The following is a 144,179-nucleotide window of genomic DNA, read 5'->3' as shown; positions in this document are numbered from 1 at the left end:
CGAGAAAAGATTGATCATACATAGTCACTCTAAAAGTGAGACCGGTAACTATGAAGTGCATGTTCACATAGAACATCTGCACTAGATGGGGGTAGTAGGTCCCTTAGAGAGAAAAGAGAGTCTTCCACCCTCATTCATGAATGATGTTGGGAGAAAAGTGTCTTGGAAAGCTCTAAGGTCAATTGGATGCTCGATCTTGATACGACAATCACAGAAGAGGCATAGAAATAGTCACATTCCTCCTGATAGTGGAAACACTCTACTAGAAGGTCTCCCATGTCGAAAGGACCCTAAAAAGTGATGCCTAAATGGGCTCAGGTGACCTAGGATGAGTCACCTCACATTGATGCCTACGACTAGCCATACTAAGCGAGTGAAATACGAAAAAGATACTAAAACCAAGAAACACTAAGAAAACAACGAAAGAAAACTAGACTGCTAGAAATGCCATAAACGAAGTATTGAACAATACTATGCGAATGAAAACTCAAAAAATGAGGTCAACTGGCCTGAAATGACAAAAAGGTGGAAACCCAATGCACTCAAACAAGCTAGAAATGATGGAAAGTGGATATGGCCCATTGGAAATAGGTATTTATGCTTTACAAAAGTGCTCAATGTAGATTAGGGCTTGAGACACTCGAGTGTTGGAAATGACTTGTAGTACTCGAGCAGTTTGATCGCTCAAAGTGGTATTAGAAGCAACTTATAGTGCTTAAGCGCTTGAAGTGTTGGAAATAGTGCTTGAGCACTAGCTACAGAAGCTCAATACTAAGAAAGAAGAAATTCTTACCAAACAAACTTGAAACTAAACTAAAATACACAAGAATTGAAATAATGACAAAAAGAACACCTTGGACAAAATCATAATGCTCTTAAACTATCAACATTAGATTTAGCAATATACCAAGTGAATTTCCTTTATAACATACATCAATCCATCAAGAATGATGTTTTAAGTCAAAGAATAGAGTAAATTGCAATATATGCTTAGCAACCTAATGCATAACTATCAATGTATAAGAGGGTCAACATAAAAACATAAGTATTGATCTTCAAGGGAATACAACTTACTGTCTAATTCTATATTTTGAAATTGATCACTTAGAAAAGATCTAGTCATGTCTTTGGTTAAATTAAAGTAACATCCAATCAATTCATTCTAAGATTTTCAGATTTCTATTTAACATGACCTCATTTATTTACTTACACAACTTGACTCCCCCTTAATTTGATAACATATTTTTCTTTTCTTTTCTTTTCTTTCTTTTTCTTTTGAAAGTGGAGGCATTGTACATCATGAGCTCTTTTGATTTTTCATTTTATTTTCATTCATGGTTGTATCCACTTTGGGGATGTTTCCAAATGTTGCGAGTAACTTATATTTAAGAGCATGAATCTTAGAAAGTGCATGAGAGTTTTGCTTAACCAATGATTCATGAATTTGTTGACTCACCTCAAGAAACAATTATAATGATCTTAGTCAAGCAAGCCATGTGGATAATAAGATTTGAACATGACAAAGGATCCTTCCAAAGTGAATAAAGTCTACTTTATGAGTTAAACTTAAGAAGTCTCCCTTTTAATCAAGCATAAGATGTAACTAAGTTTGAAATTCCACTATACAAAGACACTTAATTATCATGAATCATGTACGTCAATAGTGATTACAAATATCTAAGAATCAATCCACATCAAGTCTTGTAGATATAATATATTTCTCTAGTTTACAAACTCAAGATATTACAAATCATGCTAATATATCAAGTAAATAAACAAAAATCATATGCCCAAAGTAAACGAAAAGAAGGCTAAAGAAATTAAAAATAATAATAATAATAATAAAAACAATCCTTCTAAGGCCTATAACATTGGATGAGTAGTCAATTAGGTATATGTCCATGGATTTCTTAAGAAACTCAAACCTAAGAGAATCCAAGGGTTTTGTAAAGATATCTGTTAATTGATGTTCAGTGGGACAAACTCTAGAGTGACAAACTTTTCTTTAATCAAATCCCTAATAAAATGATGACAAATTTCAATGTGTTTAGTATGAGAATGAAAAACAAAATTCTTTCAGATATTTATAGCACTAAAGTTGTCACAATGTATGTTCATGGTCCCTTGTTCAATCTTATAGTCTTTCAGCATTTGTTTCGTCCACAAGAGTTGTGTACAATAACTTCTAGCAACAATGTATTCAGCTTCGACAATAGATAAAGATATAGAATTTTGTTTCTTACTAAGCCAAACCACAAGACAATCAACAATAAAAAAAAACAAGCATTGGATGTGTTTTTTCTATCCTTAACATTTTCATCCAAGTCAACATTGGAATAACTAGCAATCACAAGAGAAAAATCATAAGGATACCACAAACCATAGTATAAAGTCACACAAAAATATCGTATAATTCTTTTAATAGAAGCAAATGATGACTCTTTAGGGTTTGCTTGGTACCTGATTACCACTCAAAAAGTGCTATTTGATAGCCTGTAATTAACTCTTTTAAATGCTTTTGAGTAGTAGTTATCACCTTTTAACCCAATTAACATATTAAGGACCCTTGCAATCAATTCTAATCAAATTGTGTTAAGTTTTGGTATTTTGATAGCTTTTTTATCACCAAAGCAATCAGAGATTGAGGAGAGTTCTTTGGAATCCATGGAAAAGCATTGGAAAGCTCAGAAACATGTAGAACCAAAGCTTTGAAGTCCTTTTCCATAAGCAAATCTGGAATACAAGGAGTTAAAGATGTCCGGACAGGGCTTCCAGGCACACCATTAGAGAGCGGCGGAACATGGGCTGTGACAGGCTTTCAGAATGAAGTTGCAAGGCTTGCTCGCTTTAGTCAATGTTTTTCCATCCGGACAACGTATCCGGATAGGATATGCTATCATCCGGGTGTGATGTTCACGAATGTCGTGTGCTTCTCCCAGAGGGAGTCCGAATAGGAAAGCACGCCATATGTCCTCTTGGGGAATCTGGATGGAGTTGATCCAGATAGCCTTGCACTCTCCATGTCATCCAAGAGAGGGGTCCCTACACCTTGCACACGGGAAAAAATTCTATCCGGCTGGCATTCCGCCTAATCCGGATATCTCACATCCGGATGGGAAAGGAGGACGTTCCGTGCGTTGACATTTTACATCCGGATATCTCACATCCAGATGGGAGAGGATGACGCTTCAACTTCTCCGGATAGACATATCCGGACCTTCTGATAACGCTTACCTGCAGAGTTTTTCTCTCAGTATACAGTGCAACGGTGTTCTCCTGAACCTTCCTGATATTTTCGACCGATATTTTGAGATATTTTGGGATATTTTGCTTTAGATATTTGTTGTCTAAATCCCCAAACTCTCCTTTTAATCCACTTATCATAGGATTCCTTAGTCTTTAAGTAAGTAAAAAAAGGGTGAATAACCTCATATATATAGTTTGTAATTTTTTTTACAAAAAGAAGAAGATCAATCTATTATGAAAGAAAGAAATATATTTCCAGAGCACTTGCTCTGTTTTTCCGTCATATATTTGTTTTCTCGTTAGTTTTCTTACTAGCCAAACAAGCTCTGAGGAAGTTTCCTCAGAGAATGAGTGGCTAGACTTTTAGTTCCTTAGAGTTAAGGTTGCAAGGAAAGGTTCCAAGTGCAAGAATTAGTAGCTTTGTGGTTTCAGTCATTAATGAAGAGAAAGTATGATCCTTTAATGATTTCTATGTTTTTAGTTAACTTAAAACACCTTCAAGTCACTTGAGCCAGCACTTGGTAAGACACGTGATCTCCGTCCATGGAGATGCACTTGTTTATCTCTTGCGAGCTTTTGGGAAATGACTTGGAGGTAGGATTTTCTAGAATTGCCAACACTTGGTAAGCTTTTGGACTCCAAGGAGACGTCCATTAGTTATCTCTTGCGAGCTTGAGAAGGGAAGTCCAAAGTTAAAGATCACTTTGAATGGCAAATGCTAGGTGAGAGGCACGAGCCATTGCAAGTTGCATCAATGAGAGGGAATTAGAGCTGAAATCCATTTAAAGGTTACATTTGTACAACACCGGTTAGAGAATTGACTATATGTTAATTCTCTAATGCGAGGAAACAAACCAAATGACCGGAGCTTTGTTTTTGCATAAGGAACCTCCCTTATGAACCTAAACCTCCAAGGAATGTTTTGCTTCTTAAGTAATTTCCATTACTTTCTTTTTGGTTAGTTAAGACCAAACCCTTTTCACTCAAACAACTTTATGTTTTCTTTTAAAGCTAACCTTGAAATGAAAAAACACCAACTCGGCTTTGAATTGGTATCAGTTGTGAGTTGAAAACCCTTCCCAGTGAATGATCCTAGAGCCACTATGCTATAGTAGCTTTGTCTTTGCTACCCTAGTTCATGGTGCAATAGGTTATAAATTTTGTTGATTACTACCTTAATCAAGGAGCACCAGCTGGACATAAGTCAGTTGATACACCAACTGGGCATCGAATCAGTACCTAGCACAAGCTCCAAAACTAAAGGATATGTTAAGATGACTCGTAGTGAGGTATAACAAGCTTCCTATCATACTCCTATAGATTTTTAGTCAAAAAAATTTCAAATGTATCCTTGCTAGGCTTAGTGGTAGTGCTCATAGGTGTCCTAGAGCGTTTAGAGGTTTTTAGACCAAATTTCTTAACTAATTCCCTAGCATATTGAGATTGAGACATAAAGATTTCATCTTTTAGTTGTCTAATATGCAATCCTATAAAGATTTCATCTTGATTATATTGGTTGATTGGATATCTTGGTTATTCCTACTATCTTGTAGGGCAAAAAAGATTGGGTATAACATATAAATCTTTATTTTAATTTTTAATTATACTCATTCACCCCTCTTTGGGTGTTACCCTACTAGACTTTGGTTTTTCAACAATAAACTAACATGTAAAAAAAAAAGACGATGCATTTCTAAGGGCATGTGAAATGATGTAGCTTTATATAAACATTCTAATATAGAGTCATTATATTCTAGCAAACCTTGTTTTTATGCAGTCTCCCTAAATGATAAATTTTTAACTCCATTGTAACTCAATAAATATTGAAAAGAAGCTGGACATTTAATATGTTTCAAGAAAAATCTCAAATAATATCATTCACCTTCTAATGTGTTTACTCCATTTACTTGACCAATTACCTCTTAACTTTTCATTTTATTCCAACACTTACACTTCTTGTCCCAATCATAATACTCTGGGAATTCTTTATATAAGAACATGTGTTGACTAATTGCTTATTTTGAAAGAGCAATTGTAAGTTGATAATTGTCATATATATATATATATATATATATATATATATATATTTAATTTAAATCAAACTCAAAAATCCTCTAAATAAGTTTTTGTGTTGATACCCATCGAGCATCTTGAAATTGTTGAATTTCATCAACTAAAATGCCATCACTACAATTAGTTGTATAAACCGCAACTCTATCATGCCCTCTTATATGTGTATCTGTAAATATACTTAACTACCTTGATGCTTGAACATCCTTCCACATTAATATGGCAATTATATCATGTTAAAAGATATGGACTGTAAGGCACTACCCAATGATTATCTGATGTTGCATTATAGATAGATACTTGTTGTTCATCATCTCTCCTACAATAAATTGGATAAGAGTCTTTACTTTGCACTATTTTAGTGGAAAAATGGTGAAGGTGATTGTTTTTCATCTCGCATGCATGGATTATTTTTTCTTCAATGCTTCACAGGGACCATGCATCATATGTTTTACAACTTTTTCATGTAAACTTGGATATCTTATAGGATTTGGAATTTTAGCACTCACAAATTTGTTATATTAATCAATGCTCATAATTTTATGTTATGGTCTTAAAATTATCAAAATGTGTGCATGAGGTAATCTACTTTTTTGGAATTCTATCACATGAACATGTGTTGCAACTTTTCCAAATATGAGTTTTTTCAATAATTGTTCCTTCAAATCTTGTAACTTTACTTGAAAAACCCATGAAGTTAAATCAAGTTTGTCATGTGGGATTTGATTTTCTTTTAATTCATCTTGAATCTCTTTCCACTCAAGATTGCATGTCATTGTTATAGAATGATCAGTTTTTCCAAATCGTTGGACCAAAAACATAAATATCTACAACGCATGTCTCTAGGACCACCTACAATTGATGTAGGAAAAACATTTTTTTTCCTGACTTTACTTACCTTACTTTCTCTAGCTAGCACACTTTCTACGATTCCTTGGTACAACTCCACTCTAATTTTTTATTTTTGTTTTTTAAAATAATCTAATATTGTTATCTCAAGCTTAATATACATGTTAACTATATATTGTTGCAATAAACAACTAGAATGCAATAGGATTGATTAATCATTTCTTATTTGTAATTTATAATAATAATATTGTCGACATGATACCTTTTTGTTTCTACCACCATCTACACATCGTTGTTCCTGATTCATAATATCTTCCACATATTCAAAATTATGCACTCTTGAATCACCATGTGTCTATGCTAAATCATTTCTAGTCTAGATAGAATTTCTTTTCAAGATGTTTTGATGCCACCAAACATCTCCTTTAGAAAATAATAGACAATACTGTAATGGATCATAACAACCATAATAGTGTTTAATAGTATATTTGTGACTTGAATGTGTACGAACTATAATATCATGTTCATGAGCTAGATTAAGATTATTTCCTTCCTTCCATGTAGCAGCCACTTGATCAACTGATAAGGAATTGTAAACTCTTTAATCCAATTTAATGTAACTTTGTATACGAATTTTGTAAGCATTTAATTGAAGAGTCTCTAATCAGCAAAAAAAAGTTGTGCATATAGGTTTTCTAACAATATCCTCACAATAGTTGAACAATAGCCTCATTAATTACAACATCTTTTAGGACTCAACCTATTTTTGAACTTCATTATCAATATAATAGAAATATAATTGAAAGAGACATGGGGAATCATTTGATGGTAATCAAGATGGGAGGTCATGATATATTTGTCCTTGTGCATGAAATATATAAACCCATTTTCTTGAACTTGCTAGCTCTTTGTCCAACTTTACTCCAAACTATGTAAATAAGAATATCTATTATAAGCTCGAATATATTGACAAAACTCTAAAGCTTCTTTACTTTGAGAAATATATAAATTGTATAAGTCTTTGAGAACTTGGGGGATAGAAAACACTACTTACCCATTGTAACAACATAAGCTTAGTGGTTCATATTGGAAATGCTTTTCATCAAAAAGCTACAAGATTGTCTCTTAATTTACTCATACAATGGAGAACATATGATGTGACATGTTGCTTCACCTACATCAAAATATTTTGGTGTTATTTCTAAGAACGTACATGCAAACAAACAAAAAATTGATGTAGTGAACTTTTTTTGTGCGCCTTTTAGTTATTCTAGCATTACACATGGTTCATTAGAGGTAACCAATCTTATTCCATCCACAACAATTGTCGGGCCATGCTCAGATGAAGTAGTTTCCATCAACATCACACTTATACTTCTATTTTTTTTTATTATCCATAACATGTATATATTCTACTCATTGTTTAGTTGTTAACCTAGCATAATGACTTCTTCGATAATTACTTTTTTGAGCTTGTACTTGATCTATTATTGTGTCATTCATTTATGAAAATGCAATACATTAGTGAATTTTTAATATAGTATGGATTTGACTATTATGTGAAAGGCATACTTAACTTTTATACCTTTGATCTCTAGATTCCATTTTGTAGTTGAGTTGAAAGGATGAGAATTTTTTGTTGATAAGTTGTTTATGTCATGACATATATATATACAAGATTCCATTCTAAATATTAAAGTAGGTTAAAGTAAGTACAAAACAAGAAACAAAAGAGGGTTCTCCCTTGATATGACATATAGAGGTTTTGACATTCATACAAACTCCATAATATCAAATTTTGGAAAAATAAGTTGGTTTGAAGGCAGAAGAATATAAGCAAAGTGTTGTAAGTTCAATGGTAAGTCACTATTAATTCACACATTAACTACTCTTAAAAGTTGTTGGAAGTACAAATATATAAGCAAAATGTTATGAGTTTTATGGTAAGTGACTAATCCATAGATTAACTATTCTTAAAAAGTCTTAAGAATATGCAGGTAAAAGGAAAAGATAAATAAATGAGAACAAAACTACCAAAAAAATGTGTTACATTCAATAGAAAACCTAATTATAAAGAGTTTGGAAACTAACAAAAATAAGAAAGCACTAATTGAAAGGTAAAAATTTATAACCAAAATGTTAAAAGTTCTATGATAAGCTCTCCATTTTTTTTATCCTTTCTTATCTAGAACCTTGACTTTCATAACTACTCTTCACATCAAATGTTACATTGTTTTTAAATTTTATTTCCTAGTTTCTTTTGTAGTTGATAATTGAATTTATTTATTTATTTTTTTGCCAAGTGGATTCTAAAATTCTACGATCATGGCTAAAGTGAAATAATCAATTGACTTGCAAAATTTGTTTTCTATTGCACTCCAAAGTTTGAAGGAAAATTTAATTTTATTTGTTGTACCCTTTTTAAAAAATATTTCCATTTTGTGCTAATTTTTCTAGCTTCATCAAAAAAAATATTTAGGTTTTTATGGTAATGTAAAATTCCTATACTTCATTAATGTAAGAATAATGGCAAAAAAAATTAGGAAAAAAGAGTATAATCTACATTGAGTTGGTAATAAAATTTATTATAATGGTTATGTTATACACTAATGATAGTAAATATTATATTATTAAAATAAAAATGTTTATGATATGTATGGAACTAATAGAAGTAGAAAACATAATTTAAAAAAAAAAAAAAAGTTTCTTGCAGGAACCTAGTATTGACTACAAGGAAATGAACTATCCCGTTATGAATGCAATGACATTTTCTATTTGATTAGTTTGGGAGTCATATATATATATTCTTTGTGTGTGTGTGTGAAAATGTATGTATGTATGAAAATCTCTTTGGGATTCCAAGTACTAAAATAAATAGTTTAAAACTTTGTAGTATGTATTCAAGCAAATTTTATCGATCCTTGTATAGATTAAAACAATCTGTACACTTATGGTATAATTCTCTTAGCAAGTATTTGTCAAATGAAAGACATGTGAGCAATTCAAGTTGCATGTACATTTTTATTAAGAACTAAGAAATTGTATTTGCAATATATGGATAATTTGAACGTTTTAGGAACTCTTGAAGAGCTACGAACTCTTGAAGAACTCACAAGAATCGTTAATTATTTCAAAAAAAGAACTTGAAATGAAAGATTTTTGGAAAATAAAATTATGTCTCAACCTACCATTGAACACTTTTCAAGTGGAAAGTTAGCCAATCAATCAATATGCATGGACAAAGTTTTGAAACACTTTCATATGGACAAATCACATCTATTAAGTACTTCAAAATGGTAATTTGTTCACTTGATGTGAAAAAAGACACCTTTCATCATAAAGAAGATAATGAATAATTATTTAGTTTGAAAGTATCTTATCTTGGTGCTATTAGTACACTGATGTATCTTGCAAATTATATACAATCAAATATAACATCTTTCATCAATTTTCTGGCAAGATATAGTTTTGTACCAACTCGAAGACAATGGAATGAGTAAAAAATGTATTACGATATTTTTGTAAAACATTTGACATGGGTTTATTTTATTCGAATTGATCAAAATCTCAATTGCTTTCATCAAATACAGTTCGACAAAGCTACATAAAGATATTGTTACTTGTCTTACATAAAATAAAAGAGGATTTATAAAAGGCGACAAAACTAAGCATATTTTTCCCAAGTTTTTCTACACTCATAAACTGTTTGAGAATGATGAAAATTGATATTCAATAGATACAATCATGACAATAATATAACTAATTTATTCACAAAAGTGTTATTATCTAGTACAATGTAGTAACTTTATTCACAAAAGAATTACCATCTATTAAATTGAAAAGGTTAAGATATAACATTGAAAAGGTTAAGATATAACATTGGGATGTAGAGATTGAAAGATTTATAAGTTGAAACCTTGAAGATGGCATAAACATGTGCCACATGGACAAGAAAATATTGATATGGATACATTGTACTATTTTTTTCCTTCATCCAAGTTTGTCCCATTAGATTTTTTTGGTAAGGTTCTTAATGTGCTAATCCTAATGGTTAAATCATTTTTAAAATATTGTACTTTTTTCCTTCAATGGAGATTTTCCCATTGGGTTTTTACTAGTTAGGTTTTAACAATACATATTCTTATAATCATCTAAGGGGAGTGTTATGAAATACGAAGTTATGTTATGAAAATTTGTTGGGATATGAAACTCATGGATGAGCATAGACATCATGATTCCAAACATCAACTAAAAATCTTATCAAAATGCAAATTTATGTGAAAAACTTTTAGTTATCTTGATCATGAGGTTAATTTTTACATGCGGGAGTAAAAATAACATTTAGGAATGCAAATTTATATGAAAAAACAGTAGACTTTGTACATTAATTTGTACATAACTATGAATTAAAAAAAAAAAAAGAAGAAATAAAAAAGGAAAAACCTATAACTACAAGTTGTTCTCGTTAAAGTTGTTTAAACACATTGTTATATGAAATTTTATGCATTGCACATCCAATAAGCACTTGGGAAAACATTTAAGGGTTTTACTTTCTCACAAGATATATATGCCTATTATCATAGATTGTCATTGCTAATATAAAGAAATATAGGGGTTGAGGAATAGAAATTGGAAGAGAACTTCAGAAAGGTTGCCATGTATGATCGCATCCTAAAAGAATTCAAAATGCTCATGCCTTTTCTTTAGATATGGTCAGAAAGGGTTCGCTGCAAAAAGGGTGATCAATTAACAATTATATAATAATGAAAAAGGAAAGGAATAAAGATACATCAATCCAAAAAAGGAAAAGAAAAATATGCTTAACCACTATTGAAAAATTCCCTTACGTTTAATTCCTCCAACAATCAGCCAGCCAACCCAAGATGTACATGTTGAGTGGTTTTCCTATATAAATATTCGGACAATTTAGTTAAATGGCGAAAAGTAGTTTCTATTTTGGAAAGTATAGGAACAATTTGGCTATTTAAAAAAAATGTTTTTAATATCAAAGAATAAAAATAAATTGTTATTTTTGTAAAATAGATGTGTGATAAATTAAATTATTTTTACATACAGTTTTTAGAAAAATAAAAAATAATTTTTACTTTTTATTAGAAATTAGAATTTTATTTTATTATAAAAATTTACTTTTGAATATATATATATAGAGACCTTAAATCTGTTTGAGATATTTCATGCCTCAGGAGAGAGATAATTTTCCATAATAATGTATTCAAATGAAAGAGGAAAATGTAAAAGGAGGTTATGGTGTTAAATAACTCTTTTACTTCTCAAACATGAAGATAGCCTCCTCATACTTCATGAGCAGTACAATTTTCACCCTCTAACAAGTTTAATCATATGACATTCCAAAAATGATCGAACTAGTACATTCTACAAATAGACAGGACCATGGCAAAGTTGAGCCCTACGTATATATAAGTTTAATTTTGAGAGTAGGGCCATGATAGCTGTGATGAGGCGAGGAAAGCCGACAAAAGGAATAAGAGCGAAGCTTTGTGGGGTGATGACAAGTGGAAACTAAAAGGACCGGTGCACCGCCCCATTTGGTCATCCAAGAAAGTGGACAAATTATGAGTGCTAGGATAAGGTTTTTGCGGTGAGGGATTCCACACTTCTTTCCTTTCTTCTCCATGCTTCTTGGCAACTTGCAAGCATGCCTAATCCCTGACGGCATTCACTCTGTCTCTATCCCTGCCCCTCTCCCTCAATAATTTCATAAGAAAGTTGTGGTTGCTAACACAAATATATATATGGAATGGTAGTGTGAATTTTTAGCTATTTCCCTGCAGATATAGGTAATTCCTGAAGACTTAATGCAAGTCGTCAATTTAAGAGAAATTAATGGAGGCCAGCACCATATAAAACTGCCCCTAGTTAATATTGTAATTCATTTCCCACCCATTATCCAGAGTTAAAGACCACTAGCTAGTTGGAAACAGTACCCTCTAATGGTTAAGCAAGGCTCCATTAATAAGTTGATCAATTTGAAGTAATGTCAAAGCTACACCCCATTCAAAAATTATAGCATATTCCTAAAACAAGGAAACTGCTATTCTAACAAACTGAAATGCATTTGCATTAGGTCTGTTGGCACTTTCCCTTAATTCATCATGTGTGCCTGATAAACTATAAAGTAATACGTCTGGACAAACAACTTGAACAATGATCTCAAGATGACATGTTTGAACAAAGTAACTACCACTAAACACTTTTATTATGGCTAGCTGTAACATATATATATCATGTAGTCATTTCCAAGCATGTTGAATGGAAAATACTGTCAAAAGTTGATTATGGACTGAAAAAGAGTGTATAACTTCTATGAATTCATGCTCTACTCTCTTCCCTAAAAGGAGATAGGAAATTTTGTTAAACTAGATCAATTGTGACTGACGATTAAAATTGCCAAAAATAAAGTCCTGTACTAAATAGGGACATCAATGTTTGAATAAGGCAAATTAGTGGCTTAAAAAAAATCATGAGAACAGCAGGCATATATGAAAATTAGTTTTAAATGTCAATGTCACTGGCGGTTCCACCTTAATTCATCCAGCTATTTATTTCCTGTCATATTGATGCAGTATAAGTCTACCATTTCTAATATGTTTTTCTGCAATATCTAAGTGTTCCATTCTTCAAAATCAAAAGCTTTTGATAACGCCAAGTAGTCTGCCTCCTTACGTGTTTGTTTCCCAACTGCAGAAAGAAATTGATTCTCTTACAACATCAAAAGACTATTGGGTCCTTATTCTTGGTTCAATCAGTGGCATGGCGTTAGAATGTAAGTGGTTTAGGAAAAAAAATCATGTATCTACAGCTGCATTTTATGCTCATTACTTTTAACCGCAATAAGATTGTCAGCAAGGCAATACTAAATGAGTGCAAATGCTGATTGTCATGAATTTCAAGGCCTCTTTTGGTTTCTCTTGGGATAGTAACTTTCCATAGCAATGTGAAATGCATGAATGTGGATGTATCTTATGGCGAATTTCAATCTTTTAGTTTATCCATTCATCTCACGGGCAAAAAGGCTGTAAGTGAAACAGGTATATCTGATAGGGCATGGCCTTTCCCCTATAAATAGAGGTCTCTGGAGTCCTAAGGATCACATCCAAAGCTCTCTGTCTCTGTTTGGTTCCCTTACAAAACTAACCACCATACTCCCTCTTCCTCTACCTCTTCCTCCTTCCCTCCCTCTCTCTCTCTCTCTCTCTCTGTTACACACACACACACAAAATACCCAGGATATATATTTTGTTTAATGTTATGTTGGAGGAGGCACTGGTGACGTTGTTGACAGAAGATAGAGAGCACAGATGATGAAATGCAAGGAGCCAGCATCTCACTCCTTTGTGCTCTCTATTCTTCTGTCATCACCTTAAGGCCCTCTCCATACTCGTAATACTAGGATTATTACAATTAACTAGCATTAGGAAGCAAATGAATAAATTGTTCATGCATTCTTCTTCTTTTCATCACGCTGATAAGTTAATTATAGATTAAACTTCAATGTTTATTTTCTTCTAATTGTTTCCTACAGGTTCACTTGGGTATTCCAGAAGATCAAAGCATGTGGAGGCTGTCAATTAGCAGTGGTGGTTTTATGTACGGCAATCATCAAGTTTTAAGTCTTCGTGTACAGTCTGACGATATCCTTGTAGCTAGGGCTCGCTGCATGTAGCTTACCGAACTGGTTACCTTACTCCACACTCCAAGATCTAATGGTTTTGATTTGATCTCATCTTTTGATCTGTTTGTTTCTCCATTAAGCTTTATATTGAATTGAACTTGCACCCACCTGTTTCTTGTATTGAAAATTCCCGAGAAATATGTTTTGCTTGATGTCATGTTTCTGTCAGTTTCTCTATCTAGCTGAGGTCTGGTCAATCACTTGCACCTACATGGTGGTATCGGACAGAATTTTAACTCTTCCAAGAAATTGATGTTCCTTGGATATGTCTTTCTGAAAAATTTAATTTTCTCCTCTTCAGCTGTTTATTGGATTGATTTTTCATGACTTGGTGGTATCTGTGCAGAGAATTTCAACTTAATTTTCCAACAATTATCTTTCACTTGATATCAAAGTTATAATACAAATTTCTTTTATTTCAAAAACAGAAAAGATCTGATGTAGTCTGAAAACTAAGAAAATCTAGGACCAACATTAGGCCTATATCCATGGAAGCTTAGATCCTTGCGGCATAAAGATCTGATCAGTAAGGTACTTCCAATCAGGTAAATCACTGTTCCGAGGAATGTTTTTGCAGTTTTGTGGGTGATGAATCCATTGACTAGTATCCCAAAGTACCAAGAATTTACAACAACATTCTCATCTTCTTCCTCTAGCTAATTTCACCAATATTTCAACAAGCCATGTATCTCCTTGTCAGGTTTTAAGGTTACATACAAGAGTTAGTTTCCAAGAAAGGGGAGAAGCAAGAAGGTTCCTAACCCAACAAAAATACAACAGCGTCGGAGAATGACCAATGACCAATGATCTCATTAGATCATTAGGAATGACAGACTTTTGGAAACATGAAGGACAACGATCTAAAGACATTGATTTAGTGACTAATTTCTGCCTAATAAATAGGCAATTGCTAAGAGTCCTGCATCTCCTAATCTAAATAACAAATATGGGCAGAGTCTTGAATTTACAACTTCTTCTTGATAAATATGTCCATGCATTAGCAGTCATCCATGATATTCTGTAAGACCCAGCCTTTCCATTCTTTGAATATATGCCATATTTTTTAGATTCAAAACCCATTCGATAAGGCTTTGTTTGTAACTAATTCAATAATGTGGTTTCAGTGAAGGGATGGAATTGATTAACCCATTGGCGTTTTATATCTAATCAGCAGAAAGAGTCATAGATATGATCCTTAACATTCCTTTTTCATATTCACACACACACACATAGGTTACAAAAGATTGAAATGACCAGATAGAGTAATTAACCACCTCTTTTTCCATGTCTCCTTCCCAGGCATTTAATTTCTTTTTAATTTAATTAGATACAAAAAAAACCACAAATCCGTAGTAAATGAAGATTTTCTTTCACAATTTTGGGGAATACTATCTATATTGTGAGTAAAGTATCAATTTATTGAACTAAAGATAAAGTCTCCATAAGATCTCTAGAAGCACTCTTTTGTCAATCTTGTATCCCCAAATTTGGATATGATGAAATAGGGCAAGGCAAAAGAGGAGAAAACCACAATAATGGAACAAGGAAAATAAACATCTATGTATTCAACATTTCCCATATAATTGTGAAAGCTGCAATATAGTAAAATAAGTGAGTATTTGATAAAACTTAATACTTATTACTTAATAATTTAAGTTAATTTTGAATTAAATTATTTTTAAGTTGTAAACTTAAAATTTATTTAAAATCATCAAATTAACATATTTACCTTCATTAATTTAATTAGTATTTATCCTTATTAATTTTAGTTCCTATTTCTTTTCATTAATTTTAAGTAATAAATTTATTTATAAAACATTCATCTTAAAGTATTGTAGATACATAAGTTAACTATAAAATATTTATTTTGACTTAATACTTAAAGTTAAAAATAATTTTAAATTATAATATTAAATTATTTTATCAAACATGTTTCATCTATTTAATGATTTAAATTAAGTTATTAAGTCATATTAAGTTATTAAATTGATTTATCATACCACTTTAAAGGCTCCTAATTTTTTCCCATTATGGAGGATGAATATATGTTCTATCTATTTTGTGTAATGACTATACATGGAAGTTGTGTGAGATGTCTTGAACCATTAAGCAAATCTTGTTTCCTCTTGTATATAATACTGGACAGATCTCTAAAGATTACGAACATGCAAATGGATAGATATTGCAGAAGATGGAGTGGAAAGTCACATGGAAGTTTTGTCTTGTCTTGTCCACAGCTGATTCTCCATGGTCAAAGACAGCCAGTATATATTCTATCCATGCCAGTTGGACTTGTGGAAGACTCCACTTCCTTTTCATCTTACATGTTTGTTATTTAGATACAAATGCTAAAGTTCTGATTCATGGAATGTAATTTCATCATCTCTCAATACCCTTTTGATTACTTCATTTACCATCATTTTTTCTGCTAATTTTTCTCCTTATTTTTTAGTGGAGCTTTCGTGCTTGGTGGTAGACATGCACTCAGAATGGATGAATCATGCATAATATTAACGCATTTGCAGGATATGAATCATTCCCTTTGTATTCTAAACAAGATATAGTTGGCTCGAATCCATCCTTTAGCATGAATTCTTCACAGACCAACAAGGGTAGATTATTAAAAATCAAAAGTTGCTCGAAGAGATAGTAAAGAATAATCCATGTTCACTCTTGAAATCCTAAATATTGAAGTGTAACTTAGGAGCTAGCTGTGAATATACTAAGAAAAACAATCATTTGATCCTATAAGTTAATAAAATGTATCTGCGCTAATATTGTAATGCAAAGCTCCTTCTGTTTTGCTTGAACATTTATTAATTATGGACTAATTGCTGGAAAGTTGGCTGCATGCTGTCATATGTTGCCAACACTATTGGCCTGATCTCCTGCAGCCATGTTAGGTGGATAATGAGCTTTTGAAAGGCAATTCTTGTAATATTGAAGGTGAAACGGGTTATTGTAACAGTTAATTGGTCAGATGCTACATCATTCATGTATGTCCTTGAGGATAAGATTGCTACTCCCAATGTTTTTAGAAACCCTAGCACCTTCAAAATCTGCCACTTTCACGTGTATTTCAGAGCATAATCCCGTTGGACTCCACCAAAGAATTCAGTAGTGTCACCTAAAGATGTCTCTGTTATGTAAATGCAGAAAAGGCACTGACCCATGGAGTTAGCTAGAAACCAGAAGTAAGCCCCACACATCATCTTTGTATGTTACATATCTCTAAGGAGACCATTCAGAAAGTGTATAGGACTTCAATATCAACTAAAGAAGAAAAAAAGAATTGCAGCTACAAATTCTTTTTTATATGATTTTTGTGGTTTTCGGTAAAATAAATTAAATTATTTGTTATTTTCCTAAAAGTTTATACTTATAAAAAGACAAACAAAATTCGGATTCATATATAACAAACAAATAGGAAAAATGTAAATTGTAGAAAAGGAGATCAATCTTCCCGCTAAACCAAGATCTGATACTATGTTAAATTATCAATATCTTTTCTAAAATTTTAAATTTACAGGATTTGGATTCAATATACATATCATACTCCTTAATAGGTTTAGTAAAAAAAGGAACACCCGTATGAAGTAAGAATTTCATGCATGCATTGCAATAGATCCTACTTATCAAGCCAAATCAAACTTTTTGCTCCATTAGAAACTGTTACAACAAAACCTACACTACAGTGGCCGGCATTTGTCTGTTTATTTGGATTTTGAAGAAACCTGAGTTTATGAAAGATGTGAATAAAAATCTATGAAAAAAAAATTATTATTAAGACTTCAAATCTCAAATAAAGTTCAACTTTTCTAGTTCTATATTTTAAAAAAAGGAAAGTCGGGACTAAGACTTAACCTAAAAAATATCAAGCATTCTAAAAGAATGTGAACCCTATTAAAACTTCAGATTAAAACAAAAAAAAAAAACAAAAAGACAAGACCTAACTCTCTTCACAGGATATTTTATCAAATATGAGCATCCAAAATTTCTTGACTCTTCTCTCACAATTTGATATATCATTTGCAGAATTTAACAAAGCGTTATTCTAATTGGCTGAAGATAATGGCAAAAGGTTTAGCTAGATTATTCTTATGGATGATCATGAAAACCTAAAAAATTAGAAAACCCTATTTTAATGTTGCAACTAAAATTCCATAACAGTCCCGTGGTTGTCTACAATTAAGGTGGAGCCTGTCACAAGGCTTACATCTTTAACCAATAGAACAACCCCACAAACAATCAGGGCAACTTCTTGGGACGAGGATAGAAGAGTTTATATAATAAAGAATAATGGAAATGGCGTGAGCTTGGTTGTTTATTATCAATTTCAAGTTGCCATATATATACAAGGTTTACATCAGAGAGTGAATTTAAAATATACATAAAAATAGCAACACAATATTCAACAAATAAAGGAATTTGTTAAGATATTAAATTGGAAAGATTGTAGGAACCGAAGTTGTTGAGTAACCAAGTAGTTCTGAATTTGAATTTGAATGTGTAACAACCCACTCCCAACCGTGTAGATATTGTCCGCTTTAGACCTAAAGGGGTCTTCACGGCTTTAAAACGCGTCTACAGGGTTACGAGGAGTCCATACTTATATAAGACCAGGAACTTTCTATCCTATCCAATGTGGGATGTCACAAACCCCCCCTCCCCCTATGCAGACACAACATCCTCGTTGTGTCCCACGAGATTGTGGAACCAAACAAACGAACACCCTTACGGGGCCAAATAAATCCCCACACCAAGGTCGGAGATCAACTCTGATACCATTTGTAAAGACCCGCTCCCAACCATGTAAATATTGTCCGTTTTGGACTCAAAGGGGCCTTCATGGCTTTAAAACGCGTCTACAGGGTTAAGAAAAGGTCATACTTATATAGCGTCAGGAACTTTCCCTCCTATCCGATATGGAATGTCACAAAATAACCAATAACAATTGGTCTAACATACCCTTACAAGATGGGGAGCCATTGTAGACACCAATCTTGGATGTCAATTGGTGATGGCCAATTTTGGATAGCAATTGGTGAGAAGATTCGCTATCTAATCTTGAGAGGTTACATGTGAGACGCGAAGCACTCCTAAAGCCACTTTGTCTCAAACAAAATAAAAGTTGATTGTTGTATCTTTCATTTGCGAATGAAAAACTAGATTGGGACAAGGATACGTTGCCCATGTTATCATAATTAATAGTTGGAGGTGAGATTAGAATTCCAAGTTCTTGGAGAAGAGAAAGCATGCATGATAGCTCTATGGTAGTGAACACAATAAACCTGTATTCAACTTCTATAGAAGATCTTACAACCAATGTTTGTTATATGGAGGATCAAGAAATGAGATTACCATTCAAATTAACAAGATAGGTTGAAGTTAAGGTTCGGTCATGAGGATTTCCAGCCTAATCAATGTCCAAGAAGGCATGAAGGGACAGTGGTTGCTTGCGACATAGATAAAGACCATAAAAAATAGTATGCTTGAGATAGTGAAGCAAACGTTTGATAGTTGTCCAATGATTTTGAGAAAGTGAGTGCATGAATTGAGCAAGTTTATTCACTATGAAATAGATATCTAGTGAAGTTAGTAAGAGATATTACAAAGACCCCATGACTTGTCGGTATTCGATAACATTGGCCAACAACCACCCATCACTTTGAAGAAGAGACTCAATAGTAGACATAGCATTGTTAATCAACAAAGCCCAAAGGTTACATCATGTAAACGTCCTCATTGAGAGTGTCATGCATGAAAGCATTGTTAACGTCCATTTGACGAATAGGCCAATCATTAACCAAGGCAATAGAGAGAACTAATCAAATTGTAGTTAGTTTAACAACAGGACTAAAAGTTTCATGATAGTCCACTCCTAGTATTTGATGGAAACTTTTAGCAACTAGTCAAGCCTTGTAGCTAGCAATGGTGTCATTCGGATTCCTTTTGATTTGAAACACCCATTTATAGCCAATAATAGCTTGATTAGAAACCTCAAAACATACTCCCAAGTACCATTCTGAATAAGAGCATTTAGCTCATCATTCATAGCAACCCGCCAATGAGGATCACGAATTATAGTTGACACACAAGTGGTTCATGTGATATTAGAGTGTAGTTTACTCTTTTTAATGCAATCGAGCTCCTATAGGAAAGGCTCTTTCAAAATCCAATTCTAAAGTTGACTCAACACTCCACTAAAGAAAGTCAATTGTACTCTAGTATCCTATGAAATAAAAACGAGTTAAAGCTTGGGTTCATGACCTATTATTAAGTGTATGCAAACTCCCCATGAATTAGCGTTCATAGTGCTATCAACCCAACAAGATTACTTCTCCAATCATTGAGTTACAAACCCTCTTGATCAATTGAAATATTTTAGCTCATAAAGAGCATATGTTAAATTTCACTTAAGGAATAACTATAGCTACAAATTTCATGATCACATGTCATTTACATCAACTTAGGAGACACGTTGTCTTAATCCTATGAGATATCGTGGTGCCTCTATTGAGAATAGTTATTGCCACCAACCTCCATCAATAGTGACTCAATCAATAAAAATATATGACCACATTAGGGTCTCATTCATAGTCAAAGTCTCTTGTTGATTTCAACACAGGCTTAATATCCTTTCAAGGTTGAGAGTCCATGCAATATAATGGCTTAATAAATCATAACAATATAATAGTCTTACATTATAATTCATCGTAGGTCTTGTCCAATGTGTAACCATATATACTAGAGCACTCGTCATGGGAAACTCGTCCTAACGGCTAAGACAAGTTGTCCCTCCAATTAAGAGGTAGTACACTACAACCTTTATTAGATTACCCAAATCTATGAATCAATTGTGAACTACTTATCTTCTTGCAAACAACCCATGACTTGTATCTTCTATGAAACTCCTAATATATCTAAGTCATGCACAATGCAATTGATATAGATCTAAATGCTCAAATCAATGTCAACAAATACAATGGATAGACAAAATGGAAGTTCATGTCTAACTTTGTTATATCATATCTTTCTTTTAAGTTTTATAGCTCAACATACTCTCACTAGTTCTAAAAGCAAATTGGCACCATAGAAAGAATATGCTCCACAACCATATCAACTCTTTGGACTATCTCTCAAAATGATAATACTTTCTATTTATGCATTTTCTTTTCTAGTGGTAACTTAGTTCTTTAGACTATGCCACCGCTCTACTATTGTCACATGATAACATCTTAGATTATGGAACCAAGGGAACTACCCATAAGCCAAATGACTTCCTTTGTAGTTTTAGAAGTAATAACAAATACCACTTAGAGTAGCGAGTCATCAGTAGACTAAATGTTTGATTTCCAATAGCTAAGGTGTATCAATTGATCATAAAGACTCATAAGCATATATTCCCTTGTTCTCCTATGGTATTTGAGTATATGCTTTACATTTGCCAAAGCTCTAATCCTAGACAGGACTAAATCTACTCATCATCCCTATAGCAAAAGCAAATATCTCGTCTAGCACATACATCACATACATAAGGCTACCCATTGTAGAGTTTTTCTCTCCTCAAATGTGGAAATACATTGATCCTAAGAAAAAAAAACACCAAACTTAAGGGTAGCAACCCTTTTTAGAGTCTTGCAACATTGCACTTAACCAAATGCTTGTTAGTGTAGGTGACATAGTGCAATTTTCTTATTGTTGTAGTCCTAAAGGACTTTGATCCTAAGAATATATTACACTCCTTCTAGATTCTCCTCTAGAACTAAGTAGACAACCAAATCTTAACTAATGATTGTATCTCTACATCATTTCAAATGAGTAGATAGTTATCTTAGAGCACCATCATGATTCCCTTATGTCTTCTTGTACACACAAGGTCCTATGCTATGAAAATGTCTAGTTGCATCATATAAATGCTAACATTAAGATGACTGTTAAAGAACTCTATCTTGATATCCAATTTTTATATCTTATAATTAAGATATATCGTAATGGATAGGAGCACTCTGATAGATTTGAGTATGACTACTAATGAAAAGGTTTTCTATAGTCAAAAAAATGTTTTGAACTATAACCTTTAGCTACAACTCTATTCATATAAGTCTTAAGCCTTCCACTTACTCATTTGTTGCTCTTATAAACCAACTTATACGTATAGGTTTTTATCCCTTTAGGTGCTTCTATAGGAATCCAGACTATGTTGGAACATAAAGATTCTAACTCTCCCTTCATAACTCCTCGCCAAGAATGAGCACTATTATCGCTTACTGCTTCATCATAATCCGTGGGGTACAAACCTCTCACTTGATGAGGTACTCCTGTAATAGAAGTATTAGGAATGACATGTGCTTATACTTTTAGATCTATAGTATCTTATGCAAAAGTAGGACTATCTTCTAGTGTCCTCTAATGTATATCATTCTTTGTCTTATTACTTATCATATAATCTTCATAAAAAATCTGGTATTTGTTTCAACAATCACTTTATAATTATCTTGACTACAAAGCAATAACTCTTAAATCCTCTTGGATATCCTATAAACTGATATACCTCTTAGGTAAAAGGTATAACACAATTTCCAAGACAAATCCCCAAAAGAATATGGGAAGTGATGAGAAACCAATCATCGATCTCACTATGTCCATCATAGTTTGATTTCTTCTTTCCTCCACTTCATTTTGCAATGGAGTTCTTGGTGCATACAACTAGGATATAATCCTATGCTCCCTAAGGAAAGAATCAAACTCGAAAGAGATACCACCTTGATTTAATTGAAGTTCCTTGATATGTTTACCCATTGGGCTATCCGATTCAACCTTGAATTCAATGAATTTATCCAAGGCATCGGATTACCTATGTACTAGGTACGCATATCCAAACCTAGAGTGATCACCAATAAAAGTGATGAAATACCCATACTATCCCCATGCAAGAACGCAAAAAGGTTCACACATGTGAGCATGCACTAACTCCAAAAGGAAATAGCTTGGAGGATCACCATAGGTGTTGTTCTCCTTCTCTCAAGGTAGATGAATCTAGAGAACTATCCATCCCCAATTAAGGGGGAAGCTCCAAAAGGAAATAGCAACCCAAGAATAGCAATATCCAATTCTAACTAAATACTATTTGGAAAGATACTTCTCATGAAAATTTATTAAGAATGTCAAAATACTTAATTTTATAACATTTATTTCGATAACCATCTTAATCATAAATTATCTATCATGAATTTCCCAAAATTAGCTTATTTTATTTAAATCAAAATCTTGTAAAAAAAAATAGGAAAAATCTTATCTTTATTAAGATTTGAATAATTAAGAACTCTTCCTTAAATGGAAAAAAAAATATTCTTAGAGATTTCAAATATTTAAGAAGATTTTAAATAAAATGAAATATCTAAGAATTAATTTTAAAAGCAAACAAAGATCTTTATCCTTTTCCAACTTATCTTTTTATTCAAATAAAATTTCCTAACCATGAACATTCGAATTCAAATAAGTTTTCTAATTTTTAAAAATACTTGAAAATTTATTTCCAATCAAAAATATCAAATATTTCCTCATCACCTTTTAGGGATTTTGTTGCGAATTTGATAATTAAAATTTGGATAAAATCCAAATTATCAAAATAGCCCTACAACCAAAGATAGGGGTTGGTGGAAATTGAACCCTAAAAACCAATTTGCCACCAAAAAAATGCACTAAAAAAGAAGCCTAAAACCAAGCCCAAACAACAAAAAAGAATTTGGTCCAAACACAATCCCCAAACAACATTGCCCTTTTTTGTGACCTTACTTTAATTGATCATATCTCCCTTGTTTCAACACCAATTTGCAAACCATTTAAAGTTTTAGATTCTTGACTTCTTAAGCTTCAAAACCATATATGGCTTGCCACAAGAAACTCATGGTAGCTAGCCGAATTTTGAGTCAAAGTTAAGGTTAATGTGTTATCATGGATCTAAAAATAAAAATAAAAAACATAAAGAAAAAACCTTCCAAGAATTCTTCTTTTCTCTTCAGTCACCATAGATGGACAAAAAAATGAAATTTTACTAAATAAAAATTTTTATACTCTTCTAATGGAGTTTACAACTCATCTATTAAAAAGAAAATATTTTTACAATAAAATAAAAATCTTATACTTCTTATGGGACTTGCAACTCATTTAGGGAAAGAATATTTCAATCACAACTATATTAAATCACAAATATGAATATCATATTCATTCATTCATTCATTCATTCATTCATTTGGGTCATGGGATGAATATGCAAACCCTATAAAACAAAATGAGCACAAAATAGTTATAGCATGCAAAAACCTGACCTAGGGCTCTAGTACCAGTTTCTAAGAACCTCATATTACTCCATTCTATGGCTCTAGACCTTGTAAGATGCATACATTTACCATTAGCTTCTCTAGATCTAACACAAAGAAAAACTATGGCTATAAAAACCAAAATAGATATTAGATCTACAAGTTAAAACTCTTACCTACAATTTGAATGTTCCCAAATTGTTTCAAAGCCAATAATGATGTTGAAAAAGGTCATAAAACTTGTTTACCTAGTGTTCTTCCACCCAATCTCTCCTCACATGGATCTAAGCACAAGAAAGGTATGAATTTTTCTCTTCTTCCTTGATGATGGCTAGGGTTTCTCTCTGGGGGCTCTTTGGAATACACAAAATGGCAAAAGTTCAAACCTTAAACCCTTAAGAGGTTTTATATAAGGCTCCCTTATGGGTTTAAGTGACTTGAGCCCAAATTAGGCTTAGGTCACCTAATTCAACCTACTTGGGCCCTAATTAATTAGCTTAATCCAAAAAGTCAATTCATAAGATCTAGTGCAACCTTGTCTTTTTACAAAAAGGCTCTTATGTACACTTATGAACTAAAAACCCAAATTCCTCAAATAAAATATGCCTCCATAAATTAGAAGCTTGATCAGGGACCATTGGAACCCATAGAAAAATATCGGCTCTGTTAGAATTCAATCTTGAAGTTGACTTAACACTCTACTAGAGAAAGTTAATTGCACTACAATATCCTATGAAATTACAACAAGTTAAAAGCTCAGGTTTATGACCTACTATTCATTGCATGTAGCCTCTCCATGACTTGGTGTTCGTAATATAATAGGATGGTGCTATAAAACCGTCAAGATTACTTCTCTAATCTTTGAGTTACAAACTTTCCTATTATGTGACCAATTGATATACTTAAGCTCATAAAGAACATATATCAAATTCTACTTAAAGATTTATTGCAACCACTGATTTCATGGTCACATTTCTTTTGAATCAACCAAGATGACACAATGTCTCAATCTTATGAGACATCATGGTGTCTCTATTGAGAATACTTGTTACCATCAGTCTCTATTAAGAGTGTTCTAATTAGTAGGGACATATGACCACATTAAAGTATCACTGATAGGTCAAAGTCTCCCACTGATTTCAACACAAACTCAATATCCTCTCAAGGTTGAGATTCCATGTAATATAGTAACTAAGTGGATCAAGACAATCTAATAACCTTATGTCATGATTCATCATAGGTCCTGTTCAATGTATAACCATACACATTAATACACTCACCATGAAAAACTCATCTTGATGGCCAAGACAAATTATCCTTCCTATTAGGAGGCAGTGTACTTGGATTGCCTAAATCCATGAACTGACTATGAACTACTTATTATCTTACAAGCAACTCATGACTTGTATCTTGTATGCAACTCCTAATGCACCTAAGTCGTGTACAATGCAAGTGATATGGATTTGAATGCTTAAATCAATATAAATGCACATAATGGATAGATAAAGTGAAAGCTCATGTCTAACTTTGTTTCATCATGTTTTGCTTTTAAGGGTTCTATTCCAACACTACGCACGATGTAAATACGGAATTCAAAACCAATAATAAACATAGATCTAGAAATAATGAATCCATACATGTGATTTAGATGTTTCTAGATCGAATCTAACCTGAAGAAGATGTTGAATTCACGATAGTCGTCTTAGAGCTCGTCTATCTAATGATTTTCCACTCGATCTCTCCCTTCAAAGATTTTGACACAAAATAAGAGTAGGCTTCTCTTTCTCTTTTAAGGGTGGTTAGGATTTGCTTTCTCCCTAGAAGATGATGAAAAAAGTGTCAAAAGCTTAAACCCTAAACTCCTAAAGAGGCTTATATAGAATTCCCTTTAGGTTTAAGTGACTTATGCACAAATAAGGTTTAGGTCACCAAATTTAACCCACTTGGATTATAGTTACTTAATTAGCCCTATTGAACTCCAATTAATTAATAAACCTAATCTAGAAAGTCTATTCATAGATCTAGTACAACCTTGAATTTTTTACTAAAATGCCCTTATGCACACTTATGAATTACAAACCTCAATCCCTTAAACAAAAGACATCACCAGAAACTAGGAGCTCGACACAAGACTATTAAGACTTATAACAAAATACTAGCTTCCTCAAAATCCATTTTTGAAGTTTACTTAACACTCTATTAAAGAAAGTCAACTACACTCCAGTTTTCTATGAAATTACAATGAGGCAAAGCTTGGGTCCATTACCTACTATTAATTGCATGTAAACCCCCCTTGAATTAGTGTGCGTAATCTAATAAGGTAATGTTATCAGTCTATCAAGATTATCTCTCTAATCCTTGAGTTACAAATCCTTCTATTGGGACAATAGATTTTATGGTCACATGTCCTTTGGATCACCCAAGAGTGCATGTTGTCTCAATTTCAAGAGATATCATGGTCCTTTATCGAAAATACATGCTGCCACCAACCTCCATCAAAACTAACCTAGTCCATAAGAAATATATGAAAACTTTAAGGTCTCACCCACATGTCAAAACATCTTGTTGATTTCAGCACAAGTTCAATATCCTCTCAAGGGTGAGACTCCATGCAATAAAATAGCTTGGTGAAATCATGACAATCTAATAGTCTTACATAATAACTCATTGTAGGTCTTGTCCAATATGTAATTGTATACACTAATGCACTCCCTATGAAAACCTCATCCCAACGGCCAAGACAAGTCATCCCTCCAATTAAGAGGTAGTATCCTATAGTCTTTATTGGATTACCCAAATCTATTAATAAATTGTGGACTACTTATCATCTTGTAAGGAACCCATAATTTGTATCTTCTATGCAACTCTTAATGCACCCAAGTCATGTGCAATACAAGTGATATGAGCTTGAATGTTCAAATCAATATCAATGCAAAAGTGGATAAAGAAGTGAAAATTAAAGTCTAACTTTATTATATCATGTCTTGTTTTTAAGGGCACTATCCTAACAAAGGGAAAAGTGGATGTAGACTAAGATTGGATCGAACCACTATAAATTATTATATACAATTTCTCTATCATTCTCTTTTTGCTTTTCATTGTCTTATTATTTCTTATTATTTTTTATATTTCTCTTACATTTATATTATTAAAACTTGTAAAAATTGACCATCACCCAATTCAGCCTCCCAGATGATTTCCTTTAGTTGGATTAACATAAACCTAAAAAGAAACACTACAAAATTTAAGTTTAAAAGAAAATGTTGAGGGAAAGAATTGAAGTGATCAACGTTGACCTCATAGTTGAATAAAATATTCATATGGTTGAAGTTAGTACACCTACCATGTTGGCCATTACCAAATCCACCCTATAATATGCTTGTTGTCGCCCTCATCACCCTCATTACCAATCATCATCTTCACTCACCATCCATGAAGGAGAGGTAAGAAGCACCAATAACCACTAGAACCATTGTTAACAACATACACCCTTTTTTTGCACGACTTTACCATTGCATACAAAAACCCAACCAAAAGAGTTATCCTCACCACCATAACTTATTGTCTTCTTCATCTTTACCGCTAATTGATGCTATGAAAGGGAAGTTTCTATCATTTACAAACATATCTCCAACATAAAGATATGTATAGATTTGAAAGAAAGACAAGATCGTGAGTTAGAAACGAATGTGTGGAATTAAAAGAAGGAAAAAAAAAACATATATTAAAGAGGAGGAAGAAAGAGGTTGAACCTTAAGTTTTGTAGGAGGTTTATTTCTGGAAAAAATAAGATTTGTTTGGTGATGTGATTTTAAAATAGTTTTCTACTTTTAAAAATAAAAAATATTTAAAAAAAGAATTATAGCATTGTTTGATCATCATTCTTTGGGAACAGTTTTTAAAAACAAAGTGAAATAAAGAATATTTTTAGCAAACAAATAGGAGTTTTTTTACCTATTTTTTAAAAATAAAAACAAAACATAGAGAAATAAAAAGAATTTAAAAAAAAAAACATAAAAATTGGAAACTAGCTTCTTGTCAATGAGCATCATTTTTTATATGTTTCTAGAAAGCACTTCCTGGTCAAGACAAATAAAGTATAACATACATCTATTTTTCTTCCTCTACTAACTAATGCCAAAACAAATAGATTCCAAATCAAAAGATACTTAATACATAGGATTTGCTAATTATAAAAATAATTTGAAACTTCAAAACTTATCCCATCAATATTAGAAAGTCATGGAACATAAAACCAATCAAATTAATATTAAAAAATAATAGACTAAAATTCACCCTAAATGACTTTGTTAATTTCTTCATTATATATAATTTTAAAACTTAATGCATTGGATTTATTAATGGCTTTAGTAATTTTAAAAAATAATTTGAAATTAAAATACTAAATCAATTAATACTAGAATTGGTTTTGAATAAATAATGATTCTCCCATTTATCCTCTACACATAACCATACTTTTCCTAATTTTCTCACTTGACAAAGAAATTCTAAATCAAATAAAATCAAATCAAGTGAAACTTAATATTTTAGATTCTTCAAGGAATCTCTTAATTTTTAATAATAATTTAGAATAAAAAAATGACCTTATTAATTGCAAACTAAATTAAAACTACTCTAAAATATTTTATTCACAGTGGAGTGCTAACTGTGTGCATATAATAAAATTTTTGACTTATTTACATATATTTTATAAAATATATATTAAAATAATATATTTTTAATAAAAAATATATAATTAATTATTTTATTGTAATATTAGCATTCATATTTATTAAAAATTATTCTTTAATAACATTTTAGTGAAATTAATTAATATTATATAAATTACAATTTTAAATCATTTAAAAAATCAAAAGAGAAAATCTATTCATCCAAACCATTTTTTTCTTTGAAAATTCAAACAATCTTCCTTTTTTAAAAATACCAACAAAACTACTTTGGGCTTCTTGGACCTTGAATGCTTTGGGCTCTATCTCTCTTCTTCTTTTGGGCTTGTTTAGCTTTCCTTCAGGTGCTGTATTACTAAAAAGCTCTGTTGGCCTATACATTTAACATTTGATCATATATTTTATTTGGATTAGTTTATCTTTTTTATTTTATTAATTTTTTTAGTTAATTGTGATGGCATTTTTAATGTCTGGTAAATTATTTTTTTTCCCAATTTCATTGTGTGAGGCGCAAATATTCTCCCCATCTCACCAAATCACACAACAATAAGAAATAGTATTATTCCCAATAAAAATGTGGTTGACTAAACTTTGGATAATTAGATAGAAATCCACGCCACATGTCATTCCTTCATATCTACGTAACCCCGTGTTGGGTATTTTTTTTTAAGATTCACTTATCTCTTCAAAAATGAGTTCAGTATGAAAATAAAAAAAAAATTAATTTTTTGTATTGAATTGTATAAATAATTAATTTTAATAATATTTTTTAGAAAATGATCCTGTAATAATGTCAGGGTAACGTCATGACTTTGATTCAGAGTGAGACAGGGGGGCGGATGATTGACACCTACCACTCCTCTTCTCATATGTGGCAACCTCACAGAGAAGTAGGAATCAAAGAGATGTCATAAGCTACCAGTCGTTTTTCCCATGTGAAAGGATTTGACCCACCGCTCTTCCCAACTACTAGTCTCTTTGATTGTGTGATTTCTATCTGTTTATAAGCAAGTTCCGCCATTTAACACCACCCATCTCTGCTTTAGCTTCTGTAACATTTTCTCCCAGAAGTTTCAAGAACATGACACACCACAGGCATCCTCCGCCACCATACGATCCTTATGCGCCGCCCCCACCAGGGCCACCAGGGCGGCCACCACCACCATACGATCCTTTTGCGCCACCACCGCCACCGGGGCCACCAGGGCCACCAGGGCCTCCTCCTCCGTCTTGGCACCACCCACCACCACCTGATCCTTTTGCACCGCCGCCACCACCAGGGCCACCAGGACCACCACCCCCGGGGCCGTACAGTCCACCAGCGCCTCCCGGACCACCAGGTCCTCCCCCGCCCCACTGGCCTCACCACCGCCCTCCACCACCTTATTAGCATGCGTGCCCCCATATGTAAAGGTTGTGTAACACAGAAAAGAAGTTGGAGATGAAGGTGTGTGCTTTTGCAGCTCCGTGAATTCTGCATAATATAAGTTTCTTCTCTCTCTGTAACCATGGCTACTAGTGATGGTTCTTATTAATCGCTTATATCTTGCTATTACATACCTATTGTAGATTCTATGGCGGAATAAATTATTACTATCATCGACATCTTGCATTTTTTTTTTCTTTTTTTTTTAATAATCTAGCTAGCGATATACTTGGATTCAAAAGGGCAAACTGTGGCGATGAACATATGACATTTAAAGTTATTGGCTAGAAACAAAATTTTGTTATCTAGTAGTGTCCTAAACAAAATTTGATTTACAATAACATAAACGAAACATATCTAAATTATTCCAAAGCCAATATGAGCCGGGCCCAATGTTCATTGCTAATGATTCACAACTGCAATATGCAATGGAATTCACAGACTTAGCTTATTCGGTCTTCCTTGAAAGTGTCTTATGTGATTATGTGGGTATGGGAGAAGAAAAAGTTGTCAAAATGTAGAGGTCCATGGGGTTTTCTCATTATATTAGGGATTATTTTTAGGGTGAGGATGTATGAAAACCAAGATGAAAATATTAATATTATCTGTTTCAATAAATGTATCAGTATCTTGATTTTACACATATATCAGGATATATTGAAAAACATCGATCAATATTTTAACATAAAATATTGATAAAATAAAAATATATTAGAAAATTTCAAAATAAGTAATACCACATATATTGAAACTGTTTTGTTAAAAAAAAATTAATATAAATAATAAATTTGTAACATTAGATAATAATATACTAATTCAAAAATACATTATTAGTAAAAATGATAATGTGTTTAGTTTGAATATATAAAAAAATAAAAAATAAATAATGATACTTAGATAAGTATTTTTTTTTATTTTGAGATATTAATATTTTATTTATAAATTTATATTTGCCTTGTATTTAATTAATATACAAAATATATAATAAGATAATAAAATTAACTTATTTACAATAATTTTATTTTAATTAATTATAAATTATAATTATAAAATATCTTTTCGTCCGCAAAGAGTGGTGTATATAGAAGAATGTAATCGTGTCTTTTTCACTTGGATGAATCTGAAAGTATGTAGGGGCCTTTGGCCTATACGATGTCCTTTTGATCTATACTTGGAGGAATAAGTACATATATATTAACCACTAAACTTGCATTAAAGCCAAGATTGAAGGAATAATAAACAAAATCAAATTGGATGTTATGTAGTATAGGCAAGTTGTGGGTGCTCTGCAATATTGCACGTTGACCCGACCAGGAATTGCATACTCAGTCAACACTTTCATGCTCCTACTGATATCTATTGGAAATCAACTACTAGAATTTTAAGGTATCTGAAAGGTACTGTCAACCATGGCATATACTTCAGCAAGAGAACACTCGCACTCACAGCCTACTATGACGTAGACTGGGCTAGAGATGCCATAAACAGGAGGTCAACTACTGGATACAACATATTTCTTGGTCCATGTCTCGTCTCACGGTGTGCAAGAAAACAAAGCGTGGTGTCTCGGTCTGGCACTAGCAATGGTGGTGACCGAATTATATTGGATACGTATGTTGTTGAAAGACCTCCTAGTCACTTTGCTTTCACCACCTACGGTATGGTCTTGCCCTTGCAGCAAGTCCCATTTACCATGCACGCACTAAACATATCGAGGTTGATTTTCATTTTATATGTGAAAAAGTATCAAATTGGTGACTTCTTCACCAAAGGGTTGTCTTCTGCCCGTTTTCAGATGCTATGTGACAAGCTCATGGTATGCGACCTCCCCATTTGCTTGCGGGGTGGTGTGGGGGGTGTTAGGTTATCGACGATTGACGGAACCTCGAATAGTAAAGCTAACCACGACGTGCAGTTAGACCTCACGGTTGATGAAAGCCAATCTTGACAGCCACGATTTACGCATCTTTATTTAGGAAAGTTAATTCACGCAAGTCTGTATATATCTTTTCTATTTCAGCTTTACATATAAATATACTTACATGTAGAGTTGCCTATTCTCTTATAAATAATACAATACACTGCGATGACAAATTGTCAAAGCACGGTTCTTTTCACCAAATAGTCTACTATTACTAAGACAACAAGGGTTGATTAAAAAATAATTTATATATATTAATTCAATAAGAATACTATAAAGACCATGTTACATCCGACTTTTCCCAAGGATGTTAACTTTGGTGCAATAAATTAAATGTTATATTTAAGCATCAATCTCCCAATTTTCAAACTTGATAGAAGCCTTGGGAACTAATCACTGTAAATTGATTAGTTTGTACTATATGACCAAAGGGTGGTTACGTTTCTTTGCTAGTTGATTGGCTTTGTTTTTTTATTGAATAAAAAAAGTCAAAATATTTTATTATTTTTTTATTCAATTGAAAGTAATTTATTGAGATCAACCGACATAAGTAAAGTGAATTTGTTATTTTTAGTTGATATTAACATGTTACTTTCAATTAAAGAGAAAAAAATCAAATATTTTGATTTTATTTGACCAAAAAATTAACACTATCTTGATGTATATGTAAGAATTGCAATAGTAATGGTTTAAACAGGTGTAACATGATCGATGTCAAAGGATATTTCCTCGTATAATTTATTGGGTAACGATACTAAAATAATAGTTAAACATTGATAAGACTTCTAGTTTGGGAGTAGTTGTGACTTCTTAAAGTAGGAAATGGATAGAAACATTATTATGATAATTCTCCTTGATGTACTCAGCACTTATTTACCTGCCCTCTCCTACTTGAAAGGAATGTGTCACCTTATATTTTTACTAGTTCTCTCTGCTTTCCATGTCACCGTCTCTTTCTCTTTCTTTCATCCTTACTCAACACATTGTCGTATTAGATTCAAATAGATGTTGAACGTCACAAAAGTCGTACCTTTGGAACTGGTATTGTATTCACTTCATATTAAGGAACCCTCCCATTCAAAAATAAAAGCAAGAAATTAATTAAGTAAAACTTGTAGAAAAGTGCACCAAAAATTGGGATGGCAACAAGGTGGATCATCTAATCCCAACGCCACCTAGATTATATAAATAAATTTTATCCTCATCTAAAAAACTTTAAATGAGTACTAAAATTTCTCATACTAGTCTCCACCTCATCCATTTAATTTAAAATTTTTTTTTTTCATTTTAAATTTTTTTAATTATATACAAAATAAATATAATTTATAAATAAATAAATATTATATAATTTTATAATTTTTTTATAAGAAACATTTTTTTATTTATGTGTTAAAAAAGAAAAAAATAGTTGTGTATGAATTGATATAGATAACCTATTATAACATGAGTCTAATTCATTAAACCCGTTAACACGTTTCAAACTTGTTAAATATATCAACATGATTTGAACTGATTAAACTTCTTAATTTAAAATTTTTAATTTATAAATGTTTTATTTTAAAATAATTTTTAGTTGCTTAAAATTTCAAGTTTAAATTTTAATTATAATATGTTTAAAATATAAAAGTAAATTTTAATTTTAATTTAGACTTGTTTATTATTTTATATAATGTTTTAATTATAAAATATTTGTAATTTCTATAATAAAATATATAAAATTATATGTGGTTAGTTATTTAATTTTTTTAATTATATGATATTTACAATTAAAAACCATTTAATTTTAAAAAAATTTCAAATATATAAAATTAATACATTTATATGGGTTAAGAGGGTCATAAATAGGTTGAGTCATAAATTTAATCATTTTTACACTATTAAGTAGGTTGGACGAATTGAATAGTCAAAATGAGCACTATATGTCTATGATCATGACATGAACACAATTATATTTTAATCTACCCACTAAAATATAGGTCTTTTTAAAGCATTTTGTTGCGTCAAAAGTCTAACTCCTATTTTGACTTTTTTAAATTATCTGTATGGTCCTCACTTGGTACAAATTGGGTCACTTCTATTAATTGCTTCCATAATCCACATAAATAAAATTATATACCGAGTGTGTTTTACAGTAATTCTGGAAAACGTTTTTAATATTTTTAATACTTAAATAATAAAAAAATTTAAATGTTAAAAAGATTAAAAACACCTCCTAAAATTACTATTAAACGGACTCTAAATTGGACAAACAATCATGTGCTACTAAGAGGTAATTTCAGTCCTCCAAATCCTAACTATTGGTGGAACATGCATGCATATGAAAGGCTAGCAGAAACTAAGGGCATGTTTGGTTGCTATTTTTAAAAACTATTTTGGAAAATGGTTTTTGAAAATGGTTTTTAAAAACAGTTTTTGGTGTTTTTAGAAAAAAAAATTGTGTTTGAGAACTGAATTTTGGAAAATAGTTTTTGTTCTAAAAAAAAAAAAAAAAAAAACATGTTTGATTGAGTTAATAAAAAAGTTTTTTAGAACAAGTAAAACAAAAAACATGTTTGAAAGATGTTTTTTTCTTTTCCAATTAATAAAATGTTTTCTTCAAGTAACTTTATATTATAAATTTATAAATAATTTTTAGATACACAGTTCATTTAAATTAAAAAAATTATTTATTTTATTAATTTTAAAATAAAAATATTTTTTATATTTTTTTAAAATAAATCAAACATGATAAAATCATTGTCATTAACATTTTTTTTTCTTGATTTAATCTTTAATTTTATTAAAAATTATAGTATATTTTATTAAGATGAGATAAAAAATTTTAAAAAGAATTAATTTAATTTTTATAACTAATCTTCACCTAACAAGCTTGTAAATAAAATAAATAGGACATGAAAATAAATGCAAGGAAGGAGATAATCACTTTCCAAGGGATCCCAGGGCTGAAGATTGTATTTTGCTTGGATTGACCAATAGATTTTACCACCTAATATGCTTTGAAATTTGCACTTTATGTTTGGATTTTTTTTTACCAACCATGTCCCTTCAAAATATCTCTGCCCATTCCACTATTGAGAAAAGTGTTTACCCAATATTATTACCTTATTTACAAATGACTACCCTTACCCTCAACCGATTTCTCATATTCTTCAAAACTAAGAAAAAGTCACCTGCAAAACCCTCTCAAAGCAACTCCTTTTCTTTTTCTTCCATGTCCTTAAGCAAGTTTTTTGTTTTTTTGAACAAAACAACTCAAGAAAAATCAAAACTGAGAAATGGGAAAAATCAGGATTTTTTTTTTTTTTTTTTTTCTGTTTTCATTCTCGTTCCCCACTTTTCTCAACATCTAAACAGGAAAATATAAATAGAAAAAAAAAAAACTAACAACACATGATTAAAAAAAAAAAAAAAAGCCATGGAGAACAGATATTGTAACGACCCGCACCCAACCATGTAGATATGTCCGCTTTGGGCCCAAGAGGGCCCTCACGGCTTTAAAACGCGTCTACTTGGTTAAGAGGAGTCTCTACATATATAGCGTCAGGAACATTCTCCCCTATCCGATGTGGGACATCACAAACACCCCCCCATGCAGACACAACGTCCTCGTTGTGTCCCATGGGATTACGGGACCAAACAGACAAACACCCCCTTACGGAGCCAAACAAACCCCCACACCGGGGTCAGGGATCAGCTCTGATACCATTTGTAACGACCCGCACCCAACCATGTAGATATTGTCCGCTTTGGGCCCAAGAGGGCCCTCACGGCTTTAAAACGCGTCTACTTGGTTAAGAGGAGTCTCTACATATATAGCGCCAGGAACATTCTCCCCTATCCGATGTGGGACATCACAGATATTCTCTTTATGACTTTTTTTATTTTATAAACAATAAAAAAACGGGCAAAACATCATTTTTTTTGTTCTCTAAAAAGTGTCATTTTGAGAACACGAAGAACAAGAAAAACAAAAAACAACTTTCTCAACCAAACAAGTTTTTAGTATTTTTTATTTTCAAGAGCAGAAAACAGTTATTGAAAACACCAACCAAACAAGCCCTAACTTTACACATAGACAGTCACCAACCGAGTTCCAAACCTAGCTAGATACCCTATCTTCATCAGTTGGCTAAATATTTCTTTAAATTGAAATCTCGTATTTTTTATTTTATTTATTTTCACTCTCTGTCAAATGTGTAGAGGTCCTGGGGAGAGGAATCTGAACCATTTTTTTAAACTACTAGTCTTTCAACTACCAGCCCTCCAATTTTGTCTAGACCCTTCCTTTTTTTCCACCTTATGGTCTCTATAGTCTATAGTAGCGGTATATAAGTCCACCCCCTGCACTTGCCATACATTAATTTCCTCTTTTACCTTCAACGCTAAGTATCAAAAAGAATGCCCTTTCATAGACATCCACCTCCTTGCGCACCACCACTTCCGGGTCCGTATGCACCACCGCCACCGCCACCACACTTTCACCCCCCACCACCACCGCCTCACCATCCACATCCTGATTTCTTTGCTCCTCCTCCTCCTCCGCCTCCTTACTGGCCAGGTTGTCCACCTCCACCCCCACCTCCCCCTTTTGCTCCACCTCCCGGACCACCCGGTCATCCTCCGCCGCCGTTCTTAGACCCTTATTGGCAGCCTCGGCCATGGCGCCCGCCTCCACCTTGGTAATATGCATATATGCGCAGTGTTTTGCTACAAAAATAGTATGTACCTCCTTTTCCTAGTACTAAATGTTGATTATGGACGCATATATATGTTATATTTCATTTTGACTTTTTGCGTGATCTTCAAGTGGTGTGTATCCATGGTGCTGCTATAGCAGGCTGCCATGGAAGAAGAAGAAAGGAGGTTATGTAATTTCCCTGCTTTTTTAGAATAGTTTATGTAATATTTCACTTTTTCTCTCTTGATCACTGTGTTTTTCTTTGTTATTGTTCTATAAGTATTATATACAGCATACTACTAGTATTATATTATAAGCTGCCATAATGTCATTTACTCCATCATGCATGATAGGGAAGGAGGCTAAATATTATGACCTGTTTGGCAATATTTTCTAAAACCTTTTTTAAAAATTTGTTTTTTAGTTAAAGAACAAATAATAGTTTTTAAAAGCAACTTTCAAAAAACATGATCAAATAGGTCCATATTTTCTTTTTGTTTTTAAAAATGGTGAAAACAATTTTTACTTGTACTTTAAAAATTATTCTCTATTTTACTTTGTTTTAAAAAAATGTTTTCAAAGAACAATGACCAAATAATGTTGTAAAATTTTAAAAATGGTTTTTTGTTTTTAAAAACAAAAAACTGTTTTTAAATAGTACGACTAGACTCTTAATTTTAAGAATAGGTGCTTTAGAAATTATTTGAGTCACAATTGCAATAAAAAGCTTATTTTTAATCTACGTTATATCACCAGATCTTGATTTTTCATATATAAATGTAACTTATGTATCTCCTTCGTAAATGATTTCCCCATAATGTCCATGAACAGAGCTGCTCCCAGAGTAGCCAAATAAGGCTTAGATGATCTTATTACTACAGAGTCAACTTGAACAATTAGAACTTGACTTGATTTTAAGTGTGGTTCGTTTTTGGCTATACATACATTTTCACAAATAAACTGTGTGAGACTAATTATTGTGGATGTCTCTTCACAATAATTATGATGGAGAAAATACCAATTCATTCATGTGTTTGTTTTATTTTGTGGGGGTAAAAGATAAGAGTTTAAATTAAAATTTTTAGAAAATGCATGATAAATTGAAATCTTTAACATTGGTTCAAAAAAAATATCAAAAAAATAACTTTATCATATTTGACTTTACTATGAAAATACATATAATTAAAATTATTAAAAAATTATATATTTTTAAATTATTTAATATTTATATATAAAGACCTAAATAAGTGAAAAGAATAAGAAGTAATATAAAAATAAAATTATTAACATTAAATATTTATTTATTTATTTATTTTTTTTATTTCACTTTTCTTCTCTATTATATATTTTATATCGGACCAAACATACCTTCAAAGATTTGACTCCTAATTATTATCCTAATTTCACCATGTCACAACTCCTCTGAATAGGACAAGCAATACCATCTCTTTTTTCTAATATTTTTTCATTTTCTTTATACTGGCACAGGTGGCAAAGAGTTTGCAATGAGATTTTGAAGTTTTATAATAACTTTGGCATGAAATTACTGAAATGTCTTCAAAATCGGGCCTAGCGATTTATAAGTATATTTGGGCCAGACTCCGCACAACAGAATGTCCTTAAAATTGGGCCCAGCGCTTTATGAATATATATATGGGCCAGACTCCGCACAACAGAATGTCCTTAAAATCGGGCCCAGCGCTTTATGAATATATATATGGGCCAGACTCCATATATAGAAAAAGGTGCAGTCCCAGCTGTCTCACTGATAATACAATAGGTTATATTAATAAAATATACATCTTAATTAAAACCAAACGACTTTCAATTCCAAAGACTCTGCATGGTAAGGGAAATTATACATACAATTTTTAATATTTTTAATAATTTGAATGAACTAATAAAAATGGTCAAACAATTTTCTTTTATTTTATTTTTTAAAAAGGCTTTTAAAAATAAATTCCAAATAAAAAAATTGATATGAAATCATATTTAAAATTTTTGAATGATTTAATTTTAGAATTTAAATATATTAGAAATATTTGGATAAATTTAATAATTTATTCACCAGACTATCATTTTTTTTTTAATAAATGAATTTAAAATGATTTTAGTAGAAAGGTAGGTGAAGATGGATTGATTAAGTAATTTTAACCCCAACTAGGATCTCCAAATTTCTTTTCCCAATGGCAAGGAGCAACAACTAATATGGATGTCTATCTATTGATGGTGAGTGTGGGTCGATGGTCCATCCATTGTTTGGATTGGTAAGTCAATATTTTAATTAGCAAAAGCAAATGATGCCTCTATTTTGTCAAGTAATTGTTATTGTGAAACTTTTTGCTACCAAAGAGATAAAAATGGGATTTTTTATGAGAATACGACAATTTTAAAAAATAATTCTTAAATTACCGTAGTAGGAAAAATAATTTCAAATCTATCGTATTTTTGTTCAAGTAGGAAAGAGGAAATAAATTGGAAGTGAAAAATTGTATCTTCAAAAGACGATTTTTTAAAAATATAAATCATAGAGAAATCGTCTCTTGAAGAGACGATTTTCAAAAAATAAAAAATAAAAAAATTTAAGAAATGAGAAATCGTCTTTTCAAGAGATGATTTTTAAAAAAAATTTAAAAATAAAACCAAGTGAGAGATCGTCTCTTAAAGAGATGATTTGTACTAAAAATATATATATGTGAGAAATTCTCACTTAAAAAAAAAAAAAAAAAGTGGGAAATCGTCCTTGAAGAAACGATTTTCACATGACAAATCCTTAAAAAAACAAAAAGCAAAGTGGGCAGCACAAAAGTGAGAAATTCTCACTTTAAAAAAAAAACCTTAAAAAATCCATTTTTTTTTTCATTCTTTATTCTATTTATACAATAATACAATTATTAAAAATATATATTATAAAATTAATTAATTTTATTTACTAAATTTAATAAATAAATAATATACTAAATTTAATATAAGATAAATAATATATATATATATTTTCTTTCATTTTGGAATTTTTCTTAAAAAAAATATTATCAATTTTATGTGAAAATTGAGTTTAAATTTTTTTTATTAATTTATTAAATAAAAAAAAACAAAAACAAAAACGTTAGAAATTGTGTCTTCAAGAGATGATTTTTCAAAAAAAAAAAAAAAACTTTAAAAATCCATTTTTCCATTCCCTATTATACTTATACAATAATACAATTATTAAAAATATATATTATAAAATTAATTAATTTTATTTACTAAATCTAATTTATAAATAGTATACTGAATTTAATATAAAATAAATAATATTTATCTATTATTTTTTTCTTTCACTTTGGAATTAAAAAAAAAATATACTATCAATTTTATGTGAAAAATGAGTTTAAAAAACAAATCTGTTATTAATTTATTAAATAATTATTTAAAAAATAAATAATTTGTTTGTTTAATTTTTAAATTAATTTTATTATATAAATTTTAAGATTAAAAATATTAATCTTTAAGTTAAAATTTCACTATAAAATGAATAAAATATAAAAAAATAAGTTAAATAATTTTAATTGTCCTTAATTCAAATTTTCTTTAAATTAATTCAATTAATTACAACTAATAAAATTAATTTGGTTTGATATTTTTTTATTTATAAGATAAATAATATTTATCTTTTTTTTTGTTTATGTGAAAAATGATTTTATAAAAAACAATTTTGTTAGTAATTTATTAAATAATTATTTATAAAATAATAATCTTATTTTGTTTTAATTTTTAAATTAATATTATTATATAAATTTTAAAATTAAAAATATTAATCTTTAATTTCAAATTTCACTATAAAATGAATAAAATAAAATAAAAATATCATGAATATAAAAAACCAATAACATTATTTATGTAAATACTAAAAAACTAACAAACAGCCCAACAATTAATAAAATATAAACCATTATAGAAATTCAATTATTATCATGAATGCAAAAAAACTAATAACCTTATTCATATGAACCCTCAACAAAGAATATATATATATATATATATATCAACCGATAACTTGTATTAATAAGTTCAATCTCTAAACAATAAAACGTATTCAAATACTAAATGATCAAAAATCAACTACTATTATGAATAAAAAAAAAACCAATACTTTGTCTATATATATAAACTAATAAACCAACAAACATCCTAACAACTAACAAAATAATAATAATGAATACCAACAAAGCTAAAATATTAAAATTCAACATTACAAGATGACAACTTCAATATTAGCAGACGATAAATTAACATACATCACTAATAAACTAACAACCAATAAAAGTTAGCTTGCATTATCAATACAAATAAACCAACAAGCAACAAAAGAGCAACATGTATCGTCAAATTATGTTCAATAAAATATATAAAAGTCATCAATGTGTGCCACATGAAAGAGGCTTTCTTCTTCGGTGTGGGTGTTGGTGACATCTTTCCAACTTGGATTGATATGAGGAATCATCTAATGTTGCTTCATTTCCTCATCCTCGTCCTCGTCCTCATCCACATCCTTAATCTTGAACCTGATCCACTATAAGAAAAAAGGTCATTGTTGACATATATTATCTTGACTTAAGGTGATATGTGTCAATATTGCCTATTTAAATGAACAACTATGACATATAAAACTTGTTTAAACCAATAATGACATATATAAAATTTGTTGAATTTTTTCATGACTTATAGAATAGAATTAGATAATTTATAAGTTAATATATAGTTAGTATGTTCATATGTCAAGGTACTTAAATAAAAGCAATAATGATAATAATTTGTTTGATATGTGTATATCTAATTTACTTACTAAGTATTATAAATTGAAGTGACAACAATCAATTTTGATTAAGGAAGACAATGTTTATTTAATAAATTTTTTTTAGTAATGTTAATATCAATTTTCATTTTTTTTTATCAAATTGATTAAATTGTTTTTTAGTCTATATCAATAGCAATGAAATAAATTTTTATAAACCATTTTTTATTCACTAATTTTAGTGAAATAAAATTTGCTACATTATGGTTTTTTTTATAACTAGATATAAATAAAATCAATACTAATAAACTATTTTTTTTCTTCATTGATGTTAATTATTATTATTATTATTTGAGTTTGTATTAATAAAATCTTTTTTTCATAAACTATTTTTATTATTTTTAAATTAGTAATTAACTTGTATTTGATTTAAAAATAATTAATAAATTTGTGTAAGCTTGAAAATTAAGATATTTGAAATTTTGATTTATAAATTGTTGGGCATAATATTAGGTTTCAAAATTTTATTTTTTAAGTTAACTCATACAAATTTAGACATTAGGAAAGAAGAAAATTAATTATGGTAAATTGACATTATAAAAGTTATAAATATATTCCATAAATTGATTCTCATAAAGTTAACTGATAGAATAAGAACTTAAATTTTGGTGTGATAAGATGAATGTTGGTGAAATCTGGACCGTTTATTTTTTAATCTCATCTCTACCATTCATTTCAAAGAACCCTAAGAGATCACATTTTTCTCTCCCACTTCTCTGCCACCGCCACTATCCATTCTCTCTCTGTTTTTTCTTCTTTCCTCCTTCCTATTTCTTTCCCGTTCTCTCTCCATACCCATGCCACTCACCCATCTCAACAATACCGCGACTATCAATCCGGTGACGCCACCAATCGACGTTGTCTTTCTCTTTCTCTCTCTCTCTCCATTTTTTTCCCTCTCTCACTCTCTCACCTTCCCATCTTCACCATGCCATCCCTCGTCGTCACTGTTGGCTACGCCAACCACAGTCGGCTGCACACCATTCCTACGATCCCACTACGGCAACCTCTTCTGCCATCATTCTCATCGTCCACCATTGACAACCACTTGTCGCCACCCATATTAGCTCCACCACACCTTCTCTTCATGCGCCACCTATGGTCGTCATTACTTATTCAGACGATGGGTTTGTGGATAGGGGTCTCCTTCTCGGCAGTGACAACACAACGATCAACATGAGAGGTGATTTTCTTGCTACCCAAACAGTCTGATTTATCTACAACATTTCTTCCATCTTTGACTTTCACACATCTAAGTCTCTTCCTGTTCCCCCACCTCAACAGAAAGTCTGGTTCCGAACCTTTACACCATTTCTGATTCTTCACTTCCTTATCCATTTCTATATCTCTGCAACAAAAACGACACCACATTAACAACACCCATCTCAATTTTCTCTAGAAAACGCTAGAAAATATAAGGGTAAAAAAAATACTACAAACTCCAAGAAAACGTTCTTCCAATCACCTCAAGATCAAAGAAAATCCTTCAAAAATATCTATAATTACTCTGCATTTCAACAAATAAACAATGACCCACAGTGAATGAAACTCCAAAGATTAGAAAAAGAACTACAATGAGAAGAGTCCATTACATGGTGATGCGACTCATGGTAGCTTAGCTTTAAAGGTGTATCAACAAAATTTATACCTTGAATACTATTACTAAAGTAGCCAAGCTACTATAGCATAGTGGTTCTAGGATTGTTCACTGGGAAGGGTTTTCGCAAACACAAGTGATATTCAAATTAGGAAAATAGGTGATTTTTTTATGGATGTTAGCTTTAAAAGAAGATGTAAATGTTTTAGAAAGATTTAAACTAATCTAAGCTAACATTAAAGACTAAAATGAAAGGGTGTAAAAACAAGTTTCTCAAAGATAGGATAGCTATGCTCAGGCTCTTATGCAAATTGAAAATCTCAAGATAGGCTCCTCGCGTTGGGGTTGCAACTATGGTGATGCTTGCTTCCCGAACCGGTATGGATTTAGCAAATCAAGTTTTAATCCTTTAAAATGGCAAAACAGATGGTAGTGAATTTCATCAATGGTTATTCACCTTAGGCTTCCTTTGAATGGCTCGTAAGAGATAACTAATGGTCTAAAGCCAAAAGCTTACCAAATATTGGCAACTCAAAGTCATTCTAGGTGATAAAATCACCTTTCAATGGCCATTGAAATTGGTTCTAATGGATTAATACAAAACTTGGAATTGAAAACCTCACCTTCCAATAGCTCGTAGGAGATAACTAATGGATAGAAATCCAAAAGCTTATCAAGTATTGGTCGTTGGAAGTTGTCCAAAGGAAATAAAAACCAAACTTTGCATTAATGAACCTTTAATGAAAAACGACTACCTTACCTTCCGGGTGCGAGAAATTTCCATGGGATTGCATCCAAGCCATCACATAACATCCATACTTTGAGAAACTAAAAGTTTTAGTCAATCATCCTCTGAGGAAAAGCCCTCAAAGGCTGTTTGGCTTCCAAGAAAATAAAATAGTAAAGAGAAAAGAGAAACGAGAGAGCTCTCCCCTCTTTTCTAAGTGTAAAACGTAATATGTATTCTATTTTTCAAGAGGTGATTTCCACCCCTTATATAGTCTTTACAAAAGCAAAAGCTTGTGATTGGTTAGTTACAAGGATAAGAAAGGAAATTACATCACAAAATACAAAGGAAAATATCTAAAGTGGAGTCGGCAAAAACAGAGGAAAATTCGCAACACGCATGGGTTATGCGAATTTTGAAGGTGTTATGCGAATTTCGCATAACCTGGAGCAGTTGGCTTACGAAGGCCATATCTTCTTCATTTCAGCTCCAAATCATACACGGTTTGAAGCGTTGGATTCTTGACTTCCAGAGCTTTGAAATGGTATATAGCATGTAAAAAATGGACTTCGGGAAGTGCTCCAAAAGTGCGAAATAAGACTGCAGCTGCTGTCCTCTTTGCTTCTCTTCACTTTGCTTGCTTTTCCTCTTTTCCATTGTTTTTTCCTTGCATACTTTGAACGACTTTGGCAAAGGGATATGGAGCTCCAAAGCTTGGTTCTTCATGAATTTGAGCTTCCAAAAGCTTTGCCATAACTTGTCCAAGTAGCTCCTCCATCATTTGGCATGCTTGAATTGATTCATAAGCTGATAAAAACATGTAAACTTGCCACAAAATGGTTAAAACCAATTACTAAGGACCTTAATGAATTAATTGGGTTAAATGAATATGATTACTACTCAAAGGTGCTTAAAACCATTATAATTAGGTCTACAAAATAGCACTTTTTGGTAGTAATCACATAGTAGCAAAAACATAGAAAAATAAGCAAATTTTCTGAAAAAAATACCCATTTTCCTTAGAAAATAAGACAACCCCAGATCAGTTTTTCCAACTTTTTGCCTCTGCAAGATGTGTTTGGACGCCAAGGAAAAAAAAACCGACACTCTTGTTTTATCTTCTCCAAGGCCTCTCACCCAAAATCCTTCCATCTTCTCTTTTTGTTTAGCCTATTTTTTTTGCTTTATTTGTATTGAATTGAATAGTGGATATAAAATAAATAAATTATAATTGTTTAAAAAACTTAAGACCATCAGATGTGAAATGGAGGGTCAAATAAGGTTCCTCTTATGTAGCTCAGTGGGTTAAAGGCCCAAGGGTTTTGGCTATATTCCTATTTGGGTGGTGTTAGGGCACGTTAGGTTAGTGAGACTAACCATCCCCCCCCCCCCCTCTCCTCTCTCTCTTTCTCTCTTTCTTTTTCTCAAATCTATTATGAATTTTCTTCAATTGAATCAATCCACATCACCCTATTCTTATCCCCTGTGACAAAAATGAGAATCATAGATGCATTATCTATTATGATTTATTAGGGTTTTGTAATTGTGTTGTTTGACATTTGGCAACATTGGCGACAATCTTCACTCTCTTCATGAAAATTTTTTAGGGATTTGGCCTATATGCAAGTAGGCATGAACATAAATGTGATGATATATGTGGAAATTGTATCAAATTTCTAATGGATACGTATTTCCTTTTATGAACATAAATTACCATTGCACCTTACCACACTGCCACCAACTCTGTATCTGCTTGTGGAAAAATAATAGGAAAAAAGAACTATTAAAGTGAAAACTTTGAATATCCTATTTTGAAAGTTTGAATTTGTTTTTTTTAATTTGTTATTTTCTAGGATTTCGCAATGATCATGCGTATGATAATTTGTTTTCAGAATTTGAAGTTTCAATTATCATTTCTATGAGGAATTAATTCAATAAACTGTGGGTTGTTCATGTAATCGTGTATCATGTTTTATTGTTGTAAAAATTATTTCAATTAAGATAATTGGTGAATTTTACTCTATTATTTGATTCTATGTCATCTTCACTTTTTCTTTTCCCTTTTTACTCTCTTTGATTATAGAAAAATAAGGAAGATAACTAAAAAAAATGCATATTGGAATATCCTATTTTAGATTTTTTTTCCCATTCTTTTCTAACATTTTATAAGTGTTTCTTTGGTTCACAATTTTGAAGCTTGAAATTCATGTTCAATTTCATTTTTATGATTCGAATTGAGTTTATAAGCATCAATGGTTAATGCAATTATGTGTCTCAATTTTGTTGCCCAAAAAATAATCTGATATCTAATGATTTTTTTTAAAAATTTTGTTTTCGTTTTATGCTAGTAAAGGTTGATGTTTTGTTTTCTTTAAATTGATTTCTTTGTTGATCCATAATATTTGGATGTGTTAATTGAAATAATTATGAGTAGATTACCTTTAAATTTTATCTCTACTATTTCCTTTGCAGTTGTATAGCGATACCATTGGACTTTTAATGCTATATGAAGAAACAAAACTGTATATTTGGGCACACAAAAACAATTTGCATAATGTGAAATAGTTTTCTCTTTAATATGGTTAACTATTTAATTTTACTTATTTATGCACTTGAATTTTTTACTTGGGCTCCTTTGGTTTGGTTCTTTCTATTTGTTTTTTTTTTTCTTTTTTTAGGGCTAAATTTTAATGTTTTGATTCATGATTGTTTGAAACTCTTTCTTTTGTTAAATGTTGATATGCTATTTGATTGATAAGCAATAAATCAACTCTCACAAAATTTTAATTCTTCGATTCATAGTCACAAGCCAACTAAAATTGTTTCTGTAGTCCTTAATAATTACCACTGTAATGGTATGAAGTATTTTCTTGTTGCTTATATGGGGTCTTCAATTAATTTATGCCATGAAATTTTTTGTTTTAATGAGCACAATTACATTAAGATGAACATTATATTGGGTGCCAATGCAACTCTTATATTTTGTTATTAGTTGTTTTATTAGTTTTAGTTTTTGCTCGAATTAAGAGTTCTTTAATAATTGATAATTGGGTTCTTTGTCGGCTTTAATTGTTGTTAAGTTTTGAATTTGATGAACTCATGCATTAGCTGCCTATGAGAGGAACATCTAGACAACATTTTCATACTCATGCGTAGTTGTCTATCTATGGAATATTTGACATTGTATTTTAACAAGGCATCATAGATATAAATAATATAATTTGCTATTTGTTATTCTTAGTTTACATAGCTTTAAATGGCAATCTACACATTATTTCTATTAACCTTATAGATGTATTCTCACACAACTTTGTGTCAAATATGTTTTCAATTTCACATTAGTTGGAAAAGAATAGCAACATATTGCATAACTTTTTCCCATTTATGAAATGTGCTTGATTTTCTCTTTAATTTTGGAGATTTTCCATTTCTTAGACCTTTTTTATTTATTTAATTAATTTATTTCTTTTAAAAATTTACAAATTTAATCTCTCAACTAGATAGCTTGTGCATTTATTAGTTCTTGAAATAAAGACAAAATTTGCACACATAAGATCTATTATCCTATTAGAATCGAAGGAAAATATCCTTGATTTTTTATTTTGTTAAGTTTAGATGCATTTGGTGCTTGAAATTAATAGTTAGTGTGGTTTCCATGAATTTGAATTTAGATATTTCATTATTTATGATTGAGATGATTAAAATTTATACTCAACTTTAATTTTAACGATTTCTTAGATAATGTGAGTTTTTATCTATTTAGAAGCCAAAATAACATGAAAGATATATTTGAAATTTTTTTTTTCTCTTTCCTTTTTGCATTCCTTTTAGAAATTAAAACGAAGTATACTTTTGTAGTTATTTAGGTCCATAATATAAAAACACAATAATTAAACTTAGAATTCAATCTTAAAAATATTTCATTGTAGTTAGATATCTAATTTCTCAATTTGAGCTTTTCTTTTTGTTAACATCATTTATTTTTTCTATCATAGGTTTGAGATAGAGGTGTTGGTGATTTTGGGGTCTTTCTAAAGGGCAGTGCCTTGAAGATTAATGCTAGAGATATGGTATCTACAAATTGCATATACGTTTGATGTATTCTTGCAATTGAAAGTACCTTATAATTTGAAAATTGCTATTTTGATACTTGTTGCTTACTTTTCTACTAATGTTGTGTCTATCCTACTAGGTATTCAAGAAATATAGCAAAAAGAAGAAGAAGATGAAGAATTAGTGACCACCTCTTACGAATATAGTATTGTACTTTTCAATTTAAGTTTATATATTATCTTAATTGAATGTTTGTAATTAGTTTTTTTTTTTTTTTTGTAGATAGAAAAGAGAGAGTAAGTAGAAAAAGATTTATTCCATTGTGTTTTTAATATTCAAATGTATATATAATAATTTTTTCCCTTGAGTAATAGTTTATTTACATTGTTTTAGGACTTAGTTATTATTATCATAATTAAATATGCATCAAATTTAATTTGGAAACAAGTTTCATATGGTAACAAGTTCATTTTCCATTAAAACTAAAAATTATAGTAAAATAATATTAAATTTATCATAGGCAACCTTCACAGATGGCCAATGCCCAACATTAACATTGCAATAGCTAGAAACCTTGACATATTATACTTATCCTTGACATTTGTTGTAGCAACCTTAATTGAAGAGTAAGTTAACATTGACATAAGATCAAGAAATCTTGACATATGTTGAATCCAACCTTGACAAAAATGAAAGAAACATTAACGTATGTCAGACTAACAAAGATTCCATCATTGGTAGAAATATAAACAACCTTGACATATGTAAATGTCAAGGTAGATTTAAACTTTTCTTGACACTGGCATAGATGACATATATAAATTATAACATACCTTGACAGATATACCCTATCTTGATGGTAAAAAATTATCAACGAAAGGCTTTTTTCCTATAGTGATCCTCTCCTTGTTGTTCAACAAGTGGTGTAGGAAAGTATTGCAATATGTGTCGTCACATCATCTATAAATGGATGTCCTAATGATTGTGGTGACAAAGCAATGAGTGGTGCTGTTGTTGGAGTAAATGACACCTCGATACTAGACGACATAGGTATATGAAAAGAAGGCCCATCAATATAAGAATGCAATAACTCCTGGATGAATGATGTCCCAACATCTTCCTATATCACCCCCTTATCAATGGATGGAACTGATGAATGATGTAGTGACTGGTCAAGTGGTGTAGAAAAAGTGAAGGTAGTATGTTGTAGAGGCGATGATGATGGAAAATCTAGCGATGCATCATCGATAGGGAAGTGTGGATCACTAGAAATATGGCCTCCATGTGTTCGTACACCTCCACTTCTAGTCCATGTATGTTGTAAAGGCGATGATGATGGAAAATCTAGCGATGCATCATTGATAAGGAAGTGTGGATCATCATAAATATGGCCTCCACGTGTTTGTACACCTCCATCTCTAGTTCGTACCCCACCACCTTTGGTCCATACCCCACTACCTTTGGTCTGTACCCCACTACCTTTGGTCCACACCCTACCACCTCTAGTCCGCACTCCACCACCTCTAGTTTGTACCCCACCATCTCTCATCACTACCTCCTCATCCGATGATTGTCTCTCTGTATCATCGACATTAAGGAGAATAAGCAACCTATCAGCCTCGTGTATAGCCTCTAAAGTGGTTGCACTTAATTGATGAATTTCATCACAATGACCTATATTCGATGTATCTGGACCAGTCCATAGATGTATTTTTTGCAAACTGCGATTCTGTAAGAATTAAGAATAAAAAGTTAAATGTTTTTCTAATTAGAAGAAAATAGAATAATAAATAAAAAGACATTGTCATTACCACTATTTTCCATGAAGATCCATGTGAAGTGAGAAAAAGATGAGTGATAGAACGATACCACACTATATATGGGTGGTTATACCCGTAAGAAGTAGATGTTGCCTCAGTTCTAGCAAGATGATTTTACCTAGCCTCCTACTTTTGAATATAGTGGTGATGAGTACTCATCCAATCCAAATCATGTCGACCCCTCAAATCATATTTATGTAATCCTAATTCCATATCGCACTGCTCAAGAATATGTTGTAGTAGCCTAAACTGCCTCAAAACATGATCAGATCTATGCCATTCCACTATGTGGAAACAGATAAGCGGTGAAATAGTCAACCACAAGTCCGAGGCAATAGTACAATAATTTGGGAGTACATCATCAGTATATGGCTTCCATATAATTTGCAATTAAATTTGAAATATGACTCACATTATTTAATAATATTTTGATTACAAAATGTTTAAAAAAATTATTCAAAATAATGAATTTCTCACCTGCTCTGGCATAAGTCAATCAAGTAGATACCTATACTGGGGTAACACATGCATAGGCGTCGAAGTAGTACAAAACTCATCTCTCCAAGTACAGAAAGAATATATATTAAAAGTTTATATACTTGTTTATTTATGTATATATGTGTTTATATATGTTAAAACTAAGGTTGAATACATGCCGCATGCCTAAAGGTGGTTGTGGCAGTACTTCATCATGTAGGGTTGAATGTAAGCACATAGGTGTTATAAAGGAAAATCTATCACATATCCATAATTGTAACAAAATGAGAGGACCCGATACATCATGTGCATCAATACAAGATGCTTGACATATCTCTCGATATAGCTAAGCTAGGCAAGCACTACCCCAACTATAAGTACCAGTAACTCCAAAATCCTCAAGTAGTGGTAAAAACACTAAATGTACCCTATTGTTCGATTTATTCACAAAAAGAAAACCTCCAATCAACTGTAAGATGAATGCCCTAGCATAGCATAGCATAGACTCCACATCAGCATTAGGTGTCAATGAAGGAAAATGCTCTGTCAACTAAGACAAACGAAGTCTTTGTCCAGAATACCTCTATCTTCAGGCACCACACCTCTCTCCAAGCCAAGCATGTGCTACCGTTAACTGCAGCACCGTCAATCAGTAAGCCTAAAATAATGCTAACATCCTGAAGTGTGATGGTACACTCTCCCTGAGGTACATGGAAAGTGTGGGTAAGGATGCCATCTCTCTATAAATATTGTAATAAGGTGCCAATCAAATGAAATGAAACATAATCAAGCAACACCATAGAATCCAGATTGTTGCAACTATGGAATGATGTGTGCATCTAAAACACTATTACGATAAAAACTGGCTTCACGACGTCGACAATGGAGCTCACCAGGATCATTTCCTTATCATATAAGAGAAGATCAGTGTCTTCTTGATTATACAGAACAGAACGATCTACAGGTCCAAGATCTTTAAGAATGTATTCCCTATATCATTTAAATAATTTCATTAGTTTATTACAAGACATTCCAATGACATTATATGGAAATAAGTCAATGTTCATCTTTAATCTTAAAAAAAACTTTCATTTAAATAAGAAAATTTTCAACTTGAACTCACAATATCATTGAGTGGTTGTATTAGAAGACTCCCCTCTGTTAGGACATTTTCGATGATTGTGACCCTCTTGTTTACAAAGCCCACATCGGACTTTGACACTTGGTTCTCTCCAATCCATTTCATTCCTAATCCTTGAAGATCTTGGTCTTCCTTTATCACGTACTAGAGTTGGATTAGGATGAACAATTGGAAAATTAGGTTCTGGCCAATAGGCGTGATGTGGAATTGGATTGAATTGTGGTGTATAGCAACAACCATATACATCCATCCTATAATGTTTGTCAACAAATTGCCAACTATCAATCCTTACACGTGCACATACAGCTAGCACATGTGAACATGGGATAATAAATGATTGCCATTTATTACAAGTACATGTTCTTTCTTTCAACTTCACAATTTGTATATTGTTTCCTTTATCCATATGAAACCCATGGGGAGCAATTGTCACTTCAAATATCTCATTTGAACGATGAAAGATATTAATAGTGTGTCTACTAGCCCTTGATTCATATTTTGTTATTTTGTTATTTTGTTAGTGGCATAGGAAGTATACAAATCTCCATTTACAATTCGAGTTTGTATCTCTGTTCGATGAGTCTCAAAATGTGAAATACAACGATAGAAAGTTAATCGAACAAGAGTAGTGATAGGCAACATTTTAGCCTATTTAAGCACTCTATTTATGCATTCAACAATATTTGTAGTCATCCACCCATACTGATGTCATCCATCATGTGTCAAAGTCCATTTCTTCGTGTCCAACCTGTTAAACCATTCTAAGCATTTCTCATCTAATCATTTTAACTCAGTCATACATGACTCATACTTTCATGGTTGATGTTGAGACCCAGCTCTATACACTAAGTATTTTAACATCTTATTTCTATAATTATCATTAAAATTGCTTGCCACATATGCCTAAGACAATATTGATGGTGTGCATAAGGCGGGTTCCATCCAACACTAGGATCCCTAATGGGGGCTTATATTCCTACATGACAATAAAAAATGAGACATATGTCTTCTTTTTGTGTGACTTGATTCCTTAATGTATAAAGAAACCAAGACCAACTATCTGATGATTCATCTTCAACTATTGCAAATGCAAGAGGGAAGATATGACCATTAGCATTGATTGATGTTGCAATCAAAAGTTTCCCTATGTATTTTCCATGTAAAAAAGTGTCAACTATTTGTATTACTGGTCTACAATGCTTAAATCCTTCAACACATGCCCCAAAAGCCTAGAACACACGCATAAAACATATATTTCCATTGCAACCTGCTAGTACTGATGTCTTCCAAACAACCTTAGTCCTAGGATTAGTGATTCATGTCCAATTGGTGTCTCAGCTGATTTGTGTCCAGCTGGTGCTCCTTGATTGAGGGAGTGATCAACAAAATTTATTACCTATAACACCATACACTAGGGTAGCAAAGAAAAAGCTACTATAGTATAATGGCTCTAGGGTCGTTCACTGGGAATGATTAACAAGCATTCAATGATACCAATTCCAAGTGAATTGGTCTTGTTTCATTTCAAGATTAGATTAAGAAGTAAAACACAAACTTTGATTGGTAAAAGTTTAGACTTAAACTAACTAACATAACAGAAGTTTGGAATAATTTAGGAAGAAAACATTCCTCGGAGATTTAGGTTCACTGGGGTGGTTCCTCATGCAAAAGACACAGCTCTGGTCAAATGGTTCATTTCCTCGCATTAGAGATTCAACATATAGTCAATTCTCTAACCGGTGATGTACAGAGACTCCTTCAATTAGATTTCACTTTAATTCTCTCACTGATGCAACTTGCAATGGTTTAAGCCTCTCACTAAGTCTTAACCATTCAAGGTGATCTTTAACCTTGGATTACAAGTCAAAAGCTCGCAAGAGATAACTAATGGATGTCTCCTAGGAGTCCAAAAGCTTATCAAGTGTTGGCTATTCTAGAAAATCCTACCCTGAAGTCACCTACCAGAGGCTCGCAAGGGGTAAACTAGTGCATTTCCATGGTTGGAAATCACTTGCCTTACCAAGTGTTGGCCCAGGTGACTCCAAGGTGTTTTAAGTTAACTAAAAACATTGAAATCACTAAAGGATTTCACTTCCTCTTCATTACTAGCTAAAACCACAAAGCTTTGCATTCTTGCACTTGGAACCTTCCTCGGCAACCTTAGCTCCAAGGAATTAGAGGTTTAGTTACTCATTATCTGGGGAAAACTCCTCAGAGAATTCATAACTTAGAAATAAAATGAAAATACAAAGTGAGAAGGTAAGGCAGTAGAAAGAAAATAGACTTTACTTGCTTACCCAAATGTTTACAGAAGGAACTCCTCTTCGAGAACAGGCTCCCGAGAGGTATATATATCAACATAATATAAAACTAATTATTACATAGATATTTAATCTTTTTACTAACTTAAAAACTAAGGAAGTATGTAATTGGTGGTTTACAAGGAGTATTTTGGGATTTAGACAACAAAAATCTAATGGAAAATATTTCCCAATGTCGGTAGCAAACTTCGGGAGGCTTCAGGAACCATTTCGCAGGAGAAAAATGGTGTCTGCGAGATTTCGCAGACACCTAAGAGGGTTGCGAAATTATTTCGCAACACCAAGCTATCTTCACAGGGCTGCGAAGTTGGCTTCCACCTTGAGGTTCCCAGCTCCCTTCTTGCGGCATGGTTCGTGCATCGTCAGAAGGAGAAACACCTTACTGTACAAAAATGCTGCGAAATCACTTCGCAACAAAAGGGTGATTCCGCAGCACTTTGCAAAATGCTTCCTTCAGCTCGGAGTGATTGGCTTGTAATGGCTGCAACTTCTTCGTTTCAACTTCGAATTGCACACCGTTTGAAGCATTGGATTTTTGACTTCCTGAGCTTTGGAATGGTATATAACATGCATCATTTGGACTTCAGAAAGTGCTCCAAAAGTGGCTGCTACGACTGTCATCAAGAATATGCTTTATGGCAGATTCTCTTTGCTTTTTTCTCCTTGCAATCCGGATTCACTCTTGGCAAATGACTTCTAAGCTTTGCCCAAGATTCCTCATAGCTCTCCTCAGTCTTGACTTGCTTTGGTGATCAAAATACTAACAAAAACACCAAAACTTACACAAAGTGATCAAAATTGCTTTAAAGGATCCTTAACATGCCAATTGAGTTAAAAGGCCTAAACTACTACTCAAAAGTGTTTAAATGGATTAATTATAGGCTATCAAAAAGCACTTTTTGAGTAGTAATCAATTAGTAAGTTTAACAATATTCATCTACCTAGGTAAAGCTTGGTAAGATTCATTCCAATCACCAAATATCCTTATGATTGTTTTCTTCTTTGTTTCCCAAATCCTCTTGTAATGAACATTATAACCAAATTTATCTTTCACTATTTGATGTAATTCAGCAATTGAAATTGTGTGATCACTTTGGACTACATTTTGAACTTCTCGTGCAATGAATGTGGAGTCTAATTGTGAGTGATCTTATGATAGTTTATGGTAAATACAAGTGTGAGGACCTATGTACTTTGTTATCTCAAACAAACCATGAGATTTACGACGACATGCACGAAGCCTCCAATTACAACCCTCAGACCATTTTTTGCACTTTACAGGCCACATATTTAGCTCATATTCAATAATAATCAAATGTTAATTCCTACACATGGAATAACGTTTAACAACAGATTGTAAGTCCACCTTACTCTCAAACCGCAAACTCTTAAACAATTCATCTTATTCATTCCATAAGCTAGTGCATGCTATTAAATCCTTATCAGCCATGGGGTTAATTACATCCCAATTCAATTCTCTAAATATTGGGGAAGGGACATCATGTTCACCACCACCTAGCAATGATGCATCATTTTCTGTATTTTCATTATCCTCCATGTCCATAATATCCTTATTACATTATCTTCATCAAATAACTCCACATTGCCATCATCATTTTCAAGTAAAATATCAACATAATTTTCAACTGTCATTACAATTGAATCAGTAACTCCCGCCAAATCTACCCTAATTATAGGTTCTATGTCATTATCATAACTTTGCATATACATAGGGGAAGATGTGTTCTCTTCTACCATTTGTTGACTTGGACCTAGACTTTCAATATGCATTGGTGTAGTAAAGCTACTTGGCATGGGGTGATAATCAATTGAAGAAGTTTGACAATACATTTCAATAGTATTTGGAGGAGGAGATTGTGCGACAATAGTAAACATTATGCTCACATCACCATATTCTTGAATAGGCAAAGGGACATAATTAACAGTACTCCTTCCATTTGGAAAGGGAACTGGATATCAAAACACCATATTTAACTTAGTGTAAGTACGATTAATATTCAGAGTATGACACAATTTTGTTTCTAACTCATCAAATGTTATCATACTATTTATTGAAATACCTTTTTCAGGAGGACGATTATAATATACCCCAAATTCACAATCAATAATTTCACCACTAGTATATCGTAACACTATGGTGTAACCATCCATTATCAAACCTATTCAAAAAATCAACAAAGGAATATCATCATCAATAAACTTTATGATAATAATTGATATACAATATGTATTTTGCAAATCTATTTTACTAATATTATGGTGCATTGTTCATTACTATATCTTTATTTTCTTTTTAAAATGGATATTTAAATGCATATAATATAACATTTTAAATGTAAATTTACATATTATATAAGATAAATTCATAATTTTGGATAATGTTCTATTTATATTTCTTATATTTTAAGATTTTTTAAATAACATTATATGCAAAAAAATAATTCAATACTAACAACCATTACTAAATTTATTTATTTTATTTTATTATATATTCTAACATTTTAAAACTATATTTTTCTTTTCTTTTTTAAAATGGATATTTAAATGTATATAATATAACATTTTAAATGTAAATTTACATATTATATACATTGAATATTTAAATATATATATATATTATATACATTTAATGTTTAAATATATATTATATACCTTTAATACTCACGGTTACTATTTTATATTATACACAATTACTTTTATATATATATATATATATATATATATTATATACATTAAAATATCCATTTAAATAAATCAAATAACATTTTAGTTTTATTTCTACTTTTATTTATATTTTTATTTTTAACTCTCAATATCTTACAAGAATTTTTTCAACAATTGAAGACTAATATTAATTTTTTTAAAATATATAAGATAAATTCATAATTTCGGTTAATGTTCTATTTATATTTCTTATATTTTAATATTTTTAAATAATATTATATGCAAACAAATAATTTAATACTAACAACCATTACTAAATTCATTTTTTTTATTGTATATTCTAACATTTTACAACTATATATTTCTTTTCTTTTTTAAAATGCATATTTAAATGTATATAATATAACATTTCAAATGTAAATTTACATATTATATATATTTAATATTTAAATATATATTATATACATTTAATACTCACGGTTACTATTTTATACTATACACAATTACTTTTATATATATATTATACATTTAAATATCCATTTAAATAAATCAAATAACATTTTAGTTTTATTTCTACTTTTATTTATATTTTTATTTTTACATCTCATTGTTTTACAACAATTTTTTCAATGATTTAAAACTAATATTAATTTAAAAATATATATATATAGGATAAATTCATAATTTCAAATAATGTTGTATTTCTATTTTTTAGATTTTAATATTTTTTAAATCATATATTATGCAAAATATATAGATACATAATTATTCTATTATCATTTTTATTAATTCTCATTTTACTAATATTTATTTTATTTTTAATATTTAATTTTAATATTTTATAAAACGTATTATTTGATTGATAAACATAAGCAATAATAATATTATTTCATATTAATTAAATAAACTAATATCATTTTTATTTGTTGAAAGATTTAATTTATTTATCTTTATATAATGATAATTTATAAAAAATAATCTTCTAACAAAATTACCATAAATCCAATAAATTAAAAAAATACATAGAACAACAAATATCTATCATGCGTTACACAATAAATATGAAACAAAGACAAAAATATTACCTAGGAATAAAACAATATATCTTTTATTTTTTGAATGATTTAATCTATTTAAAATAATAATTTCCAATAAATATTATTCAAACAAATATTACATAATCCAAATAAATTTAAAAACTATACATTACAAAATAATTTGAAATAAAAATAAAGTAAAAATATTACCTTATAAGAAGCGTGAGCGTCGAAAGAAAGAGAGGAGATATGCTAAGAAATCTCTCAAAGAGAATAAGAGAAATATATAGAAGTGATGGAATGTGAAAAACTGATAAGTGAAAAACTGAGTTTCAAGTGGGGAAGATGGGGAAAATGAGAATGAAGAAATTTGAAGCTAATTTATATTGTAGGATGAGTGTAGTGTGTAGGATAGAGGGTGAACATTTGAATGTGTAAGAAGAAATGACATCAAACGGTCAAATTGGTGGAGTATTAAATTGGTGGAATATTTAAGTATTTCAGAAAAAATGACAACACATCTTCAAATTGGTTGAATGCAATAGGTAAGATTCTCCTATGGGCTATGAGTGTAGGAAACGATCTTCAAATTGATTGAGTGCAATTGTAGTGTAATAGTGTGTAAAGTGATGAAGTGTAATAGGTAAGATTCTCCTATGGACTATGAGTCTAATGCATTAGAATTGGGGATATGAAGCGTGTAGCGGAGGCCATAAAAAAGTTAAGTTCTACTATAGTGAAATTTTAACTTAAAGATTAATATTTTTAATCTTAAAATTTATATACTAAAATTAATTTAAAATTAAAAACAAAACAAAATTATTTAGTTTGTAAATAATTATTTAATAAATTAACAACAAATTTGTTTTTTTAAACTCATTTTTTCACATAAATTGATAGTATTTTTTTTTTTAATTACAAAGTGAAAGAAAAAAATAATAGATAAATATTATTTATCTTATATTAAATTTAGCAAATAAAATTAATTTATAATATATATATATATATATATATATAATAATTGTATGAGTATAATTAATTTTTTAATTCCAAATTGGATTTATGATATATTTTTATATTAAATTGTATTATTTTTTTTATAATATATCGATAATTAATTGTATTATAATATATATTAAATTTTATTCTATTTTTAATTTTTGGTGGAAATCGCCTTTTCAAGAGACGATTTCCAACTTCTTATTTTATTAGTGGAAATCGTCTCTTTTAGACACAATTTATCATTTTTAGTAAATTGGAAAGATGATTTTTTTTTTTTTTTTTAAGTGTCATAAATTGTCTTTTGAAGAGACGGTTTAAAAAAAATATATCATTCCCTCCTACCCGACAAAAACTACTGTAGATTTGAAATTATTTTTTCCACTACGGAAATTTAAGAATTATTTTTAAAATTACCATACTCTTATCAAAAATCCATAAAAATGTGAACAACTTTAAATGGAGCAACTCAAGTATTTTCTACTAGGGCTTTTTTTTAAGAATTGATTCATTTGTATTAGTGAGATGATGAATTGAGATTAATGCACTAAAGATTGTTACGAATAAAAAAGAATTTAATGATTTGAATGATTTAGTGATGAATCTTATTGAGCAAATTCTTAAAATGTATTTAGAGATCCTTTTAAATGGAGTCTATAAATTGTAACCCTTGGCCTCATGAAGAAAGATTCAAATAAGATGATTGAATTGTATCCAATGATCCAACTCAAGTACATGAATTTGAGTAAAATAATTATGATGTCATTAACAACTATATATTGTTTTTAGATTTAGGGGGTGTTTGATAAAACTTAATACTTATTACTTAATGACTTAAGTTGACTTTAAATTAAATTATGTTTAAATTGTTAACTTAAAACTTATTGCTTAATTTTTTTCTAATCTCAATGTCTAACTTCAATTTTGCATACAAGTGATTGAAATTTGATCTCAATGGATCAAATGCAAAGGTAGGTATCTAATCAATCAAATTTAGCATCAGACGTACCTAGTTAAAGAAGATCTAATGGAGAAATCAATTGACAATAGATATGAATGAAAATAAATTAAGTGGGTATTTGGTAAATCAACTTCACGATTTAATATGACTTAATAATTTAATTAAATTAAATAATCAAGTACACCAAATATGTTTAATAAAATAACTTAATATTACAATTTAATGTAAAAAATAGTTTTAAGTATTAAGTTAAAATAGTTAAGTTATTCTTAATCTCAAATCTTTTTTACTTTATTTATCTATGTTTAGTTAAAATCTATTTTACAATTATGACTCTACATTCACAACTCATCATTTATAGTAAATATCATTGTAGTTATCTCATGTATCTACGATACTTTAAATATGAATGTTTAAAAAATAAATTTACTATTTAAGATTAGTGAAAATATAAATATTAGTTAGAATTAATAATGATAAATATGTCAGGTTGATGATTTAAAATAAAATTTAACTTTACCAAACAACCTTTACCTAAAGTAAAAAAAATAAGTAATAAATTTTAAGTTAACAACTTAAGAACAATTTAACTTAAAGTCAACTAAAGTCATTAAGTAATAAGTATTAATTTTTATCGAACACCTACTAAGATAGAGATTTTGTACTAGAGAGAACTCTTCCACCCAATAGATCCTTAGTCCCCCTTGATCCTCTTTTAGATTAAGAGTCAATCAACCATTAATCATGGCATACAACATGTGTTTGGTGTATGAGAAAATAAAGGAAAATGTAGTGAAAAACTAGAGATCAAAATTCAAAAGTGAAGTCTAAAAATTATCCAAAAGACCTTAAAACTACCTAACTACCAATTTACCTATTATTCATAAAGGTGGAGTGGCACATGTGGCAGTGCCTTAAGAGTCTTAACATGCTACATCAACATGGAATTTTCTAGAATAATCCAAGAACAATCTATTATGAAATGAATTAGCACAATGAAGCTTTAAGTCTACACAATTACTTTTAGGAGCATTTTCACTAGATTAGGGAGTGAAATTACTCCACGATGGCCTAAACTATGCACAATAGCCTTGACACCTCTTTCCTAAGATAACTTTTCTATTCTAGAATGGTTTACTACATATGGGTGTGCTTTTAAGCAAATGCACACAAACTTCTCTTCCTATAATAATGCTCTCAAAATTCCACAATGCTCTGTAGCATGTTTTAGTTTTATATATATGGAGTTTTTTTTTTCATCCATTGCAACCTATTATCAACAATCGAAAACCTTCCCCAATTCACTAAATTTGTTTGGAGGAGTAAAAGTTATTTTATTAAAGTGTCTTTCCTCTTAACTTCTGACATGAAAACTCTCAAAATTGTCTTTTAATGCATTTTCACTATAAAGAAAAAGGTAAAGACAACGCTTTTTATGCATTAAGAAAAATATAAGATGACACTTAAAGCATCATTTTTTAGACTACCATGTTATGGTTGTAGATACATTGACACTTCTAGTGAGAGTCATCTTCTCATAACATAAACCTTGACACTTAGAAAAAACATCATCATTTATGAACTTTGGTGCTTGCCCAAAAATTAAAATAACATCATTAAATAATCACCAACAACATTGACATTTAAAAGATATGTCATCTTCCATCAATAGAAATCTTGACACTTTTCAAAAACAACATCTAATAGAAAAAAATCTTGACACTTTTTATAAACATCATCTTCAAACATTTGAAACCATGACACTAAAACTAAAAAAAAAAAAAGGTGTGTGTGAAATTTTTGGGATATTATTATTATTAAGCATCATCTTCTACAACTATATACTTGATACTAAAAAAATGTGTAATATTTTATCATTATTCATTTAAATCTCATATATTAGTTATTGGGAACCCTAGATTACTTCGTTCCCATGTCTTAGATCTCATAGGGTATATAAAAATATATCATAAGCCTTTTAAATCTATTGCAATGGAAATTAGGTATTCAAAAACAAATATTGATACCACAAAAATCATAAATCTAGAGAAAAAAACCACACACCTTTGTTTCAGATGTTCAAAAATCGATTCCAATCAATGTAAATAACTCCAAAGTTGTAATAGATCTTGTAAACACTATGATCTTCTGCCCATTGACTCTTTCTTGTGTCTAGGCACTGAGATGATGGAGATCTCAAGGATAGAGGTTAGGGTTCCATCTTTGGACCATAGAGAGAAAATGAGAAGACATGGAAACCCTAACCTCTAAAGGGGTATTTATAAGCCTCTTACTAAGCTTAAGTGACTTAAGCCCACCATGGACTTAGGTCACTTAATCTAACCCAAAAATGCTACTAATTGATTAATTAACTATACAAGGCCATAATTAATCAGTTAGCCCAAATTTAGAGATACAACTCACTTATCCTTAGAAAAAGTTTCATCACATAACTCCAATACGAATAATTTTTTCCATTTAATCTCACACTAATAGATTGAAGGGAATCATGTCATTCACTAGCCATGATAAATAAATAACAAATAGCCAACAAATCAAAAAACAAAAACAAAAACAAAGTGAAGAAAACAAATACGAAACCAAATAGGAAAAGAACAATGCAATCACTCACTACGATATCCCATGATCAAGCACGACAAAAAGGAATTGCATGAACAAACGAATATGGATAAAAAGGTCCCATTACAAGATCAATTTTGCTATGATACCATGTTGAAATCTACTAGACAATGCAATTTAGCCCAGAGGCTCCTATAACAACAGCCAGAGGTTCATCACACCTCTTTTGGGAACTCGTCGTCTTCAAATTGGATTATGGACTCTGGCGCCTCCCATCATGTTACTGGCGATTTAAGTAATCTTTCCCACCACCAGCCTTATGAAGGTCTTGATGACATTCTCTTGGGTGATGGTTCAGGCCTCGAAATTACTCACACTAGTTCTTCTAAACTCCCTGCTCCTTCTAAGTCTTTTTGTCTGTCTAATATATTATGTGTTCCCTCCATAAAGCAAAACTTAATTTTTGTCTCTAAGTTTTGTAAAGCCAACAATGCTTCTATTGAGTTTTTTCCTTCTTCTTTTGTTGTCAAGGATCTCAAAACGGGGGCGCGTCTCACTCAAGGGCGGAACAAGGATGATGTGTATGAGTGTCCTTGGCCTAACAAGGGAAACACAGTGGGTATCTCTCCTAAACAAGCCTGTGTTAGTGTCAAGACATCATTTTCCAATTGGCATCATCGTTTAGGACATCCATCATTTCGTATTTTTTAGTTTTTAATTCGCAAACATAATCTTCCAATTTATCCCACCGACTCATTCCACAATTTCTTTTGAGTCATGTTTATGTAATAAGAGCCACAAGTTGCCTTTTGGAGTTTCTTCACTTCAAAGTCATGGTCCTCTTGATTTAGTTTATTCGAATGTATGGGGGCCTTCCCCAATTGAATCAATTGATGGCTTTCGGTACTATCTTATTTTCATCGATTATCTTACAAAATATGTTTGGTTATTTCCTATGGCTTACAAGTCTGATGTTTACACAGTTTTTCCCAAATTCAAGTCTATGGTAAAAAAAAATACTTTAAAGCATCATTGGTAACTCTTTACACAAATGGTGGCACCGAATATAAAAGTCTTAAATCCTACTTTGTATCACAAGGTATTCAATATCAAGTGTCTCCCCCTTACATACCCGAACATGTAGGCTCTACTGAAAGGAAACATCGTCACGTTGTTGAAACAGGTTTGGCCATGCTCCACAAAGCTTCTCTACCTTTAAAATATTGGTCTCATGCTTTCCTTACTGCTGCATACTTAATCAATCGTTTGCCCACTCCAGTTCTTAAACATCAAATACCTTTTGAGTCTCTCTTTCAACAACTGCCAAACTATGATAAGTTACAAGCTTTTGGGTGCTTATGTTTTCATTGGTTGCGTCCTTATTCTGATCATAAACTTGAAAAACACTCCAAGCCCTGTGTCTTTATAGGATATTCCAACACCCACAATGCTTATAAGTGTTTAGACTTGTCTTCCAACCGTGTGTACATCTCTCGTCATGTCCAATTCATCAAACATCAATTTCCTCTTACCTCAAATACTTTGCCTACAGATCTTGACCAATTTGTCTTGACTTGGTCTTCGTGTTCCCTAGCTCTTGCTGCTATCCAACCTTCTTTTTTTGTGGTTCCCACTCCCTCCGAATCTTTCCTGCACCAAGGATCTTCTTCCACTACCACACGGCCTAATCAGGAGCTGCTCTCATCACGTTCTCCTACTAGTTCCAGTCCATCTATTATGACTTCAGCTCCTCTCTCGGTGTGTGATGCTACTCCAAGGTATGATCTCTCCTCTTCCTCTCTCCCTTTGTCTTCTAACTCCTCTAATACTTGCTCTCCATCTTTGTCCTTGTCACCACCTACCCAAACCCAAGGGTCCAATCCTCCACCCGAGCCATCTCATCGAATTGTAACTCGTTCTCAAAATAATATCCATTGTCCCAAATAGTTTCCTGGCTTTAAGACAAATTTTCATGTCACCAAACATCCACTTCCTGTATCCCTTGAGCCTACTACTGCCTCTCAAGCTCTTCAAGATCCCAACTAGTGTGCTGCCATGGATGATGAGCTTGCTGCTCTTGCTTGCAACCGTACATGGGTTCTTGTACCTCCTCCTTCCAACCATAACATTGTGGGGTGTAAATGGGTGTTTCGTATCAAGCGAAATCTAGATGGTTCTATTTCTCGATACAAAGCCTGTTTAGCTGCCAAAGGATTCCATCAACGCCCTGGGGTTGATTATCATGACACTTTTAGCCCAGTTGTTAAGTCAACCACCATTAGAGTTGTTCTATCCATTGCCTTGAGTAACGGTTGGCCTATTTCATAGCTTGATGTTAATAATGCTTTTCTTCATGGAAATTTAACTAAGGATGTTTACATGGCTCAACCACCTGGGTATGTTGATCAGGATAATCCTACTCATGTTTGTCACTTGCAAAAGGCTCTTTATGGTTTGAAACAAGCCCCTCGAGCTTGGTACACGGAGTTAAAGACATTTCTCCTCAACTTTGGGTTTATCAATTCTAAATCTGATACTTCATTATTCATCTATCAATGTCGGTTAGTCACAATTTATTTTCTGGTATATGTGGATGATTTACTTGTAACAGGAAATTGTTCTCAGTCCATTCAGAAGTTCGTTGATGCTCTTGCTCATCATTTTTCACTAAAGGATCTTGGTCCTTTGAGCTACTTCTTGGGAGTTGAGGCCATTTCCACTTCTGATGGCATGTTTTTATGTCAACATAAATATGTTTGTGACTAGTTGGCAAAGTTTCATTTGGAAGGCATAAAGAATTCTTCCACCCCAATGTCTTCAACTGGCCATCTAACTCTGAATGATGGTTCTCCTCCAACTAATGCTACTCAATTTCGGAGCTTGGTTGGTGGACTTCAATATCTCCAGCTCACTCATCCTGATATTGCTTTTGTTGTCAACAAACTTGCCCAATTCATGCATGCCCCCACTCAAACTCATTGGACTGCAACTAAGAGGTTGCTCCGTTACCACAAACATACAATACATTTTGGTCTCACTTTCCAACGACCACAACCTCTCCATCTTCAAGCTTATTCAAATGTCAGTCCACCTCTTGATCTTCGAGCTTATTCCGATGCCGATTAGGCTGGCGACCAAGATTCTTACAAGTCTACCACTGCTTTTGTTCTTTTTCTTGGTGGCAATCCAATCTCTTGGTGTTCAAAGAAATAGAAGACGGTAGCCCGTTCTTCAATAGAGGCCGAGTATCGAGCTGTCGCTTCTACCGTTGTTGAAGTCACTTGGGTTTCTCATCTTCTTTCTGAGCTTGGTATCACTCTTCAATAATCTCCTACTATTTATTGTGATAATTTAAGTGCCACATATTTGTGTGTAAATCTGCTATTCCATAGTCGAATGAAGCACATCGCGTTGGATTACCATTTGGCTGATGGTAATGGTTCTCTTAAAGTTTCTCATATTAACACTCACTCCCAGTTGGCTGATGTCCTTACTAAACCTCTCTCCAAAGGTCGGTTCCTTTTTCTTCGCTCCAAGATTGGCATTTTAGATGGAATTGTCATCTTGTAGGGGCGTATTGAAGCCCAATCATAGGAGCTATTCTTTAGCTGTTAGTTTTTTGTTGTAACATATTATTTCTGATGTATTCAAATGTTTGTTTTCATTGTAACTGACTTGACCACGTTTTGTGGGATATTTTTTGTAACCATTTGGGATGTTTATGATATATAAACCCCATTCAATGTGTTTAATTAAAAGATCATAATTCAGCAATTACTCCTCTTAATATCTTTCACATTAAAAAAAAAAAACAAAAAAAAAGGACAAACAAACAAACAAATAAACAAACATGTAGAACTGGTACTGTGCAATTTGGATTTGCTAAAACTTCATACTTTTTAAGATTTAAGATTACCCTTATGGCTAAGATTATCCTTATGGCCAAATAGTCCCTCGGGTGGTTTAACTTTTGGAGAAAAGATGGTTTAAGGAGTTTCCATGCATAACTAGTGTGTGCATTGATCATATATGATGTATTCATTTTTGCATCATAATTGATCCCTGGATTTTTCGGACCATATTCTATCCTCCACTTCTTTCTAGGTAGTTTCATACCCAAAAAACATATTTCCACAACTAGTTGATGTCTTATGTCTATTAAAATAAATTCAGGTGTAAGAGAACTTTTTTTTTTACAAATTATTTTATATTATTTTTCTATCATTTTCATATAAAAAAATCTGTAGACAATTTTTATGATTTGAAGAATTACTTTCTATATATAAAATAGCCCTATTCCTTTTAAGATAGACGTTTCACAAGAAATTGGGATGCAAAATTTGGAAAAGGATCTCAAGGTAAGTCTCTCTCTCTCTCTCTCTCTCTCTCTCTCTCTCTCTCTCTCTCTCTCTCTCTCTCTCTATATATATATATATATATATATATATATATGAAAGATGCATACTGCCTAAATCATTTCGATAAAAAATATCACAACATGCATGCAAAAATTTCCGGCCAGCACATACACACAAGAAATTTAAAAAGATGGTCTCCATGATCTCGTAGTTTTTTACATTTTTTCTTTGTTTCTTTTTTCTTTTATGTAAATCACATATCCACTGTGAGATTGATTGTGCTTGGGATTTATTAACTGAATACATCCTAATCTAAGTAGTTTCATAATAGAAGATCCAAAATTTTCAAATAGGATTGTTGTCCGGGCAAATACTCATCCTGGGTGACCATCATGCCGTAGCTACGTTAAAATCAACTTCTCCTTGGACCCTTATTCATCCACATTAGTTATATAATATCCATCTAAATTAGTACTTGGCTAGATCTGGTATTTCCTCTCATCTACACATTGCATGTAAAAATTTTCTGACAGTATAACAAAAGATCTTGGGCATGTCTTATAAACAAGTGCACAGACCACTTGCCTTGCCAGAATCATGGACGGAAAATTATTTGGTACTCGAAAGAAACTCACACTCAGTCACATGCTTCATAAATATTATTGTAAAATGAGGATATTTGTTCCAAATGTATTAAGAAAACTTATTCCGCGAGTCTATAAATAATACTCATTCATCTTCAAATTTTTGCTGCTGGTGACCACTGGGTAGTGAATAGAAATATATAATTGCTTGGACTCGGACAAAAACAGAACTCAAGTGATAACCATGGAACGAATATGACAACCATACTTTTACAACTCTAACTCTTGAAACCCTAACTAATTGCTTTGGGTGTGAAGGTCTTGATGAGGTATGGGGGGGGCCAAGGGTAATGATAAAGTTGTGAATAGGTAAGTGAAGCCGACAGTAGAGAAAGTGATTGGTATGGTGATTGATAAGATCCTGTACGGCTTAAAACTTCTTATTGGCAACCACTAGCCTAGGGGTTCCACCTCTTTGAATTTTCATTTTCTTATTAATGGTCAAATGTACGTAGTTCCTCAGTGAATTAACTAGGACAAGTCCTGCATTCAAACCGACGATTATTGTCTCCCCATGCCTTGTCTTTATTGTTGTCTGTTTATGACGTGGCCAGAGGGGAGTACACTGCACTTGTCAAGCTTTTGTTGAATCTCACTGATGTTTCTTTACTCTCAATTCATTATTCTGGGTGATAAAATTGGCAAAAAGATCTTCCACTGGCTTTGAAAGAGGCGGTTCATATACTATATTTCATTCCTACATGGTACATTTATTTTCTGGGAAAAACTAAAAAAACAAACTTACTTGAGACGACTCAAATGTATTGAACCTTGAAGAATCTACCGCAGCCTCACTCATGCACATGGACGTTTTCTGATCGTTTAATTTCTTATTCATATACGTTCACAAATGAGGAGGGGAAGGTTGATCGGACCTCTTGTGAAAAACTTGAAGGGCAGCAATGAAGGTATGTCCATGTAAAACCAAGCAGAAATGGCGATCTATTAGCTAGCTACACTTTTAAGCAAGAAAAACCTGATACAAAGTGAATTTTAGATAGCAATACTAATGTCCATGCCATTAACCAACCAAGCGAAACCCCTCGGTTCATACCTGAACTTGCATGCTAATGAACTCGGAGAGAGAAACCATTTGTGATCACCAAATGTGGCATACTTTTGGAAGTTAAAAGTGATGGTGATCAAACCTGGTGATGATGGGCTCAGTCCCAGCCAGCTCCAAATGGCTGACATCGAGAAAGGGATCGGGTAGTTCAGGGAAGAGATCGGGAAGGTCAAGAAATGCGTCATCATCTTCTGTTATTGGTGAAGTTGATGATTCTTGAAGGATATTAGATCTCACACTAGGACCTGAGGAGTATGGACCCATTAGCGCGGCTTGATGAGGTTCATGGCTTCTTGGGTAGTGTAAGGTGGCCGCCTTGACAGCTGCAGCTCTGATATCTTTTGGTGAGGCGGTGGTCGGACGGGGGAGCCCTTGAGCCAGCTCAGGGAAATTGAGATAAGCTGTGTGACCTTTAAGACTAAGCGAAGCTACATCATGGGCCAGAGCCGCCATTTCTGCATTGGGAAAAGTCCCCAGCCATATTTTTGAATTCTTCTTGGGCTCACGAATCTCCGACACCCATTTGCCCCAATTCCGCATTCGTACTCCCCGATACGCCCTGCCCTTCCCATCATTCACTCTTGTTCCATCCTTGACCTCCTTCCCACTCTTACTACTAGTTCTCACAACTTGGTTTCCCCTAGTTCCTTGTTGTACCGTGACAGGTAAGGGAACCTTTGTGGATATCAGGGTAGAGGAGGAGGAGGAGGAGGGGGAGGAGAGGGAGGGTTTTTGATCCTCAAACTCTATATTGGGTTCTTCTTGTTCCATAGGGAGATAGAAGTGGGTTAGGGTTCTTAGATCTTAACACAGGGGCAGGTGCTCTCTTTATCATCCTTTTCATCAATAACTAAAAAGGTGAACGTTAAAAGCTATGGTCCCAAAGAGACAAAACGGGCCCCTTAGCCTTTTGGCTGTATTCTAGCCCTATCATAAATTGGTTTTCAAATGATGGATAGTTTGGCACCATTTTCTGCAGCCCTTTGTTATTTGGTCCCTCTCCAAAATTCATCAGCTAACCATATATGATTGATTTAGAGCATCTCTTCATTTCTTACTTTCCCCTTTTTCCACGCAGTATGGCATCTTCCTATGAATTGTGATTGAGGGCTTGGTTGGTGGGGCACAAACTTTTGCCTATCGTCAACACCATAGCTAAGGTTAGTTTCAAACTGTATATCTCAGATGAAAGGTGGCTTCAATTCATTAGTCGCTTGTGGGCTCCCTGCCATGCCGCCCTATGACATCCCCCGTGGCCACTTATTTCGGCTGGACTTATTTCATCATATCCCTCTTTGAATTCTTTGAAAAAATAGAAGAAAAAACTTGAAAATAAAATTTCTTTTTGATTAAATGAACACCCAGATGGAGCCATATAATTTCCATGTCGCGCTTTTGCTGAAGAAAGCATAATTCTGCAGAAGAAGCCAATGAAACTTTGTTCCTCAGCCTTTCATTTGTCGGTCCAACTGGAGTCCTTAATTAATTATTGGGAGCTCTCTTCTTTCAGTATTCCTCCTTGGCAACAACCAAAGACATCCTAAAATCAATGAAATGCTGGATGGATACATTAAAGGCCCCCCAGTTTCATTGAAGTATAAACCTACCTGTGGGTCATTCTCATCTAATGTAAGGGCCGGTTTGGTGAGAGAAATCATTGGAATAGACTGATCGAAAGGAAGTAGCTTGGGTTGATGTAATTGTAAAAATGTCTCAACCGAAGATCGTGTACTGAAGCCTCAAAGTCTAAAATTTTGATTCGATGTTCAACACAAAGGAAAAAAAAAAAATATATATATATATATATATATATATATATACTGGTTTTGATTTATTAATTTGAAAATATATGAAAAAAAAAATAAGGTCAAAAGTTTATAAACCGACTTTTTAAAATACATGTACTTTTTTTCATATATCAAATTATTACTATTATTTAAATGATGCTTTTACTATATAATATTAAATAAAATTATTAAAAATATTAATTTATCATTTTAAGTTAATTAATAAAAGCATCTTATAAATAAATATATTATAAATTTTATTTCATAATATAAGGTACAAATCCTTGTGGAAAAATTCTCCGAATCCTTATATGATAAATAAAATCATTTCTAATTTTCTAATTAATAATGATTTTATATTTTGTATTATATAAATTCTCTCATCTTCTTAATAAAAATGAATAAAAATTTTGTTAATTGACATCAATAAAAAAAAAAAGGAAATTTTAAAAATTTTAAATCAAGTTAAAACTAAAAAAAAAACTTAAAAACTAAAAAAAAAAACTTAAAAACAAAAAATATAAAAACAAAATATTGGCTTTCACTCCTCGGTAAAGTATGCTAGTTGAAAATATAGATATCAAGAAAGAAATAGAAATACAATGAAAGTCGATATTTTATTTTTGTAATTTTAAGGTTTTTTTGTTTTAATTCTATTTAATTTTTAAGTATTTTAGTGTTAATTATATTTTTAATTTTTAAAATTTTTTATTTTATTATTATTTAATATTCCTAAGGACGTTTGTTACGAATCTTAAGTCAGGTCTTTAAAGAACTAAAAGGGTTGTAAAAATGGTCATTTTAGAAAATAATTATCATATAAAATTTAAGATACTTTTTCAAATGAGTGAATAATAATCCATTTTTTCACTAACAAATCCCTGAAATGATGGGGTTTTGGGATATTAATTGCACTAGAAACTCTCCGTGCAAAGGAAGTTTCCCCTCCATGCCATCGTTAGTCTGTACGGGCCATATGCTTTATGGCCTTGTAAATTAATTGTCAAAGCATTGGCTACCCTACATCTTGGCTGATATCAAAATTAGTATATTTAGGGTCAAATCCCTCCTAAGATGCCTATCCATATCAACCATCCGTGAATCATCATGAATCATTTCTCAACAACGAAAACCTGGTACCTAGGTTTCATGCCATGAAGTTTTCTTTTTTCTTTTCATGATTAACCTTAGACTCCTCGATATACATTAAATTTGAAAATATCACTTACCTACTCAATATTTATTCTCTCGTGGCCTCATGGCATGAAGTTCTCTTTTTTCTTTTTTCTTTTTTCATTTATGATTGACCTTAGACTCCTCGATATACATTAAATTTGAAAATATCACTTAACTACTTAGTATTTATTCTCGCGTGGCCTCCATTAGGTGTTCGGAACCTTTTAAAATAAAATAAATGTTTTAAGTTTTGTGGCCATTTAATTAATTTAAAAATTAAATCCCATAGAGATATTATTTTCCTTCAACGTGGAAGACATCTTTTAGTGTTGTAACAATCCATCAACATTTATTTTGTCTTTTTTTTATGGAAAAAAGATATCAAGAAATATTTGATGTTAAAAACTTCAAAGGGATAAGGGTTTTTAGTATAGAAGAAAAAGTTTGTGAATTTCTAGCCGAGCATGGGTATTGTTGATGTGGGGAACACTAAAGTCGTTGTAGCTCCCTGAAGTACTCGCCCCCTCAATTGAGAACGATGCTTCCTTCCATTTCCCAGCAGAAGATGTCTGGACAGGTGGTCCAGACACACCCTCCGAAGCTTTTGTCAATTTGGTGGTTAAGTATATTGGTATTCTTGGGCATTTCTAAGGAATGCTTACCTCTCCTTTTGATTGGGTCGTCGGGGGCCTTGTATAATGTCTGGAGCCCCGTAGCTTTGAAGATGGGGAGCCAAGGGACATGTACTAGTCAGGGGCCCATGGGCTGCCTTGATGGAACATCCGGAAAGGGATTTCCGCCCCAACTTTTTGTTGAAGATTTGGGGTAGGGGTAGCTTTGAGCATCTGTTCCTTGTTGATATTTGATGCTTGGCTTAATTCCATTAGATTGTTAACCTTCTTTGTTTTGGCTGACGAAGGCTCAGGCAAGAGGGGTTGTTTGGTTGAGTGGGTGGAGAAGGCTTCGTTTGTCCGTCTGAACAGGCTATTCGAAATCACTACCATTGAGAGAAACCATCACACGCTCATTTCCGCCCGTAATCTGCTTGCGGTTGTCCAGGAACCTTAGTCGTAGGTCCTCAACATCCTCCCTAGCGGCTACCGAAAGTCGTGGTATTTGGGGAGCACTTCGTTCTGAAGGATCTTCCCTTCTACGAAGAGGCTCGTGAGGCAGACGCGAAGGCTCGCCAGGAACGCCTCAAGTAGTGGGAGGAAAAAATGCAAGAAAGGAAATTGAGGAAGGCCCTCGATAAGAAAGGTCGTGGCTCATGTCTACGGCCCGTCCTCCTGTTGAGAAAAAAAAAAAAGACCATTGCAAAAGTGATCAAGGTTGTGTCCTCGACTCCTAAACCTTCGTCTACTTCTACTGCTTCAATGTCCAACTGATCTATCAGTTCCGCCTAGGCGTCCGAGGGCGATTCTAGCTTGCCGAGGCTTGATACCATCGATACGGGGACTGACCCTTCTTAGCCTGGGTCAAGTCTATTGCTCTGGGAGTTGTAAACGAGCCGGAGGAGGAGGATATGAATGACTTAATAGCCGAATTTAAGGAAAGGCACCACAAATGCTTGTATGAAGCGATTGACATGGTCCCTCCCCCAGCCAAAAAGGCTTGCCTAGAGATGGCTCAAGAAAAGCCGACAAGGGGGGCTCCTCCAATGGTTGTGCCCCAATCGAATGTAGCGGGACCTAGCAGCGCTCCGACTACGGAAAAAGAGGCAGGTCTGACTACAGGGGAGGCCCCTGGTGATGCTGCTCCCGTCGAGAGGGTCTCAGATGAGAAGGACAGTCCTGTTCCTGTTCCTGCAACTCCTCCAAGTTGGGACGAAATGATGGAGATGCTGAAGCACGTGCCGTGCTTTACGGACTCTGAAGCTCCATATACAAAAATGTCAGACTTCTTTCCCCTTACCAAGCGGATATCTGTGAATATGGGCGACGACCCCCCCTCCTTCGTCCCAGCCCCGCTCCCCTTTGGAACTCCTAAGTCTGTTGTGTTCCCCATTCAACAGTTGCAGGAATGAACGGTGTCGGAGACTATAGAAGTGGTAATCCATTTTATTTAGCCCATTTTTCAAGTAATGCATACTCCACCGCTTGGTACTAACTTGGATTTTACTATCTCTTCTAGTTGGTAACCGACATCTGCAACATGATGCAACAATGCGCGTAGCTTTTCAAGCGACTGGAGATGGCAAAGGCTATGTGGGCTTTATCTCCCACCACCCGGGCGACATTGAAGAGTTGCACGGGAAGCTGGAGCGAGTGGAGACTGACTTAGCTGTTGCCCAGAAAGCCGTTGCGAACGGAGCCGAGACGCTGAAGCTGGTTGAAGGGGAGAAGGGGACGATCTGGGCTAAGGTGGACCGGCTAAAAGAGAAAGGAGAGGCTATGGAGGTCAAGTACAAAGGGACGGAGCAAGAGAACTCCCAATTAAAGAGAAAGGTGGATGAACTCCGGGCCAATTTCGCGGCCTAGAAAAAAGAGGTGAAGGAGTTACAAGCGGGTTTGATGGCCTAGAAGAAATAATTGGAGGTTGGATTTGCCGCTCAGAAGGAGTTGGAAACGGAGTACTAGAAGCAAGTGGATGAAATGTACTTTATCGACTACCGCTGTTGTATGAAGAAAAATAGCATCATGCACGACATTCCTTCCCTCCCTTCTGATGACGAGGATGAGATACTCGGAGGTTTTCCGCAATGAGACGGCTCAACTTTTGTGTAGCTCCTCTATATAACTTTTTCTTTGTCGTGAATGGTCCGATTGATTTGTAAAAACAATTCTCACACTTATTTATGAATGTAATGTTCCTTTACTCTTTTCTCGCCCATTGTTTCTTTTTACTAATAATACTGCATAAGGTTAGATATATTCCATGGACGAAGTAAAGGGGTTCCGTCTAACTTCTGTAAATGATAAGCCCCATTTTCACCTATTTTGGAGACAATGTAGGGGCCTTCTCAATTCGCTTGGAACTTCCCGGCCCTCTTTTTAGTTGTGTTTTTAAAGACTCTTCTGAGGACGAGTGTTCCAACCTTGAAGACAAGAGGTTGTGCCTTGCGGTTGTAATGAGCAGTCGCCCTTTGCTGGTAGGCGGCCATCCAGATGGATGCACTTTCCCTCACTTCATCCGCCCAATCTAGGTTCCTTCCGAGTTCTTGGTCTTCATCCCTCTGACCTTGTACTGCAGTCCAGGTCGTGGGCAAACCTATTTCCGTGGGGATGATTGCGTCTATTCTGTATGCGAGAGCAAAATGAGTGTTTCTGTTGGTCATCCGGGCGTCGTTTGGTAGGCCCACAAGACGCCGGACAGCTCCTCCACCCACTTTCCTTTGGCTCGCTCTAGTCTTTTCTTTAATGTTGACAGTTAGGTCTTGTTCGTTTGCCTCCGCCTGCCCATTACTTTGGGGGTACCATGGTGTAGAGTATAAATTTTGGATTTTGAGTTCTGAACAAAAATTTCGAAAGGCAATGCTGTCAAACTGTGGGCCGTTGTCGGCTACGATTACTTGAGGGATTCCAAACCGGAAAATGTTGTTCTTCCAAACGAATTTCATGACGTCTTTGTCTTTGATGCTAGCATACACTTTCGCTTCGACCCATTTACTAAAATAATCTGTGGCAAAGAGTAGGAATTTCTTCTGGGCAGCTACAACGGGCAAAGGTCCCACTATGTCCATCCCCCATTGCGCGAATGGTCAAGGGCTTGTTATCGGGTTCAACGTCTCGGATGACATATGCGGGACGGGCGCGTGTCTTTGGCATTTGTCACATTTCTTAACATAAGCTTCCGCGTCCTGCTTCATAGTGGGCCAGTAGTACCCTTGTGAGTGGGCGCGATGTGCTAAAGATCGTCCTCCTAAGTGGTTGCCACATACACCTTCATGTAATTCTATTAGCACATATTGGGCTTCCAAGTGGTCTAAGCATTTGAGGTAGGGGTGTAGACCCTTAATTTTGTCATCCTAGCCCATGTCCTATTAGATACTTGTTCGATACTTTACAGTAGTTCCTTGGTGGCCCATAGCTACTCACACTACTTACCTTTCTTGAGCCACCTCGGAGGGTTGAGGGATTGTCGAACCCCTTATTGTGACCCTTAGCAGTTTTGATTTAGACTTAAGCTTTTCATTCCTTTTTAGGATAGCTCTTAGGTGCACTTTTAGGTCTACTTAGGCATCACTCTTGGCTAATTTAGACATTTTGGGCCCTTTTAGACACCTTAGACTCACCTACGTTCACTTAGGTACACTTAGGTTCACCTTAAGCCCGCTTAAACACTTCATTGGGGCTCAATTTTTTTTTATATATATATAATCTCTTAATCATTATTGCATCCATTTGATGATTATATTTGCTTTGTTTATCCATCTATTTATTTGTTTATTTATTCATCTATTTATTTATTCATCTATTTATTTATTCATTTTTAAATTTCTATTACGTTTTTTTTCTTTTTTTCTTTTTCTTTCTTTCATTTGTTTACCTACTTAATAAAGAATTGTTAGAATTGTTTAGACATTAAATATGCATACGACCCCTTATTGAATGATGGAATTATATAATCTGGTCTCTCATTTTTCCCTTTCTTTTCTTTTAAATCATATTTTATTTATTACCAATCTCATAATTTTCATTAGTTTTTTTTATTTAATTTTTATTTTGTTTTGCATGAGGAGGTGGAATTACATAATTTGGGATGAGTGGCTCTTGTGAAGGGAGAAATATGAAATTAGTGAGGGCTATCACGTGAGGAGGGGGCGTTTTTCTTGAATTCAGTACCAAAAAGGGAAGTTCACAACTACCGACATGGTTCACCATCACCGTCTCCACCGCCACCAACACCAAGAAGTCCTTTTTTGCAATTGGGGTTCTTCTCCTCTTGTGGAATGGGTGCCCTTCCTTCTGCAAATCTGTCACCGTGTTCATGACTGACAGATTTGAAAACGACTTTGATCTTCCTGTGAAATAATTCGACAACCCCCTCTTGAGGAAAAGAGAGAAAATGATAGAGATAATGATGGAAAATCAGTTCATGGGAGTTGTGTTGACTAATTTTGTTTTTGTTTGTTTCCATGGAAAATGACGAGTTTTCATATGGAACTCACTTGACGGGAAAATAAAGTCCTCTAGGGAACCCAAAGAACCGAAGCTTGTGTTGGCCGATGCGACGTCGTCACGACCACCAGCGCCTTGTCGTCGTTCACGTTAACTATCGCCGTCTGTTTTGCATCGCTGGATCTGCTCTCTCCCAGTTCGCCGCTAGAGGATCCTTTTCGTTTCAAACCAAACATGTCGATACTTCCAACAACTGGTATTCACCCTCTCGTTCTATCATTAGAACAGCGTGGCTCACCACCGACGCCACCGCCATTGCTGGATACGTTTCCGTCGACGATGTGGCTCACCACTCTTCAGGGAAAATCATCGTTGATACTTACTTCTTGATTCTCCAAGGCAATGTCTTCATTAATCACCTATACCGAAACAATATCTAGGAAAAACAAAAATAGAAAGGAAGTGGCCACTTTGTGCACAACACACATATAGTGGGTTGTAAGGGGGATTCTTTTTGTTTTTTTTTAGAAAGAAAAGTCAATTTTAATCACTTACCAAACGAGATGTGGCTGCATCCTTAGGGAAGTCTCCAATGTGAACCACATGCATGCACTTTCCCATATCCACGCACATCTCCCAAAAGGAAATAAGATATTCCATAAGGAATGGGCTGCCTTATAAATAAAGGAGAGAATCCAAGCATAAAGAGGATTTTTCAAAGGGGAAGGGGCAGAGAGAGATAGGATTTCTTTTCTTTGGCAAGGAGATTTTTTTTTAGAGATCAGGACATAAGGAAATTTTTTGGAGATCGATAGGAGAGCAATTCTTTTGAGAAGACGTGCGAAGAACTTTGAGGAGCCGACACATAACCATAAAAAAGAGGGGAGCAGCCCACAAAATCTCCACAAACAACGGTTTATACCTGTGTATGTTTTCAAATTTATTTTTTATTTCATTTTGATCCATCCTTTTAGTCTTGAGTGTTTTAATGATTTTAGTTCTTTGATTTAATTAATCCTATATAATAAATTTCTTGTTTTAATTTCGATTTAGTTTTAATTTATTTTTCTTTTTTTAGTTTGAATGTTTTTGTGGTTTTAATTCTTTAGTTTAATTTATCCCATTAGATAAAGTTCCCTTTTTTTAATTCCAATTCGATTTAGTTTTAATTTATCTTTTATGTTTAGATGTGTTTGTAGTTTTCTTTAATTTAATTGTTTCTATTATAAAAGTCCTTATTTTTAATTTTGATTTAGTTCAATTTTAATATATCTTTTATGTTTAGATGTGTTTGTGATATTAATTCATTAGTTCAATTATTTCTATTAGAAAAGTTTTTGTTTTTAATTTTGATTTAGTTCATTTTTAATTTACCTTTTATGTTTAGTGTTTGTTGTTTTAATTCGTTAGTTTAATTGTTCATATTAGAAAAGTTCTTATTTTTAATTTCAATTTAGTTCAATTTTAATCTATTGTATATGTTTAGATGTGTTTGTGATTTTAATTCGTTAGTTTAATTATTCCTATTAGAAAAGTTCTTGTTCTTATTTTTTATTTAATTCAATTTTAATCTATCTTCTATGTTTAGTTTAATTAATCATGTTAGATAAAGTTCGTATTTTAATTCTGAATTAGTTTAGTTTTAATCTATCTTTTAGTCTAAATGTGTTAGTGATTTTAATTCCTTAGTTTAAGTAATTTGTGAAGTAAAGTTTATTTTTTAAAATTCCGGATTAACTTAATTTTAGTTTATGATTTAATTTAAATGTGTTAGTGACTTTAATTCCTTAGTTTAAGTAATTTGTGGAGTAAAGTTTATTTTTTAAAATTTCGGATTAACTTAATTTTAGTTTATGATTTAATTTGAATGTGTTAGTGACTTTAATTCCTTAGTTTAAGTAATTTGTGAAGTAAAATTTATTTTTTAAAATTCCGGATTAACTTAATTTTAGTTTATGATTTAATTTGAATGTGTTAGTGACTTTTATTCCTTAGTTTAAGCAATTTGTAAAGTAAAGTTTATTTTTTTAAATTCCGGATTAACTTAATTTTAGTTTATGATTTAATTTGAGTGTGTTAGTGACTTTAATTCCTTAGTTTAAGTAATTTGTGAAGTAAAGTTTATTTTTTAAAACGAGTTTTGATTTTGTTTGGTCCCATCTTTTTAGTTGATGTATTTTTATAATCTTAGTTTAGTTTATTAGATTAATTAATTTTATTGATAAAATTTATGCTTCTGATCTTGTTTTAGTTTAATTGCAATTTATTTGTTTGGTTTGCATTTTTTTTTATATAATCTTAGTTCATTAATTTAATCAATTCTATTGATAAAGTTCATGTTTTTAACCTTGTTTTAGTTTTGTTTTAATTTATCTATTTAGTTTAGGTTTTCTTTTTCTTTTTTTAGAATTTTAGTTTATCAATTTGGTTGATCCATGTAATTAATCTCATGTCTTTTAAAATTGTTTATCCTTATTTTGATTCATGTTATCTAGTTTAAGTGGTTTTATAATTCTAGTTTATTAGTTTAATTGATCCTATGTGATTGAATTCATGTTTTTAAATATTAATCTTATTTTTTATTCATCTTTTTAGTACATGAGTTTTTAGGACTTGAATTGTTTAAGTTGATTGGTTCCATGTCATTTTCATATTCTGAACTTGTTAATTTTATTTCTTGGTTGATCCACTTTTAGTTTGTATGTTTTTCAAAGCTTTAGATAACTTGTTTAATTGATCTTAAGTTGTATTATTTCTATCTTAAATATATAAATTTTCATTCTTGGATTGATCATAATTTAGTTCATATGTTTCTCTAAAATTTTAGTTAATTAGCTTAATTGATCTTATGTTAGTTTTGATTATTCTTTTGTGTTCGATTCCCCATTTTTAATTCTTGATTAATATCTTCTAATTTTATTTGATCTAAAGTCATTTAGTTTATTGCTTTGATAGTTTTTTTTTGTTTTTTTTGTGAAGTTTAATTTTTAGAGGTCATTGGAAAATCATGAAGATTGACCTCTACCCTCACCTTTATTAGTCTTGTTGATTACTGAGAAAATTTTTACTTTGTGATTTTGCTTTATTTTGGGTTGCCTATATTTGATCTTTGCAAATTGTTTGTTTGTGAATAATGTATTTCCCTTTAAAATAAAATACTTTTCTCAAAATGTTCCTTACAAAAATCTATCTTAAAAATTCATTTAGAGTCCTTAGAATCAAAAATCTCATTTTCTTCAAATAATATGCAACCATTTTTTTTTTATTGGTTTGCATCTTTCTCTGTTTTTTTTTTTAATGAAAATTTTGGTTTTAAATTAGACACGAATCCAAACTTGTGGTCCCACATAAATGGGATAATTCTAGGTTAGATTTGTGTATATCAATTGGGGAATTGATGAAACCCCTACATAAAAAAATCTTTTCAAAACTTATTTTTGCTACCACTTTTGTTGGTTGTTACAATCATATTTATTTTTTTTAGGAATTATATACAAGACTTATGTGATAACTGATGAATTAGTATACTCTGATAATTTTTGCTATGCTAACTAGATAACAAGCATGCTAGGATTTATCTTATTATTTATTATCTAACCCCTCATGTCTTGTGGAAGCACATTACGAGTTACCCATGCTATTCAGGTATGCTTCTTACCTTCATATCTGAATTCCATAAATTATGTATTGCTTTATATATGATCGTTATGTATTGCTTCGTATGCGATTTTCAACCTGTTCAGCATATCTTTTTGATTGTTTGTTTAGCTTGCCATGTTTGATTAAGAGACTAGGATAAAATATATATTGTGTGTTTTATTTTCCAAACTAATCATTGATGTCTTTTGATGACGCTTAAGAAGCAGTCCAAGTATGCGCCCTAACTCTCCTTTATTGTAATTTGATCCTATTTGGCATGTTATTTTTGAAATCACCTTAATCTATCTAGGTATCTTCAATTACTCAATTAATTGCCACATTTCCCCCAATTTAGTCAGTAGATACCTCTTTAGGGCTTAGAGTGGTGCTACCTCCTAGAGATACCTTCCCAATAAGTAACCTAATCCCCAGACCTAGACTAAGGTTTTTCAAAGACACGTTTTTCCAAAATTTATAAAGTCATTTTTTTAGGGTTTTATTTTTTGTTTTATTTTTCCTTTAAAATAAAAATAAAATAAGTGGCGACTCCGACTTTTTTTCCAAATATTAATTTTTCACAAATAAAAAACGAGTCTCGCCGATTGAGTGGGGATGCACGTGAAAAATGCGGGTCCACAAATTGGTGACGCCACTAAGGATTTTGAGGATCAAGCTTGAATACTATTTGAGGAAAATGTGGCGTTTAATTGGTCGATTAGAGGGTACCCTTTTTTTTAGGCAAGGTGATTTGGTTTGCTTGCTTGTTTGGTATGTTATCTTAACATGTTTGATTGCACTTGATTGCTTGCTCACTTCAGTATGATTCACTCTCACATATGCTAGATAGGACTTTAACTGTATGATACTTATCTGCTTGGTATGACTGCTTGTTGCATGACAACCCTTTCTCTTGCATGTTTGTATGATTGCTTGTCTTTGTTCACTATCTCACTTTAAATCTTAGGTTTTTTGGATGCACCCACATCCTTCATTGTGCACTTTAGATTATCCCTGAGTGTTGAGAGATGGGAGAGCCTTCACTTTTAAGAAACCCCCTAGGAACGCGAGGAAGTGCATGTGTGGAGGTGATGACCACCTTGCATGGAAACACCCCGTCTCCTTGGAGGCATGCAGAGGGTTGCGTACCATCAGAGGGTACGATCTCTTCTGCTAAGGATCCTTTAACCCACCCATTTCATCCTATAGAGCCACCTTAACCTTGTAGGTTAGCCTAGACCCAATTAAGATTTCATTCCTACACATGGGTGCATATGTGGACCTTCAGAGCTACCTTGGTCATAATTGGGTTCATTTATCCTCTTCATGGTCTCCTTTTGGTGTGCTCATAGATTGGTACATGTTTGAGTTTTAGTTGGGCCACATTTTCTGCATCATGATTAGTGTGTTTCCACATCTTCTGAGTTTCCTTAATGTCATTTATCTTTTCGTGCCTTTGTACCTTATAGGAGGGTTATTCGCTTCAGTTTAGATTCGACTTCTTAGATCAGAGTTGGAGATAGATTGATCAGGGTTTCAAAGCAATCAAGTATGGATCCTAAGCATGTTAATCGACTTACAGTCACCATGACTCTATTCAAGAGACATTAGCAGGTCTGAGCTAGATGATTGATGGACAGTGAAATAGATAGCATCCAGTTCAGGCAAAGTGCCTGTCCGGAGGTACTCCTTTATGACACTCGTCCATTCCTGGCTTTCTTTGATAGCATTGCAAGCGGGTGATTGTGCGATGGAGGGATTAGCCTGCACCTGTATGGGCAGCAATATGGCTTCTCTTATGGAAAGTGAGGTAGCTATTCCTGCCAAGGCATCTGCCTGTATGTTGTCTGCCCGGGAGACTTTTTTGATAGTCCATTCGTCCAACTGCTTCAGGGTGTCGCGCACCTTTGTCAGGTATTGGGACATGCGTTCGTCTTTGGCTCCGTATTCTTTTTACACATGTCCCACAATGAACTGAGAATCACTGTAAATTCTGAGCTTAGAGATGGATAGTGCGAGTGCGAGGTCCAATCCAGACAGAATGGCTTCGTACTCAGCTTCGTTGTTTGATGCGGTGAATCTGAGCCTGATGACCTGCTCCAATTGTTCGCCAGTTGGAGATTGTAGCAGCAGACCCACTCCAGAACCTGACGACCGGGAGGCTCCGTCAGCTCATAAGGTCCACCACTCTATTTTGTCCGATTCCCCCCCCCCCTCCCCCCTGACTTGCCCTTTCATGGACAGTCTAGGCTAGTATTCAATCCCATACTCGCTCAAATCTATGGCCCATTGTAGCATCCTTTTGGACAGGTCCGGTTTGTGCAGGATGTTTCGGAGGGGCTAGTCGGTAAGTACGACTATTGGGTGAGCTTGGAAATACGAGCGGAGCTTCTGGGCAGCGCTTCGCAAGACTAAGGCAATCTGTTCTATCTTTGAATATCTTGTTTCCGCATCGGTCATCGCTCTGCTGATATAATAAATAGGTTTATGTTCTTTGCGTGATGGACAGCGAAACAAGACAGCACTAACCGCCCAATCCGATACCGCTATATACATGTACAATCGCTCGTCAGGCTAAGGGCTACTCAGGATGGGTGGTTGTGTGAGGTAATGTTTGATTTTCTTGAACGCACTCTAGTAGTTATCCGTCCATCCAGTCATGTCGGCTTTCCTCAACACTAGGAAGAAACGTCGTAGTTTGTCTATGAATCGGGTTATGAAACGTCCTAGCGCGACAAGCTTGCCAGTGAGGCGTTGCAACTCATTTTTGTTACTGGGGGTGGGTGTTTCCATGACCGCCTTAATTTGATCCGGGCTGACTTCTATTCCTCTTTGGGTGACCATGAACCCCACAAATTTTCCTGCACTTACACCGAAGGCGCATTTGGACGGGTTAAGTCTCATGTCATACCTCCTCAACAAGTGGAAGACTTCTTGCAAATGGTGGGTATGTTCTTCTCTGGTTTTGTTTTTGACTACTATGTCATCAATGTATACTTCCACCATGCGACCAATCAAGGGCTTGAAGATCTTTGTCATCAGTCTTTGGTAGGTGGCACCAGTGTTTTTGAGTCCGAACGACATGACTTTGTAGCAATAAAGTCCATGTGGCGTTATAAAGGCAGTTTTTTCCTTGTCCGCCGGGGCCATAGGGATCTGATGGTATCCGGAGAAGGCATCTAGAAAAGAGAGCATCCCATGCCCGACAATGGAGTCCACTATTTGGTTTATTTGCGACAACGGAAAGCTATCTTTTGGGCATGCATTATTGAGGTTGGTGTAATCAACACACACTCGCCACCTTCCTTCCTTTTTGGGGACTACCACCACATTTGTCAACCATTCCGGATATTCAACTTCCCTGATGAATCTGACGTCCAGTAACTTATTCACCTCACTCTGAATGATCTTCTGTCTATCCGGATGAAATCGCCTGACTTTTCTCCGAACAGGTCTTGATGAGGGCAAGATGTTAAGCCGGTGGGAGGCAGTCGATGGGTGGATTCCAGGCATATCGGAGTGGGCCCATGCGAAAACATCTTGGTTTTGCTGGAACGTCTCCTAGATGTTTCGCGTCTCACTGGGTTTCAAGAGGGGACTAGCATAAGTGAGACTATCTTTTCTCTCTGAGACTTGGATGGTTTGCAAATGATCTGCCATCAGGGGATCTTTATCCGCCGGGTACTGTAATTGCTATTGGTCGGGTGCATTTGCTTGCTCTGGGGACGGCTTGCAATCTCCACTGGACCCGGCCTCCCGTGCTATCTGATAGCATTGACGGGCCGCCAACTGGCTACCATATAAATCAATTTGTTCGTCTTCAGTGAGATAGCTCACCATCTGATGGTACGTGGAAGGAATAGCCTTCATATAGTGCAACCAGGTGCGTCTCAAAATGGCGTTGAAGGGGGATAAATCTTCCACTATTGGGAACTGCACATTAAGGGTGATTGGGCCTGCTTGGACTGGTAGCACAACGTCCCCCAAGAAAGTTGTTGAGGCTCCATTGAATCCTGACAAAACCCGCCTTGGGTTTTCTAGGCTGGAAGGCACAAGTCCCATTTGTTTGACTACTGATACTTGCAAGAGGTCCGCCGAGCTGCTCGGGTTGACCAAAATCCGTCTTACGTCAAAGTCTCCAATCCCAAGAGATGGGATAAGGGCATCTTGGTGTGGTTGCAATATCCATATGGGGTATATTGGAGGAAAAATGATTGTCCCATCTATTGGGTGGGTGCTCCCACTGGTTAATCTAGGTCGGATGGAGTTAACACGCTCACGGACCGAAGCGGCTCACAGCAGCCTTTGCCTTTTTCGCTTGGAGTCATACTCCTCATCCAGGGACCCGCTATGAATATAGTTAATCACGACCCTAGGGGCGATCGGGGCTGAGGGGGCTCCTGAGGCTTGACTTCGGGATGTCTCTCCTCCTCTAGCTCTTAAGAGGATGTATTGTTTTAGATGTCCTGCTCTTATGAGCTTTTCCACCAAGTAATAAAGACTCCTGTACTACTCTGTAGTATGTCTATGCTCTTTATGATAAGCACATTTCCTATTGTGATATTTCTTGGCTAGGTCCGCTTTGAGCGGTTCAGGCCACCTAAAGTTGGACAGCTCGCGGATCATTGGGAGAAGCTTTTCATATGACACGGTAAGAAGTGTAAGCGGTGACAGATCCGACTGACTTTGCTCACCTTGCCTACGATTGAGTAGCCTTTGCTGGCTCGGAGGTTTGGAGCCTCTTGTTGCGTCGCTCCTGGCCGGCTGTCCGGTAACCAGGATTTGTTAAGTGACTGCGCGTACGTTATCTTCCAGCATGGAGTATTTGTTTGCACGTTGGAACAAGTCGTCCATAGTTGTGAGAGGTTTTTTGGCGAGTGGTTCAAAGAATGGTGTGCCTAGACATATGCTCCGCTTAAAAATTTGGAGGACAGTGTCCATGCTGTAGGATTTTACTTATAGTACAGCTTGTCCAAATCGTTTCATGAACTCCCTCTGGGATTCATTTTCTCGCATTTTTATGTTTTGCATAGTGCTAATATTCTGTTTATGTCACGCGGAGCATAGGTATTGTCCCACAAAGGCTTTTGATAGATCCCGGAAGCTATCAACAGAATTCATAGGGAGTCGATGAAACCATGAGGGTTGGCCTTGGAGGCTGGCAGGGAACACCTTGCACAATAACACATCGTTCCTATGTCGAGAGTCATGAGTTGTCGGTAGTGCATGATGTGATCAAACGGATCGCTAGACCCGTCATATGCAGAAAATTTTGGCACAAGAAACCCTCTTGGGGGCTCATAATTGATAATACGAGAGCTAAAAGACGTGGAGAGCATGTCGTCCAATCACCTACTGATGGAGCCCAAGAGGGTGCTCATTTGCTGAATTTCCTTCGACTTGTCGTAGTGCTTGGTGTGGGGGATTGCCTCATGTGATAGGTGCGGCTGAGGGACTAGGATATGTCTCCTGGGTCGCGGCTGCATGTGACCTATCCTTACCAGGTGCTTGCGGTCCCAACCTTGCACACATTGTGTTAGATAACTGGGGTATATTGTCGCGCTGTCTCTTTGATGAGACACAAGTGGAGTCCAAGCTTTCATCATGCGGAGCGCGATACGTAGGTAAGGGTCGTTTGTTAGGCCACTCATCGCGCATATCAAGGGCGATCTCTGTGATCCTAGGATATGTAGCCTCCTGGTTATGTCTAAAGTTTGTCTCTTAGCCTCTCAGTCGTTGGTCGCGAGGAGGTCCCGAGGATGAAACCTGAATTCTTAACACATCGTTTTCTTCCCTAAGCCTCCTTGTTTCCTGGAGCAAGGCCTGCACTTGCCACTCGCTTTCTAACTGTCATATTTCCATGCTTTCGTGCCAGTCAAAATAACCCTCATCACCCATGGTTGATGAACGACTTCTAGAGGGTGTGGACATCTTCGCAAATGTTTTTCCCATAGATGACGACAATGTTGATGCGGGGAACACCTAGAGTCATTGTAGCTCCCTGAAGTACTCGCCCCCTCAACTGAGAATGATGTTTCCTTCCATTTCCCTATAGAAGATGTCTAGACAGGTGGTCCGGACACATCCTTTGAAGTTTTTGTCAGTTTGGCAATTAAGCATATTGGTATTCTTGGGCATTTATAAGGAATGCTTACCTCTCCTTTTGACTGGGTCGTCGAGGGCCTTTTATAATGTTTGAAGCCCCGTCACTTTGAAGATGGAAGGCTCTTTGACTTTCACAATCATGATGGCGCTCAGAGGGTGGCAGAGCCATCATTATCCTACAAGCGGTTGACAGAGACTGTTGGGGGGATGACTTGTTGTCCCACTTGTCTTTTCACTCTACAGGCGGCGCAGGGTAGGTCGTTGGAAAAGACCCGGGAATGTCCTATCGAGTATGCTTTTGACAAAATGAGTAATGATTGCCTGCGAAATGGGATCTTGTTTGGGACGACAACTACTAGGTCCGGACTGAACGTCTGGAAGGAGGGTAGGACGTGCCACGTGTCCATCGGATGAGTGCCTTATGAGTCTAGGGTGGCTTGCCACATGTACGCTTAGGGGTGGTCCTTATAGGTATAAGGTCTTGGAAGAGAGTAAACAAATCCCCTCCTTTTCTTCTGTTCTTTATTTGCTCCTAGAAATTATGATCAAAAATGTTTTTTTAACCATTTAAAGTACTTCTAAGTGTTGGTTAAAAAAATAAAATAAAGATTTTTATTATTAAATAATTTTTTTTTATTAATTTTGTCTTTTTTTAAATGAAATTTTTTATCATTAGCTCGTTCATTGAATAAATTTAAAATTCTAAATAAATAAATAAATAACCCAATTTTAGTTTATTTATGGGCTTATTAAATCATTATTTATATTAAAATTGAATTTGACTAAAATTCTTTACTTTTAGTTATTTAATACAATAAAATTATAATTCAAAATAAAATCTAGTTTATTCATTTACAAGAACCAATTTTTCATTAAATGGTTAATACCAACCAAATATTACAATTAAATTTCTTTAAATTATTTTGATAGAAAAATAAAAATGATGGTGAAATTAAGGAATACATTATTTATTATTACTATTATTATTATTATGAACTATTTTAAAAATGATGTATGTGTATAAGAATTTTTCTTTCATATTGCAATATTCCTTTACTCTATAATTTATTTCCTTATTTTATAATACTTAATATTATGTCTGGGTATATTATCAAGATTAGTAATTTAGTACAATGATTCAAGTTTGGACCCCAAAAGATTTTAATTTATCAAATACTCATTTATCCAGATTTTAATATATATATATAAAAAATACTATCTCAAATTTTAAAAATTAAATAATTTTTAAAGATATAAGATATGTCTATATTTTTAATGATACAAAAAAATTTATTTTTAAAAATAATAAAAAATATATATCCCTGGAAAATCGTACTCCAAAAATTTCTTTCTAAAGTAATGTAGCTTAAAATAAACCTTTTTAACCGTACTTCTTTATTGACTACCCCACAAAGGACCATGGAAACTAGTAACGAAAGAGATAGCATTGCCTTTGTTAAATGTATTAGTTAAACAGAGAAAGAGCAGAAGCCAATGAAACAAGCCAGCCCCCAGCCCCCAGGATCCTGATATTGATCATTAATAAGTTGGCAATTTTCAACCATTAAAATAAGCAAATGCGGGGTTACATCATACATGTAGGAAGGCATGAGCAAGGTCCGGAACGAGGAAAGACGATCTTCATTTAGAATTCATAATGACCCAGTACAACATAAAAATGTATATTGAGTATGATAATGAATTGGTCCACATTATTCAAAACCAAGGTGCGCAAGTCTCTTGAGTAGAGAGTTGAATCTGAGAGTCATTACCTCCTTTAAGGTCCCCACTGTATGCGGAAATTCCACTTCCACTTCTCTCTTGAGATGTCATCCATCAGAACGGCCGCCTGCAGGTAAGAAGCCAAGGGAAGATACAACAAAGAGCATGATTAGTATCCCATGAAACATACCCTTCTTTCTTGGGACAATGCAACAGATTTGACAATTACTTTTGGTATCCAGGACTTTCCTAAATAACTCAAGCGTAACAAACAACTACTTCTCCTGGATTGATCCAGACCTAGGGAGCAAGAAGATGAATTTAGGGTTTGAAGATATCATACCATTCAAGCCTCTGTTGTTGTTTCATATGACAGCACCATTTGTTATTTTCTTTTCAACTTGACCTTTATTTTTCTTTCATTTCTTCTACTAATAGTGACCGTGTTCAAAACAAAGGGAAACAAGAGGGTTTTTCTGCATTCAAATTTATGGAAAGGGAATTGAAATGGTTTTGTTTCATCTGTCCCAGAGTCCCATAAACTTCACAGGGTTAAAGGGACTCTAACCACAGCAATCCCAGCAAGGGTTACTTAACAGGCTGTAGCAATAACCTGTGTATAGCTCATAATTTTATTTTATTTTTTTTAACAACCGAGGAACCTTCTATGGCCAAGCCTTTAGGACTCTCTATGGGGACCCAAACCTCAGGGTGCTGACCGCCCCTCAACAACCTGTATAATTATGATATCAATGGGGAGGATGACACTCATAATAACCACTAATCTAACTCCATGACAGAGAGAGAGAGAGCACATATGACAGAAATTATGATAGAGAAGACTACAGATTAAACTAGTTTCATAAGAGTCCCTAATCTAGCTCCATTTAACATATCAAATAAGGGTTCTAGTAAATCCCCCTGATCAGCCGTAAGGAGCCTTCCTATAGTAGTACAAGTATTTGAAGTGCAAAAAGAATAAGATTGATGAATGGTTAGGATAATCCAACTAATGCAGTATGCAGGCTAAAGCTAAAACAAGAGATCCCCAAATCCATAGATGAGTTACTGAGATGGACCATTGGTACAGAGAATAAAATATCATATTTTCAATGGCATATTACCTGTAAATTATGGATATATAGGGATATCTTCATTCAAACACACAGACACCCATAGACACTGGCATATGTTGATTCCTGCATGTGCTCTGACCAGATGTCTGATATTGTTTACAAGATCAACAACTCTCAACTCTGATATCTGTCCCTATCAAATCCTTTCATGATCTAGTGTCACTCTCCTCAATTTTCTTGATGGTGATAGTACAGTTGGACCACTCTGTTGTTGATTAAGATCTAAGGGTTCAGGATTGGAAGAATCCCCCTTTGGAGGAGGTATACGAAGCTCCGCTGGTTTAGTTGGCAGCGGTAAAGAAGAAAAATACCTAGAACAGAATACAAATTAGGGCAGAAAATAAAATAAATAAATAAATAATGAGTGTCATCCTTCCTATTGATGTCATATAATTACAAACCTGTGCTCCAGTGCCTGCTCTGCAGAAATTCTTGCTCTTGGATCATAAGTGAACATCTTTGCTAAAAGATCCAAAGCATCATCAGTTGCAGTTGGAAACAATGTTCGCAATGGGGGTGCCGGAACATACTGGTATTCCATATAATTAGGAAGGCAAACCATGTCAGGCCACTGGGAAGGTTTTGGAGTCCCAAATGCTGCAAAGATCTTTCCTAATTGATCAATGTCACTAGATCCCTGCCCATCAAAGAAGAAAAGAAAATTAGACTAGTTGAATTAAAGCTTTTCATCCATTTATAAAGGGAATGTAAAGACAAGGTAGTTTAAATATGGCAACTTCTTAAACAAAAAATAAAACAAATATAACACACATGGCATCAACAGTGGCGGTGCCAGGAAAATAATTTAGGGGAGACAAGATTTAGGAATGCGTCTGGGAAGGGGTGCAAAAAAATGGAAAACTAACTAGTGTAGCTCAAGAGCAAATGCTCATTCTTTTGGGCAGGGGTCCACTACATTCATCTTTTTGAAATTTATAGTTGAAACTGTGGCTCTGCCAATGATGTCCACTACAAGGTTGATGCTTGACAACTGCACTATGAGCCTAATGCTTGACAACCAAGGTTAGCTGAGTATCTGAAATTAATAAAATATTATTTCAAAATTGAAACATGAAGAGCATGAGATGGAAATCCAAGAAGTGTTGGAGAAGTGTTTGTGCAGTCTGAACTTCCTAAGCTTTTCCTGTGAACACATGAATGCTCATGAGGACTTCAACCTATCATATCAGGGAAGCTAGAAGGTGAGAATAACAGAAAAGATGAAAAACAAGACAAAATGGACATAACAACCAAAAAAACAAAAGAAAAAGAAAGAAAGGAGAAACCAAGGATTGTTAACATCCTAGCCCTTTGTTTACAAGATTGGATGCAGGGCACTCCCTTGAATCAGAATGCAGGTTAAGATTCATTATAGACAGCTTGGAAGAAAAATATTTTTACGATAATTATTTGAACATTGTGTGATGAGATCAATATGTGAAGTTATCTTTTTTCCTTCTTTTCTTTTAACAGGGCAGCACATTATTTATATTGGAAAGCCAACAATTGCCAAGAAAGGAACAAGAAAGGAAGAAACTACCTATTAATTGCCTCATGTCCAAAGTCCACAAGTGACCCAGGACTTATTTTTACTCAAGTATTTTACAAAAATAAAAAGTAAAAAATAAAATAAAGAATATGAAATTAAATATTTCAGTGTGGTAATTTAAAAGGCATCCCTGAAAAAAGAAACCACTTCATAAACATCCTAAGTCTACCCCTAAGAAGCTGTCTGCTCTTACCTATAGCAACTCATCTAACTACAAAGAGAGCAAATATGAATGCCCACACATCCCAGGCCCTTCACAATGTAATAGAAGGTAGTCAATAGACTCCCTTGCCTTCTTTCTCATGCAGCAGCAACAAGGAACTATATTGCCTCTCTGTACCAAGTGGTCGATTGCGAGAATCCTGCTTTCACCCACAACCCACAGCAAAATACACAAACCCTGAAACCTAACCTCAATACCTCCTTGTGACACCAGACATGATGCTGAAATTGCAATCTTTCAAACCAGCAAATTTGTTATAAATTTTTCAGAATGCATCTTCAACCACTTCTCCAATTCTTTGATGTAACCAGATTGATTCTTAGGAATATATATATATATGTTTTGAAAGTGAAATCTATAGTTGCAGAATATGTTACATGGACACATCCAAGTATCTGAAGTACCCATGTCAAATAGGACATGACATGGGTTTAGGTACGGGATGTATCCGATGTGTCCATTGCTAAGATAGTAATCCAATAGGCACGCCCATCAAAGGAAAAGAATAAATTCATATTTCATGATACCCTTGGATGGAGATTCTATCTTAGTCATACATTTCAATTTGGCCTAAGAGTTGGCCTAAGAGATAGAATGATATTTAAGAGAAACAAGAGTATTTGGCTATGTCCACTTGTCCTAAATAAAATGAATTTAACACTTAGATACATACCAACACTCAAGATTTATAACCAGTAGCATGCAACATAGTTTCTAGAGACCTATTCCCTAAAGCTCTTTCGTTGTTCTTTAGTATGATAAAAGATGCAACACACATACAATGTGTGTGCTAATATGTTTTATTTTTAATATAAAGTTATGAGATCAATATTCAAAAACTAAACATCATGCAGCCATTGAAACAATCATTTATGTGACGGTAGAACAAAGAAGATTTATATTGAAAACAACGTGAAAAATAGAAATTTAGATTGATAATATTTTAAATATAATTCTATTTTATTTATTTTTGGTGAAGCTCACAAAGTAAATTATCATTTTATTTTTTTTATCAAATTAATTATCTTAATAAAACAGGTTAGATAAGTATTTTAATGGGTGATAACTGTTTGAAGAGATGAAGGAGAGAGAATCTCACCATCTTCTTTCGTAATAGCATAGATTTACTTGAGTAATGTAGAATAGATTGATTCTTCTGGAAGGATCCTTCACACAAAATATCAGAAATTTTTTTAAGAACTAACAAACCAGCAGTAGGAACTTAGGAGAAATTTGCCTATCAAAAAGAAAGCATTTAGGGGAAAATAATTCATTTTATAGTGAAATGATGTAAGTGACTCAGGACGACACCACCTCAGAAAACAAAAAATAACAGTTGAATTGCTAAAAACAATTGAATTTCTTGTCCCAGCATTCAGGATACTGAAGGGCTTGCACAAAGTCATTAGAGAATTCCTTGTGGAACAGATTTGAATGAATTAAGAAGAACAAAAATTATATATGTAAAATTGTCAACTTATATATTACTCTTTTCTTTTATCTCTTTATTATATTAATTAAATTCAAAGTCAACCATTGCAAGTCCCACAAAAGCTTAGCCACAGCAACCAAAGAAGCATGTAAAACCATCCGAGGAAATATATATATAGATATACAGGAAAATAACATACATAAAATAAATCACCATGTCTTAAAAGATTCACCTGCAGAAAGGGTCTGCGAAGGAGAAGCTCAGCAAATATACAAGCCACAGCCCAGATATCAACCCCTGATCCATATTGTTTGGCACCAAACAACAATTCAGGTGCCCTGTACCATCGAGCAAAAACCTGCTCAAAAGGATTTGATTTATTAAAATAAAATATATTTAAAGAAGCATGGAGATAAGGACATGTTAGGAATGAATCAGCACATTCTACAACTAAAATGGAGAAGTCCATCCCACCAACAGTAGCCTCAAGAGCAGCATGGCAGCTATCATCATTTATGAGATTAATTAGCCAGGAGGGTTCCTGACATCCTTTGTTTTGCTGCCCTTTTTATCTTTAGGTAAATATGTGGCACACCAAAGGGTAGGTAGCCAATGTATATAGGAACTACATATATATAACCTCAAAGAAAGCAGAGAGTCATGAAATATAGAAATGATAAAAACAAAGAGCTTCCCTTCTAGCCTATGCCACCCAGTTCACCAATAAAATCAAGACACCACATTTGCAAACTGATCCCTTGAAGAAATCACATCACAATTTCTTTTGCTGTCTTTGAATATTTGATTCCCTCCAACAAGAGAGGAGCCAGAGATTCAGTCCAAAGGAGGCATCCTTTTCCTAAAAGTTCTAGCTTTATATACTACCTAAAAATTCTAATTGAGCAGGAGCTCTTGTATTGAACTTTTATTTTTATAAATTAATTTATTTTCATTTTAAGAAATAAATGAATTCTTTTAGACTATCATTAGAGACCTCCCTGATATGATTGCAGATTTTGTCACATGAACAGGGAAATGGGATATGCATATAAACAATAGAGACATTCAGATGAAGAAAAATTGTCGAAACAGGGAATGGACGGACATGACCAGGGCACACAAATAGATAAATATATGTCATATTAGTATTATTATTCTAATTTTTTTTTTTTCTTTTGATAACTGAGGAATCTTTCATGGCCGATTCCTTCAAACTCTCCAAGCAGACCCAAACCTCATATTATTATTACTAATACTACTCTCCTCTCTAACAATTTATTTACATGTTTCTCATAAAAACAATTTCTACAAAAATATTTTTTATTTTTTGAAACAAAATAACTGTGCCCTATTGGTTCGTTACATATTTAGTCTATCTTGGTTGCTGGTCAGCCTTGTGTATGATGTCAACAACCCAAGCATTTCTGACAAGTGCCAAGCCTTCCACAGGAGTATTCTGTTGGACACTATATCCATCTAACACAGAGAAACTCTTCTTTGGAAGCAGCCATGCAGTTTAAATTGCAGAAAATGCTAGTATGGTCATTATCCTCTATTCAGTGGTAAATCCTTTTTTCTTATGCTTTTGGTATATTACTTACAATTTATGCCAAATTTACAAACCAATAATTATTCAAGATAATTGCAGATAAGTTAATTTGACAAAGTAGACAGCTAAAAATTAGCAATCTAACATCCTAATCATAAATCTATGAAGCAGAGAATAACAGAAAATTCATACAAGCTTCTGATGCTAGTGATCCTAATCAAACACTCATTTCTTGATTCTAGCAATGCCAAAATGGCATGTCTTTCTTCTAAACAGAAAACTGCATTTTTGTTCCCTTCCTTTTTTTTAGAGATGCAGGTAAGTAGTCATCACATAAGCAAAAACACAATTACAATACTAGTCAATAGGCATCTTTTCTTCTAACATATATAGTGTTAAAAAAACTGTCTTTACCAGTGGCCAGAGAGAAATTCCTGTTCCACATGTTTGATGTTGGCACCAGATAGAAATCTTTCAGAAGAGAGTAACTCAAGTTGACAGAGAAAGCTCAGTTCAAAACCTACCACTCAAATACAGACCCTAGAAACTAAGAGAAGTATGCTGCATATGACCCTGCATTTAGGAAATCTCTGATATGAACTCCATATAATACCTGGTAAGTGAATTTGCGATTTGGGCTCCCAAATATGCGTGCTAAACCAAAATCTGCTAATTTAAGCTGTCCATCTTCTCCTATCAGTAAATTGTTTGGCTTCATATCTCTGGAACACAAATTAGTAAACGATCAAAAGCACAATACACTGGGAACAAACACATACATATACATGTGAACACATCTAAGAACTTCTGGTGATTTGAACTCCATAAAAGAACCATATAATACCTATGAACAACCCATTTCTTATGACAATATGCAAGCCCCTTCAATGTCATCTGCATATATGACTTTATATCAGCTAGAGAAAGAACAATATTTCTATCTCGAATAACAGCTTCCAAGTCAGTCTGCATGAATTCAAACACTAGGTGCAAATTTCCATCATGAGGAAATGCATCAATCAACTCAATTATATTCGGGTCCTTGAGCTCTTTAAGGAGTTTGATTTCCCTAAGTGCAGTGAAATTCACACCCTCCTTGTAATTCCCAAGCCGAATTCTCTTAATGGCAACAGTCTGCCCAGTCTGCACAATCCAAAAATTAAATTCTAATGACGAACAATTTCATAGAATCTCACAATCATTACTTTTTCATTGTCAGGAAAACATAAGAACTTAGATGAAATTAAAGTTAAAAAAATCCTTTATTAGACAATTTTTGGACCAAGAAAAAACTAAAAGCTGTGCTCAATTACACTCAAATAAATCATAACCAAAAAAAAAACTATACACAAATAAGCCTAGTACAACAATTTCTGCTGAGTGCTTTTGATTTTTTAGCCTGTTTTTTGTTTAAAATATTTCCCTTTCCCTTTTTGCAGACAAATATAAAAAAAAAATTAAAAATTGTTTGGAACATCGAATCCAAAACTGAGTTGAAATAGGGAAAATGTAAAAAAATATCAATCTGATGTTTTCAAAAATTTCTTAACAAAAGTGAAATGTGTTTTATAAAAACTTGAAAACTCAAAGGTGAATAACACAAACACTTCACATAACCCACAACATAAAAAAAATAAAAAATATTACAAATATGTTAGATTTACATCTGGTGGGACCCAATTATAAAAGGAATATGTATCACATACTCTGTTTTATTTATATTGATTATCATGAAGTGGACATATTTTTATATGATATAATATACTAACTCTTTTTAGTGAATTGAAATTGAGAGTTTGAGTCACAAAAGTCACCCAAAGTGGGCAAAGTCCTATGACACCAAGCCCTTCCTATGTTTTCTCTAATCAGCGTTGTGATTGACTAGAGATGAATGATGGGAGTTTGCCTCTAATTCTACAAGGTTCTCTCCCTTGGTGTTGATAAAGATGGGGCACCTCTTTTCTCTACACTTAAAGCATGCAAACTGTTGTTTCTCTCTCCCTTTGTGTCTTAAGTGAGACTTTTAAATTGCGAATATAGGGTATATGCTCTTCTTCCATTCACCTAGATCTAAGTCTTGCAGTATTATTTTTATTATTATTGTTGTTCATAATGAAAAATTGCTCTTGAAGTACATTTCTCATTTTTGTAAGTTTGATGTTCAAACCACAAAAACAAATATTTTTTTTAATATTAAATTTTCCAATAGTGGTATTAAAGCACAGGTTGTATCTAATCCTGTCTTCCATGCATCAATTTGTATCCGATGCAAATTTTGTTTCTCTTTTTGCTTACAAAAGAAAATTAACTTTAATTACTGGTTGGATCCTTTCTCAAACATATTTAAAAGTAATAAATGAAAAAAATATCTCTCATTGTAAACTTTCCAACTAGATACTTCTTGTAATTTTTTGACAAAACTTAAGAAAGACATGATTTTTTCAAAGATTCAAGTAAACTAATGAAGGAAAATAGGATTTTTTTTTTTTTTTTCTTCTAGAAATGGGGATCTGCTCTTAGTAGAGAACGAGTGCTTTTCAAACAGAGTTCAAGGCACCAAAACCAGAAAATAGATAGATCAATGGAATTCTAAGATTAAGAGAAGGAGATTGGTAGCAGCTGAGATTCTAATGGCTGGTAGGAAGCTACTTTGCACCTACATGCTAGGCAGGAGCTTTACACCTACATGCTAGGAAGGCGCACATGGCACCTATGCATTAGGAAGATGACAAATGGCACCTATGTGCCAGGAAGATTACAAATGACACCTATGTGCCAGGAAGACGACGCATGGCACCTATGCACCAGGGAGATGACGCATGGCACCTATGTGCCAGGAAGACAACACATGGGACCTATGTGCCATGAAGACGATGCATGGCACCTATGCACCAGGAAGACGACGCATGACACCTATGCGCCAGGAAAGTGACACATGGCACCTATGTGCCAAGGAGGCACATAGAGGGCACAACAATGTGAGCTGCTATTGCCTACTCACCTACCAAGCTCACCACGTTGCTGCACACTGCTAGCATGTGGCAGCTTGTGAGGCACCCTCCAATGACCTTTTTAAACACATCGGTGGATGAGAACTCCCATTTTCCTTAGCTTTTTGGGATTTTTTTTTCCCTATTTTTCGTAGCCCTTAGTCTTTTTAAATAAGTGGGAGCGCATGTGGAGCCTTTTGACCTTGTCTTTTGAACAAAAATGTTTTGAAGATAGTTTTTTTTATCATTTTAGTGACCTCTTATATTTTTCCTGAGTTGTTTGTATTGTGTTTTATTTTATTTTAACAATTTCTCAATTATTAAATTTAATTATTTCAAGAAAAATCTAGTATAAAAATTATTGTCTCAATTTTTTAATATTCCAAAGAATATTAGTAAATATTTTGGACTATGGGAATTATTCTATGATTTTTGGATTTATTTTTCAAGCATTTTATTTAAGTGAATTATTATTGTAAGAATTATTTGCAAACATGAAAATTTATTTTTTTTAAAATAAAGATCATAGAAAATAACTTTCTATGACATTTTGGTGCATAATTTAGTAAAAAATCAGTAATGGATTTATGTGCACTAAAGATGGTTGAGAACATAGTTTTTCTTTTAATCTTTTTTTTTATATATATAAATATAGTTTTTCTTTTAATCTTGAACAAACAAAATTGCTAATTTAACATCGCAAGATCAAATGTCTCATAATTTTTTTTTGATAAGTAAATAGAGAGAATATATTAAAAGCAAGAGATTAATCTCTCATAAATGAGCAAGAGGTTCTAGAAATCCTAACTTAGTTGATGGTTGAACTTGAGCAAGGAAACATTATACAATACCCAATTAGTTACCTACCAAAATTGGCACAAGGACCATTGTGCATGTTTTACCATGTTAAGCAGCATATACAATGATTTGATCAGTTTGTTTGAGAGGTATCAAACTGCTTAAGATATGTTGTTTGTCCTTAAGGATAAGTTTGGTCAAACCTCTCTTTAGGTTGCTCATGTTGAGCCTTAAGTTTAACCCATACAAGATGCACTCGAATAGGATTATAAAGCAACATCTTAGAATGATGTCAACAATGATTTGCAAATTGAAAGTAATAGGGAAAAATCTCACTGATGAGCAACTGGTCTAAGTTAGCATTCATTCCCTTCCTAACTCATGGGAACATAAGAAGATCAACATGACATAATGAGAACAGCAAAATGTTTGATGACTTTTCATGTCATCTTGAACTTGAAAGTACGTGCTTGGAAGTTGCAAAAGCACATGGCTCCACATATGTAGTAGAGGGAATTTCACACAAGGGACTTAGCCCTAAGTGTAGGAACTTCAGAAAACTGCCAAAAAGGAAAATAATGAGGGACTTAAGTTTGACAAGACAAAGAACACCAAGCACAAGCACAATGAGAAGTGCAAAGCTAGCAAAGCATGTTTTAATCATGGTGAGGAAACTTAACCTTCACTCGTGATTGCCTAAGCCCAAGAGGGTACTCCCTAACTTAGATTCTAGAAGTGTTTATGTTTCTAATCATGTAATGGTTGTTCATTCGTCTCTTGATTGGATTGTAGTCTAAGGAGTAACTGAATATGTAGCGCTGGATTGTTCTGGATTCATTAAGTATTGGTAGGAAGCCACGGATCTTCATGGGAACTATAGCTAGTGTGTCAGTGTTGAGCATCAGTACCTACCAACTACACTTGCATGGTGATCATACTTCATTACTCCACGAAGTTTGGCTTACTGCTAATATCAAGCAAAACTTGTTTGTCAGTTGTTACATTGCTTATGTTAATCTTTCTACCATTCTATCTAGGTTTTCAATTCATTTTTTTTTATGAAACAATGCCAAGACTCTTTTTGGGAATACTCCTTTATGGTATTGGCTCTTTAGTAGATAATTATAATGGTTTCCCTTATGACTATTACCGTAGACTATGTAAGATGGCATGCTAGGCTTGACCATATTTGGCAAGATAGAATAAACAAGTTAACCAAGAAAGGCTTATTGGGCTATATCTACTTAATCTCCCACATGTTAAAAGCATTGAATTGCTTTAGGCTTTTCATGAATGTGGAAGAGAACCTAACAAAAAGAACTATTGAAACATTAAGGATAGACCATGGGTGCAAGTATCTATTAGAGAGTTTTCAGAGTCAATCTGATGACAAGGGAATCTAAAGACAGTTGACAATGCTAAGGACTCCAAGGGAATCCAATGACAGTAGATGGTTCTAAGGACTTCATAACAAAATGGTCTGCCAAAAAGGAGGAACTGCACGCTTTTAGGTATGATTCAGATGATGATGGCGCAAGCGAACCTTTTTACATCCTTTTGGGGGATGCTCTTTTGACCACTGCCTACATCTTGAACTGAGTACCCTCAAAGTTTATTACTTATACTCCATACAAGTTGTAAACAAATAGGAAAGTTGACCTAGCTCACTTGCAACCCCAAGGGTCTACAAGTTATGTTCACACTAGCTCCCATGGATAGGAAAAACTTAGTCCTACAACAAGTAAATGCATCTTTATTAGATATTTTGATGAATCAAAGGGTTGCGTGATGCTTAGCAAATATTAAGATAGGAGTGTACCTGAAACCAAGTTGCAAGATGTTAGTTTCCTAGAGGATGATTTTCCAAGTAAAAGAAATGTGGATAAAATCTCAACTTGTTTGAGACATTTGAATCAGAGGTGGGCATACTAAATCCAACTATGGATATTTGTTGAAAAATCTAAGATTTTCTTAATCTTAGTTAATTTGTCAACAGTAGTAAATTTAAAATATGGTAGTTTCTTATTAAAAATAAATTATCCCCGATTTACAAGGATTGATAGAGTAGTCAGAGTTTCCTTAGTTAGCCCATTTATTCTATATATATAAAGGTTGTACCAATAGTTCTCTCTGAATACAAGAATTATCATATTTTCCCACATGGTATCAAATCATACATTCTCTAGGAAATTATTTAGATTATTCTATGGCCTTCATTGTTGAAATTCCTCAAAAAAAAAAGATTATATAGCCTTTATAGCCAACCTTCTGTGCCTTATATCATTTGAATATGCTCGAGAAATCCAAAATCAATCTCCCTACTCCAACCACTAAAACTCAACAGAACCAATCAACGAGAAAACTCCAAAAGCTTCAAGCCGCAAATGGTAGCAACTACCAGCAATGGTCACAACTACCAGTAATGGTCACAACTAATGAAGACATTCCTGAAAGGAAAAGGGAAGCTGAGTCATCCGATTGGGACTAGACCAAACCTAGATGATCCGAAGTTTAGTATATGGAATGAGGAAGATTCAATAATCACGTCCTGGGTTTGGAATTCTATGCAGCCTGAAATTAATGGAACCTGAATGTTTCTTACAACTACAAAGAAGATTTAGGAGATAGTTTAACAAACCTACTCCAACGTGCAAGACACAGCCCAAATTTATTATATTAAGACTAAAATATCTGTCACCAAACAAGGTGCACTCTCAATGATTAAGTATTACAACATTATGAAAGGATTAATAGCTTGAACTAAACTATTATCAAAATTTTAAAATAAAGTGTAGTGAGGATGCTACAATGTTACAAAAATTTGTAGCAAGGGAAAGGATTTTTGAATTTCTTAAAGGACTCAATGTGGAGTTTGATGAAGTTCGAGTATAAAATATCTGTCACCAAACAAGGTGCACTCTCAATGATTAAGTATTACAACATTATGAAAGGATTAATAGCTTGAACTAAACTATTATCAAAATTTTAAAATAAAGTGTAGTGAGGATGCTACGATGTTACAAAAATTTGTAGCAAGGGAAAGGATTTTTGAATTTCTTAAAGGACTCAATGTGGAGTTTGATGAAGTTCGAGTGCAAGTTCTGGGAAAAAGTCTTTGTCTTCTCTGAATGACGTGTTCTCAATGATTTGAGTAGAAGAAGGTAGAAGAATTGTTGCGCTTGATTCCTAATCTATAGATGGCTCTACTATGATTTTTCCAAAGCCAAATGATGGTGGATTCAAAATTAATAATGAGGGACAAAGCAGTAACAAAAAAGAAGGGAAGAATGAATTTTAAAGTCATATGACCATGATGGCATATGGTGTACATACTGCAAAACCTCATCATGTAAAAGAGACTTGTTAGAAACTTCATGGGAAACCACAAGGTATTGGTCGGAATGGTGGCTTCAAGAGTGGATGGTAAGGAAGTCAATCACACTTGACAAATGTGGAAGATCACTCTCATGAGAACTCTCATGAGTATTCAAGTCTCAATGTTACAAAAATTAGGGGCCTCAACAAAGAGGAATTTGAAAGGCTGAAAAACCTCCTTATCACTACTGAGAAACCAATAAGATCATGTTCATTGGCCCAGACAGATAAGTGTCTTATACTCTTAGTGCCTCAAACACATCATTTCTAATTCTTAGGTCATCAAATCAGGGGCAACTGATCACATGACTCACACTTCACACCAATTTGTTACATACAATCCATGCCTTGGAAATATGAAGATTAAAGTTGTTGATGGTTCTCTAGCAATTGTTGCCACTCAAGGGGCAGTCACTCTAAATCCCTCTCTTTTTTTAAAGAATGTGTTACATGTTCCTAAACTATTCGTCAATCTTTTGTCTATTCATCAAATTACCAAGGACTAAACTTGTAGTGTAACTTTCTTCCCTACTTATTGTATGTTTCAGGATTAGGTTAAGGGGAGGATGATTAGACGTGCTATGGAGAAGGGACTCCATTTTTTTTTTTAAACAACAATAGGTAATTGCAGCTGATTCCTGCTTTCTTTTTTTTTTTTTTGATCAGAAACGAAGAAGATTATATTAATAAAAGAACAAATACAGGAGAGAAAAAGAGACAAAAGAAAGAGAAAAAAACCAAGGGAAGGATGAGAGGTCCTTCCTACACAAATACCAAGGAAAAACACCCAACAATAGAACTCTAAAAACAAAAGAAACCCCATCAATCTTCAAACTCTTGAAACGCAAACCCCAATCCAATTGAGTTGTAGAATGCTTAGAGGAACTCCTCTAAAAGCTTCAGTACAAGAAGCCCATAGAGAAGAATAAAACCGGATCAAATCCCAAACCATCTCTTCCGTTCTCCCTTTATCCTCAAAGATCCTATTGTTTCTTTCTTGCCACACCATCCAAATCAAAGTAAGGCAAGCAATTTGCCAAAGTGTCTTGCCTCTTAATGAGTTCCCTAAGCCTTTAAAAGAAATAACCAACATGTCCTCAAGGCTCCTTGGAGGGACCCAAATCACACCTACTAGATTGAACAACCTGTGCCAAAGTCCAATGGTAACGAGACAATGAAGAAAAAGGTGGTCAATCGACTCTCCATTTCCTTTGCAAAGAATGCACCATTGAGGACAGAGGGCTTTGTAGGGTCTTCTCAATTGCAACTTGTCATTAGTGTTTACCTTCCCATGTGCTACTAACCAAGCGAGGGCCTTAACCTTTGAAGGGACTTTTGAGCTCCATAAAAACTTGGCCGGAAGGAACATTAAAGGATTTGAAACTTTTGACAAGGCATAGAAAAAAGATTTTACTGAAAACGAGCTTGATGAAGACAAAGACCACGCTCTTGAGTCTGATGAAGAAGGGGAAAGAAGCACAGAATTAAGGGAGGACATTAATCTCTGAAGGAGATCAATTTCTAAATCCGTTAGATTGCGGCGAAAGTTAAAATTCCAAGACAATGGTAAGGAATTGCCAAGGACATTTGAGACAGTGAGGTTTTTCACAGAAATAACTCTGTAGAGATCAGCAAATTGAGAACACAAAGTTTGGTTTCCCCACCAAAGATCTTCCCAAAACCGAATTCTCTCCCCATTGCCCACCACTAGGCGGACAAAAGGGGAGAACCCCTGGAAAACTTGAGCAATAGCCTTCCAAGGACATCTATGAGACCATCTAACCACCATGTTGGCGTCCCATCCATTAGGATATGTCCCATATATACTCGCAATAACCTTATGTCAAAGACTGCTCCTTTCTCTAGGGAACCTCCAAAGCCATTTCCCTAAGAGGGCAATGTTTCTCATAGAAGTCTTCCCAAAGCCCAAACCTCCCATCTCCTTTGGTCTACTAACAACCTCCCATCTGATTAGGTGATCTTTCTTCCTTCCCCAGCCCCAGACCAAAGAAAATCCCTTTGCATCTTCTCAATCTTTGAAGCTATAGATACAGGGATTTTAAAGAGGGAGAGGAAGTAGCTAGGGATGTGAGACAGACAAGACTGAATTAAAGTAATCCTCCCTCCCAAAGACAAATAGGCCTTTTTCCACCCATCCAGCCTCCTCGAAATTCTCTCAACCACTGGATCCCAAAAGCCTATTGTCTTTGGGTTCCCTCCCAAAGGAAGGCCTAAATAAGACAAAGGTCACTCTGACACTCTGCACTCCAAAACCAAAGCCAAACTAGACAACACCTCCTGCCTAGTGTTAATACCTGAAATGGTGCTTTTTTCTAAGTTGATTTTTAAACCAGATACTTGCCCAAAAACCAAAAGGATAATCTTAAGGTTTTGAAGAAGGTCCAAAGAGGCTTTAGAGAAAAATATGGTATCATCAGCAAACTGTAACAAGGACAGTCTAGTCCTATCCCTCCCCACAAGGAAACCCTCAGTTATCCCAGTTTTCTCAGCTCTAATCATTAACCTACTTAGAACATCTGCTACTAGAGTAAAAAGGAAAGGAGAAAGAGGATCTCCCTGTCTCAAACCTCTAGAGGCCTTAACCCAACCCTTTGCATTCCCATTAACTAGGATAGCAAAACTAGAAGAAGATAAACAGCCCCTCATCCAAGATCTCCATTTCTGGTTGAACCCCTTCCTTTGAAGCACATGCTCTAAAAAGCCCCAATCCACATGCTCATAGGCCTTCTCAAAATCAATTTTGAAGACTACCCCTTCCTCCCCTGACCTTCTTTTCTCATCCACCACTTCATTGGCTATCAATACAGAATCCAAAATTTGTCTCCCTTCCACAAAGGCTCCTTGAGAGCCAAAGATTGTTTCATGTAGAACTTTGCGTAAACACCCTGATAAGACCTTAGCAATTATCTTATATAAACTTGTAACCAAACTAATAGGTCTATAATCTGAGATTTTAAAAGTTTGGCTTTTCTTAGGCACCATAGCAATGAATGTCGCATTTGTACTTTGATTTATAACCCCTTTAGTGTGGAACTCAAAAAACACCCTCATAAGATCCTCTTTTATCACATCCCAACACTCTTGATAAACTGCTATAATAAAGCCATCAGGGCCAGGGGCCTTTTCCTTATTCAATTGGAAAACTGTCATTTGAACCTCCTCTTCAGAAAACGGTCTATCCAACCAAATTGCACTCTCTTCAGAAATAGGGGCCCATTCAATCCCTTCAATCTTCCAAGAGTCACCTTCGGGTTTGGAATAGAGATTCCCAAAGAAATTTACAATCTCCTCAAAAATAATCTCAATGTTATTTAAAGTCTCCCCCCTCTCAGAAATCAGAGACTTTATGAACTTCTTGCTTCTTCTTCCAGTGGCCACTCTGTGAAAAAACTTAGAGTTGCAATCCCCTTCTTTAATCCACTTAACCCTAGATTTTTGTCTCCATTGTACCTCTTCCTTCAATAACAAATCCTCTAACTCCTTCCTTCTTAAGGTCCTTTCCGAAACCAGATCAAGATTTAAATTCTCTTCTTGTTCAATTCGATCAATTCTGCCTAAGTCCGTAAGAATGTGCTTTTTCCTCTCTCTTAAATCTCCAAAGACCACTATATTCCACTCTTTCAACTTTGATTTAATAAACTTTAGTTTCCTCATAAACTTGTGACCTTCCCAACCCTCAACCGTACACTCTTGCCACCAATCTCTAAACTTCTCTTTAAACTCAGGATGGAGCAACCACATATTCTCAAACCTAAAAGGAGTCGGCCCCTATTTTAAAGGATTAGTTTCCAAACAAATTGGGCTATGGTCAGAGGTCCATCTAGGAAGGGCCTCTTGAATACTTTGAAAGAAAAAAGAATCCCACTCAGAAGAGAACAAAAACCTATCTAACCTCTTGCAAATAGGATCGACTTGCATGTTTGACCATGTAAAAGCCGCATTCCTAAGAGGGGGATCCAACAAACCACTTTCCCTTATAAACTCGTCAAAACACCTCATGTTGACTGTTAACCTAGAGTCACCCATCTTCTCAGATATCCTCCTGATCACATTAAAATCCCCTCCTACGCACCACCTTGGGAAAGTCAGACCATGCAGGTCTTGAAGCTCCATCCAAAAGTCCTTCCTCCACACTGCCTTATTCGGGCCATACACTGAGGTTAACCAAAAAAACTCTTCCTCATCAGAGTTCAATTTCACAGTAACAGAGAAAGATCCTAACACCTTCTCTGAACACTTGAACTTAATTGAATCCCACAAGATCACAATCCCCCCCGACGCCTCACAAGCAGGAAGAGCAACCCAATCCAGACTTTTACCTTTCCAAACACTACTCACAGACCTCCTATCCCAAATTTCACGCTTTGTTTCCTGAAGCATCACCACATCTGGGTTTTGAGTACTTAAAAACCTTCTCACAGTCCTCCTTTTCTTCCTAGATCCTAAACCTCTTGTATTCCAACTTAAGATCTTCATGAAAACAAAAACAACCCGACACAACCCACACCCAGAACTAATCCTCTCCTCGAGTTCCAGAGTCATTTTTCTTCTTTCTTCTGGAATAAACCTTGTCCGCAGAGAGAGCACTCTTGTTCTCTCCTTCCACACCTTTTCCATTATCCCTGACAATTCTAACCCTCAAACTCTCCAGAACCGACTGAACCTTGACCATCTTCCGAGGCGTAAGCCCCTCAACCTGAAAACCTTCCAACGGGAGGGTGGAAGGTTCTAGCACTGGGAACGAAGCCTCACCTGAGACACCACACACCTCAGGGTTACTGAGAGTTTCCCTAAGGAGAGGCCGGTCTTTAAATTTTCGGTTAGAGGTTTCTAGGGGAACCACCACACCTTCCGAACAGGACGCACCACCACGATGGTTGTTATTCACCACAGGAGAGATAAAAACGGAACCACACTAAACGGCGTAGCTTGACTCCAACGGAATCGAAGAAAAAGACTGACAGCGAGAAGGGTGAACCACAGAAACAGAGGTTTCGGGAATAAAATTTTGCTCAAAAGCCCCAGACAGAGGAAGATCTCGCTCAGATACAGCTGAGAAAGGAGTACGCACCTCATTGATCAATTTGCATTGCAGAATCCCCTCTTCTCCCTCTGTCTCGCCGGTAGAAACTTTGGATGTTTCAAAACCAGTGGAGAGATCGCTCTTTCTGGAGTGAGATTTGCCCCGAGAAGTGTCTCGATTTGTCTCCAATGAGCCACTTCCTTCTAAGTTTCGCTTCGGGGTAGAAGACGCCTCCTCAAATCTCGGCGGCCCACTTCTTGCTCTGCGCCTTACGGAGACTGAAGATCCTTTCGGCTTTGACGACACTTAAAGAAGACCTTTCGGCATTTTATTCTTTGCAGTGAGCCCTGGTCTTAGGAGCTTTGAAGACGAAGATGCATCTGGGCCGCCATTAGAGGATCCTTTATGGGCTGGGCCCGCTAGGGGCCCAAAATCTTTCGCCCCAAATTGGGCCCAATCAAAATGGGCTTCAAAGGCGTTTGGTGTTGGCCCGATGTTGCTTCCCGTTGTTGGGCCCAACATCCACCTTCCCTTTCCTTTCCCCCCCTTAGCCGATTTTGAATCTGAAGAACGAAAATGGGAAAGATGACGAGGCATCCAGCTATGGCACTCAATGGTCCTGTCAATAGCTCGTAGCCCCTCAACGTTCTGTGGCTTCCGAAAGACGCAACCCCCGGCTGACCTCAGCTCGTCCTTGCTGCGATTCGACTCAGGCTTGATAGAGTCTTCTCCGTCATCTTCTCCGGTGACTATAACTACAACCATGTATGTCCAATCTCCATCTTCTACCTCTAATAGCGCTGGAAGCACGACATTTGGAAGCATCTCCACCCACAATGTTACCTTCGTCAAATCAACAAGCTTCAATGATTTCCTCGCCACCTTCGTTACCCTCCCCCACTGCTGCAAAATGTGTCTCAACTGCACCTCATCCCACAGGTGGAAAAGGAGACCTCTTAGTTCCAACCACCCCCATCTAAATTTTCCATTAACAACTGAGTTCTCTTTTGGCGACCATCTCCTCAGAGCAATAACCTCTCCTCTCGCTGTGAAGCTCCCTTGATCTTGAATCCACTGATCTTTCCTTGCAGATTCCACAAAAAAACACCCTTTGTAAGCAGAAATGGGTGTTACAGACACCATTCCTTTCATCCCCACCCTTCTCGCTATAGCTTTTCCAACCTCACACCAGTCTCGTATTTTTCCTTTGCTTTCACAAACCACAGCTCTTGCCCATTTTCCAACTGGCATCTCTACACCATTCCTAGTTCCTTTCTCTGCAACCACATCAGCATAGGACCTCTCACCTCTGTACATTCCTTTGCTCTCTTGAGGCTTTTTTTGCTTCTCCTTCGAATCTCTTTCAGCTTGAACAGAGAACTCTTGGACTGAAACAATCATCTTCCTAAGATTTTCCCACCCACAACCATTAACACCTCTTGGAACAACTAAGACCAAAGGTTTTCTCTTTGCAACATATTCTGTGATTTTCATATATCTCCCTCTGCTATTAAAACATATCTCCATCAGATGAGTCCTAGTCTTGCCCCTCATTTTTTGAATGAAACCCCTGGAAGCCTCCAAATCCACAGCTTTCTCTAACTGCTCCACTAACCAACCCGTCTCCTCCTCTCCAAAACCTAAAGAAACCACAAAACCTCGACTTCTCTCTGTTATTGAAATCCACGTTCCTCCATTGCAATCTTCAGACTTCACTTGGAAAACCTTTCTCTCCACTACAACCGACTGATTTCGAATCATCTTTTTCAAACAAGATTCAAAACACAAACACTACTACCAGAGAAATTCAATAACGGAAGTTCTGTTCACTAACACCTCCATGGAAACTAACATTGCCAAGGAGAGAATTCTCACCAAGTAGTTTACAGCTAGAAATTTTTGAAGCACACATTTTCGTCTTAGACTGTTTGTCTCAAACGGAAATGCTTAGAAAATGATGCTATAATCCATTTATTAAGTTCCATGTTTTTATGAAAGCAATCACCTTACCTATCAAAAAAATAAAATGCTGATTCCTGCTTTCTTATCTATGAGAAAACTTCAAATCAAATAGAGATGAAATCTGGCTTCATCGCTTTCCATCTTGGGCATCCAGCCATCCACCTTTGTTCACTTAAAAACATGTTTTCCCTTGTTGTTTAAAAGTGTTGATGTTGATAGTTTACATTGTGATGTTTGTGAGTCTGCAAAACATCATTGGGTTTCATTTCCTCTAAGTAATACAAGATTATCTACTCCATTTGTATTAGTTCATTCAGACATTTGGGCTCCATATAAGGTTCCAAATATTTTGGGTGCTACATGGTTTGTCTCATTCTTGATGATTGCACTAGAATAACCTAGATTTTTCTCCTAAAACAAAAATTTGAAGTGAGTAGTGTTTTCCCGATCTTCTATAGAATGATTCAAAACCAATTTAGGGTTTGTATTAAAAGAGTTAGATCTAACAATACAAGAGATCATTTTCAATCAAAGCTTGTCAACTTGTTCTCCAAAAAGAAGGTATCATTCACCAATCATCTAGTGTGGATACCCCACAAAGAAATAGGATATTAGAACATAAAAACATGCATTGGCTAGAAGTAACTCGAGCTCTTTTATGCCCACAAAAATGTTTCTAGAACCATATTGGGGTGAAGCAGTGTTAACAGCAGCTCACTTAATAAATCGGATAACTTCTCAAGTTTTAGGATTCAAGAATCCCATCAACGTGTTTTTTCAAATTTTCTTGATTTCAATGTTTTTTGCAAACTTCTTCCTAAGATCTTTGGATGTGTACCATTTGTACATATACTCATAATCGAAATAAACTTGATCCAAGGACATCACAGTGTGTTTTTGTGGGTTACTCTCTAAAAAAAAAAAAGGTTACAAGTGTTATCATCCACCTTTAAGGAAGTTCTTTATATCCATGGACATGGATATCACATTTTCTGAAAAACAATCTTTCTTTCAAAATCCTTATCTTCAAGGGAAGCCACCATCATCTATGGAAGATAAGGATTTGTTCCTAGACTTTCCAGCAAGTTCTTATGGGCTCAAGTCTGAAGACACAACCACCATTCCAACAAATGTCCCAAAAATTCCAGCAACTGCCCAAGAAATTCCAACAATTACTTCCATTGAATCTGAATCTGAAACTGTCATTCCTACAGCTGTCAAGTCTAATCCCATCGCTGCCCAGACACTTCAAGTTTACTCCAGGAGAAAAGTGTGTTCTTGAACCTATGCAGGTCCAAGAATCTAAGCTAGCACCAGGTACTGAACTTCTTCCTCTTCCTTCTCCTGTTGTTAATGACCTAAACATACTCATTAACATTAGAAAAGGAATCAAAAAGCCCTCAATAACCTATATCTCACTTCATATCCTTGGAAAAATAATCCCTAACATACAGAACTTTTCTCACTCAATTGAACTTCCTTGACATTCCCCAAACATAACATAAGACACTTAGAGATAAGAACCGGAAAAAGGCCATGGGTGCTAAGATGAGACACCAGATAAAAACCAAAAATAGGAAGTTGTTGATCTTCCAAGAGGAAAAAGACAGTGTGGTGTAAATAAGTTTTTATGGTTAAATATAAAGTTGATGGGTCTTTAGAGAGATACAAAGCAAGGTTGGTAGCTAAGGGTTATACTCAAACCCATGGGGTGGATTATCAAGAAACATTTGTCTCAATGGCAAGAATGAATACCGTGCATGTTTTGTTCTCTTTAGCAATTAACCTTGATTAGTGTTTGCAACAATTTGATGTAAAAAACATATTTTTGCATGATGACTTAGAAGAAGAGGTATCCATGGAGGCTCTAGTTTTGACAAGAATTAAGTGTGCTAGTTAAATAAGGCATTGTATGGGTTAAAGCAATCCTCTAGAGCATGATTCGAAAGATGTTCTAAGGTAATGTTAGAGATGGGGTATAAGCAAATTCACGTAGACCATAACCTTATTCATAAAGCACTCAACCTCAAGGGGATTTCCAATCTTAATTGTATATGTCAATGACATAATTGTGATGGGGAATGATCCAAAAGAAAGGCACCTACTTCAAAAACAAATAGCTAAGGAATTTGAGATAACGGAGCTTGGGAAACTCAAGTACTTCTGTTAAAGAGCAATATATACATATTGAACACAAATCCTACAAGCTTAAACTTTTAGGAGAATTGGTAGTTCAACATAGTATCCAACCTTGGTTTAATGGGAGGTCTCATGTTCGAGTCGTCTTTCCACAATTTGTATATTTGGTTTCCCATTCACATATCTGTAAGTCCCGAAAAACAGGCTATTTGCATTTTCTTGCCTATGAGCCCATCTATCTCTCTCCACTATCTGTCTATCTCTCCATGTGCAGGTTGGGGCCACACATGAGGAAGGGTGTTGAAGAGCATGATATGCATATTGAACCCAAATCCTACAAGCTTAAGCTTTTAGGAAATTGGTAGTTCAACAACTTCTTAGGAATTAAATTGGCACATTCAACAAGGAATATTTGTATGACAACTTAAGTATTTAGTTGATCTTCTCAAAGAGATGGGACAACTCAAATGTAAACAGGTTGATACACCTATTGAGCCAGAACCATAAACTGCATAAAGTGGATAAGGATGCAATAGTAGACTGAGAAAGGTACCAGAAGTTAGTTAGCAGATTGATTTATCTATCACATACATGGTGGAATATAGCCTATGTTGTAAGTGTAGTGAGTCAATCTATACACAAGCCAAAAGAAACACATCTTCAAATGGTTTACAAAATCCTACACCATCTTAAATCTACTCTAGAGAAAGAATATTGTTTAAAAAGAATGCAGAGCTAAGTTTAGAAGCTTATATAGATGCAAATTGGTAGGAAAATATAAAATAAGGAATATTTCAAAAAGGTAAAGATAGAAAATGAAAACCAGTAAATATTTTCCATAACAAAAGAAACCTAATTTTCTTGTTTAATTTATGGAAACCAAAACAACTGAAAACAGAAGATTAGAAGTTCCATTTTAATTTGTATATTCCTCTGTTTTTCTCAGAAACAAACAAAAATGCTGCTCAAATCTTGAGGAAAAGGGTATCAAAGGTGATCAACACAACGTGCAATTCTGTCGGTTATGTTTGGCTGCATGTAGTTTGGGATTGTTTGGAGTTCAATTCCAACGCTATAAACTACAATTCAGCAAAATTTTCCAGGTCCTCAGAATTGGAAATCCAGATCAATCCAGCTCTGCTTTTTTTATTTGCTGGGGTTGTTCGGAATTGAATCTAAACTCTATAAACCCCGATTCAGCAAAAATTTCCCAGTCCAAAGAATTAAAATTCCCAGTCAAATCCAAATGCCACCCACAAATTTAGACTTAGCAAGATCAATTCCCTAACCCTCCGTTTGCCCGCCTAGAAAAAGAACAACGGAAAAGAAACGAATCCGAAACTTCAAATCTTATGCCTCGATACATATGCTTTGATTTCCAAAAATATATAATATAAATCTAAACGGGACCAACATAGTTATAGAATTGTAGTTGTTGTTTGTCTACTGATTTCTGCCTTCTCATGTCTCAAACAAAGAGCCAAACAATTTAAACTTAATTTGTATAATTTGCTTTTTCTATATTTGTGATTGTTTAGGAAAAAAAAGGGGGAAAGAAAGTGGAAAATAGAATACCATGGTGTCGAAGGCCTTGTAAACGACGCCGTATGTGCCCTCTCCGAGAACTTGGCGCTTCAGGTACCGATCTGCAGCCTTCTTCTTCTCATCCAACATGCTTCTCATCATCCTATGCCTGCTCCAGTTCTTCCACTAATGGCGTCGAAATAAAGCTTTGATCCAAAGGCCGCGACTAATCAATCGTTCTCTTCCTCTCTCTGTACGTTAAAAGGTTGCCATAAATTTTTTTATAAAATTACACTTTTAAAAAATATTTAAGATTATTCACAAAAATTTCACGTCAAATATTATTTAAGCTATTCTTATTTCTCGGAAAATCCGAGGTAAGCTAAGATGGAAAAAAATAAAATTGAAAAGTTAAAAAGAAAAATTTAAAAAAAAATAAAGTTAACTTCAAACTCATTTTCACATATTTTAATTCTTGTATATAAAAATTAAATAATTTAAAATTACATAAATTTTTTATTATATTTAATTTTGTCCATATTTTTTTATAATAAAACTAAACATAAAAAAAAAATTAATTTTTTTAGTATTTTTTTCGATACTCCGTAGAAATCAAACATAGTCTTAAATAAAGGACCAATAGAAAAAGTCTTGTAGTATTGTTTGCTTGATTTGGAGAACTTCTAAAAGTTTTAGAGTTGGGAGTTGAATTCTTTAGCATACACATATTTCTTATTCTTTTAGATTGTTTTACATGTTTTCATTTTTAGAAATAGAAAAAAATTAATTATCTATTTTTTCTTCCAAAATTTTCAATAATAATATTTAACTTTTCATGTTAAAATTATTTTAATTAAATTATGATAATTTTTTAAGAGAAACATTAATTAAATCGATTTTTATATTGTTCTTTAAAAAAGAAAAATAAAACCAAGTTACAATTTATTTGAACTAACCCTTAGAGTAGATAGATATTAAAGAGAATTTTTTTTTTTATTTAGATTGGAAAAAAAATGCAAAATAATAGATATTTGTATTTTTTTTTTTTAAGAAGTCAAAGAAACTAATATTTATTTAAATAGTTTTTTGCTGAGTAAAATAATTAGAGTCAAACATAAATTATAATCACTTTTTTAGAAAGAAAAATTATACCACCTTGAAATATTATTGCTTTTAGTTATATTATGATCATTTTTTGAAAGAGAAAAATTATTCAAATCACTCTTTTAGATTGTTTTGCATGTTTTCATTTTTAGAAATAGAAAAAAAATAAATTATCTATTTTTTCTTCCAAAAGTTTATATAATAATACTTAACTTTTCATGTTAAATTTATTTTAATTAAATTATAATATTTTTTTTAAGAGAAACATTATCTAGATCGATTTTTAGGTTCTCGTTAAAAAAAAAAAGATTAATTAAATAAAATAATGATAAGAGGTAAATGTATATAAGTGAAATCATAAGAACCTTCTAAGAAAAAAAAAATCGACAAATACTTTACTTTTATATATAGTATAGATAAGTGGATCATCAACCAATTCAGTGCTAGTAAACATTAAAGACAAATAGAAAATGGTTAGTTGTGTAACCAAAATCACATTACTATTTTTTACCATTTTCGTAAAGTACTAACCATTGCTATTATCTATGCGTAGGAAATATTTTTTTTTTCCTCTAATCATATTATATCAACCCAAGAAAGTAATTTTCAGATTAAACAAACTTATATGAAATAATTTTTATTTGAATATGGAGTCTATTTTAGGCATGCTTCTTATTAATCCTAATTATTTGACTATATATTTGTTTAAAATTTACTCCAATCACTTCTTTTGAAATAATTGAGTTGTGTATTCATAACTTTTTTTTTATTATTCGATTGAAGTAATCAATTGAATTGAACTGAATTATCCTCAATTAATCAAATTTTACAAATTTTCTAAAAATTACATTTTTGTAAATATAAAACCGAATTAAATAAATTCGGTCCATGATTTTCCATTTAAATAATCAGTAATAAACGAAATTAAACTGAAAATTATTAATGTATACGTATATTATACAATGTCTATTAGCGAGGTTCATAATTTAGTACACATTGTTCATATTCAATAAGACTTTCAAACAAGTACACTTACATAGATTTGTTCTATGATTGGGTTACTTTATATTGTTGATGTGGCATATAAAAATAGGTATTCATGTGAATGGACCATAATAATATGATTTAAAATGAGTTGTAACGTTGTGATTTAAACCAACCCTAAGGCAACTTGCTATATGTATCTCCAATCATCTCGCAGATAGAGAAAGCGTAATTGGTCTCACCATTGTCTCCTTCATAGGATTTGCTAATATGACTTGAACCCAACATGTTTTTTTCGAGTTTAAGTTGATTATATTTGAGTTTGGATTATATTCGTATCAACTTGCATAACTCATTTACTAAATAAGTAGGTTTTAAGTTATATAACACGAATTTGATCTGAATTGAATCATTTAATAATCCTATTGATTAACTTAATTATAACTTTAAATTATTTAACTCATATTTGACTTATTTTAAATTTGTTTTTAAATAAATAGGTTAATTGAATCATAAATATATTTGGTTAAAATATTAATCCTATGGAATTATATAATACATAACTTAACATGATTATTAAATAGGAAGATTTGATTATTAAATGGGTTACACCGCATGTTACCTATTTAATAATTAGGAAGCATTTTAGTTTATTGAAAAGGTGAATCTCAATAGTAAAAATACAACTAGACGGGGGAGGGGGAGGGGGGGTGAATTGGAGTTTGGACCAATTAAAAGAAAAAAAAAACTCAACTCAAATTAGCAAACCTTAGAATTTTTTTGAATATTTTTCTTTTCTTCACGCATTCTCAAAAACACAAATTATAAATCACATGCATATATGAATGCAACAACACTCCCCAACAATATTAAAATGCAATTCACATGCACATGATCTAACACTCCCAAACTCAAATCAACTTAAACTAAATTCAGATAAAAACAAGATCAATATACCTCAAAATGTCAATGATCAACAAGTTGAAATAGCTTCAAAGATGATTCATAGTCATTTCTCTTCATCATTCAATCAAATAGTAGACAATCAAAACTATAATAAATTGTTGAAACTGAAAACTGATGTTAAGAAAAGAAAGAGAGACAATGAGACAATTGACACCAGATTTTAATGTGGAAAACCTTCAAAGAGATAAAAAAACATCCACTATGCAAAATAAAAACTGAATACAAGGTTTTACCTAGTTCAAGTCAACCAATCCTTCCCGGACCACTTGATTAATACCTTTCACTTTCAACTTCTCACTTTCTTCTAAAGCACACTTGGAGTCCACACCAAGCTCGATTTCGACATTTTCTTGAATCCACACAAAAAGAAAATGGGTTTTTGCACAAAACCAAGATAATGAGAGATAAATGTTTCAGAAATCAACCCATGTTCATTTTTAGAAAATCCATTTAAAAAAAAAATCTTAGAAAACTTATGAGATTTTCTTAGAAGGCAAACACCCTCAAAATGGGGAGAAAGGAAAAGCTCTCTCGTGGTTGTTGTTCTCTCTATTTCCCGAAATAGGAGAAAATTTGATTTTAAATGAGAATAAAGCCTTTAATTCAAGGGGTGAAAATTGATCTTAAAAACAAGTTAGTTGGATTGATTTGTCCTTACACCTAGATTGATCTAGAAACAAGGGAATAAAAACCTTTCATCAAAAAACATTTCTTCTAGCTTTCTTAACTCTTTTAAAGATGAAAAACAAGGTTGATTCACATTCAATCACCACATACTCGACTACATACCTCAGCTTCTTGACAAAGTCTTAATCTTTAAAGTCAAGTAGTCTAAAGAGGAATTGGAAAATCGAGTTAGGGGACATTTAGGAATTTTATCTGGAATTGCTAACCTAACTTAACACTCATAATCTCCCCCTTTGGCGATTTTGGGACAAAACCCTTTACAACACGATTGAGTACGAGTAAGCCCCACCCAACTTTCATACTAGTTCACTCAATCACTCAAAACCTCACCAAAGGTACTACAATACCTGCAAATAAAGCATAGGAAAAACATTAGTAGCACCTACACATATTACCAAGACACTTCCACAAGTTTCAAATAAATTGACACACAAATATCCACAAAAATCACTTGTCTAAAGATAGTCAATATGCATTCATAAGTCCAAAACCATGTCAAATATCCACAAATACACAAAAATGTGATCATGATCAACATATCAAATATCCAAAGCAACAAAACACAAAAAAAACTATCATGCTCAACTACATGCCATATCAATATCCATGTAAAATGTAAAATGTCTTTCTTTTTTTGTCCCAAAATGAGACAAAGAGTTGTCTAAAACAAGAAAAGTATATAAGACTAGCAAATTGAACATGATATCAAAAGAAAGCTATCCAAAAAGATAACTAGTTGCTACATGACTAAGGGAGATGCTTATGGACAAAGTCTTCAAGAGCTTGCAGTTGATCCTTGTTGCAAAGCATTTGTCCATCAATTAGTGAGAAGACTTTCTCAATATGAGAGTGGAGTTGAGAAATTTGCTCAGACAACAAGGTGGATTGTGCAGAAATTTTCTCATCCAATGCATCAAACCTAGCACAAAGTTGAGTTAGGGCACTTGAATCTAAGTCAACTTCACCAATTTGGATCTTAGTTCTACAATGACACACTTTTTTCTTAGAACCAAGGGCACCCTTAATATGTCCCTGACTTCAATTCCTAGGTGAGGTATCAATGGGACCCATTGGTTTGAGAATGAAGAATGTACAAGAAATTCCACCCCATCTCTTTAGCAAATTTTTGTGATTAAAATGCCAAAGGGAATAACCTTCTTTTTAGACACGGAAGGATCTTCTCGAACAATCATCTCATCTAAAATGCAAGATGCTAGGTTGATGGGTTCCCTATGAAGAAGTCGGGACAATAGAATGCAACCTTTCTTACAAATATCTGCCCGATGAGAAAATGGATAAATTGAGAATGTTAGAAAAGTCACCAACACCCATGTAGGACAAGATATGCTACCAGTGTGTACAACTGAGCCTAGTTGACCTCGAACCTCTCCCCATAAGTCAATAGACACTATGCAACAACTCAGAGGTGATTTCCAATTCACTCACAAAGGGTGCTTCAACCAATGGGATGCCTAAGACTTCAGCAATCACCTCTGGAGTGACTTTAACAACAATACCAAAGATACTTGACTTTAAGTGGGACTCATCCAAGTGATGTCCAATAATATTCGAATAAAACATATGGACAATGGGAGCACACATAATCCTAGTGAAGCATGCTAGAGGTAGGAAGCCAACCTAGTTGTACAAATAGTGTTGGAATTGGTGTGTCGAGAAATGATTCTAGATGAAGCTGTCTCTCAAGAACAAGAGACCTCTAACGATAAACCTTGGTGTACAAGCCTCTATAGAATTTTTCTGGGAAAACATTAAAAGAAATCCCATCTATGGAAGTTTTCACAAGAGCCTTAGGGATATTGGGAGTCTAAATAGGTGGATTGATGGGTAAATTCTCATCTCGAGCACCTTTTGGGATCTTAGAGGATGACTCTTTAATTGGGGCTTTGCTTCCATGACTTTTCGAAGGCATAGTTCTGAAAACACATACTCTAAAGATTAGTAGAGTAGGAAGACCCAATGCCCACTCAAACACTTTCCAAAAACACAAGACTAGTGGAAAATGACAAACCTGTATACAGAGGAGTAGTGGTTGTCGAAAAAGAGATCCTGTGACAGAGAAGACACAGGCGCAAGAAGAAGAACTCATCAAAAAGGTGTCGGCAACAATAGATGGAACACTAACCGACAACAAATTCCAAAGCACAAGTCGATGAAAGTAGTTAGACTAAACGTGTTGTTCAAAACAATGGTTCTAAGGGTAAAATGAGTTGTTGAACGTACTGTGAAAAACCCAGTCCTAAAGGCTTATCAGAATTTCCAATGGCTGGAACAAAATCCCAATTGCACGAGATACAGTCCAGTGACGGGCACAAAAGGTCCTAGCCAGCACAGACTATGTAGCAGGCAATTTCTTACAGCATCGACGCACCAAGAAAAGACACACAGGCCGATGATATGAGCTGAACAACACAACAGTTCAAGGCTATTCGACTAGGTTGTCTGGTAGGATTGGCCAAACTTGAAATGCTTACTAGATAGGGATATACGATGACAAAGGTTTCCAAAAGTGGAAACTTTCGGAGGTAGTGGCCAAAATGATGGACCAACGATGATGGCTAAAGAGAAACACAAAGTAAAGAAGTTCTTTTCTCTATAACAAAAGGCCTAGGGCTTTTGAAAGAAATGAATTGGGAAAAATTGATTTGGAGATTTTGACTTTTTCAATTTTTTTGTAACTTTTAATTACAAAAATACCATTCATCCATTAAACCATGAGTATAACCAGTTGGGGGCAAAAATGAAAATTTTCACAAGTGCATAAGTGGAATCGATCTTGGTGGATTGATCCATCTTTTGATCGTGAGCTCTCGGTGATACACAGTCACACGGGTTTGAACATGCCAAATTTGAAAAAAAAAATGGCTAAGTGTGAGAGAGACAAGGAATAAGTGGTATCGATCTTGGTGGATCAATCCACGATTCGTTCAAGGACTCTCGATCACAAGACTATGCACACAGTGAATTGATCCACAAATTCAGCAGATCGATCAATACCTTATTGAAAAATGACTTAGGCGAAAACTGATGAAAACAACACAAGAAACATACCAAAAAGCTTTTCAAAAAATTGAAAATTGATCCACCAAAGTTGAGATACAATAGGATGACATACTTATCTTTCAATCAATGAGTTAGAATTGATTCATATTGAACAAAAATGCTTCCAAGAACTTAACAATAGACAAAATTAACAAACATATAGATTGAAGAACCTTCCAAATATATCAAATGAATAGGTAAAAAACAAATGATTATCAACACTCTACAAGTAAACTTAAGCTCAAAGAAGACTTGCCTATGACACCATAAAATAGTGAAAATGTTAATTTCTTTCCAGTTGTGAACATATATCTATCCATGAGACAAAAATCATCTTCAAGATACTCTTCTTTCCTAGAGAAATTCAAGGTAATGTTCCAAGAAGTCAATTTTTACCTCTCTTGGCCAGATTTATGTTTAATACGACCCATTTACATCCCTTTAACAAAGTTCATACCTCATTTGCTTTTCAAATTTAGCATTAAAAGGAATATAAAGATATAGGCTTTATGCTTAAGATCATTTTTATTTTTTATTTTTATAACTTGAGGATCTCTAAGGATGCCTTTACAATATAACAACATAAGGGATGTCCCACTCTCACAATGGAGGATTTTTAACTCTTGCAACATTGCCAATGAGTCGTAACCATTCCAAGAAACTTCATATTTTCTTTTTCTTTTCTTTTCTTTTCCATTTTTTTTCATACTTAATTTCAAAGAGAGGGCAAACAATCAAGGAACGATCATCTCAACTGCTCAAGGAATTTCTAGGTGACATTACTCACTCTTTAATGCTCATTAAATAGGTATAAGTTTACATTTAGACTTTAAAGAGCATTATTCACCATTTATGCAATCACAAGGTTCAACCATGAGCTTTTACTCACTTAAAAGAAATGAAGCTAACCTTTTGTGGTTTATCTAATCAAATCAAAATAGCAAGGATTCAATATCATGCTTATCAATCAAGCTATGGAGATAAAGACATCTTGAAGCTTTTAAGATCATTATGAGTCAATCTAACTTTTAAACAAAAGAATAAGCAAATCACTCTCATGAACTCAGCAATTTTAGAAAATTTATGAACAATAGAGAAAAGATTGAACCAAAACAAAAAGAACATCAACTTGATGACATTTAGGAACTTGAGAAGACCACTAGGGCTCAAAGATACGTAAGAAGATGACCTAGACAAGATATAAAGAAAGTCAACTGAGTGTGCATAAACCTGTGGATCTTCTAAGTGATTCAAACCTAGACACATCCAAAGGTTTAGTGAGAATATCAACAATTTGACCCTCTGTTGGAACATATTATAAGGACACAACTTTGTCTTCAACTAAGTCACGAATGAAGTGATGCCTAATGTCAATGTGTTTTGTTCAAGAGTGAAGAATGGGGTTCTTGAAGATGTTGATGGCACTAGTATTGTCACAAAACACAACCATGGTTCCTTGATCTATTCCATAGTCTCTCAGCATTTGTTTGATCCATATAAGTTGAGAGCAACAACTTCCAGCGACAATGCATTCAACTTTAGCTATGGAGAATAAAATAGAGTTTTGTTTCTTACTCATCCAAGCAACCAAGCAATTTCCTATATAAAAACAACCACCTGAAGTGTTTTTCCTATCATCCATATTTCTAGCCCAATCAGCATCAGTGTAGCAAGCTACATCAAAATGAGTGTCAAACACATACCAAATGCCTAGCTCTAAAGTACCAGCAATGTACCTAATAATGCACTTAAGAGCTATGAGATGAGATTCCTTAGGACATGCTTGATATCTAGCACACACTCCAACACTAAAAGCTATGTTCGATCTAGTAGTAGTGAGGTATAAAAGGCTACCTATCATGCTCCTACACAATGTTTCCTCTACCATTTTTCTAGATTCATCCATACTTAGCTTTAGGTTGGTAGGCATTGGTGTCCTAAAGTGTTTGATTGACTCAAGCCCAAACTTTTTGACAAGTTCCCTTGTATACTTGGATTGGGATAAGAAAATCCCATCCTTGAGTTGTTTCACTTGGAAACCAAGAAAGTAGGTAAATTCCTATACCATGCTCATTTCAAACTCACTTTTCATCTCTTTGGCAAAATCTAAAGCACACTCATTAAAGGTAAAGCCAAACACTATGTCATCTACATATATTTGTGCTACCAAGAACACTTCATCATTTCTTCTAATGAACAATGTTTGATCAGCTCACTCTCTCATGAATCTTTTCTTAAGAAGATAGGATGTGAGTATTTCATGCCAAGGTCTTGGAGCTTGTTTTAAACCATAGAGAGCTTTTCTAAGTCTATAGACATTATTTGGATACCTAGGGTCTTGAAACCCTTTGGGTTGTTCCACATACACTTCTTCATTGAGGATCTCATTAAGAAAGACACTCTTGGCATCCATTTGAAACAATTTAAATTTCCATACACAAGCTATAGCCAAGAGTATTCGAATGGATTCAAGTCTTGCAATTGAAGCAAAGGTTTCATCAAAATCAATTCCCTCAATTTGTTTAAATCCTTGAGCAACCAACCTAGCTTTATTTCTCACAATCACACCATTTTCATCCATCTTATTTTTGAAAATCCATTTTGTTCTAATGACATTCACATATTTTGGTCTAGGTACTAAGAGCCAAACTTCATTTCTAGAAAATTAATTTAGCTCTTCATGAAAAGCCTCTACCTAAGCTTCATTCTTCAAGGCTTATTCAACATTTTTTTGGTTCAATTTGAGAGGTATAGCAAACATAGCTTATCTTATTTAGCTTGGATTGTCTCCTTGTTAACATGCTATCCTCATAGTCTCCAATCACATTGCTCAATGGATGGTTCTTAGGTACCCTTGACTTATTTTTCTTTGATGGCTCAATTCTCCCCCTATCTTCTTTCTTTTCTTCATCTTCTTTATTTTCTTCCTCTTCACTTAACTTTTCATCTTCATATTTTTCTTCAATCAATTCAATCTCTTTTGACACATCAATTTTATCATCATCACACTCTCTTAACCTTGATCCTAGATCATCCACAATCACATTGATTGATTATACTATACATTTTGAACTCAAAATGTACACTCTATATGCCCGACTTTTGGGGGAATATCCCTTCCTTAATTTTGGACTCAAACTTACCAAGATTTTTATGATCTTTCAAGATATAGCAATTACTTCCAAACACCCTAAAGTACTTCACACTAGGTTTCTTTCCTTTCCACAGCTTATAACAAGTCTTCCTAGTGTGAGGTCATAAGTGAATTCTATTGGAAGTATAACAAGTTGTGTTGATGGCTTCAGCCCAAAAATGTGTAGGAAGTTCATGTTGATTTAGCATTGTTCGGGCCATTTCTTGAAGGACATGATTTTTTCTCTCAACTACCCCATTTTGTTGAGGTGTTCTAAGAGCGGAAAACTCATGTTTGATTCCTAGATAATGACAAAATTCTAGAAAATTAGAATTATCCAATTCTCTTCCCCTATCACTCCTAATTCTTTCAATGGGATACCCCTTTTCATTTTGAATTTTCAAACCAATGTCCTTGAAATTTATGAATGACTCATTCTTATCTCTTAGGAAAGCAACCCATGCATACCTAGAATAGTCATCAACCATCACCAAAATATATTTCTTGTCTCCTAAACTCTCAGTTCTCTTTGGACCCATGAGGTCCATGTGTAAAAGTTCTAAAGGTTTAGAGGTCAAAATTTCATCAACTCTTCTATGTGTACTCCTAGTTTGTTTTCCCTTTTGACAAGTACCACAAATAGGATTAGAGGGTTTTCCAAGCTTAGGAATCCATTTGATGACTTCATTATTAGTAACCTTCATCAAGTCATGATAATTTAAATGACCCAACCTACGGTGCCACAAATCGATTGATTCAACTTCTAAACTACCACACACAAGGGAAAAAAAAGAAAAAATAGAAAGATTCTGACAAACAACATAACAATTATCTGAAGTACTCAATCCAATCATCACACAATTTCCATTCAAATAAAACACTTTACATAAATTTTGTGAAACTTAAACATTGAACTTCTAGTCACATATTTGGCTAATGCTAATCAAGTTAGCTTTTAATCCTTCCACATATAAGACCTCTTCAAGGTTAGGGATCCTAGGAGCACAAATTATGTCTTTCCCTTTCACATTAGCAACATTACCATGACCAAAAGTCACATTTCCTCCATTAAATTCAGTGAAATTAGTGAAGAATGATCTATTACCTTTCATATGATGTGAACAACCACTATCAAAGTACCATGAGTGTGACTCACTAGACCTAAGTGCAGTGTGAACAACAAGGCAATTAAGTTCGTTCTTTTTCACCCATATTTGTTTGACACTTTTAACTTTGGTCATTCCATTGGGAGTGCTTCTTTGGAAACCACTATGATGAGAGACATTTGAATCTCTATTAAACAATCTCTTGCCTCCTTGTAACAACCTATTTCTCAAAGTGAATGATTCATTCACTAGGTTGGTCAACTTTTTTTTGAAACTCTCAAACATCCTAGCATAACATTTATCAACAGTGTGTCCCATTTTAGTGCAATGAGTTCAATGAAGATTCAGTTTAGAAAGAGTTTTCTTAAGGAGCACTCCTTCACAAGGCTTGGCAAAAAATTGTTTCACCACTACTTGGAGCGATAGTTTCATCAACAAAACCTAAGCCTCTTTTGTCAAATGATTTTCTTCCTAAATTAATCAAATCACTTAGTCTTTTAGAGTTAGGGTGTGACTCTTCTTTCCTAAGACTCAACTCATTCTTAAACATTTGATTTTCATAACACATTTTCTTCATGTCAAAGTGTTCATTCTCAAGAAAATCAATCCTATCAATCAAAGACTTCTTTTCTCCCTTTAGAGTCTTAATCTCATTGATTAAACTCCTTTTAGAAGCCTTCCACTCAACTTGTTCCTATTTGAGACTTGAGCACTCCTTTTACAAAGTCTCATATGCAAAGTCGAAACTCATCTAATCACCATCAAAGTCACTTGACTCACAAGACTCACTAAGAACCTCTTTCTTGAGTGGTTCCTCAATGACACTTGCCATAAAGGCTATGAAATTAGTGCATTCCTCACTTGCATTGAATTCTTTTTCACTTGATTGACATGATTCCATGTCACTCCAAGTGACTTGCATGGCTTTCTTTCATTTTTTTTCTTTGAGGGGGCATTCAGTGGCATAGTGCCCCTTTTCCCCACACTTGAAGCACTCAATCTCAAGGTTCTTTTTGACCATTTTGTCTTTCTTTTTGTCTTCTACATTTGATTTTCCCATTGAATTGTTCCATTTTTTTAGCATTTTCCTTAGACTTCTTCTTATATTTCCTGAACTTCATGTATTTTTTTAATTTTCCAACAAATCTAGAAAAATTTTCATCCGACATTTTCTCATCACCCTCACCTTTGGAACCTATGGACTCCTCTTTAATGGCATTCAAGGCAATGCCCTTTGATTTCCTAGGTGATTAAAGGTTTGGAGTGAACCGACAAGTTCATCTACTTTCAAGAAATCCACACCCTTAGACTCTCTAATGATGGTAACTTTTGCTCTAAATCTCTCCGGAAGAGATCCTAGAATTTTTCTAACCACTTTGGACTTAAGGATGAGCCCACCTAGATTAAAGCTAGAATTCACAATGTCCATCAGTTTTGCATGAAACTCTCCAAAGTTTTCATGATCTTCCATCCTAATTGTCTCAAACCTAGAGGTCAACATTTGAAGTATGGACACTTTCACAGCATTAGTTCCTTCATGAGTCACTTGGAGGATATCCCAAGCCTTCTTAGCCGAAGTGCATGTAGCTATCCTACGGAACTCATCCATGCTAATGGCATTAAAGATGGAATACATGGCTCTAACATTGTTCTCACTAGTTTCATTGTCACCTCTATCCCATTCCAACTTAGACTTGATAACATTTGTTGGTCTACCTTTTATATCCAACACCTTAGGTGGAGACCAACCAAATTCAACAACATTCCAAACTTTTTCACTTTACATTTTGAGAAAATATTGCATTCTCATTTTCCAATGAGAATAATTTTCACCGGTTAAGAATGGTGGTCTCCCAATGGAAGCCTCCTCTTGATAAGGTTCCATGATTGAGATTCAAGGACCGAAAATAATTTTTGCTTTAAAAATCTGCTTTGATACCAATTGTAAAGGTAAATCTCAATAGTGGAATACACCTTGAGGGGGGTGAATAGGTGTTTTGACTAATTTTTTTTTTTTTTTTAAAACACTCAACTCAAATTAGAAAACGTTAAAATTTTTTAATATTTTTCTTCTCTTCACACATTCTCAAAAACACAAATTATAAATCACATGCATATATGAATGCAACAACACTCCCCAACAATATTAAAATGCAATTCACATGCACATGATCCAACACTTCCAAACTCAAAACAACTTAAACTAAATTAAGATAAAAACAAAATCAATATATCTTAAAATATCAATGATCAACAATCTGAAACAACTTTAAAAATGATTCATAATCAAATAGTAGACAATCAAAACTATAATAAATTGTTGAAACTAAAAACTGATGCTAAGAAGAGAAAAAGAGACAATGAGACAATTGACACCGGATTATAACGTGGAAAACCTCCAAAGAGAAAAAAACCACGAGCCTACAACTGATCGAAAACATCCACTATGAAGAATAAAAACTGAATATAAGGTTTTACCTAACTCAAACCAACCAATCATTCCTGGACCACTTGACTAATACCTTTTACTTTCAACTTCTCACCTTCTTCTTCCAAAGCACACTTGGAGTCCACACCAAGCTCAATCTCGGCCTCTTTTGGAATCCACACAAGAAGAAAATGGGTTTTTTCACAAAACCAAGAGAATGAGATATGAATGTTTCAAAAATCAACCCATGTTCATTTTTAGAAAATCCATTTAAAAAAAAAAAATCTTGGAAAACTTATGGGATTTTCTTAGGAGGCAAACACCCTCAAAATGGGGAGAAAGTTTGATTTTAAATGAGAATGAAGCCCTTAATCCAAGGGTTGAAAATTCATCTTAAAAACAGGTTAGTTAGACCGATCTAGCTTTGCACCTAGATCAATCTAAAAACAGGGGAATAAAAACCTTTCATCAAAAAACATTTCTCCCAACTTTCTTAACTCTTTTAAAGATGAAAAGTAGGGTTGATTCACATTCAATCACCACACACTCGGCTACATACATCGACCTCTTAGCAAAGTCTTAATCTTCAAAGTCAAGTCCGAATAAGAATTATAAAACTGAGTTAGGGGACACTTAGGAATTTTGTCCGAAATTGCCAACCTAGCTAAACACTCACATTTATGTTTTTAACATAATTATTATTTATATCGGGTTTGAGTTAGCCTATATAATAAAATATTTAGAATTTGACACGACACGAATATGACCCACCAACACAAATTGATACCCTTATATGAACCATTCGTTCCTATATACATCAGAAGCAATCCCAACTTCATTTATCATTTATATAATTCTATTAGTGACAAAATTTTAATTTTAGATGCCTCTTGGCCATCAATTCTCTTTCTATATACCCCTGGTATACTAAAATTATGATTTATAGTCATTTGATTTGTAACTTGGAAGGTGTAGATTATGAAGTATACATATCTTTTAAACTAAGACCACCTACTTGGTTAGCCCGTGTAGATTATGAAGTATACATATCTTTTAAACTAAGACCACCTACTTGGTTAGCCCTCTCCAGACATATATAACATGCATAATATTGAAAATGACCAGAATATTCCGGGTAATTTCATCCATTCAATATAAGCTAATTGAATCGAAATGCTCTCTTACCGATAAATGTACATGGGCTATATATGGAATCTCAATCATACATCTTGAAATGAAATTGATTCACAAAGGAACAATTCAAATTTAAGACCCCTCTCATACTAATCTCGACATATTTTTCCACACTTGATAATTTTTTTCCTCCTGGATTCTTAATTTAATTCGATCTATTCTCTGCTGAAGATGCCCCTTCAATCATCCTCTCTCTTGCCTTGTTTTCCTGCAGGATCCACATAAAAATTTCACCATTGAAACTTGGTTCAACTCCCTTCAGATACCATAGCAAAAATAAGTTATAATTTGAAAACTTATAGTAACCACCATCCCCATTCCAAGTATTTGTAAGATTCCTGTTATCTTTCTTTCTCTCCCTTAGCCTTTCTCAATAGCCAGACAAAACATCAGGTGCAAAATGAAAGGAAAATTTCTAAGAGATTTAGAATATTAGATTAGTAACCTGCTTTTTCCAATTTGTGAAACCAGTAATAAGAAAAAGAAGAGTCGCTTGTACAACAGAACCAGCCACTATTCCAATCCAAAGTCTTTTCCCTTTTAAACGTAGAACGAAGCCCAGGATGACAGCTACCGGAACTCCCACCAAATAAAATGCACCGAGATTGACATAGGCCCCAATTTTCTGCTGTCCGCTTCCTCTAGCAACCCCTAATGCCACGAAATAAATTAGTTTCTCAATGCATTTTGGAAGCAAACTCAATGATGAATGACCGAGTACTGACCAGAAAATAGGGCAAAACCAGAAATGAGAAGGCAGTTCAGGTTGTTAGAAGTGTAGGTATCATCATCTCAAATTCTAGTTCTAAGCCTCTTCTATGGTCATACTTTTGGTTGCATACATGAATAACTTAGAAATGATTAGGGACTGGTCTCCTACCTTAGAAATCCATGTAAGAATACATGAAAGAAGACAAGGAACAAACCAGAAAGCACTCCTTGTAAGCTGTCCATCATGATGGAGATGCAAATAAGAGGAGTCATCACTGCAACATAGCCCACCACTTGCTTATCATTACTGTAAGCTTCTCCCAATACATAGCGGCAGCGGAAGAGAACTGTGCTTACAGTAACCGCATCTATAACAGCTAGAAGTATTACAGCCCAAACAGCTATTTGAGCCGCCTGTGAATTCCCAGCTCCTAGTTCATTTGAGACCCGGGTATTACAGAACATCCCATGCCTTATTTTTAGTATAGAGGGATATATGGCATACTTTATATCACACAAAAGGATGTGCAGTCACAAAGACACCATTCTAGAGCATACCTTGCAACTGCGCCTAGCCCATATGGTATGGTGAAATGCAATGTTGTGATGGTGAGGCTGATAAAATAGCAATCATAAATATTCGGAAACATTCTAAGGAAAAATGTCCGATCCATGGAAAAACAAATTCTTACCATATAGCAAGAACTGAAGATTCCAACTTTGGATTCGGTAAAAGGCCTGACAGCAAAGTAATCAACTCACATGACCACCATTTAAGACAAATCATCCATGAGCCCAAAATGGAAAATAGTTTAGGAAACGAAAAGGGAAAATGGAAATCAAAAACCAAGATGCAGTTAGAAATTACCAGACCATTACAGCAGCAGGGACAGCAAAACGGAAGAATTCTCCAATAACAAGAAAAGTTTCTTTTGAGAATTTCATTCTGGTTGCCTCACATGCTGAAGAGTACTTCACATAAAGGCCAAGCAATATCACATTATGCCAGTTGGACAGACAGAAGGCCACTGCTGCCCCTATATCTCCCAACTCCAACTTAAATATGAGAATCCAACAAATAGGTACATGGAAACAAAGAACAATGAACTTATCAGAAATGGAAGAATTAAACTCTGAGTCTGAAAGTAACGAACAGTTGGTTTCAGAACGGCACAACCAAATAGTCCAGGGATAAGCCAAACTGAGTATTTGCGAGCTTCAAGCGAAATCAAAGGATCTTGGCCTATGAGAATAAGTAGTTTGTCCATGAAAATCCACAGTACACCGATGGGAACACAAACCAGAGCAAGAGAGATAATGGCACTGTAGGTATAGTTTCCAAGCTTGTGATATTGTTGGGCCCCATAAGCTTGCCCACATAGAGTTTCTAATCCACCCGACCATTCCTGACTGCTTTCCATTAAATTATAAAGTTGTTCAAACAGAAGAATACATAACTTCTAACAAGAAAGGATAAGAATACTTACAAGAAGACTGAAGCCAGACATTGGTGAGAGCAGTGGCAATGGCTACTGCAGAGAGTGGAAGTCGACCCAAGTGTCCCACCATCATCAGTGATACCACCTGCATAAGGTACTGCAAAAGGGTGGTCATGACCATTGGTGCTGCTAACAGACTTGTCTTCTTCAGCTCTTTCCTAAAGACTCCCCCATGTTGCCACCCATCTCCATTTTTTTGCTCTACACACTGTCACACTGCTTCAGTTGTCCAAGATCTGGACAGATGAAAGAGTGCATGTGAACCTCTGACATGCCATAACATGTGATTAATTAAAAAAATGCTGAATTAAAACAACTGATAAAGATTTTAAAAATTATTTAAAAATTTTGAGGTATTAAACAATTATTACTAACCTAAATTTTAAATTTTAAATTTTTTAATAATATGTTTTACTTTTATATAAAAAGATTATTTTAAAAACAAGAAATAGAAAGTATATCCAAGTATATACTTAATTTATATTATCATAGTTGTATCCATAAAAGATTACAACTCATTTCATATTTAAATCCCTTGATTATAAAATATTATATCATGTTGTGATTAGTTAATTGAGTATAGTGCGGGATGAGATAAGATATGATAAAAAATAAGTTATAATTCTATCATTTATTATATCTCATATTCAATGATGATACAACTAATCCAATCCATAGGAATATGATAATTCTAAGTTAAAACAATGGGATATTTATTATAAATTTATTCCTCTCATTTATTTTTTTTCTCAATTTTTTTATATCACCCATTTTTAAAAATAAAAAAAAATTATTTAAAAATATATGAATAATATAACATTAAAAAAATACTAATATAAAATATTATTTAATATATATACAAAATATTTTTTATATTAAGCAACATAACATAATTTTTTAATATAAATTGTAATTATTTTAATCATAAATATTATTAAGAAATAATTTATAAATTGTAGAACAATTTCGGAATAGTACTAAATATGAGAGAAATTACATTTTTTTAATAGCAAATTGTGAGACACAATATATTTTATATTATAAAAAAAATATGAAATATTCAAAGTATGATATAACATATGTCATTCAATATGATATACAAAATATTATTTTCAAAGGATATAATATCCAAGAGTATTATATTCTATTTAGAATTATATCTTCAGATATTCTATTCAATCAATAAACATAGCCAAATAATATCACAAAATAATGGAAAATGAAAAAAAAAATTAATAGTAGAATTGTGTGATTATTAAAATAAAGGAAAATAGAAAAATGATTAAATTACTTTTTATTATATAAATAAAACAAAATAAGTCATCAAGTAAACTTAGGACCTGTTTGGTAATTGTTTTCTAAAATAGTTTTGAAAAACAGTTTTTAAGAATAACTTTTTAAAAATATTCTATGATGTTTTGTAAAACAAAAGTCTGTTTGAAAACCTAAAATATTTTTAACTTGTTTTTAAATAATTTTTATGTCTAGTATTTTATTTTGAATTATTTTATGTGTTCATATAATTATTTTTTAAAACAACCTTAAAAAACAAGTAAAAACAACATAAAACAATTAAAATATGTTTCCTAAAAATATTTTGTTTTCTGTTCTTAAGAATAGAAAACAAAAAACAATATTTGGTTGTCAAATATTTTTTTTTGTTTTTTTATTCAGGAGAACAGAAAACAGTTACTAAATAGACTCTTACTCTTCCAACTCCCGCATCATTTTCAACTTGATCATCTTGCTTCTCCACCTCTTTGGAGTTTTAATTTGTTTGGTTTGTTGGTTCTTACAAGTTTTTTTTTTTTCAATTTTCAATTTATGTTTTTTTTTTTTTTTTTGCATGTTAAAATTTTACCTTGATTTACCTGCATCATCCTGCATATGTACTATCCATAAAACAAATTTTTGAAATGGATCTCTTTAATACTAAAAATGAAATTAATATCAAGGATAAGAAATTAATCAACCACCCATGTTTCTCGTGGTTTTCTTTAATATTAAAAAAAAATTAAATTCATAGATAAGGTGATTAGCTTTGGTGTTTGGCTTGGCTATTCTTGCCAGCCCATGTGTTTTTCCATGATGTGCTTATAAATAGACATGTTTAAATGGAGTAAAATGTGTAAATTTTGTTGGAAAGAAACTTAGATTTGATTGTAATGTTATTCAAATAAAATAGGTTGATAAATGATAAGATGAAAACGAAAAATATGTAAATTAATAATAAAAAAATAGGCTATGTTTGGTTCTTGAAAAATATTATGGAAAGAAAAAAATATTAAAAAAATGATTTTCTCATATTTGATTTTACTGTAAAAAAAATATGAAAGAAAGTAAATTAATATAATTAAAATTAATAAGAAACTTATATATTTTTCTCTCTATTTTCTTTCTCTCAAAATTTTCAAGAACCAAACATAACCTAAAGAAACATGTTATGAAAGATTTCTTAAGACGAAAATGAAAACAAATTGACATCCGATGTATTGTATACTCTTATTAAAGAAAATTAAACATGATGACTTTACTTTTTCTTTTTACAATTTGATAGGAGAAACTAAAAAAATAAGATACTAAAAAAAAATTAAAACTAATTTTAAATGAAAAATTACATTCATGATTCATATGTATCTTATTCTTTTTTTATCAAACCAATAGCATCGAAAAATCTTCCAAACGCAATGAAAAACTACTAAAGAAGACATTTTTTTCTACATGTTGATAAACAATATAAAAAAAATACTTTTATTTTAAATTTTTATTTTTAAAATAAAAGATACATTAAAATCATCAAACATATTTAATATTTTTAAAAATAAAAATTAAGTTAAATAATCTTTCATGCAATTCTACTTTAAAAAATATTTAGAATGAGAGTATATTTAAAGAAACCTTGATATGTTTGTTGCAATTTTTCTTTCAAATTTTGTTTTTAAATTTAAAATTTGAAAAATAATTCTGATTTTTTTATTTTTTATTTTTTTTTGTTTGGTAGCCTACCTTTAGTTTTTTGTTTTTAAAACTTGATAAAAAAAATTGAAATACAAATGAATTAAAAAATGTTAAAATTAGAAATTAATACCTTTAACACTTGCATATTTAAGTGGAGAGCAATGTTTTTCCATTTTTTTTAATTTTTTTTTTTACATATTTAAGCAAACATCCCTCTTATAGAATAAGTGTTTTGATCAAGTGGTTAAAATTTTAACATTAAATAAAAGGAAAATGAGCATTATGTGTACAAGAAGGTGCAGGGAAACATGATTGTATTTATGATCTTATATATTGATGGCATTCTACTCATTGGGAATGATGTAAGGTTATTGTCATCAATCAAGATTTGGTTGTCTATTCAATTCCAAATGAAATATTTGTGAGAAGCGTAAAATATTCTTAAGATTAAGGTCCTTAGGGACTAGAAGAATAGGAAGATTATGCTATTTCAAACCACCTACATTAATAAGCTTTTGGTCAAGTATGTAATGCACAATTGCAAGAAGAGTTTGTTACCCTTCAAGCATAGAGCTCCTCTTTCTTAGGATCAATGCCCTAAGACATTTGAGAAAAAATATCACATGAAAAAGTTACCCTATGCTTCTATGGTGGGTAACCTTATATATGCGATGCTTTGCACTATACCGAAATTTGCTTTATTATAGGAATGGTGAATAGATATCAATCTAATTCAACACTAGAGCATTGGACAATAATCAAGCATATACCCAACTATCTTAGGAAACAAGGGATTATATGCTTGTGTTCTATAACGATAACTATTGGGTACACAAACTCAAACTTTCAGTCTAATAAAGGTTTTCATAAGTTTACCTTAGTTTTGTGTTTACTCTAGGTAGTGCAATTGCTAGTTGGAGAAGCGTGAAACAATCCTATATTGTTGACTCCATTATTGAAGTTCGGTATGTTGCAGTTTTTGACTTTGCAAAGGAATTTGTTTTTTCTTAGGAAATTCCTCATGGGACTTGTGGTAGTTCCCTTTGTTCTACCACCTATGACACTATTTTGTGATAATAATGGAATGGTGGCATACTTTAAAGAACCAAGAAACCACCAAAAAAGGTAAACATATTGCAAAGAAGTACCACCTGATTCATGAGATAATATAAAAAGGTGATATAGTTATGGAGAAGATACCTTTTTTATGGAGAACATGACAAATCCCTTCACCAAGACTTTATTAAGCAAAACCACCAAAAGGGTAAACATATTGCAAGGAAGTACCACCCGATTCATGAGATAATATAAAAAGGTGATGTAGCCGTGGAGAAGATACCTTTTACAAAGAACATGGAAGATCTTTTCACCAGGACTTTGTTAAGCAAAGTCTTTGATGGTCATAAGGATAATATAGGTGTTAGATGTATTCCTAGTCTGCTTTGAGGGATAGTGGGAGATTGTTAGGATAGTATCCTTAAAAGAATGACATGATGTAACAATAAATAATTTGTAAGATTTATAATATGATTCCAATTTTACTTTTATCTATCTTATTCATGCATTATACTTTTCAAGCATTCAAACTTGACATTTCTTGCATTGTACATGACTTAAGTGCATTAAAGCATGGCATGATGTAACAATAAATGATTTTTATGATTTATAATATGATTCCAACTTCACTTTTATCTATCTTATTCATGCATTATACTTTCTGATCATTCAGTATATTACAAACACTCATTCATAAAGAGGTTACATACAGTGGATAATAGGTCACAAAGTCAAGTTTAGTATCTCACTTTAATATCATAGGATAGTAGAGTTGAATTAACTCTTTACAGTGGGATATTGAGTCAACTTTAGAATAGGACTATAAGGAAACTAATATTTTTCAATGGGTCACAAGTCCACGCTCAAACTCATATTTGTTATTGACATTTTATTTTAAAGATGTTTGGGTTCTTTATTCATATGTGTGCATAAGAACATTTTGATACATACATAAGGTTGAACAAGAGCTTATAATGGTTTTTCTAGATTTAGCTAATTAATTAATTAGGAACTAGTGGCTAGATTAAGTGACCCAAGCTTAAGATGAGTTCAACCCACTTAAGCCCACAAGTGAGTTTATATGAATCCCCTTTTTAGGTTTAGGGTTATAACACTTCTCTTATTCATTCTTCAAGAAAGAGGAACCCTAGCCTTCATCCCCTTTAGAGAGGAATCAACCTTCCTCATGTGCTAGGATCTAGGAAAAAGAGTCATCGAGTGGAAGATTCATTGGTCTTCAAGATCCACAACATCTCTTCATCAACTGGAATTGATATAAGAACATCCAGATCACAAGTTTTTTTTATTATTCCTAATCTTTGGATATAAGTTTTTAAATGCTTATTTGTTTCCATTGTGTAGATCTAAAGAATCCTAGGATAAATTTTGCATGCACTCTTAAGATCCAAGGCTTGGGATGCTTTGTGTAACTAGATATCCTTACATATTAGATCAAAGAAAGAATGAAACAAATTCATCTTCACATCTTCTGCCAAAGATCAAAACTCCATTCTTCATCAAATTCAAAACTCAAGGCATTCCATACTCATCCAAATTCACCCATGGCAGCCTTTAACATGGTTTAGAATGATCACAAACCAATTAGTATGAATTGTATGATGCATGTGATCATCTTCCAACCGTAAAAGCACCCATAAACATTTTCAAAGAGCAACTTAAATTACTATTTGAAATCTCTCTCACAAAGCCTTAAACATCCCCTTGATTTGAGCTTCACATAGGCATTCAAAGTTATGAAGTGCAATCTTACATGGCCTTTTGAAAGTGGTTGCAGAAATCATTAAGAAAAGCTTCTTTTCGCTAGGTTCGAATAGCAATTCAAACTTATATTACCACATTGACATAGGCCTTCGAAATAGTTGTTGAACATCCAAAACTATGAACCTATGGGAATAAATGATTAGATGGAATAATTAATTTATTGTTCTACTAGGACGATTGATCACCTTGTAGCTAACATTTTCTAGTCTGGCCTTCAACAAAACAACATGCATGATCACAATAAATAGCTTCCTAAAGATGATTCATCGCTTTGTAACTATTACCCCTTTGATTGTTTATCAAGGCAACAAACCTCAATCATGATTAATTGTTCTTCAAGGAAGATTGATCACTTTTGGTGACACCTAATCATTTTGCCTATCAACTTTCCCGTTCCCTTAGCTTCTCAAAGTGCATTATTTTCAGCCATTCTTTTTGAATTCTCAATTGCAAATGAATGCAAACTAGACTTCCAATGCATGTTAGGCCCTTTCAAATTCAATCTTGCATTCTCCTGAAAGAGTTCCAAGCTAAATTCCAACTTATCATTTCAAATGCAAGTCTTCTAACATCTATCCTTCCATGTTTTCATCACTCTTAAGTAAAAGAAAGCTAAAATTATACTAAAAACACTATAAAAAAAAAAAGATTAGTACCCAAACTAGAGCTTAACAACAAACATAGTATACAAGTTATTATTACAAAATAAAAATTCTTATTACTTTCCCTATGCACCTTTGGGTAATTGTAGTAGGTACAAGCTTTACTAAGTTCAGCATCTTAATCTAGCTAAGTTGTTGCTTGAGTAGCCCTCACAGATTTTCAGGCTTTTGGACAACTCTCAACATTCTCTTTGGAAAGAGACCCAAAAGAGAATGGATTACCCTTGTCTTTTTTCCTCTAATCATGATTAATTTTTTAATATATTTGAAAAATATTTTAGTTTTTATTTGATCTGATTTTAAGTTAAATAAGAAGTATATTCAGACTTTCAAGGAAAGAGTGTTGAAGTTGAAGGAAGAGGAGATTTTTGTTGTCTTTCTTATGAGTTTAATTAAAAGGTTATTGGTCATTTAAAGAATATTAATTCTTGTTATCAAAAACAGTAATTTAGAAGTAAATTAATTGATAAACTAATAGTACGATCATTCCAACTCAATTTGTCACAACTTCATCAGAAATTCTCTTTGGCTCATTCAATTCTGATCTATTCTCTACTGAAGATGGCCCCTCAAATATCCTCTCTCTGGCCTTGTTAGCCTGCAATATCCACATAAAAATGTCAAGTCATTCCAGAACCAGACAAAGCATTAAGTGGAAAAGAAAATTAACAAATTTCGAAGAGAAGTGTAAAATTTGGACTAGTACCTGCTTTTTCCAATTTGTGAAACCTGTTATAATAGAAAGAAGAGTTGACTGTACAACAGACCCAGTTACTATTCCAATCCAAAGTCCCTTAGCTTTCAAATGTACAACGAAGCCCAGTATGATAGCCACAGGAAGTCCCACAACATAAAATGCGCCAAGATTAATATAGGCTCCAATATGCTGCCACCCGCTTCCTCTAGCGACTCCTGATGCCCACCAAAAAAAAACATACATAGCTTTTGAATGCATGTGAGAAGCAAATCAAGGAGAATAAAGTGCAAGGGAGGCAGGGGACTAACCAGAAAGAACTCCTTGTATGCTGTCCATGACAATGGAGAGACAGATCAGAGGAGCCATTACTGCAACGTTGTCCACAATTTGCTTGTCGCTGCTGTAAGCATATCCCAAAACATAGCGGCAGCAAAAGAGGGTTGTGCTTACAACAGTAGTCTCTATGATTGCTAGAAACATTACTGCCCAAACAGCCACTCGAGCCGCTTGTGGATTTCCAGCTCCTAGTTCATTCGACACTCGAGTACTACAAGTATGAAAAATCCATTTTTCTTAGCATTTTTTTCTTTTCAAGAACCAAATATAGCCTAAAAGAACATGCATGAGGATGCTAGTGTAGAGCATACCTTGCAACCGCCCCTAGCCCGTATGGTATGGTGAAATGCAATGTAGTGATAGTAAGGCTGACCAAATTAGAAGCATTGCATTAAAAACCCCCGATCAATCAAGGAAATTTAAGTGCGTATATAGATGGAAAAGCTAACTTACCATATAGCAAGAATTGAAGACTCCAGCTTTGGATTTGGTAAAAGGCCAGACAGCAAAGTAAGCAGCTCACATGACCACCATTTAAGGCTACAACCATGAATATAAGAAGCAAATAAGAAGGGAAAAAGAATATCAAAAACCATAAACCATACTGTCTTGACAATGGAAGAAAGAAGAAACTACCAAACCATTACAGCAGCTGGGACAGCAAAATGGAAGAATTCTCCCATAACAAAGAAAGCATCTTTAGAGAATGACATGCGGGTTTTCTCACAGGCTGAAGAGTACTTAACATACAGCACCAGTAATACAACATTCAACCAACTGGATATACTGATGGCCACCGCTGCTCCTACGTTTCCTAGCTCCAACTTAAATACAAGACTCCAACATATTGGTATATGTAAACCTAGAATTATCAAGGAGCTTATGAGCATTGGAAAAATCAAACTCTGAGTCTGCAAGTACCGGACCAATGGCTTAAGAATTGCACTGCCATATAGGCCAGGGATAAGCCAAATTGAGTAATTGCGAGCTTCATGTGCGATCAAAGGATCTTGGCCTATGAGAATGAGTAATTTGTCCATGAAGATCCACAGGAGACAGATTGGGAGGCAAACAAAAGCAAGAGAAATGGTGGCACTGTAAGTATAGATTCCAAGCTTTCCATATTGATGTGCTCCATAAGCTTGCCCACATAGAGTTTCCAATCCACCTGCCAATCCTGACTGATTGCCATGCATAAAATTCAACTAATTAGTTGTTCTGGACTTATAAGATGAATTGTTGTTGTTGAATTGTTAATTACTGTAATAATTGCATATATAGTAGGACAAATTAATTGTTGAGCAATTTGAGGATGGATGTGAGGGGAATCAAGCCCATGAAGGAAGTGATTCCTTTTTGTAAGCGAGAGTACAGATCCCACCTCAGTCTCTCATTCCAAGCAAACTAAAGGCCACTAATATCCCAGCAATTGATTCTCAGGAAAAACTGAGGAAAGGGAGAGAAAAATGGATGACTTTGCTAAAGAAATTAAGCTGTTTTTATTTTTATATTCTTTTATTTTTTTTGCCCATTTCTCAGTTCTTAGACACAGCCTAAGTTTGTGGCTCTTCATTTGTGTGAACCATTACAAAGTTAATTATCAGAATATACTGAATTTGATAAATTGATATTCATTTAGTTGAACATCAACAACAAAAGTTTACCTCTTGCTTCTATACTAAACAATAAGGTCCAACCAATGAAGCTGCCCTGAAAACTTACTGTTGAAACACCTTCCTTATGGACTCAGTTAATTTTAGGTTGATTGTGCCCTGTGTGACTAAGAATTCAGGTGAATTTTACCAAGTTGGTGGTATTCCAAACAAAACAGCCATTCCTATCAAATAATATTACGCTTCCGTTTGGTTTTTGAAAAGTTTGATGTGGGGAAAGAAAATAAAAAGGAAAAATAAAGAAAAATAAAAAATAAATTTAAAATTAATAAATTATTTTTATGTATTATTTTGAACTTTTTTTATTAAATAATTCAAAAATATATAAATTTTTTAATAATTTTAATTATATTTGATTTTTTTATTTTTCATAATAAAATAAAATATGAGAAATTCATTTTTGTGTTGTTTTTCTTTTTTCTCGAACCAAAGATAGCACAAAAAGACAAACACATACTTTCATGACAGGAGTTTAAGAAGAGAAGAAGACTTACAAGAAGGCTAAAGCCGGTAACATTGGTGAGAGCAGTGGCAATGGCCACAGCAGACAGCGAAACCTGACCCAGATGTCCGACCATCACCACCGACGCCACTTGCAAAAGGTACTGTGACACTGTTGCTACCACCATTGGCGCTGCCAAGCAACCCACCTTCTTTAGCTCTCCCGCAAACCCTCCCCATGTTACCTCCTCACACCTCTTCTCTTCTCTGCTGCCTAGCTGCATCTTCTCAACACCCATTCAAGCTTTCTTTTCTTTTCTTTTCTTTGAATCCAGGCCTAACTCCTTACTCCTAACTCCTAACTGAGGAGATGAATATGCTTATAACCACTTGAGATTTCTGTTTGTATGGCTTTAATTAATCGCAAAAGGCTGAGTATTAGTGGTCAACTGCGTGGACCATAGGGGCCATTGACGCCAAAAACAACACAAGTGAATGCATTTGCTTTTTTCATTCTTCCTTTTTCTTATACTGCCGTTGTTTATACGCGGATGATATGCAATGGTCCTCAACATACTTTGATTTAATTCTTATGCAGACACACACCCATCAACCACGAACCTTCTATCACAAGACAAGTGGCTGTATTTTTTATGTACACTCCCCGCACGTCTATGTCCCAGATATCCATGTGTGACAAACCTCCCTTCAAACATTTTTATTTATAGACACGCTGTCCCTTTAGCCTTCCTTCTGCCACAGTCAAAAATGGTTCTCAAGTTGTATATGCAGATCAAAGGAGTTCAATAAATTATTTTAAACATGTGAATCATATATTTATTTTGACATTAATTAACGGGTTATCGTTCAACAGATAAAAGTTACTTTAGGGTTAACAGACCGATCTTCCCCAATAGCTCACATTGATGGGAAGGTTTGGCAACTCAATGTACTCTTTGCCACTTGGGACTATAGTATGTTCTAAGGGTTGGTCTATTCGCCTATTAAAACGATAGGTGAGTGGGTTCATGAGACGGTTTTAATAAGGAATCAACAGGCATTTTCATATATATATATATTTTTTTTAAAATCGACACAATACACCCGGTTGATTGGAATTTCGAAAATTCTATCCCTATTATTATAAATATTCCTACAGGGAAAATCTTATAAAACAAGTTAAGACTTTTGGAATCATGGACTTTAAAAGCTTATCAATATGAAACTTTGTGTAAAGGTCAATCTGTTCCTACAGGGGTTATTCCCTCAAGCAAGTATCTGTTTCAGTTGGCCACTTCAGGAAAAAGCTGATATCAAGTTAATCTAATTCAGGTTAAAAAATTCTTTTATTGGTTAATGTTTCCAAAGTAATAATGTCATGTTTTCCTCTGTTTTATTGGAATATAAATTAGGTGGAAGTTGGTTCCTTAGGATTGAATTTAATGGAATGCTCTATGATATACTCGTTACAGAACTTGAACCCTGCAATTCATTTGATTCTGAGTAACTGCCTTGGACATCACACAGATATTAGAGGCAGATATAGTCCAAGGAGATGACCATTTTATTCAAGTGGCAAAAAAGATTCAAGCGAGAGCCTGCCTTGTTAAGATACATTTTGGACACTGCATCACATCTGTAGTTCTTTGCAGGACCACCTGCCTCTTGAAAAGCAACTTAGGCTTACCAACATGATCCTACCCTGAGATTGGAGAAACTGTTTTGTGAAAAAATGCAGCATTTAGATAAGGCTGTAACTAAAAAAAAATTGTAAATCTTGTCTTCTTTTTTCTTTTTTTTCTTTTTTTCTTTTACTTGAAGTGGGCCATTTACTTTTGGTATGCCAACTTCACATGTAGAGCTACTCCTAACCCTCTCAGTTGGTAGCTTCTTTTACCGTACGCTGTGCGTTATATTTAAAAGAAACTCTTTTCTCAAATTTCTTGTCTGGAACTTAATAAAAAAACTCAAAACCCTCTGTGGTTGGCCATGTTACCAAAGTTGGGAGATGCACTAAACCTTGGCAGGAGAAGATGTTACCAAAGTTGAGAGATGCACAAAACCTTGGTAGGAGAAGATGTTACCAGAAGCAGAGGATTACAGTGAAGATTTCATAATTCAGGTCGATGGCCGGGACTAGGGGATCAGAAAGAGTCGATTGCTGAATTGGGGGAGTGAACTGGACGCTGGACCAGTTCCTGTCCTGGAATTTTCTCTTCCATACTTGATAAAGTTTTATAATACCAAATGCTGTTTTTTTTTTCTCTGTAAACTTTAGCCTGCCTCAGCTATACTCAAAAAACAATTTAGTTTTGAATTGTAGTTAGGGAGTTGGGAAAGTGTGGTAAACTGTAAACATAGAGAAAAACAGTTCTAATGCATCCTTCTGCACTTTATTTCGCTTTAACTTAACACAGAGAGGTTTTTGAAGATGTTGGAATTCATCAAGGTGTGAACGTTCTGTATGGTTACTGACGGCAAGTTAGTTGGGACTTGAAAGAAAGCAGTTCCTATTACTATGCAGAGAAAATCATAAATACAAGGCATATGAACAGAAAAAATTCAGGTAATCCACTACCACTATAGTTTTTTGACTCCTGGAATGCACTCTTTAATCACCTACATGTGTTAGTCTGTTTCTCTTGTTTTGCTTGTTAAAAGGGTTTGCAACTTGGTTCATACTAATTTCATTCAAATTTGAATCAAAAAATGTTTTTTTTTATGTGAAAAAGTTGAGATTTAGGCCAGCTTTACTCACACCAGGCAAGTTGGTGGTTCATACTTTCTTTTCAATCCAACTCAACATAGTTGGGAATTGAATTGACAAAGAAATACAAACTGAATACATACAAGAGAGCAGCAACCCAAGTAATTGATCTTGTGACCTCCTCTTTCTCAGAAGCAGTTTCAGAATTCGTAGAAGAGGGAGACCTCAACACCTTCTTTTTGGTTGTCCGTTGCCCGCTCATATCATGGCTGCTTCTGTTGTGACATTATTCCAATGGAGGCTCAACTCTATGCTCCTGCAAGAGAATGAAATTCTTTTGGGTGTCAAGGATCAAATTGAGTCGCTCATTAACAAACTTGATGCGGTTGGAAGCTTTACGGGAGATGTGGACAGGATCTTGGGAAGAGACAGTTATCATCCAACATGGGCGAGTGAGTTGAGGGGAATGCTCTGTGAAGCAGAGGATTTTGTTGATGATTTCGTAATTAAGGTGTTTGGGCAAACTGAGAAGGACCGGGAAGACTCTATTGCCAAGTTTGGAAATGAACTCCAGAACATCAACTCAAGAGTCTCAGAAATCTTGAACAGAAGACCTAGACTTGAGGCCTCCCTGATGTTAGAAGAGATTCATCGGTTTGTCAGATCAAACTTTGTTTTTGATGAAGATAAGGAAACTGCTCTTGCCTCTTGCATGTTAAATTACATAAATCTACCCTATGACCTTAAACTCTCTTTGCTATTTTACTGTGCCTTTCTTGGGAGGTATGGACGAACAAAAGGTGCATTAGTTCAAGTTCTGGTAGCGGCAGGTTTCATACAAGAAAAACCTGAACTGATGGAGGAAAAAGCCCAGGAAAATATAGAAAAATTGATCAACCTGGGAATGCTTGAAGAAATGAACATGATTGGGATTGTTTTAAAGTTCCGAGTCCATACTATGAGTTATCTCTGAGTATGATGAATGCAGAAGATTTTCTTATTTCCACTGCAAATTCAGATTCCATTATACCTCCAACAGCTCGTCATGTATCAATTCATGACGCAGAAAACACCATCACAAACATGAACAGTCTCGTACATTCACTGTTTGTTTCTGAAAAGGAAGGCCTTTCAGAGGCCAGCTCAGATTGTTTGGAAACTGTGTTGTACAATGCAAAACGTGTGCGAGTATTGGGCTTAGAAAAGACACAACTCAAGAGCTTGCCTGACGTAGTAGGGAAATTGGTGAACCTAAGGCATTTGAGTGTGAGGCAGTCCAAAATAAATGAGCTTCCTGAGAGCATCAGCAATCTTGGGAACCTACAAACCATGGATATCTCCTGGTCTGGGAATGAATTTGAGCTGTCAAATGGAGTTTTGAATCTTGCACAACAGAGGCACCTGAAGATGTTTCGGCCTAGGAATGCTGGTGAGGTTAGAGTTCCACGAGGTATCTCAAGACTCAGAAACCTCCAGACTCTAGAAGGTATATACGCGGGTGGTGGCATTGCCAAGGAGTTAGGCAACATGACACAACTCAGATCACTCGAAGTGAGAAGTGTATCAGAGGATCATGCAGGTGAGCTATATGCCTTCTCTTACTGTGGAGGGGGAGAGGGTCTCACACAACTCCAGCAGCTCACTTCAGTACGAGAATTCGCTTTTCCCCTGCTTAGAATCCTTCTCACCTCCACCATTACTTCAAAAACTTACGCTAACCGGGCATTTAATCAAGATGCCTGTTTGGCTTGGCTCAATGGAGAACCTCACCAAGTTATATATGTGCTTCTCTCATCTTTCTGAGAACCCAACTACGATTTTGCAGTTCCTTCCCAATCTGAAATATCTTCTATTGAAGCATGCTTACAAAGGGAAGCGCATGGAAAGAGAGTTCTTCAGAGCTGGAGGATTCCCAAAATTGGAGTTCCTGAAAATTGATTCTACTGTTCTGGTGGAATGGACAGAGATTGAAGAGGGGGCACTGCCTTCCTTAAAACAACTATGTTTTTTCAACTGCACGAAACTGATGGTTCTGCCTGAAGGACTGCAACATGCAACCACACTCCAAATATTGGATTTGTGGAATGTGCACGAGGATCTTATTCGGAGATTGAGGTCCAATGGAGGTCCAAAGAACTATAAGATCAAACACATTCCACTACTTAAATATCTTGGGCATATGAGTTCTTCGGGGGAATTTTGGAGGAGAAAGCCTCCCCAATGACAAATTTTATAAGTTATTATCAAGTTAGAATGATGTTCAGGATTCAATCTCATGGAAAATTTTCTTCAAGGAACTCTTGAAAATAAATCTAAATTGTGTATGCTTATCTTAACTAGTTTTGGAAAATTCTTCTGCAACTTGATTTTGATAAGGGAGACCTTCAATTCCAAGTCCATGATTCCGTACTCAATAATCTGTAGATGCAAAGAAATTACAGTTTTTTTTAGCTTATTCTTCTTTTAACTAAAAGACTGTGGTAGTGATTTTAGAAAACACTTCTAACATTTTTAACACTTAAAAAAATTTATTTTTCAAGTATTAAAAAAGACTAGAAATGCTTCTAAGAATCCAAACACACTCAAGATAGGCATCCAGCACTCCAAGAAGCATTGCTGCACACCAGTTGCCACACCCCTGAAAGCAACTGATCATGGTTTTATAAACCATTTGAACAAGACAGATCACAGCAATTCCTCGACAGATTACAAACACAAACACTTCATAAAATAGTGGCTTCATATTGAGTCAAAACGGATTGTGTTTGTATGGTACTTGCTGGGAGGTTGAGTCCCAATGGACGTAGGGATAACTATAAGATCAAACACATCCCTCGAGTTCAATTCTTTGGACTAGTAAACCCAAATTGATTGAACCTCGATGAAGCTTTGGAAAACAGTTTCTCATGGAAAATATACAAGAGTGAATTTTGAGTTGAATTCTCTGAGGAAGGGAAAGAAAAAAAACACAGACCTTGAAGGGTTCCACAAGCAATAATCTTGTAACCTCTTTCTGATTTGGCAGCATCATTCCAGTGGAAGCTGAATTCTACTCTAGCACAAGATATTGAAATTCTTTTGGATGTGAAAGATCAAATAGTATCAATCATAAGCAAACTCGATGAAGTTGGAAGGTTTGTGGCAGATGCGGACAGAATCTTATGGCAAAGACGTTAGAATAGTTGGGTGAGGGGGTTGAAGAGAAGCATTTGTGAAGCAGATTGCTATGTCGATGATTTCATAGCTCAGGTGTATGGCCGAAATCAGCAGGATCAGAAAGAGATGATCGCCAAATTTGGGAGTGAGCTGGAGAATATCAATTCAGGCATCATGAACATCATGCATGGAAGGTTCCAACCACGTTTGAAATGACAAAACAGGACAGCAGATCGAAGTTTCATTTGGAGGAAGGTGAGGAAATTGTCCATGCCTCTCCAACATTAAATTATATAAATTTTCCTGACGATGATAAAATCTGTTTGCTCTATTGATGTACCTTCACTGAGGACCGTACTATAGCAAAAGAATGATTAGTTCGGTGGCTGGAGGTCTAATACAAGAAAAACCGGGGTACTTG

The 144,179-nt window shown here is 33.9% G+C and overlaps 5 protein-coding genes, 1 long non-coding RNA gene, 1 other non-coding gene and 1 pseudogene across 8 annotated transcripts; 4 read left to right on the top strand and 4 right to left on the bottom strand.

Moving 5' to 3' along the window:
* Window positions 1–13,472: 13,472 nt before the first annotated feature.
* On the top strand, window positions 13,473–13,575 carry MIR156I (microRNA MIR156i). Its single transcript, NR_127739.1, has one exon. It is a non-coding gene; the product is annotated as a microRNA MIR156i (primary transcript).
* Window positions 13,576–29,970: 16,395 nt separating this feature from the next.
* On the top strand, window positions 29,971–32,263 carry LOC109123855 (uncharacterized). The gene is made up of 2 exons (XM_019224852.1): window positions 29,971–30,229; window positions 31,713–32,263. Exons 1-2 carry the CDS (start codon window positions 29,971–29,973, stop codon window positions 32,261–32,263), a joined length of 810 nt encoding a protein of 269 aa, XP_019080397.1.
* A 10,200-nt stretch (window positions 32,264–42,463) lies between these two features.
* Window positions 42,464–48,492, top strand: LOC109123884 (uncharacterized). Its single transcript, XR_002031727.2, has 3 exons — window positions 42,464–42,931; window positions 48,068–48,142; window positions 48,265–48,492. It is a non-coding gene; the product is annotated as an uncharacterized LOC109123884 (long non-coding RNA).
* A 19,314-nt stretch (window positions 48,493–67,806) lies between these two features.
* On the bottom strand, window positions 67,807–69,048 carry LOC100249652 (ethylene-responsive transcription factor ERF038). Its single transcript, XM_010662082.3, has 2 exons — window positions 68,203–69,048; window positions 67,807–68,124 (listed from the first exon to the last, which is right to left on the bottom strand). Exon 1 carries the CDS (start codon window positions 68,983–68,985, stop codon window positions 68,275–68,277), a length of 711 nt encoding a protein of 236 aa, XP_010660384.1. The 5' UTR covers window positions 68,986–69,048; the 3' UTR covers window positions 67,807–68,124; window positions 68,203–68,274.
* Window positions 69,049–87,507: 18,459 nt separating this feature from the next.
* On the bottom strand, window positions 87,508–111,729 carry LOC100244503 (cyclin-dependent kinase D-1). Of its 2 annotated transcripts, XR_787547.3 has the most exons (7): window positions 111,470–111,729; window positions 94,431–94,729; window positions 94,200–94,308; window positions 92,270–92,395; window positions 89,235–89,470; window positions 88,822–89,144; window positions 87,508–87,824 (listed from the first exon to the last, which is right to left on the bottom strand). XR_787547.3 is itself a non-coding variant. In XM_002266396.4 (6 exons), the coding sequence occupies exons 1-6, from the start codon at window positions 111,578–111,580 to the stop codon at window positions 88,970–88,972; spliced, it is 1,056 nt and encodes a 351-aa protein (XP_002266432.2). In that variant the 5' UTR covers window positions 111,581–111,686; the 3' UTR covers window positions 88,779–88,969. The 2 variants fall into 2 exon arrangements, 1 of the variants encoding a protein (XP_002266432.2); XM_002266396.4 differs by lacking the exon at window positions 87,508–87,824 and having other exon boundaries at window positions 88,779–89,144; window positions 111,470–111,686.
* Window positions 111,730–126,225: 14,496 nt separating this feature from the next.
* On the bottom strand, window positions 126,226–130,177 carry LOC100247925 (protein DETOXIFICATION 12-like; annotated as a pseudogene).
* A 4,987-nt stretch (window positions 130,178–135,164) lies between these two features.
* On the bottom strand, window positions 135,165–138,444 carry LOC100242777 (protein DETOXIFICATION 12). Its single transcript, XM_002265897.5, has 7 exons — window positions 137,949–138,444; window positions 136,418–136,962; window positions 136,235–136,321; window positions 136,093–136,149; window positions 135,754–135,992; window positions 135,455–135,660; window positions 135,165–135,346 (listed from the first exon to the last, which is right to left on the bottom strand). The coding sequence occupies exons 1-7, from the start codon at window positions 138,192–138,194 to the stop codon at window positions 135,242–135,244; spliced, it is 1,485 nt and encodes a 494-aa protein (XP_002265933.2). The 5' UTR covers window positions 138,195–138,444; the 3' UTR covers window positions 135,165–135,241.
* A 2,423-nt stretch (window positions 138,445–140,867) lies between these two features.
* LOC100852913 (disease resistance protein RPM1) lies at window positions 140,868–142,826 on the top strand. The gene is made up of 3 exons (XM_010662179.1): window positions 140,868–141,432; window positions 141,621–142,375; window positions 142,428–142,826. Exons 1-3 carry the CDS (start codon window positions 140,868–140,870, stop codon window positions 142,824–142,826), a joined length of 1,719 nt encoding a protein of 572 aa, XP_010660481.1.
* Window positions 142,827–144,179: the final 1,353 nt, after the last annotated feature.

Source organism: Vitis vinifera, chromosome 14, assembly GCF_030704535.1.
Source record: "Vitis vinifera cultivar Pinot Noir 40024 chromosome 14, ASM3070453v1".
NCBI classification, from domain to species: Eukaryota; Viridiplantae; Streptophyta; class Magnoliopsida; order Vitales; family Vitaceae; genus Vitis; species Vitis vinifera.
Note: the sequence above shows the minus strand (reverse complement) of the source record. Positions and strands in the feature narration are given on the sequence as shown.

What these genes read in the sequence shown, in the direction of transcription:
- LOC109123855 (XM_019224852.1), top strand. Translation starts at nt 29,971, where the DNA reads ATGACACACCACAGGCATCCTCCGCCACCATACGATCCTTATGCGCCG. An exon ending in AGCGCCTCCCGGACCACCAG is followed by an intron (nt 30,230 to 31,712) that starts GTCCTCCCCCGC and finishes GGTATCTGAAAG; the next exon opens with GTACTGTCAACCATGGCATA.
- LOC100249652 (XM_010662082.3), bottom strand. Translation starts at nt 68,985, where the DNA reads ATGGAACAAGAAGAACCCAATATAGAGTTTGAGGATCAAAAACCCTCC.
- LOC100244503 (XM_002266396.4), bottom strand. Translation starts at nt 111,580, where the DNA reads ATGATGAGAAGCATGTTGGATGAGAAGAAGAAGGCTGCAGATCGGTAC. An exon ending in AAGAAATGGGTTGTTCATAG is followed by an intron (nt 94,309 to 94,430) that starts GTATTATATGGT and finishes TTTGTGTTCCAG; the next exon opens with AGATATGAAGCCAAACAATT. An exon ending in TTCGCAGACCCTTTCTGCAG is followed by an intron (nt 89,471 to 92,269) that starts GTGAATCTTTTA and finishes TTTGATGGGCAG; the next exon opens with GGATCTAGTGACATTGATCA.
- LOC100242777 (XM_002265897.5), bottom strand. Translation starts at nt 138,194, where the DNA reads ATGGGTGTTGAGAAGATGCAGCTAGGCAGCAGAGAAGAGAAGAGGTGT. An exon ending in CCAGCTGCTGTAATGGTTTG is followed by an intron (nt 136,322 to 136,417) that starts GTAGTTTCTTCT and finishes TCATGGTTGTAG; the next exon opens with CCTTAAATGGTGGTCATGTG. An exon ending in GGGCTAGGGGCGGTTGCAAG is followed by an intron (nt 135,993 to 136,092) that starts GTATGCTCTACA and finishes TCATACTTGTAG; the next exon opens with TACTCGAGTGTCGAATGAAC.
- LOC100852913 (XM_010662179.1), top strand. Translation starts at nt 140,868, where the DNA reads ATGGCTGCTTCTGTTGTGACATTATTCCAATGGAGGCTCAACTCTATG. An exon ending in TCAAGTTCTGGTAGCGGCAG is followed by an intron (nt 141,433 to 141,620) that starts GTTTCATACAAG and finishes CTGCAAATTCAG; the next exon opens with ATTCCATTATACCTCCAACA. An exon ending in TCAATGGAGAACCTCACCAA is followed by an intron (nt 142,376 to 142,427) that starts GTTATATATGTG and finishes ACGATTTTGCAG; the next exon opens with TTCCTTCCCAATCTGAAATA.